Source organism: Oncorhynchus mykiss, chromosome 25, assembly GCF_057628025.1.
Source record: "Oncorhynchus mykiss isolate SJ-2025 chromosome 25, ASM5762802v1, whole genome shotgun sequence".
In the NCBI taxonomy this organism is placed as follows: domain Eukaryota; kingdom Metazoa; phylum Chordata; class Actinopteri; order Salmoniformes; family Salmonidae; genus Oncorhynchus; species Oncorhynchus mykiss.
Genome location: NC_143046.1, coordinates 13417666 through 13561844, shown reverse-complemented (window position 1 = coordinate 13561844; position 144179 = coordinate 13417666). Strand labels below are relative to the sequence as shown.

Genomic DNA, 144179 nt, shown 5'->3' with positions numbered 1-144179 from the left:
GGACTTCCTGACGGGCCGCCCCCAGGTGGTGAGGGTAGGCAACAACATCTCCTCCCCGCTGATCCTCAACACTGGGGCCCCACAAGGGTGCGTTCTGAGCCCTCTCCTGTACTCCCTGTTCACCCACGACTGCGTGGCCACGCACGCCTCCAACTCAATCATCAAGTTTGCGGACGACACAACAGTGGTAGGCTTGATTACCAACAACGACGAGACGGCCTACAGGGAGGAGGTGAGGGCCCTCGGAGTGTGGTGTCAGGAAAATAACCTCACACTCAACGTCAACAAAACTAAGGAGATGATTGTGGACTTCAGGAAACAGCAGAGGGAACACCCCCCTATACACATCGATGGAACAGTAGTGGAGAGGGTAGCAAGTTTTAAGTTCCTCGGCATACACATCACAGACAAACTGAATTGGTCCACTCACACAGACAGCATTGTGAAGAAGGCGCAGCAGCGCCTCTTCAACCTCAGGAGGCTGAAGAAATTTGGCTTGTCACCAAAAGCACTCACAAACTTCTACAGATGCACAATCGAGACTATCCTGGCGGGCTGTATCACCGCCTGGTACGGCAACTGCTCCGCCCTCAACCGTAAGGCTCTCCAGAGGGTAGTGAGGTCTGCACAACGCATCACCGGGAGCAAACTACCTGCCCTCCAGGACACCTACACCACCCGATGTCACAGGAAGGCCATAAAGATCATCAAGGACATCAACCACCCGAGCCGCTGCCTGTTCACCCCGCTATCATCCAGAAGGCGAGGTCAGTACAGGTGCATCAAAGCTGGGACCGAGAGACTGAAAAACAGCTTCTATCTCAAGGCCATCAGACTGTTAAACAGCCACCACTAACATTGAGTGGCTGCTGCCAACACACTGACACTGACTCAACTCCAGCCACTTTAATAATGGGAATTGATGGGAAATGATGTAAATATATCACTAGCCACTTTAAACAATGCTACCTTATATAATGTTACTTACCCTACATTATTCATCTCATATGCATACGTATATACTGTACTCTATATCATCGACTGTATCCTTATGTAATACATGTATCACTAGCCACTTTAACTATGCCACTTTGTTTACATACTCATCTCATATGTATATACTGTACTCGATACCATCTACTGTATCTTGCCTATGCTGCTCTGTACCATCACTCATTCATATATCCTTATGTACATATTCTTTATCCCCTTACACTGTGTACAAGACAGTAATTTTGGAATTGTTAGTTAGATTACTTGTTGGTTATTACTACATTGTCGGAACTTGAAGCACAAGCATTTCGCTACACTCGCATTAACATCTGCTAACCATGTGTATGTGACAAATCAAATTTTATTTTATTTGATTTGAATTTGCATACCGCCTAAACAGATCCACAGATGATGCAATCTCTATTGCACTCCACACTGCCCTTTCCCACCTGGACAAAAGGAACACTTATGTGAGAATGCTATTCATTGACTACAGCTCAGCGTTCAACACCATAGTACCCTCAAAGCTCATCACTAAGCTAAGGATCCTGGGACTAAACACCTCCCTCTGCAACTGGATCCTGGACTTCCCGATGGGCCGCTCCCAGGTGGTGAGGGTAGGTAGAAACACATCTGCCACGCTGATCCTCAAAACTGGAGCCCCTCAGGGGTGCATGCTCAGTCCCCTCCTGTACTCCCTGTTCACCCACGACTGTTCACCCACGAAGTTTGCAGACGACACTACAGTGGTAGACCTGATCACAAACAACGACGAGACAGTCTATAGGGAGGAGGTCAGAGACCTGGCCGGGTGGTGCCAGATTAACAGCCAATCCCTCAATGTAACCAAGACTAAGGAGATGATTGTGGACTACAGGAAATAGAGGACCGAGTACTCATCGACAGGGCTGTAGTGGAGCAGGTTGGCAGCTTCAAGTTCCTTGGTGTCCATATCACCAACAAACTAGAATGGTCGAAACACACCAAGACAGTCGTGAAGAGGGCACGACAAAGCCTATTCCCCCTCAGGAAACTAAAAAGATTTGGCATGGGTCCTCAGATCCTCAAAAGGTTTTACAGCTGCAACATCGAGAGCATCCTGGCTGGTTGCATCACTGCCTGGTACGGCAATTGCTCGGTCTCCGACCGCAAGTCACTACAGAGGGTAGTGCATACGGCCCAGTACATCACTGGGGCTAAACTGCCTGCCATCCAGGACTTCTACACCAGGCGGTGTCAGAGGAAGGCCCTAAAAATTGTCAAAGACCCCAACCATCCCAGTCAAAGACTGTTCTCTCTACTACCACATGGCAAGCGGTAGCGGAGTGCCAAGTCTAGGACAAAAAGGCTTCTCAACAGTTTTTACCCCCAACCCATTTGACTCAACAGGTAATCAAATGGCTATCTGTACTATTTGCATTGTGTGCCTCCCCCCAACCCCTCTTTTACTCTGCTGCTACTCTCTGTTTATCATATATGCACAGTCACTTTAGCTATACATTCATGTACATATGTACATACTACCTCAATTGGCCCAACCAACCAGTGCTCCTGCAAATTGGCTAACTGGGCTATCTGCATTGTGTCCCACCACCCACCACCCACCAACCACTCTTTACGCTACTGCTACTCTCTGTTCATCACATATCAGCTGAGGCTGGGGTATTCCAAACAGGGCTTTATAGAGAGATTAGCTGAGGCTGGGGTATTCCAAACAGGGCTTAATAGAGAGATCAGCTAAGGCTGGGGTATTCCAAACAGGGCTTAATAGAGAGATCAGCTGAGGCTGGGGTATTCCAAACAGGGCTTAATAGAGAGATTAGCTGAGGCTGGGGTATTCCAAACAGGGCTTAATAGAGAGATCAGCTGAGGCTGGGGTATTCCAAACAGGGATTAATAGAGAGATTAGCTGAGGCTGGGGTATTCCAAACAGGGCTTAATAGAGAGATCAGCTGAGGCTGGGGTATTCCAAACAGGGCTTAATAGAGAGATCAGCTGAGGCTGGGGTATTCCAAACAGGGCTTAATAGAGAGATCAGCTGAGGCTGGGGTATTCCAAACAGGGCTTTATAGAGAGATCAGCTGAGGCTGGGGTATTCCAAACAGAGCTTTATAGAGAGATCAGCTGAGGCTGGGCTATTCCAAACAGGGATTAATAGAGAGATTAGCTGAGGCTGGGGTATTCCAAACAGGGCTTAATAGAGAGATCAGCTGAGGCTGGGGTATTCCAAACAGAGCTTTATAGAGAGATTAGCTGAGGCTGGGTGACAGGGGCTCTAATGACGGCTTGACACTGCTCACTACGCACCGAACCTGTGTGTAACACACACTAATGCAATATGCCTGGGGAGAGCTATAGTCTCTCTCTCTCTCTCTCTCTCAGGACAGTGTTGACAGACAGTGTACACCAGCTGGTCTGGGGCTGATGTCTATGTTTAAGCAGCATGTGTCTTTCTCCTCTGGTCACCCAGGAGACCGATGACTCAATCTAACAGCCTCACCAAACTCACACACATTAATGTACACTCTTTAACACAGACTTACAGTGCCGTCAGGAAGTATTCAGACCCCTTCGTTAGGTTACAGCCTCATTCTAAAATGGATTAAATAGTTTTCAATCTACACACAATACCCCATAATGACAAAGCAAAAACAGGTTTTTAGACATTATATGCACAAATATAATCAACTGAAAAATTAAATTTACATAAGCATTCAGGCCCTTTACTCAGTATTTTGTTGAAGCGCCTTTGGCAGCAATTACAGCCTCGAGTCTTCTTGGGTACGACGCTACAAGCTTGGCAAACCTGTATTTGGGGAGTTTCTCCTGTTCTTCTCTCCAGATCCACTCAAGCGCTGTCAGGATGGATGTGGAACGTTTCTGCACAGCTATTTTCCGGTCTCTCCAGAGATGTTAGATTGGGTTCAAGTCCGGGCTTTGGCTGCCACTCAAGGACATTCAGAGAATTGTCCTGAAGCCACTCCTGCGTTATCATGGCTGTGTGCTTAGGGTCATTGTTCTGTTGGAAGGTTAACCTTCGCCCTAGTCTGAGGTCCTGAGTGCTCTGGAGCAGGTTTTCTTCAAGGATCTCTCTGTACTTTGCTTTGTTCATCTTTCCTTCGATCCTGACTTGTCTCCCAGTCCCTGCCGCTGAAAGACATACCCACAGCATGATGCTGCCAACACCATGTTTCACCGTAGAGAGGTTTCCTCCAGATGTGCCGCTTGGCATTCAGGCCAAAGATGTCAATCTTGGTTTCATCAGACCAGACAATCCTGTTTCTCATGGTCTGAGAGTCCTTTAGGTGCCTTTTGGCAAACTCCAAGCGGGCTGTCAAGTGCCTTTTACTGAGGAGTGTCTTCCGTCTGGCCACTCTACCATAAAGGGCTGATTACTGGAGTGCTGCATAGATGGTTGTCCTTCTGGAAGGTTTTCCCATCTCCACAGAGGAACCCTAGAGCTCTGTCAGAGTGACCATCAGGTTCTTGGTCACCTTCCTGACCAAGACCCTTCTCCCCCGATTGCTCAGTTTGGCCAGGCGGCCAGCTCTAGGAAGAGTCTTGGTGGTTCCAAACTTCAACCATTTAAGAATGGTGGAGGCCACTGTTTTTTTAGGGACCTTCAATGCTGCAGAAATGTCTTGGTACCCTTCCCCAGATCTATGCCTTGACACAATCCTTTCTCAGAGATCTTCGGACAATTCCTTCAACATCATGGCTTGGTTTTTGCTCTGACATGCACTGTCAACTTTGGAACCTTATACAGACAGGTGTGTGTCTTTCCAAATCATCATTTTTTGCTTCGTCATTATGGGTATTGTGTGTACATTGATGAGGGAAAAAAATCTTTAATCAGTGTTAGACTAAGGCTGTAACCTAGCAAAATGTGGGAAAAGGGAAGGGGTCTGAATACTTTCAGAAGACACTGTATACACACATACAAATGTGAGAAACACACATTCGCACACACACATATCCTCCATCAGAAGGCATGCTATAGATCTAGTGTAACATAACTGCTTAGGACCCCTTTCAGCGAGACCCAAACTGATTTGCCATACTAGATATAAATCATGTCGTACAGTAGTATTTCTATTGTGTCAGGCCTCTTACATCACAATACACAATTCGTCCAATCCCCCTGAATTATGTAACCAGAAAGTGGGAGAGCGTTCCTCTCTGTGGCACCCCACATTCTACAACTCCATATCTACAACCATACCCTGCTACTTCTGCTGCAGTACCAACTAAACATAAATGTAGAGCAGGGATATCAACTATGGATCGACTAACAACACAGCTCATAACATCAATAAGAATGTGTTCAGTACCAGTCAAAAGTTGGGACACACCTACTCATTCAAATGTTCTACATTGTAGAATAATAGTGAAGACATCAAAACTATGAAATAACACATATAGAATCATGTATCAGCCTCCAGTATTTATGCTGCAGTAGTTTATGTGTCGGGGGGCTAGGGTCAGTTTATATCTGGAATACTTCTCCTGTCCTATCCGGTGTCCTGTGTGAATTTAAGTATGCTCTCTCTAATTCTCTCTTTCTCTCTCTCGGAGGACCTGAGCCCTAGGACCATGCCTCAGGACTACCTGACATGATGACTCCTTGCTGTCCCCAGTCCACCTGGCCGTGCTGCTGTTCCAGTTTCAACTGTTCTGCCTGTGATTATTATTATTTGACCATGCTGGTCATTTATGAACATTTGAACATCTTGGCCATGTTCTGTTATAATCTCCACACTGCACAGCCAGAAGAGGACTGGCCACCCACATAGCCTGGTTTCTCTCTAGGTTTCTTCCTTGGTTTGGCCTTTCTAGGGAGTTTTTCCTTGCCACCGTGCTTCTACACCTGCATTGCTTGCTGTTTGGGGTTTTAGGCTGGGTTTCTGTACAGCACTTTGAGATATCGGCTTATGTACGAAGGGCTATATGAATACATTTGATTTGATTTGATGTAGTAACCAAAAAAAAGTGTTAAACAAATCTAAATATTTTTTAGATTTTAGATTCTTCAAATTAGCCACCCGTTGCCTGTATTATAGCTTTGTACACTATTGGCATTGTCTCAACCAGCTACGGGCAAACCAGATGGGATGGTGTATTCCTGCAGAATGCTGTGGTAGCCATGATGGTTAAGTGTGCCTTGAATTCTAAATAAATCACAGACAGTGTCACCAGCAAAGCACCCCCACATCATCACACCTCCTCCTCCATGCTTCACGGTGGGAACCACACATGTGGAGATCATGCGTTCACCTACTCTGCGTCTCACAAAAACACAGCGGTTGGAACCAAAAATCTAAAATTTGTACTAATCAGACCAAAGGATAGATTTCCACAGGTCTAATTAACATTGCTTGTGTTTCTTGGCCCAAGCAAGCCTCTTCTTATTGGTGTCCTTCAGAAAGCGCTTCCAGGTGAACTTCTTGACATTTTCCAGATTGACTGAACTTCACATTTCTCTTTGCTTATTTGAGCTGTTCTTGCCATAATATGGACTTGGTCTTTTACCAAATAGGGCTATCTTCTGTATACCACCCCCCACCTTGTCACAACACATCTGACTGGCTCAAATGCATTAATAAAGGAATACATTCCCCAAATTAACTTTTAAGAAGGCACAACTGTTAATTGAAATGCATTCCATGTGACTACCTCATAAAACTGTTTGAGAGAATGACAAGAGTGTGCATGTCTATATTGGAGTTAACATGTCTGGAGCTGGAACGATGTTTTAAAAATGGCATCCGCAGTAGGGGAAACAACGCCACTGTCCACCCCATTGGCGTTGTTATTGTTTTTGTTTTGTTGGCGAACTGGAGGTGAGGAGCAATGTGCTACAAAAACATGGCAATATATTTTCTGCTGTTCTGTCGCAAGTGCAATGATGTCCAAGGGGAAAAAAACACACAGCGTTCGATGTTTGCAGTAACTTCTTTGTCGTTGTAATTTCGCAAATGGACGTGGCTGTTTCACCATTAAGGATTACAGCTTTAAGGGCACTGAGAAACACTGGGTTATGTCCCAAATGGTAGCCTATTCCCTCCCTATATAGTGCACAATTTTTGATGCGAGCCCTATGAGAATAGTGTTCCATTTGGGACTTAAGCCTAACAAATCTCCAATCAGTAGTTATCTACTGGCCTCTACTGCTCAGCTGTCGTCATTCAAAAAAATAAAAAAAAACATGTAAAAACCAAACATGGTCATTTTTCCAGTGTGTTTCAACTCTTCTAAAACAGACATCTTAATGTTAGAGCTGCAAAGTCACCTTGTTTAGGCTCGGCTCTGCACGGGTAAAATATTTAGCATATTAGTTTGCTTATTAGCATGCCTCTGACATATTAACCAACCCCAGGGGACCATATCTGCTCTTTTTGAATATATGCAAATAGAGGTTTTATTTTTGTTTGGTTCATTTTCAATGAATTTTATGAACAGTGTTTGGATAATTGATAATATAATGAGTGTGTGCATCGCGGGGTCTCTTCATAAAAACATGACGATAAAGTAGATTAGCATACACATTTCAGCTGGTTGTTTAATCAACTTTCTCTTCCCCTGGCCTTGACCAGTTTGAACCAGCCTCTGTCTGTTCCCCTGGTCTTGACCAGTTTGAACCAGCCTCTGTCTGTTCCCCTGGAGAATGTAAACATTGTTCCAGCTTTTAATTGATACGACTCGATTGATATTGTCCTTCGTTCCAAAACTGGTGTCTTGTTACTTTTCAATTTGTCCTGGGTGCTTTAATTAACATAACCTACTTTCTACCTCTGTCTCCTCTTTGTTTTTCACTGCCATCCCTCCTTACAGAGATCTCTCTTCATTCTGTCTTTGCATGCCACACCTGTAGCTCCAAGCTAGATAAAGTATCACCTTATTTCTCTTATAAAATAGGAGAGAGAGAGAGAAAAAGAGAGAAAGCTAATGAGAGGGAGACAGAGACAAATAAAAGAGAGAGATAATGAGAGGGAGAGAGAGACAGAGACAAATAAAAGAGAGAGATAGCGCTGTAGGCCAAATGGCTAATGATAATTAGCTAAAGCTAATGGAGCTACAGGGTTGGGGAGTAATGGATTACATGTAATCCGTTACATGTAAGGGATTACAAAAAAATGGTAACTGTAATCCGTTGCGTTACCAACAAAAATATTGTAATCAGATTACAGATACTTTTGAAAACCTATATGATTACTCCGAGGATGACGTTAATATTCAGAAAGGATGTTTGCGGGAAAAAAAATCTCAAATCAGCATTGAAAAAAGGCACAGGTGTAAGTTTGTTCCACCTGAGAGAGTCTGACCACAAGTCAGAGACCACTATGATGTCAGAGACCACTATGATGTCAGAGACACACCAAATGTGTTTGATGGATCTCGGGAAAAGAGACGAAAAAGGTTTTTGTAGGCTACAGTCCAAGCTATGTCTTCCAATGGTGCGACTGCTGTCGGAATCCAAATAATATCCAAATTGAATAAACGCTTGGAGGTCCGGAAGCCAGCAATGGTGTAGTCTATGGCGATACAGATATCAATTATTTTCAGTGGCAATTTTAGCATGTAAATCTTGGTGGGGCAAAAAAAAATGTGGGATGCAGGTCAGCAAAGCCACTACGCAACACAACACTAAACAATACATTAATTGCACTATAACGGTGATAATCGCTGCCCACAAAGTGTTAGGGCCTACAGAAAGCTGTCCCAACAGCAGAGTCCCAACAGCAGAGTCCCAACACCTTACCACTTATACACCTGGCTATCAGCAGAGTCCCAACAGCAGAGTCCCATCACCTTACCACTGCTACACCTGGCTATCAGCGGAGCCTTGTCTGGCAGTGAAACAGTTCATTCAGCCTCATTTACTGCCTTTAAAACAAAACATGGCTGATATGGCTGACTGGCTTAACCCTCCTGTTGTGTTTGTTTCATGTTAATTCATTCTGTGTTCCCGGCCCAAAATGACCCATTATAGCTGATTATAAATCCATAATAATAAATATATTATCACCTAATGTTGTGTTAGATCTTTTTATAACTTAAGTTCATGTGAACATTACAAGTTTTGAACTTCTATGTGCTATTTATGGAAAGCAGGCCTCATTGACCAGAGCTCATACAACTCATTTTTGAGTAGAAAACACATAATGTATGTATTATTTTGACTATAACAAATACTCAGATGAAACATATTGTGCTGTTTATCACAGACTACATTGTGTCAAAGTTTAACAAGGACTCTCTCCTCCTCACCAGTGTCATGATCAAAGATATAATCAAGAGCCTCACATACAGTATATCGTTTGGTCATTGTGCTGCCACAGAATTAATTGTGAACAAGGCCTCAAAAAAGCTTTCTATACCAGAGCTGCAAGAAAAGTTCTAAATATTATTGAAACAATGTTGTGGATGTTTGTGAGAATGTGTGGTTCCCGTGGGGGTTGCCATGGAAGCCAAGAAGGGGAGTGAGAGGTAGGTGTGTGTGTGTGTGTGTGTGTGTGTGTGTGTGTGTGTGTGTGTGTGTGTGTGTGTGTGTGTGTGTGTGTGTGTGTGTGTGTGTGTGTGTGTGTGTGTGTGTGTGTGTGTGTGTGTGTGTGTGTGTGTGTGTGTGTGTGTGTGTGTGCGCTCAAACACACATGCATGTGGGGGTCTGGGAGAGGAAGTGTGTGATGAATGGGCATATGCCTGAACTCAATGTTCTACACTAATTGTAGTCTCACCCATTCATTTCTAATGACCGGTCATTTTGACTGGGAACACCACAGGTGGACAAATGTTAAATAAAACACCCAACATGTAATGAAAATCATCTAAATGTGTTTTGTGTGTTCAGATGCCCTGTGTGGACAAAGTCATGGAACCTTATGACTATCAGATTAAATTAACTACATTTTACAGAGAGAAAACTTGTAAATCGGTCCAATTTGACCGGAACACAGCAGGAGGGTTAAACAAATGTGGTTTCTACCAACAATTGAGATGTACAACTATGGCAAAAGGGCTAATAAGAGGCAATCCATCATTTCGATTAAGACATTAATGAGCGAGTGCCAATGGACGTAGTCAATATAACTATTTGTTCAGCACTTTTGAAATGTACAGCGACAGAATTCAGAACATGGGCCGTTCTTACACTGTACTATCAGTAGCACTGTCAAAGCTGTACAAAAAAAAGTTTGCAAACAAGCTCACACCGGCCACAAACGATGTGTTTACACTACTGCTTTGGTGAAAATAAACCAAATTATTAGGGTGAGGCACATTGGCTACTAACAGCTTACCAAACAACGTACACTTAGTATTACTTTCTTAGCTACAGTATACATATCTCTGTGGCATCCTACATCATTTATGGAACAGCATAATACATTTTTGGACTCAAGTTGTTGTGATGTGCTTGAACAGGAAAGCGCCGCGCTCCTTCGTGGGCAAATTTTGATTTCACGTCATTTCTGTGGAAAATGACCTTGAGCCTTCTTGGAAGGGCAGTTCTAAACACTCTAATGTACTTGTCCTCTTACTCAGTTGTGCACCGGGGCATCCCACTCCTCTTTCTATTCTGGTTAGGGCCAGTTTGTGCTGTTCTGTGAAGGGAGTAGTACACAGCGTTGTACGAGATCTTCAGTTTCTTGGCAATTTCTTGAATGGAATAGCCTTCATTTCTCAGAACAAGATTAGACCGTCGAGTTTCAGAAGAAAGCTCTTTGTTTCTGGCTATTTTGAGCCTGTAATAGAACCCACAAATGCTGATGCTCCAGATACTCAACTAGTCTAAAGAAGGCCGTTTTATTGCTTCTTTAATACCTACTTAAGGCTGCAGGGGCAGTATTGAGTAGCTTGGATGAAAGGTGCCCAGAGGTGCCCAGAGTAAACGGCCTGCTCCTCAGTCCCAGTTGCTAATATATGCATATTATTATTAGTTTTGCATAGAAAACACTCTGAAGTTTATACAACTGTTTGAATGATGTCTGTGAGTATAAAATAACTCATATGGCAGGCAAAAACCTGAGAAGAAATCCAAACAGGAAGTGAGAAATCTGAGGTTGACCGATTTTTAACCCAGCCCCTATTGAATACACAGTGGGATATTGATAAAGTTGCACTTCTTAGGGCTTCCACTAGATATCAACTGTCTTTAGAAACTTGAATGAGGCTTCTACTGTGTTGTGGAGCCAGATGGGAGCTGTTTGAGTCAGTTGTCTGGCAGAGAGCTAGGTCCTGGTCACGGATGTTTTTGGAACTAGTGAACATAACGCACCAATGTATACTGAGATTTTTAAAATATAAATATGCACTTTATCGAACAAAACATACATGTATTGTGTAACATGAAGTCCTATGAGTGTCATCTGATGAAGATCATCAAAGGTTAGTGATTAATTTTATCTCTATTTGTACTTTTTGCGACTCCTCTCTTTGGCTGGAAAATGGCTGTGTTTTTCTGTGAGTTGGTGGTCACCCAACATAATTGTTTGTGGTGCTTTCGCTGTAAAGCCTATTTGAAATTGGACACTGTGGTGGGATTAACAACAAGATTACCTTTAAAAAGGTATAATATACATGTATGTTTGAGGAATTTTAATTATGAGATTTCTGTTGTTTTGAATTTGTCGCCCTGCACTTTCACTGGCTGTTGTCATATCGATCCCGTTAACGGGATTGCAGCCCTAAGAAAATATGTTTTTAATAAGGACGACAGTTTTCGGCTGTGCTATTATAATTTCAAAATAGTTTTCTAATGATCAATTAACAACGTGGGATTAAAACGGAGTTGTTTAATAAATGCTGATAAAACTCCAAAAACAGAAATGTACAAAACATCAAAAGTGGGTACAAAACCCGTCGCACAACAACATAATACATGCACATCACATACAAGCAAACAATCTCTGACAAGGACATGAGGGGAAACAGAGGGTTAAATACACATGTAATTGATGGGATTGGAACCAGGTGTGAAGGAAGACAAGACAAAACCAATGGAAAATGATAAATGGATCAGTGATGGCTAGAAGGCCGGTGACGTTGACCGCCGAACACCGCCCAAACAAGGAAAGGGACCGACCGTCGTGACATCTGTACGCCTATGTGGATATTCCATTTAAAAAATATATATTAACTACACTATTTCTGATCAATTTGATGTTATTTTAATGGCGAAAAATTTGCTTTTCTTTAAAAAAACAAGGACATTTCTAAGTGACACCAAACTTTTGAACAGTAGTGTATATACAGTGCCTTGCGAAAGTATTCGGCCCCCTTGAACTTTGCGACCTTTTGCCACATTTCAGGCTTCAAACATAAAGATATAAAACTGTATTTTTTTGTGAAGAATCAACAACAAGTGGGACACAATCATGAAGTGGAACGACATTTATTGGATATTTCAAACTTTTTTAACAAATCAAAAACTGAAAAATTGGGCGTGCAAAATTATTCAGCCCCTTTACTTTCAGTGCAGCAAACTCTCTCCAGAAGTTCAGTGAGGATCTCTGAATGATCCAATGTTGACCTAAATGACTAATGACGATAAATACAATCCACCTGTGTGTAATCAAGTCTCCGTATAAATGCACCTGCACTGTGATAGTCTCAGAGGTCCGTTAAAAGCGCAGAGAGCATCATGAAGAACAAGGAACACACCAGGCAGGTCCAAGATACTGTTGTGAAGAAGTTTAAAGCCGGATTTGGATACAAAAAGATTTCCCAAGCTTTAAACCTCCCAAGGAGCAATGTGCAAGCGATAATATTGAAATGGAAGGAGTATCAGACCACTGCAAATCTACCAAGACCTGGCCGTCCCTCTAAACTTTCAGCTCATACAAGGAGAAGACTGATCAGAGATGCAGCCAAGAGGCCCATGATCACTCTGGATGAACTGCAGAGATCTACAGCTGAGGTGGGAGACTCTGTCCATAGGACAACAATCAGTCGTATATTGCACAAATCTTGCCTTTATGGAAGAGTGGATAATCTGGATGAAAGCAGAGTCTACAATAAGACTGTGTTTACACAGACAGCCCAATTCTGATATTTTTCCCAATTATTGGCTTAAGAGCTTATCTGATTGGTGTAAATGCCAAGTAATGGGAAATACATATTTTATAGGCCTGTGGAACCCGTACTGTTTAATGAATACCTTGAGGCTCTGTAAAAACAGTGGCATAACAGCTTAGATGGTTCATAATGAAATGCCCTGTGTGTTCCAAATAGCATCCTATTCCTTATGTATTACCTTTCACCAGGCCCCATAGGGCTCTATGAAGGCAGTAGAGTGTCCACCATAGGGCTCTATAAAGGCAGTAGAGTGTCCACCATAGGGCTCAATAAAGGCAGTAGGGTGTCCACCACAGGGCTCTATAAAGGCAGTTGGGTGTCCACCATAGGGCTCTAAAAAGGCAGTAGGGTGTCCACCATAGGGCTCTATAAAGGAAGTAAGGTGTCCACCATAGGGCTCTATAAAGGCAGTAAGGTGTCCACCATATGGCTCTATAAAGGCAGTAAGGTGTGCACCATAGGGCTCTATAAAGGAAGTAAGGTGTCCACCATAGGGCTCTATAAAGGCAGTAAGGTGTCCACCATAGGGCTCTATAAAGGCAGTAAGGTGTCCACCATAGGGCTCTATAAAGGCAGTAAGGTGTCCACCATAGGGCTCTATAAAGGGCATTAGGGTGTCCAACATAGGGCGCTATAAAGGCAGTAAGGTGTCCACCATAGGGCTCTATAAAGGCAGTAGGGTGTCCACAATAGGGTTCTATAAAGGAAGTAAGGTGTCCATCATAGGGCTCTATAAAGGCAGTAGGGTCTCCACGATAGGGCTCTATAAAGGAAGTAAGGTGTCCACCATAGGGCTCTATAAAGGCAGTAGGGTGTCCACCATATGGCTCTATAAAGGCAGTAGGGTGTCCACCATAGGGCTCTATAAAGGCAGTAAGGTGTCCGACATAGGGCTCTATAAAGGCAGTAGGGTATCCACCATAGGGTTCTATAAAGGCAGTAGAGTGTCCACCATAGGGCTCTATAAAGGCAGTAAGGTGTCCACCATATGGCTCTATAAAGGCAGTAAGGTGTGCACCATAGGGCTCTATAAAGGAAGTAAGGTGTCCACCATAGGGCTCTATAAAGGCAGTAAGGTGTCCACCATAGGGCTCTATAAAGGCAGTAAGGTGTCCACCATAGGGCTCTATAAAGGCAGTAAGGTGTCCACCATAGGGCTCTATAAAGGGCATTAGGGTGTCCAACATAGGGCGCTATAAAGGCAGTAAGGTGTCCACCATAGGGCTCTATAAAGGCAGTAGGGTGTCCACAATAGGGTTCTATAAAGGAAGTAAGGTGTCCATCATAGGGCTCTATAAAGGCAGTAGGGTCTCCACGATAGGGCTCTATAAAGGAAGTAAGGTGTCCACCATAGGGCTCTATAAAGGCAGTAGGGTGTCCACCATATGGCTCTATAAAGGCAGTAGGGTGTCCACCATAGGGCTCTATAAAGGCAGTAAGGTGTCCGACATAGGGCTCTATAAAGGCAGTAGGGTATCCACCATAGGGTTCTATAAAGGCAGTAGAGTGTCCACCATAGGGCTCTATAAAGGCAGTAAGGTGTCCACCATAGGGCTCTATAAAGGCAGTAGGGTGTCCACAATAGGGTTCTATAAAGGAAGTAAGGTGTCCATCATAGGGCTCTATAAAGGCAGTAGGGTCTCCACGATAGGGCTCTATAAAGGAAGTAAGGTGTCCACCATAGGGCTCTATAAAGGCAGTTGGGTGTCCACCATAGGGCTCTATAAAGGCAGTAGGGTGTCCACCATAGCGCTCTATAAAGGCAGTAGGGTGTCCACCATAGGGCTCTATAAAGGCAGTAAGGTGTCCACCATAGGGCTCTATAAAGGCAGTAGGGTGTCCACCATAGGGATCAATAAAGGCAGTTGGGTGTCCACCATGGGGCTCTATAAAGGCAGTAGGGTGTCCACCATAGGGCTCTATAAAGGCAATAAGGTGTCCACCATAGGGCTCTAAAAAGGCAGTAGGGTGTCCACCATAGGGCTCAATAAAGGCAGTTGGGTGTCCACCATGGGGCTCTATAAAAGGCATTAGGGTGTCCACCATAGGGCTCTATAAAGGCAGTTAGGTGTCCACCATAAGGCTCTATAAAGGCAGTACGGTGTCCACCATAGGGCTCTATAAAGGCAGTAGGGTGTCCACCATAGGGCTCTATAAAGTCAGTAAGATGTCCACAATAGGGCTCAATAAAAGCAGTTGGGTGTCCACCATGGGGCTCTATAAAGGCAGTAGGGTGTCCACCATAGGGCTCTATAAAGTCAGTAAGATGTCCACCATAGGGCTCAATAAAAGCAGTTGGGTGTCCACCATGGGGCTCTATAAAGGCAGTAGGGTGTCCACCATAGGGATCTATAAAGGCAGTTGGGTGTCCACCATAAGGCTCTATAAAGGCGGTATGGTGTCCACCATAGGGCTCTATAAAGGCAGTTGGGTGTCCACCATAAGGCTCTATAAAGGCGGTATGGTGTCCACCATAGGGCTCTATAAAGGCAGTAGGGTGTCCACCATAGGGCTCTATAAAGGCAGTAAGGTGTCCACCATAGGGCTCTATAAAGGTAGTAGGGTGTCCACCATAGGGCTCTATAAAGTCAGTAAGATGTCCACAATAGGGCTCAATAAAGGCAGTTGGGTGTCCACCATGGGGCTCTATAAAAGGCATTAGGGTGTCCACCATGGGGCTCTATAAAGGCAGTTGGGTGTCCACCATAGGGCTCTATAAAGGCAGTTGGGTGTCCACCATAAGGCTCTATAAAGGCGGTATGGTGTCCACCATAGGGCTCTATAATGGCAGTAGGGTGTCCACCATAGGGCTCTATAAAGGCAGTAAGGTGTCCACCATAGGGCTCTATAAAGGCAGTAGGGTGTCCACCATAGGGCTCAATAAAGGCAGTTGGGTGTCCACCATGGGGCTCTATAAAGGCAGTAGGGTGTCCACCATAGGGCTCTATAAAGGCAGTTAGGTGTCCACCATAAGGCTCTATAAAGGCAGTACGGTGTCCACCATAGGGCTCTATAAAGGCAGTAGGGTGTCCACCATAGGGCTCTATAAAGTCAGTAAGATGTCCACAATAGGGCTCAATAAAAGCAGTTGGGTGTCCACCATGGGGCTCTATAAAGGCAGTAGGGTGTCCACCATAGGGCTCTATAAAGTCAGTAAGATGTCCACCATAGGGCTCAATAAAAGCAGTTGGGTGTCCACCATGGGGCTCTATAAAGGCAGTAGGGTGTCCACCATAGGGCTCTATAAAGGCAGTTGGGTGTCCACCATAAGGCTCTATAAAGGCGGTATGGTGTCCACCATAGGGCTCTATAAAGGCAGTAGGGTGTCCACCATAGGGCTCTATAAAGGCAGTAAGGTGTCCACCATAGGACTCTATAAAGGCAGTAGGGTGTCCACCATAGGTCTCAATAAAGGCAGTTGGGTGTCCACCATGGGGCTCTATAAAGGCAGTAGGGTGTCCACCATAGGGCTCTATAAAGGCAGTTAGGTGTCCACCATAAGGCTCTATAAAGGCAGTACGGTGTCCACCATAGGGCTCTATAAAGTCAGTAAGATGTCCACAATAGGGCTCAATAAAAGCAGTTGGGTGTCCACCATGGGGCTCTATAAAGGCAGTAGGGTGTCCACCATATGTCTCTATAAAGGCAGTTGGGTGTCCACCATAAGGCTCTATAAAGGCAGTAGGGTGTCCACCATGGGGCTCTATAAAGGCAGTAGGGTGTCCACCATATGTCTCTATAAAGGCAGTTGGGTGTCCACCATAAGGCTCTATAAAGGCAGTTGGGTGTCCAACATGGGGCTCTATAAAGGCAGTAGGGTGTCCACCATATGTCTCTATAAAGGCAGTTGGGTGTCCACCATAAGGCTCTATAAAGGCGGTAGGGTGTCCACCATAGGGCTCTATAAAGGCAGTAGGGTGTCCACCATAGGGCTCTATAAAGGCAGTTGGGTGTCCACCATAGGGCTCTATAAAGGCAGTAGGGTGTCCACCATGGGGCTCTATAAAGGCAGTTGGGTGTCCACCATAGGGCTCTATAAAGGCAGTTGGGTGTCCACCATAAGGCTCTATAAAGGCGGTAGGGTGTCCACCATAGGGCTCTATAAAGTCAGTACGGTGTCCACCATAGGGCTCTATAAAGGCAGTAGGGTGTCCACCATAGGGCTCTATAAAGGCAGTTGGGTGTCCACCATAGGGCTCTATAAAGGCAGTAGGGTGTCCACCATAGGGCTCTATAAAGGCAGTAAGGTGTCCACCATAGGGTCTATTAAGGCAGTAGAGGGCCTTTTGGGAAAAAGCCTATGTTTCACTGTTCTACTGCCTCCCTACATCACTGGTGGAGTTCTCTTGGTACAGAATAATTTCCCTAATGCAAGGTATAACTGGATCCTATTACTCTAATGACAACACTAACTAATCACCTGGATCATTTCTGCTGCATTATAAACACACACACGCGCACACACATTCCTTCTGCCTAACTGTAATGGTCTTAACAGATGTGTTAATGCTAATGTGCCTGTCCAACCTCAGTTTTTCATTGATACCAAAATTAATATAATGAATTTGATGCATTTTTTTGTAAAAACAATTATAACAATATTAATTTTGGTGGGTATTTTCTGTGTACAAAATGGTGAAATTAAAGTTTGGCATTCTATTGACACACACTCACACACAAACACACACACACACAAAGACGAACACACAAACACACAAACACACAAACACACAAACACGGTGAGCTTTTGTCTCCCTACTGTCTCTCTTTCCTTCGCTCCCTCCCTCCAAGCCTCTCCTCTCTCTATCCATCCTTCTCCAGTTATCAATGAATTTTCCACAGAAGCATTTCACAGGACCTAAACATTGTTGTCTTTACTGTTATGTATCTATCCCTCTATCCTATATGTATCTATCCCTCTATCCTATATGTATATATCCCTCTATCCTATCCTCTATTTATCTATCCCTCTATGTATCTATCCCTCTATCCTATCCTCTATGTATCTATCCCTCTATCCTATCCTCTATGTATCTATCACTCTATGTATCTATCCCTCTATCCTATCCTCTATGTATCTATCCCATCCTCTATGTATCTATCCCTCTATCCTATCCTCTATTTATCTATCCCTCTGTCCTACCCATTGTTTTTATCTATCCCTCTATTCTATAACCTCTTTATCTCTCTATCCTATCCTCTACTTATCTCTATATTCTATCCTCTATGTATCAATCCCTCTATCCTATCCTCTATGTATCTATCCATCTATAATATCCTCTATTTATCTATCCCTCTATTCTATCCTCTATGTATCTATCCCTCTATCCTATCCTCTATGTATCTATCCCTCTATCCTATATGTATCTATCCCTCTATCCTATCATTTATGTATCTATCCCTCTATCCTATCCTCTATTTATCTATCCCTCTATTCTATCCTCTATGTATCTATCCCTCTATCCTATCCTCTATTTATCTATCCCTCTATCCTATCCTCTATGTATCTATCCCTCTATCCTATCCTCTATGTATCTATCCCTCTATATTATCCTCTATTTATCTCTCTATCATATCTTCTCTCTATATCCTATCCTATATGTATCTCTCCATCTATTCTATCCTCTATGTATCTATCCATCTATCCTATCCTCTACTTATCTATCCATCTATCCTATCCTCTATGTATCTATCCCTCTATATATCTCTCTATCATATCTTCTCTCTATATCCTATCCTATATGTATCTATCCCTCTATCCTATCTTCTATGTATCTATCCCTCTTTCCTATCCTATGTATCTATCCCTCTATCCTACCCTCTACTCATCAATCCCTCTATCCTATCCTCTACTTATCTATCCCTCTATCCTATCCTCTATTTATCTATCCCTCTATCCTATCCTCTATGTATCTATCCCTCTATCCTATCCTCTATGTATCTATCCCTCTATATTATCCTCTATTTATCTCTCTATCATATCTTCTCTCTATATCCTATCCTATATGTATCTCTCCATCTATTCTATCCTCTATGTATCTATCCATCTATCCTATCCTCTACTTATCTATCCATCTATCCTATCCTCTATGTATCTATCCCTCTTTCCTATCCTATGTATCTATCCCTCTATCCTACCCTCTACTCATCAATCCCTCTATCCTATCCTCCACTTATCTCTATATCCTATCCTCTATGTATCTATCCCTCTTTCCTATGTATCTATCCCTCTATCATACCCTCTACTCATCAATCCCTCTATCCTATCCTCTACTTATCTATCCCTCTATCCTATCCTCTACTCATCTATCCCTCTATCCTATCCTCTACTTATGTATCCCTCTATCCTAGCCTCTACTTATCTCTCTATCCTATCCTCTATTTATCTACCCCTCTATCCTATCCTCTAGTTATCTATCCTATCCTCTACTCATATATTCCTTTATCCTATCCTCTATTTATCTCTCTATCCTATCCTCTACTCATCTATGCCTCTATCCTATCCTCTACTCATCTATTCCTCTATCCTATCCTCTACTCATCTATCCTATCCTCTATCCTATCCTCTACTCATCTATCCTATCCTCTACTTATCTATTCCTCTATCCTCTATCTCTCTATCTTATATTTATCAATCCCTCTATCATATCCTCTACTTATCTATCCCTCTATCCTATCCTCTACTCATCTATCCCTCTATCCTATCCTCTACTCATCTATCCCTCTATCCTATCCTCTACTTATGTATCCCTCTATCCTATCCTCTACTTATCTCTCTATCCTATCCTCTATTTATCTACCCCTCTATCCTATCCTCTAGTTATCTATCCTATACTAATATATTCCTTTATCCTATCCTCTATTTATCTCTCTATCCTATCCTCTACTCATCTATGCCTCTATCCTATCCTCTACTCATCTATTCCTCTATCCTATCCTCTACTCATCTATCCTATCCTCTATCCTATCCTCTACTCATCTATCCTATCCTCTACTTATCTATTCCTCTATCCTATCCTCTACTTATCTATCCCTCTATCCTATCCTCTACTCATCTATTCCTCTATCCTATCCTCTACTCATCTATTCCTCTATCCTCTACTTATCTATCCCTCTGTCCCTCCCTCTATCCCTCCAATGCTATGACTTGCTGGTTTAAAACCTCTGGCAAACCTTCACCCAATTAGCAGATTGGACACACTGTCCTATCCTTGAGAATCTCCCTGTGGCTGATGTTCCCATTGTGCTTCCCAAATGGCACCATATCCCCTATATAGTGTGCTACTTTAGACCAGAGCCATATCCCCTATATAGTGTACTACTTTAGATCAGAGCCATATTCCCTATATAGTGTCCTTTCCCGCCAGGATCTCCTCCAATGTGTAGTAACCCTTGCCGTCCAATACATCATCCCATGTCCATTCCTCCTTGCGCTGCTCCTGCTTCCGCTGCCTTTCACCACGCCGCTTGGTTCTTTTGTGGTGGGTGGTTCTGTCACGGTTTTCTTCCTGGGAAGGAGAGGCAGACCAAAACGCAGCATGGTTATAGTTCATGTTTTTTAATTAAGAGAAATAAACATGAACAAGATACAAAATAATAAACGTGAAAACCGAAACAGTCCTAACTGGTGCATAATACACAAAGACAGGAAACAACCACCCACAAAACCCAACACAAAACAGGCTACCTAAATATGGTTCCCAATCAGAGACAATGACTAACACCTTCCTCTGATTGAGAACCATATCATGCCCAAACACAGAAACAGACAAACTAGACATCCAACATAGAATGCCCACTCAGATCACACCCTGACCAAACAAAACATAGAAACATACAAAGCAAACTATGGTCAGGGTGTGACACCTATTACCTACAGTGGGGCAAAAAAGTATTTAGTCAGCCACCAATTCTCAAGTTCTCCCACTTAAAAAGATGAGAGAGGCCTGTAATTTTCATCATAGGTACTCTTCAACTATGACAGACAAAATGAGGAAAAAAATCCAGAAAATCACATTATAGGATTTTTAATGAATTTTCTTTGCAAATTATGGTGGAAAATAAGTATTTGGTCAATAACAAAAGTTTATCTCAATACTTTGTTATATACCCTTTGTTGGCAATGACAGAGGTCAAACGTTTTCTGTAAGTCTTCACAAGGTTTTCATTCACTGTTGCTGGAATTTTGGCCCATTCCTCCATGCAAATCTCCTCTAGAGCAGTGATGTTTTGGGGCTGTTGCTGGGCAACACGGACTTTCAACTCCTTCCAAAGATTTTCTATGGGGTTGAGATCTGGAGACTGGCTAGGCCACTCCAGGACCTTGAAATGCTTCTTACGAAGCCACTCCTTCGTTGCCCGGGCGGTGTGTTTGGGATCATTGTCATGCTGAAAGACACAGCCACGTTTCATCTTCAATGCCCTTGCTGATGGAAGGAGGTTTTCACTCAAAATCTCACGATACATGGCCCCATTCATTCTTTCCTTTACACGGATCAGTCGTCCTGGTCCCTTTGCAGAAAATCAGCCCCAAAGCATGATGTTTCCACCCCCATGCTTCACAGTAGGTATGGTGTTCTTTGGATGCAACTCAGCATTCTTTGTCTTCCAAACACGACGAGTTGAGTTTTTACCAAAAAGTTATATTTTGGTTTCATCTGACCATATGACATTCTCCCAATCTTCTTCTGGATCATCCAAATGATCTCTAGCAAACTTCAGACGGACCTGGACATGTACTGGCTTAAGCAGGGGGACACGTCTGGCACTGCAGGATTTGAGTCCCTGGCGGCGTAGTGTGTTACTGATGGTAGGCTTTGTTACTTTGGTCCCAGCTCTCTGCAGGTCATTCATTAGGTCCCCCCGTGTGGTTCTGGGATTTTTGCTCACCGTTCTTGTGATCATTTTGACCCCACGGGGTGAGATCTTGCATGGAGCCCCAGATCTAGGGAGATTATCAGTGGTCTTGTATGTCTTCCATTTCCTAATAATTGCTGGTGCCTTTTATACTGATAACAAGTTCAAACAGGTGCCATTAATACAGGTAACGAATGGAGGACAGAGGAGCCTCTTAAAGAAGAAGTTACATGTCTGTGAAAGCCAGAAATCTTGCTTGTTTGTAGGTGACCAAATACTTATTTTCCACCATAATTTGCAAATAAATTCATTAAAAATCCTACAATGTGATTTTCTGGATTTTTTTTCTAATTTTGTCTGTCATAGTTGATGTTACGGTGCGTGAATGAGGACCCAAAAGCGAATTAACTTAAACAGAGCTTCTTTAATTACCAAACATAGGTAGGCTCAGACGGACCGGCAGATTCCGACAGGACAAGACAAGGTTACAGCAAACATGACGACAGTCTGGTTCAGGCATGAAACACAACAAACAAGAATCCGACAAAGACAGGAGCAGAAACAGAGAGAGATATAGGGACCTAATCAGAGGGAAAAAGGGAACAGGTGGGAAAAGGGGTGACGAGGTGGTTAGGAGGAGACAAGGCACAGCTGGGGGAAAGAGGGGGAGAAAAGGTAACCTAACAACGACCAGCAGAGGGAGACAGGGTGAAGGGAAAGGACAGAGACAAGACACAACATGACAGTACATGACAGTTGAAGTGTACCAATGATGAAAATTACAGGCCTCTCTCATCTTTTTAAGTGGGAGAACTTGCACAATTGGTGGCTAAATAAATAGTGTAAATAAATAGTGTATATAAATAGTGTATATAATGCACTACTTTAGACCTGCATAGTGCACTACTTTAGACCAGAGCCCTATCCCCTATATAATGCACTACTTTAGACCAGAGCCATATGGGGTTCATGCACCATATAGGGGATAGGCTGCCATTTGGGATGCTGTCCTATTTCCTCCTCTCTCTGATCAATCCAGTCCACTGGTAATGAGTCCAGATGTTCTGCTCTCTCTGGGTTTTACTGGTCTTACCGTAATTGATAATTGAATCTGTCTGTAAAGGAACAGATGCTTTCAGGGCAAGTGCAGACTGTGACTGGGTACAAACACACACACACACACACACACACACACACACACACACACACACACACACACACACACACACACACACACACACACACACACACATAGGAAATGTTTGCACATGCATTCAAACAAACACACACATAAACAGGGTCCTGTCATGCAGACAGGGTCAGAGAGTATGTGATGTATGAGGGGTTATATCTCCAGGGAAAAGGAAAAGGACCTGGGAAAAGGTCTCGCTGTGGGCTGCATCGGGGCCAACAACGGCATTCATTTAACAGCAGAGACACACACACACACACACACACACACACACACACACACACACACACACACACACACACACAGGGAGAGGGGCCCAGGAACTACATGGTGGACACACAAACAGAGCATTAAGTAAGAGCCAACAACCACACATTGTTGCTGATGATTGGAAATATATGTCCTCAGTGAAAAAATAATATCAGAAAGAGAGAGAGAGACAGAAAGAGACAGAGAGAGACAGAGAGAGAGAGAGACAGAGAGAGAGAGAAAGAGACAGAGATAGAGAGAGAGAGAGAGAGAGACAGAGATAGAGAGAGAGAGACAGAGAGAGAGAGAGACGGAGAGAGAGAAAACCTGAGTCTATGCCTTCACTATGGTGAATCACTAAAACAATACAGAAATACACTACGGAAAAAGAAGGAACAGCATGTCAGAAATCAGCTCAATGCAATTGAAGAATCCATAGACTCTAACCACTTCTGGGAAAATTGGAAAACACTAAACAAACAACAACACGAAGAATTATCTATCCAAAATGGAGATGTATGGGTAAACCACTTCTCCAATCTTTTTGGCTCTATAACAAAGAATAAAGAGCAAAAACATGTACATGATCAAATACAGATCTTAGAATCAACTATTAAAGACTACCAGAACCCACTGGATTCTCCAATTACATTGAATGAGTTACAGGACAAAATAAAAACCCTCCAACCCAAAAAGGCCTGTGGTATTGATGGTATCCTCAATGAAATGATCAAATATACAGACAACAAATTCCAATTGGCTATACTAAAACGCTTTAACATCATACTTAGCTCTGGCATCTTCCCCAATATTTGGAACCAAGGACTGATCACCCCAATCCACAAAAGTGGAGACAAATTTGACCCCAATAACTACCGTGGAATATGTGTCAACAGTAACCTTGGGTCCTCTGCATCCTCTGCATTATTATTAACAGCAGACTCGTACATTTCCTCAATGAAAACAATGTACTGAGCAAATGTCAAATTGGCTTTTTACCAAATTACCGTACAACAGACCATGTATTCACCCTGCACACCCTAATTGACAACCAAACAAACCAAAACAAAGGCAAAGTCTTCTCATGCTTTGTTGATTTCAAAAAAGCCTTCGACTCAATCTGGCATGAGGGTCTGCTATACAAACTGATGGAAAGTGGTGTTGGGGGTAAAACATACGACATTATAAAATCCATGTACACAAACAACAAGTGTGCGGTTAAAATTGGCAAAAAACACACACATTTCTTCACACAGGGTCGTGGGGTTAGACAGGGATGCAGCTTAAGCCCCACCCTCTTCAACATATATATCAACGAATTGGCGCGGGCACTAGAAAAGTCTGCAGCACCCGGCCTCCCCCTGCTAGAATCCGAAGTCAAATGTCTGCTGTTTGCCGATGATCTGGTGCTTCTGTCACCAACCAAGGAGGGCCTACAGCAGCACCTAGATCTTATGCACAGATTCTGTCAGACCTGGGCCCTGACAGTAAATCTCAGTAAGACCAAAATAATGGTGTTCCAAAAAAGGTCCAGTCACCAGGACCACAAATACAAATTCCATCTAGACACTGTTGCCCTAGAGCACACAAAAAAACTATACATACCTTGGCCTAAACATCAGCGCCACAAAAAATCTTTATACTCTCTTTGGATAATTCATTCCAATCATTTAAAAGTTAACAGCAGGTATTCTGCATGTAAGTTTAAGTATTTTGATATGTTCACAAATCTACAAAACAGACGTTTTACATCTTCCACATTTACAACTTCCACAAAGCTGTGAACGATCTGAGAGACAAGGCAAGAAGGGCATTCTATGCCATCAAAAGAAACATAAATTTCAACATACCAATTAGGATTTGGCTAAAAATACTTGAATCAGTCATAGAGCCCATTGCCCTTTATGGTTGTGAGGTCTGGGGTCCGCTCACCAAACAAGACTTCACAAAATGGGACAAACACCAAATTGAGACTCTGCACGCAGAATTCTGCAAAAATATCCTCTGTGTACAACGTAGAACACCAAATAATGCATGCAGAGCAGAATTAGGCCGATACCCACTAATTATCAAAATCCAGAAAAGAGCCGTTAAATTCTACAACCACCTAAAAGGAAGCGATTCACAAACCTTCCATAACAAAGCCATCACCTACAGAGAGATGAACCTGGAGAAGAGTCCCCTAAGCAAGCTGGTCCTGGGGCTCTGTTCACAAACACAAACACACCCTACAGAGCCCCAGGACAACAGCACAATTAGACCCAACCAAATCATGAGAAAACAAAAAGATAATTACTTAACACATTGGAAAGAATTAACAAAAAAACAGAGCAAACTAGAATGCTATTTGGCCCTACACAGAGTACACAGCGGCAGAATACCTGACCACTGTGACTGACCCAAAATTAAGGAAAGCTTTGACTATGTACAGACTCAGTGAGCATAGCCTTGCTATTGAGAAAGGCTGCCGTAGGCAGACATGGCTCTCAAGAGAAGACTCATGTGCTCACTGCCCACAAAATGAGGTGGAAACTGAGCTGCATTTCCTAACCTCCTGCCCAATGTATGACCATATTAGAGAGACATATTTCCCTCAGATTACACAGATCCACAAAGAATTTGAAAACAAATCCAATTTTGAAAAACTCCCATATCTACTGGGTGAAATTCCACAGTGTGCCATCACAGCAGCAAGATTTGTGACCTGTTGCCACGAGAAAAGGGCAACCAGTGAAGAACACACACCATTGTAAATACAACCCATATTTATGCTTATTTATTTTATCTTGTGTCCTTTAACCATTTGTACATTGTTAAAACACTGTATATATATATAATATGACATTTGTAATGTCTTTACTGTTTTGAAACCTCTGTATGTCTAATGTTTACTGTTAATTTTTGTTGTTTTTCACTTTATATATTCACTTTGTATGTTGTCTACCTCACTTGCTTTGGCAATGTTAACACATGTTTCCCATGCCAATAAAGCCCTTGAATTGAATTGAATTGAATTGAATTGAATTGAGAGAGAGAGAGAGAGATAGACAGAGAGAGAGAGAGAGAGAGAGACAGAGATACAGAGAGAGAGAGAGAGAGAGAGAGAGAGAGAGAGAGAGAGTTGGATGCATTTATTTATTTCTGTATTCGTTTTTCCTTTTCAATTCCAGGCCCCCTGATGATGTTCTGACCACTTTAGACCAGAGCCCTTGTCATGGAAACTTATGTGTCAACACACTCTCTCCCCTCTGTCATCAATGACACTCACACACACAGACACACGGAAGCATGCACACACACACAGGCACGTAAGCATGCACACACACACACACACAGCCTCATTGTTCCGTTTTATCTAGCTTTATTCAAGTCTTCGGCTTCGCAACTATAATTTCCATCCACCTGAACAGTCACATTGCCCCCTAGTGGTAAAACTTCCCCCTACATCTCTTCACTCTGCATCTATTTCTCCAGTTCAATGAAAATGTCATTCCTGAAAATGTCCCACACATTGACAGGAACGTCAGATAAGATGTTTTAAACAATCGTACAGCAGTTTTCATTCTCTGTGAAGTCCAAACGTTATTTGTGCTCACATATCAAAGGACGACACAGGGAGATTTTGGGGGAGTCTTTTCTGAAGGAGAAACATTCTGAATGCAGATTTGATTTTGAAACCGGTCAGGCAATTTTGTACTGTTTACATTTAGAACATGAGAGCTTTGCCTTCCTTCTCTCTGTACATCAGATGTGGATCTGATTCATCCACGTCCAGGAATAATAGGAAATGGAGGGACATTAGTGTCTTCAAATGTTTTTCTTGAAATGCGACACCTTGGTATATTGGGTTGATTTCTCCATTAAAAATATTCAGTGATAGACTTTTTCAGCACATTTTTAGGATTCAATAGACCCCGCCCCCCCAACCCTAATTCCCAATACATACACGCACACTCATGGGTGTGCACATACTCACACGCACACACACCCTGAACAACATCCCTTCCCACTTAGACCCTCCCAGAGGACTATAGCATGGTTTAGTGATGGTTGATCTCTCTGTCTCTTTCTCCATGTCTCTCTCTCTCACACACACCTCCCCCAGCCGTCTCCATCTCAGCCATCATTTCTCGCAGAGTTCTCCTCCTCGGACGTGAGGCGGTAATTGAGGTGGCTCCCTTGGGTGCAGTGCATTCTGGGTTGTTAAGTGCTGTCTCTTGTTTTCTCTCAAATGTGTTTTCTCTCCATTTTTTTCCTGTCTTATGGTTAGTTTTCCTTTTCTTTCTTTCATTCTTTATTTATTTTCTCCTAATAGAGAGAGAGAAACAGACAGAGAGAGAAAGAGAGTTGTAAGATGTTTTCTACTTTCCCAGGGGTAGGATGGCATGAAACATAGGCTGCTGCTGCATTTTCACCCAAACAAACTTGACAGGCCAGTGCTCTCTCACAGTGCTCTCTCACAGTGCTCTCTCACAGTGCAATTTCACAGTGCTCTCTCACAGACACACGTTTGCACGTAATCACAAGGTTGAGGCCAGGGTTGAACCAGGATGTGGAAATGAAGCTAGGGTTAGGGTTGTGGCTTTAAAAAACATATATTTACAGTGGGGCAAAAAAGTATTTAGTCAGCCACCAATTGTGCAAGTTCTCCCACTTAAAAAGATGAGAGAGGCCTGTAATTTTCATCATAGGTACACTTCAACTATTACAGACAAAATGAGGGGAAAAAATCCAGAAAATCACATTGTAGGATTTTTAATGATTTTATTTGCAAATTATGGTGGAAAATAAGTATTTGGTCACCTACAAACAAGCAAGATTTCTGGCTCTCACAGACCTGTGACTTCTTCTTTAAGAGGCTCCTCTGTCCTCCACTCGTTACCTGTATTAATGGCACCTGTTTGAACTTGTTATCAGTATAAAATACACCTGTCCACAACATAAAACAGTCACACTCCAAACTCCACTATGGCCAAGTCCAAAGAGCTGTCAAGGACACCAGAAACAAAATTGTAGACCTGCACCAGGCTAGGAAGACTGAATCTGCAATAGGTAAGCAGCTTGGTTTGAAGAAATCAACTGTGGGAGCAATTATTAGGAAATGGAAGACATACAAGACCACTGATAATCTCCCTCGATCTGGGGCTCCATGCAAGATCTCACCCCGTGGGGTCAAAATGATCACAAGAACGGTGATCAAAAATCCCAGAACCACATGGGAGGACCTAGTGAATGACCTGCAGAGAGCTGGGACCAAAGTAACAAAGCCTACCATCAGTAACACACTATGCTGCCAGGTACTCAAATCCTGCAGTGCCAGACGTGTCCCCCTGCTTAAGCCAGTACATGTCCAGGCTCGTCTGAAGTTTGCTAGAGAGCATTTGGATGATCCAGAAGAAGATTGGGAGAATGTCATATGGTCAGATGAAACCAAAATATAACTTTTTGGTAAAAACTCAACTCGTCGTGTTTGGAAGACAAAGAATGCTGAGTTGCATCCAAAGAACACCATACCTACTGTGAAGCATGGGGGTGGAAACATCATGCTTTGGGGCTGATTTTCTGCAAAGGGACCAGGACGACTGATCCGTGTAAAGGAAAGAATGAATGGGGCCATGTATCGTGAGATTTTGAGTGAAAACCTCCTTCCATCAGCAAAGGCATTGAAGATGAAACGTGGCTGGGTCTTTCAGCATGACAATGATCCCAAACACACCGCCCGGGCAACGAAGGAGTGGCTTCATTAGAAGCATTTCAAGGTCCTGGAGTGGCCTAGCCAGTCTCCAGATCTCAACCCCATAGAAAATCTTTGGAGGGAGTTGAAAGTCTGTGTTGCCCAGCAACAGCCCCAAAACATCACTGCTCTAGAGGAGATTTGCATGGAGGAATGGGCCAAAATACCAGCAACAGTGTGTGAAAAACTTGTGAAGACTTACCTCTTTGACCTCTTTCATTGTCAACAAAGGGTATATAACAAAGTATTGAGATAAACTTTTGTTATTGACCAATTACTTATTTTCCACCATAATTTGCAAATAAATTAATTAAAAATCTTACAATGTGATTTTCTGGATTTTTTTCTCTCTTTTGTCTGTCATAGTTGAAGTGTACCTATGATGAAAATTACAGGCCTCTCTCATCTTTTTAAGTGGGAGAACTTGCACAATTGGTGGCTGACTAAATACTTTTTTTCCCCACTGTAACTAGGCAAGTCAGTTAAGAACAAATTCTTATTTACAATGATGGCCTACCCCGGCCAAACCCAGATGACGCTGGGCCAATTGTATGCCGCCCTATGGGACTCCCAGTCACAGCCAGATGTGATGCAGCCTGTATTCAAACCAGGTACAGCAGTAATGCCTCTTGCACTGAGATGCAGTGTCTTAGACCACTGTGCCACTCAGGGCTAAACCAGGATGTGGAATGAAGCTAGGGTTAAGGTTGTGGTTGAGGCCAGGCTGTCACAACTTCTGCCGAAGTCAGCCCCTCTCCTTTTTCAGGCGACGTTCGGAGATCGAAGTCACCGGCTTTCTAGCCATCGCCGCTTCATTTTTCATATATCCATTTGTTTTGTCTTGTTTCCATACACACCTGGTTTACATATATCCATTTGTCTTGTCTTGTTTCCATACACACCTGGTTTACATTTCCCTAATTAAGCTACTTGTATTTAATCCTATGTTTCCCATCATGTTTTGTGTGTAATTGTTTTCATGTTAGGTGGTGTTAGTTTACACGCTCTACTTTTATGTTCTGTTTTTTGAGTGCGTTTGTATCATGTGGCGCTCTCGTCTTTGGAACTAGAATAAAAGTGCGCCTGTTCATTGTATCTGCTCTCCTGCACTTGACTTCGCCTCCAATACACCATCCTGACACAGGCACAGCCAGCCCCCTCATTAGGCCTTTTCTTAGCTAAACTGACCAAGACGCACCTCCAACAACAACACATAAAACCTCACAGAATTCTGCCCAGAAACAATGACAACTTCTCTCAACCAGTGGCATATGTTTTTTTTAGGTGAGCGCTGATGCCGCCCTGTAATAAGCAGGCAGGGGCGCAAAATATTTTGCTTGTCCATTCCTAGCGCTTCTCTCCAGGGTGCTGTAGGGGAGACGCATCTAACATAAATCATACAGTATCAGGAATCAAGGTAAGACCTAAGTACAGACTGTGTAAGTAACAATGTTTATTCTAACCACAGGGGCAGGCAAATGACATGTCAAGGCAGGCAGGGATCGATAATCCAGAGTAGTGGGGCCAAGGTACAGGACGGCAGGCTCAGGGTCAGGCAGAGGTCGGTAATCCAGAGGTGGAGCAAAGGTACAGGACGGCAGGCATGCTCAGTGTCAGGTCAGGCAGTGGTCAGGCGGGCGGGTACAAGGTCAGGACAGGCAAAGGTCAAAAAACAGGAAGACGAGAAAAAGAGAGACTAGGGAACACCAGGAGCTGAGTCAAAACGCTGGAAGGCTTACACAAACAAGACAAACTGGCAACAAGACAGACAAACAGAAAACAGATATAAATACACAAGGGATAATGGGGAAGATGGGCGACACCTAGAAAGGGCTGTAGACAAGCACAAGGACAGGTGAAACAGATCAAGACATAGTAGAAAGAGTATGTGGCCTTTTGTGTAGCTTACAGGCTGGAGATACAATGGATGACAATGTATTGAGACAGACACTTTTTACATCATGCAGCTTCTCCAATCAAATAGCCTAACCTAAATGGTGCCAAAACATTATTATTTTACTTTTATTTTTTTTGCCCAATCAAATAAAAATGCATATCAAGTTATCATGTCCTAAAAACAGCACAGGTCAAAGTAAAATGGACAATATGGAATGGACAACCACAACTGTTGCCCAGGAGTTTCACCCCATTGTCATGATCAGTGGTTTCAGGTTCGTATCCATACATTTTTGACAAGCTGATCATAGTAATAAAGAAAATACTTGTGCATTTCCTGATGTGTAAAGACATTGCAAATAGGCTCACGATAACTCCTAAAAAGTTGGGTAGCTGGTATATTCCGGTGGACAGTGGACCCATCATAATACCCATAAAACCTAGCGGTAAAACCCGATAATGGTTCCAATCATTCTTTCCTTATTCATATTTGCGTCTGGGATTTTCGAACTACTTCATATAAGTTCTGAGTTTTGTGTAAGCTTGGCGTGATGTTTTGATAGCCATGTAATTCTCTCTGGGACAAGGTGAGTTTTATAGGTGGGCCTCAATTTACTAAAAACAATGTGAAATGCTAATTAGCAACAGAGAAGACCTCAGCAAGACTACCATTTCCTGCAGGAAGCTCCTGCATGTCATCTCTAACTGACACTGTCAGCTACCGTTCACTAGTGCCATCATTGACCGATGTCCAATCCATTAACTTCCTCCATCCCCTGTCTCTGTTTTAGCTAGCGACTGACAACACTTTAGTTATCTAGTTAGCAGAGCAGATATTTTTTTATGGTTTTACTTAGCCCAGATAATTGTTAGTACAGTATGTCGACTTTGGTGTCTATTTCAGACCTTATGGCATTTTTCAAGATTGGAGTATAAGCGCATTAAAAGTGGAGAAGACCACGTACGTACATATCCCAACCCGAAGCCATGGATTACAGGCAACATCCGTATCGAGCAAAGATTGAATCCTACTACACCAGTTCTGACGCTCGTTGGATGTGGCAGGGCTTACGGACTACAAAGGAAAACCCAGACGCGATCTGCCCAGTGACGCGAACCTACCAGACGAGCTAAATGCCTTTTATGCTCGCTTCGAGGCAAGCAACACTGAAGCATGAACGAGAGCACCAGCTGTTTTGGATGACTGTGCGATAACGCTCTCAGTAGCCGATGTGAGCAAGACCTTTAAACAAGTCAAAATGTCCAAAGCCGCGGGGCCAGATGGATTACCAGGACTTGTACTCATGTGCAGCCCAACTGGCAAGTGTCTTCACTGACATTTTCAACCTCTCCCTGCTGAGTCTGTCATACCTACATGTTTCAAGCAGACCACCATAGTCCCTGTGCCCAAGGAAGCGAAGGTAACCTGCCTAAATGATTACCGCCCCGTAGCACTCACATCGGTAGCCATGAAGTGCTTTGAAAGGATGGTCATGGCTCACATCAACAGCATCCTCCCGGATACCCTAGACCCACTCCAATTCACATACCGCACCAATAGATCCACAGGTGCCGCAATCTCAATCGCACTCCACACTGCCCTTTCCCACCTGGACAAAAGGAACACCTATGTGAGAATGCTGTTCATTGACTATAGCGCAGAGTTCAACACCATAATGTCCATGAAGCTCATCACTAAGCTAAGGGCCCTGGGACTACACGTCCTCCCACTGCAACTGGATCCTGTACTTCCTGACGGGCCTCCCCCAGGTGTTAAGGGTAGGCAACAACACATCTGCCACACTGATCTTCATCACTGGGGCCCCTCAGGGGTGTGTACTTAGTCCCCTCCTGTACTCCCTGTTCACCCACGACTGCGTGGCCAAACACGACTCCAACACTATCATTAAGTTTGCTGACAACACAACAGTGGTAGGCCTGATCACCAACAACAATGAGGCAGCCTATAGGGTGGAGGATAGAAAACTGGCAGTGTGGTGCCAGGACAACAACCTCTCCCTCAATGTGAGCAAGACAAAGGAGCTGATTGGGGACTACAGGAATAGGCGGGTCGAACAGGCGGAGCGGGTCGAGAGTTTCAAGTTCCTTGAAACACACGAAGACAGTCGTGAAGAGGGCACGACAACTGTTGTAATCTTTGATCCAGAGCATCCCAAATGTGCTCAATGGGTGCCATGTCTGAGTATGCAGGTTATGGAAGAAATGGGACATTTTCAGCTTCCAGGAATTGTGTACAGATCCTTGTGACATGGGGCCAATCATTATCATGTTGAAACATGATGTGATGGTGGAGGATAAACGGCACGACAATGGGCTTCAGGATCTCATCCCGGTATCTCTGTGCATTCAAATTGCCATCAATAAAATGCAATTGTGATCATTATCCATAGCTTATGCCTGCCCATACCATAACACCACCACCAACATTAACATCAGCAAACCACTCACCCACATGACTCCATACATGTGGTCTGCATTTGTGAGGCCTGTTGGACGTACTGCCAAATTCTCTAAAACGACGTTGGAGGCGGCTTGTGGTAGAGAAATTAACATTAAATTCTCTGGCAACAGCTCTGGTGGACATTCCTGCCAATTGCATGCTGCCTCAACTTGCAATTTCTGTGGTATTGTGTTGTGTAACAGCTGCACATTTTAGAATGGCCTTTTATTGTCTCCAGCACAAGGTGCACCTGTGTAATGATCATGCCGTTTGATCAGCTTCTTTATATGCCACACCTGTCAGGTGGATGGATTAGCTTGGCAAATGAGAAATACTCACTAACAGGGATGTACACACATTTCTACACAAAATTTGAGAGAAATAAACTTTTTGTGCATAATGGAACATTTTGGGGATTTTTTATTTCAGCTCATGGAACATGGGACCAAAACTTTACACATTTATATTTTTGTTTGGTATTGTTAACTTTATCATGGGCACAGTGGGAATTTATATCTGTGATGATCAAATTATTTCTTACCCCCTGTGTCTTACTTGCTGAAGGCCCCAGTAATTCCTGTCTGTACCTGACATTGTTGAAAAACAAGTTAACAATGAATAAAGATCATACACAAACAATAGGCTCCTATAATAGGCTTTATGCATCCAATCTATTCACTTTTGTTCAGTAATACAACACAATTCACATTGCATTTTATCATGGGCACAGTCAGAATTTATATTTGATGTTTAAATTATGTTTTACCCCCAGAGTGAGAGAGACAGTACATCACCTCCAGCAGATCTCCTTGCTGAGGGTGGCGTGGATCATGCACTGCTTCTCATGGGGTGAGCCTAATGTTCCTCATGTCACACCTCATGTCTAAAACATGGGAAAAAGAGGGCATAAAGTCTAGAAATTCAATGTTTTACACAATATTGTGTCATATTTGATGAGTTTGTTTAGTATGGGGAAAACTTTGAGCCCACAAGTCCTTTGTGAGCTAGCTAGCCAACTTTAGCTAATGTAGCTGTAATATATTAGCACACTGAGGCAGGGATGTGGGTAGAAGAACAATGTTTATCCGATGTCAAGGGTCAAGTGCAAGTACAGATGAACACATTAAGTAATTAGTAACAGCGCCAACCTCAGGCACTCCAGGTACATACACATGACACTCCAGGTAAATACACATGACACTCCAGGTACATACACATGACACTCCAGGTACATACACATGACACTCCAGGTACATACACATGACACTCCTAGTACATACACATGACACTCCAGGTACATACACATGACACTCCAGGTACATACACATGACACTCCTAGTACATACACATGACACTCCAGGTACATACACATGACACTCCAGGTACATACACATGACACTCCAGGTACATACACATGACACTCCTAGTACATACACATGACACTCCTAGTACATACACATGACACTCCAGGTACATACACATGACACTCCAGGTACATACACATGACACTCCAGGTACATACACATGACACTCCAGGTACATACACATGACACTCCAGGTACATACACATGACACTCCTAGTACATACACATGACACTCCTAGTACATACACATGACACTCCTAGTACATACACATGACACTCCTAGTACATACACATGACACTCCTAGTACATACACATGACACTCCTAGTACATACACATGACACTCCTAGTACATACACATGACACTCCTAGTACATACACATGACACTCCTAGTACATACACATGACACTCCAGGTACATACACATGACACTCCAGGTACATACACATGACACTCCTAGTACATACACATGACACTCCTAGTACATACACATGACACTCCTAGTACATACACATGACACTCCTAGTACATACACATGACACTCCAGGTACATACACATGACACTCCAGGTACATACACATGACACTCCAGGTACATACACATGACACTCCTAGTACATACACATGACACTCCAGGTACATACACATGACACTCCAGGTACATACACATGACACTCCTAGTACATACACATGACACTCCTAGTACATACACATGACACTCCTAGTACATACACATGACACTCCTAGTACATACACATGACACTCCAGGTACATACACATGACACTCCAGGTACATACACATGACACTCCAGGTACATACACATGACACTCCTAGTACATACACATGACACTCCAGGTACATACACATGACACTCCAGGTACATACACATGACACTCCTAGTACATACACATGACACTCCTAGTACATACACATGACACTCCTAGTACATACACATGACACTCCAGGTACATACACATGACACTCCTAGTACATACACATGACACTCCAGGTACATACACATGACACTCCAGGTACATACACATGACACTCCTAGTACATACACATGACACTCCTAGTACATACACATGACACTCCAGGTACATACACATGACACTCCAGGTACATACACATGACACTCCAGGTACATACACATGACACTCCAGGTACATACACATGACACTCCAGGTACATACACATGACACTCCAGGTACATACACATGACACTCCTAGTACATACACATGACACTCCTAGTACATACACATGACACTCCTAGTACATACACATGACACTCCTAGTACATACACATGACACTCCTAGTACATACACATGACACTCCTAGTACATACACATGACACTCCTAGTACATACACATGACACTCCTAGTACATACACATGACACTCCAGGTACATACACATGACACTCCAGGTACATACACATGACACTCCTAGTACATACACATGACACTCCTAGTACATACACATGACACTCCTAGTACATACACATGACACTCCTAGTACATACACATGACACTCCAGGTACATACACATGACACTCCAGGTACATACACATGACACTCCAGGTACATACACATGACACTCCTAGTACATACACATGACACTCCAGGTACATACACATGACACTCCAGGTACATACACATGACACTCCTAGTACATACACATGACACTCCTAGTACATACACATGACACTCCTAGTACATACACATGACACTCCTAGTACATACACATGACACTCCAGGTACATACACATGACACTCCAGGTACATACACATGACACTCCAGGTACATACACATGACACTCCTAGTACATACACATGACACTCCAGGTACATACACATGACACTCCAGGTACATACACATGACACTCCTAGTACATACACATGACACTCCTAGTACATACACATGACACTCCTAGTACATACACATGACACTCCAGGTACATACACATGACACTCCTAGTACATACACATGACACTCCAGGTACATACACATGACACTCCAGGTACATACACATGACACTCCTAGTACATACACATGACACTCCTAGTACATACACATGACACTCCAGGTACATACACATGACACTCCAGGTACATACACATGACACTCCTAGTACATACACATGACACTCCTAGTACATACACATGACACTCCAGGTACATACACATGACACTCCAGGTACATACACATGACACTCCTAGTACATACACATGACACTCCAGGTACATACACATGACACTCCTAGTACATACACATGACACTCCTAGTACATACACATGACACTCCTAGTACATACACATGACACTCCTAGTACATACACATGACACTCCAGGTACATACACATGACACTCCAGGTACATACACATGACACTCCAGGTACATACACATGACACTCCTAGTACATACACATGACACTCCAGGTACATACACATGACACTCCAGGTACATACACATGACACTCCTAGTACATACACATGACACTCCTAGTACATACACATGACACTCCTAGTACATACACATGACACTCCTAGTACATACACATGACACTCCAGGTACATACACATGACACTCCAGGTACATACACATGACACTCCAGGTACATACACATGACACTCCAGGTACATACACATGACACTCCTAGTACATACACATGACACTCCAGGTACATACACATGACACTCCAGGTACATACACATGACACTCCTAGTACATACACATGACACTCCTAGTACATACACATGACACTCCAGGTACATACACATGACACTCCTAGTACATACACATGACACTCCAGGTACATACACATGACACTCCAGGTACATACACATGACACTCCTAGTACATACACATGACACTCCTAGTACATACACATGACACTCCAGGTACATACACATGACACTCCAGGTACATACACATGACACTCCTAGTACATACACATGACACTCCTAGTACATACACATGACACTCCAGGTACATACACATGACACTCCAGGTACATACACATGACACTCCTAGTACATACACATGACACTCCAGGTACATACACATGACACTCCTAGTACATACACATGACACTCCTAGTACATACACATGACACTCCTAGTACATACACATGACACTCCTAGTACATACACATGACACTCCAGGTACATACACATGACACTCCAGGTACATACACATGACATTCCTAGTACATACACATGACACTCCTAGTACATACACATGACACTCCAGGTACATACACATGACACTCCAGGTACATACACATGACACTCCTAGTACATACACATGACACTCCAGGTACATACACATGACACTCCAGGTACATACACATGACACTCCTAGTACATACACATGACACTCCAGGTACATACACATGACACTCCTAGTACATACACATGACACTCCTAGTACATACACATGACACTCCAGGTACATACACATGACACTCCAGGTACATACACATGACACTCCTAGTACATACAAATGACACTCCTAGTACATACACATGACACTCCTAGTACATACACATGACACTCCTAGTACATACACATGACACTCCTAGTACATACACATGACACTCCTAGTACATACACATGACACTCCTAGTACATACACATGACACTCCTAGTACATACACATGACACTCCAGGTACATACACATGACACTCCAGGTACATACACATGACACTCCTAGTACATACACATGACACTCCTAGTACATACACATGACACTCCTAGTACATACACATGACACTCCTAGTACATACACATGACACTCCAGGTACATACACATGACACTCCAGGTACATACACATGACACTCCAGGTACATACACATGACACTCCAGGTACATACACATGACACTCCTAGTACATACACATGACACTCCTAGTACATACACATGACACTCCAGGTACATACACATGACACTCCAGGTACATACACATGACACTCCAGGTACATACACATGACACTCCAGGTACATACACATGACACTCCAGGTACATACACATGACACTCCTAGTACATACACATGACACTCCAGGTACATACACATGACACTCCTAGTACATACACATGACACTCCTAGTACATACACATGACACTCCTAGTACATACACATGACACTCCTAGTACATACACATGACACTCCAGGTACATACACATGACACTCCTAGTACATACACATGACACTCCTAGTACATACACATGACACTCCAGGTACATACACATGACACTCCAGGTACATACACATGACATTCCTAGTACATACACATGACACTCCTAGTACATACACATGACACTCCAGGTACATACACATGACACTCCAGGTACATACACATGACACTCCTAGTACATACACATGACACTCCAGGTACATACACATGACACTCCAGGTACATACACATGACACTCCTAGTACATACACATGACACTCCAGGTACATACACATGACACTCCTAGTACATACACATGACACTCCTAGTACATACACATGACACTCCAGGTACATACACATGACACTCCAGGTACATACACATGACACTCCTAGTACATACACATGACACTCCTAGTACATACACATGACACTCCAGGTACATACACATGACACTCCAGGTACATACACATGACACTCCTAGTAAATACACATGACACTCCTAGTACATACACATGACACTCCTAGTACATACACATGACACTCCTAGTACATACACATGACACTCCAGGTACATACACATGACACTCCAGGTACATACACATGACACTCCAGGTACATACACATGACACTCCTAGTACATACACATGACACTCCTAGTACATACACATGACACTCCAGGTACATACACATGACACTCCAGGTACATACACATGACACTCCAGGTACATACACATGACACTCCAGGTACATACACATGACAGTCCAGGTACATACACATGACACTCCAGGTACATACACATGACACTCCTAGTACATACACATGACACTCCAGGTACATACACATGACACTCCTAGTACATACACATGACACTCCTAGTACATACACATGACACTCCTAGTACATACACATGACACTCCAGGTACATACACATGACACTCCAGGTACATACACATGACACTCCTAGTACATACACATGACACTCCTAGTACATACACATGACACTCCAGATACATACACATGACACTCCAGGTACATACACATGACACTCCTAGTACATACACATGACACTCCTAGTACATACACATGACACTCCAGGTACATACACATGACACTCCTAATACATACACATGACACTCCTAGTACATACACATGACACTCCAGGTACATACACATGACACTCCTAGTACATACACATGACACTCCAGGTACATACACATGACACTCCTAGTACATACACATGACACTCCTAGTACATACACATGACACTCCTAGTACATACACATGACACTCCTAGTACATACACATGACACTCCAGGTACATACACATGACACTCCAGGTACATACACATGACACTCCAGGTACATACACATGACACTCCAGGTACATACACATGACACTCCAGGTACATACACATGACACTCCAGGTACATACACATGACACTCCAGGTACATACACATGACACTCCAGGTACATACACATGACACTCCTAGTACATACACATGACACTCCTAGTACATACACATGACACTCCTAGTACATACACATGACACTCCTAGTACATACACATGACACTCCAGGTACATACACATGACACTCCAGGTACATACACATGACATTCCTAGTACATACACATGACACTCCTAGTACATACACATGACACTCCAGGTACATACACATGACACTCCAGGTACATACACATGACACTCCTAGTACATACACATGACACTCCAGGTACATACACATGACACTCCAGGTACATACACATGACACTCCTAGTACATACACATGACACTCCAGGTACATACACATGACACTCCTAGTACATACACATGACACTCCTAGTACATACACATGACACTCCAGGTACATACACATGACACTCCAGGTACATACACATGACACTCCTAGTACATACACATGACACTCCTAGTACATACACATGACACTCCAGGTACATACACATGACACTCCAGGTACATACACATGACACTCCTAGTACATACACATGACACTCCTAGTACATACACATGACACTCCTAGTACATACACATGACACTCCTAGTACATACACATGACACTCCAGGTACATACACATGACACTCCAGGTACATACACATGACACTCCAGGTACATACACATGACACTCTTAGTACATACACATGACACTCCTAGGACATACACATGACACTCCAGGTACATACACATGACACTCCAGGTACATACACATGACACTCCAGGTACATACACATGACACTCCAGGTACATACACATGACACTCCAGGTACATACACATGACACTCCTAGTACATACACATGACACTCCAGGTACATACACATGGCACTCCTAGTACATACACATGACACTCCTAGTACATACACATGACACTCCTAGTACATACACATGACACTCCAGGTACATACACATGACACTCCAGGTACATACACATGACACTCCTAGTACATACACATGACACTCCTAGTACATACACATGACACTCCAGATACATACACATGACACTCCAGGTACATACACATGACACTCCTAGTACATACACATGACACTCCTAGTACATACACATGACACTCCAGGTACATACACATGACACTCCTAATACATACACATGACACTCCTAGTACATACACATGACACTCCAGGTACATACACATGACACTCCAGGTACATACACATGACACTCCAGGTACATACACATGACACTCCTAGTACATACACATGACACTCCTAGTACATACACATGACACTCCTAGTACATACACATGACACTCCAGGTACATACACATGACACTCCTAATACATACACATGACACTCCTAGTACATACACATGACACTCCAGGTACATACACATGACACTCCTAGTACATACACATGACACTCCAGGTACATACACATGACACTCCTAGTACATACACATGACACTCCTAGTACATACACATGACACTCCTAGTACATACACATGACACTCCTAGTACATACACATGACACTCCTAGTACATACACATGACACTCCAGGTACATACACATGACACTCCAGGTACATACACATGACACTCCAGGTACATACACATGACACTCCTAGTACATACACATGACACTCCTGGTACATACATATGACACTCCTAGTACATACACATGACATCTCCCTTTCTTTAGACCATTTTTTTTCACTTTCAACTCAGTGTTTCAAATTTCAACTAGTTTGTTTATTTGAACTGTTCTTGCCATAATATGTACTTGGTCTATCACTAAATAGGGCTATCTTCTGTATACCCACCCCCACCTTGTCACAACACTGATTGGCAACTGATTGGCTCAAATCTATTAAGAAAGGACGAAATTCCCCAAATTAACTTTTAACAAGACACAACTGTCAAATTGAAATGCATTCCATGTGACTACCTCGTGAAACTGGTTGAGAGAATTCCAAGAGTGTGCAAAGCTGTCATCAAGGCAAAGGGTGGCAACTTTGAAGAATCTCAAATGCAAAATATATTTTGATTTGTTTAACACTTTTTTGGTTACTACAAGATTCCATATGTTATTTCATGGTTTTTATGTCTTCACTACTATACTACAATGTATAAAATAGTAAAAAAGAAAGAAAAACCATGGAATAAGTAGGTGTGTCCAAACTTTTGACTGGTACTGTAAATGTGCATTCCTAGAATTCTACTGCTGGACCACATTACCAAATCTGAATCAATCATAGATGTCTATAAATTACATATTTTCAACTTTCCTTCAAGCCAGGGTTGGGTTGAACCTAGAGGTGGACATGAAGCTAGGGTTAGGGTTGTGGTTGAAGCCAGGGTTGGGTTGAACCCGGAGGTGGACATGAAGCTAGGGTTAGGGTTGTGGTTGAACCCGGAGGTGGACATGAAGCTAGGGTTAGGGTTGTGGTTGAGGCCAGGGTTGGGTTGAACCCGGAGGTGGACATGAAGCTAGGGTTGGGGTTGTGGTTGAGGCCAGGGTTGGGTTGAACCCGGAGGTGGACATGAAGCTAGAGTTGGGGTTGTGGTTGAGGCCAGGGTTGGGTTGAACCCGGAGGTGGACATGAAGCTAGGGTTAGGGTTGTGGTTGAGGCCAGGGTTGGGTTAGGATTGAACCATCTCTGTACTATCGTCCCCTGTCTCTCCAGAACAGGGGGTGGTCATTCTGATTATACAGTATCTGCTGAAGTTATGGAATGTATCAATTATGGCAATTATCTGGTCAGTTTCTGTCATTTTAAATGATTTTGGGACTAATTTAGGCTACAAATGGTGTTCCTGAGTTTAATTTGTCAGGGAAAAAAATAGCAACCGTAAATGTATCTGTTTACGCAATGGAGTTGTTGGCCATACTATTGGCTGCAGAGTGGGTGGAGGTGAGGCCAGACAGAGTAGTCATCTGCTCCGACTCCTGTGCAGCACTGATGAGCTTAAAATAATTTGTGTATCAGAGCCGACAGGATGTATTGTATGAGGTTCTGCAGTGCTTGTATATAGGGTGAAACAGATGGAGGTATTTGTGGTGTTCCTCTGGGTACCAGCTCATATGGGAGTAGAGCGGAATGAGGAGGTGGATGTTATCACCAAGCAGCCTCTCAAACATCCTAATGTTGAGATGGAATTAATCAGTAAAGCAGAAGCCAAGGGGTTTTAATAAGAACAGTGGTTAAAAACAAATGGCAAGAGTTGTGGAACAGGGAGAGAAAGGGAAGACACACGGATAAAACCCAGGAAAGGGGAGGTCCTCAGGCCGAGAGAGAATGGAGGAACGTGTATTCTCAAGGCTGAGACTGGAACACACAAGGCTCAATAGTACATTGAAATTGGTGGGGAAACATCTGTGTGTGTGTGTGTCCCCGTGTGTGCGTGTGTGTGTGTGTGTGTGTGTGTGTGTGTGTGTGTGTGTGTGTGTGTGTGTGTGTGTGTGTGTGTGTGTGTGTGTGTGTGTGTGTGCGTGTGTGACTGTCAAGAGGAGATGAAGACAGTGAAACATGTTCTATTTCAGTGCCAGAAATATGTAAGAGAAAGGGGGCGATTGTTATTTGATTTGAAGAGTAATGAAGAGTCCGGATTAAGTGAACTGCTGGGGACGTCTTCAGGGGAGGTAGTGTTTATGTATTTAGTTTCGTTGGGGAGACGAGAATATCGGGTAGGATTATTAGAACTTCACTGTCTCTGGTCCACACTCCACACCAGTTGGTGGCGGTAATGCAGCTTTAAAATGGTTGCCAACCGCCATATAAAACCCACAGATGAAGAAATACTGTACACTGTCTTTGGTTCAAGGTTTGATTTCGGTGACAGCGCTCCGCTCTATCGGGTTTTGAGAGCTTGGAATACGGTTACTGAGGCGGACAGCCCCGCTGTAGAGAGCCAAGATGATGAACATGTGGAAAGTCCGGGAATTGGTTGATAAAGCGTAAGTATTCTCACTCTATCCGAGCTAAACTCTTGAGTGTACCTATTTGAAAGAGACACGTACCCAACACTTTGACGTCACGTAGCAGCAGGAAGCTAGTTAGCCAGTTAGCTTCAATAGAAAGTTGTGACAATCAAACACAGGACAAATTCAACTTTTTTGCCATTCGACTATATTCCCATTTTAATCTCGTCTTGAACTATCCGACGAGCGATTGATAACTCAACTTTCTAGCCGCGTTTACTGCCTTAGAAAGTTGAGATGGCTAACGTTAGCTAGTTAGCTAATTACCTAGAGTAAATTATGCTGGGTTAAAAACAAATGGGAATTCGGATTATCTCCGTCTTTTGTGTGTTCAAAACAAATGGGAACAGGGAAAAACGAGCTCCGACTGGGAAAATCGATTAACGGGAACTCGATTCATCTCGGGCCTCTTTCTAGAGCTCCGACTTTTCGACCTAAAGATCACTGACGCCATGATTTGACGTCATGATTTGACCTCATATTTTCAGAGTTCCCATTGGCCAATGTTTAACGTTGTCTTGGGTCTTTTTTCTTATCAGCCACTTGTCAGTTATTTTTGGGGGTTAGCTAACTAACTGAACTAGGTAGTTAGCCAGATCAAAAAACACACGTATGCTTACGTGAGGGTACATTTGTTTGTAATTGTAGCTACTGTTAGTTGTGGCAAAGGCCTTGAATGCTAACTCGATATATTCTGACAATCCAACTTCTGGGTGTGAAAGTATCTAGCATAACAACCAGAACATTTAGATTTTCTCATGTCACAGGTCTATCAAAGCTGCCACAGCTCAGTTGACTTGACTATAATGTATTCGTTTTTGTTGCTGATTTTAGGAGTATAGGATGATCCGAGTAAACCTAGAACACCTGGATAACTCTCATCTTCTGCCTAGCTACCTGTATACTTATTATAAACTGGGTGGTTCGAGCCCTGGATGCTGATTTGGCTTACAGCCGTGGTATACCACGGGTATAACAAAACATTTATTTTTACTGCTGTAATTACGTTGGCAACCAGTTTATAATAGCAATAAGGCACCGTGAGGGTTTGTGATATAAGGCCAATATACCACTGTAAAGGGCTGTATCCAGGCACTCTGCGTTGCATAGCGCTTAATTCAGACCATAGTCGTGGCATATTGACCATATACCACACCTCATTGCTTAAGTATACTATAGGCTAAATTATCAAAGCAACTACAATATATTTGACTGTAGTGTATGTCTGATATGGCCATATGGGCCTTTTGCATTTGCAAAATGGAGGTACCTTGCATGCAGAAGCAGAAAGGTGGAGCCCAGACCATGATCAACCACAGTGACTGTTGATACAGTACAATACAGTGTTGTAATGTATGACTCTGTGATAAACAATGACTTGCTGAATGCAACAATAGTTTGCACAATTAAGAGGCAATGTCACGCTGCATACAGTTGCGTTATGAAGACATTGCTGTCACTGCCCTATTAGCCAGAGTATCTGGATTCAAAATAAAGTTAATTATTTATTCATTTTAATTCACCTTTATTGAACCAGGTAGGCTAGTTGAGAACAAGTTCTCATTTACAACTGCGACCAGGCCAAGATAAAGCAAAGCAGTGTGACACAAACAACAGAGGATATGGGATAAACAAACGTACAGTCAATAATGCAATAGAAACATCTGTATACAATGTGTGCAAATGAAGTAAGGAAGTTAGGCAATAGGCAGAGATTGAAACTAAAGTATTGCATGAATGGCTGAATGTTTCCACCTCTGAGTGAGAGCCACACCTGGTTTAACCGGCTTATTGTCGTCTTTTGTCCTCCTCTTGTATAATTTACTGTCCTAGTCCCTGCTGAGTAATGACCTGAGAGGCCATGCAACACACACGCACAGGCCTACTGTAGAGCTATGGGAAGTAGTGGGATTGCGCAATCTCCACTTCAAAGATTTAACGGTTGGTTTGGCAAGCTGTGGCAACAGCAGGAGCACACAGTTCCTGTCCAAGAATGCATTCCTGCTAAAAGTCAAGTCCCCTCTGCTAGTCTCCCCTACTGGGTGACCTCTTCAGAGAGAGAGGGGGGGGGCAGAGGTACAGTGAGAGGGTCAGGAAGAGAAAGAGCAAGCAGGAAGAGGACTAGGCTTTGCGTTGTAATGGGTGAAGGAAGTAGAGTTGGGACTCCGTTTCCTCCCTGTTGTATTGAAGTCAGTGGTTTTAGTGTGTTGTAGAGGACCCGGGCCTTGTTTCCCAGTTGTATTGAAGTCAGTGGTTTTAGTGTGCTGCTGTGTTGTAGAAGACCCGGGCCTTGTTTCCCAGTTGCAATGTAACTTAAGCATTACAATGATCATACCTGATGAGTCATTATTTATGAGACAACTTTTTAAGTGTTTCCCAAACACGCACGTAGAGAGAACGGTCACTAAGTGTGTCACTAAACCATGTGTTGATACTAATAGGATCCAAAGAACTGCACTTCTCTCTGATCAGATTTCTCCATTCAAATGTTACCTTAACATTCAAATTATTGCACAATACTGATGACGGATCAGCTCCTAGAGAGATATTACCACCTATGGCTGCAAATACACTATTGAGGTAACTTATTATGCTTACCCAATAATAATTAATTAAATGACAGATTGGGCACATGTTGTCACACACAACACATTGAGGCAAAATATTTGACAGTAGCTTAGTTGCAAAATGGGAACTCATTTAATTGAACATGAAATGGCCATTATAACCCCATGTAGCCTCTCTTTTAATGAAGTCTTCTTGGATTTCATTTGAAGCATCATATTATCCTTCACTTGTTTGCAAAAACAATTGCAAATACTTTTGCAACTTTGTAGTCAACTTTGTTCTGACCTAGATTCTATGTTTTGCGGAGGTGTTCTGTGAATAAAGTACCTAACGATGCACTTTGGCTGCTCTACAATTGGTCTGGATCACTCATAAGATGTACAACGGTTTTTAAGAGCCATGTTACTAGCGAAAGCTCTGGGGAAACACCATGGCTACTAAAGACTCATCGTAAGAAGGTTCCAATTATCTGAACGCTATGAGAAATGAGGCCCAGAGTTCTAAGGGCCTTGAGTGGAGACGTTGTGAGTGAGTGGGCAACACCCATCAGTGTTGGTCTATTCCACAAAAGCAACATGGAATCTCCTTGAAAGGCTGTCTGAATACTGGCTCACTGTGGAGGATATCTAGAGGCCTAAAACTGAATGAAGAAACTGGCAATTCTTGTTTCCAAGTCCTCCCGGCGGTCACATGGACAAATTGATACAATACTGAATAAATAGTCCTAAAGACTTTATTTGGACTTGTCATAGGAGGAAGGAAATGGGTGTGTGTGCATAAGACAGACTTGCAATGAAACAGAAGCCTTTGCCATATTGTGTGATTTTACACACACACACACACACACACACACACCTGCATACTCACACAGAGAAGATCAGAGGCTTCCATTTGATCAAGTTGATAATGTGAGCCAGAGGTAGTTCTCTCCTCTCAGTAGACTTGCTTAGCTGTCTTGTGTAAGTGCTTGGCTATATCACTCCCTCTGTATGGTAGTGCCTGTGGCGTCACCCATGCGAACATGACGGTATTAATGATCCTATTGATTCCCGGTCAGGGAACACACTTTTACTCATTGTGTATTTATTATTACTTCTATTGTTTACGTGTTTTATTTCTCTATTTTCTTTCTCTCTCTCTGCATTGTTGAGAAGTGTAACAAATCATATTTGATTATGAAGTTGCATGTGTCGTGTCTTTGGCTATGCCGGATTAAGTGATATGACATGCTATTCTATAAAATAATTTCTCCGTAATTAATATTCCTGATTGAGCTAATCATGTAAATGTAATTAGCTAGAGAGTCGGGGCACCACTAAATAATATTTATAGAGCTGTTATCTTTCGAATAAACTCTTAAAGACCTAGGAATATTTTACATAAATAGCAGTCAATATTAATCGTCACCTTAATTCAGTCTCATCTGAAAGTTGTAAATTCTTGGTTATCTGCACGGACCCTGGCTAACAAGTTGAATCAGCAATACAAAATTGGGTTTAATTATTTATTTACTAAATACCTAACTAATCACACAGAATTACACATACACATAATTAATCAACTTGATTACAAATTACGTCATAAAGAAAAATGTCCCTAGCGGGCGGAACAGATATGACAGCTGGTTACACAAAAGGGGCTGGGTTTGAGTGAAAGAGCGGGAAGACTGAGGAACAAAGGGCGAAGCTGTGCTATCGTAAATACAATATCTTATGCATTCTAAATTACCGCCCATTTGGAAAAGGAAAATGGAATAAATATTTACTCTGAGCTGCGCTTCGGTAGGTTGATGGAAGACCGTGTTGCCAAAGTCCTTTGAAGAATGTCTCTGGTGGTCAATTGGATACGTTGTAGTAACGTCGTTGTGTGATAGACGGGATACTCTGTCTGTTCCTTCCTAACCCTCGTTTGCAGCGGCTGTTGCTAACTCAACGGCTAGGAGGTATCACTTCTGTATTGAATAAGAGTTCAGAGTTCATACCATTTGCAACCAAAGCTCACGCTGATATTGGCTTCATTCTATAGTTATTATCTGAACCATTCTGACATCGGACCGTCGTCCTCACATCCTTGGAACAGGAGGTTATATTGTCGTCAAGGCTTTATATAGGAAGGGAGATGTGCATGTTTGACAAGTTTTATAGCCCATGTCCCTTCACAGGGGCGGGCCACTGATTGAGCAGAGCCCTAACCTTATGAAAACCCAATTCTCACATTTTAGAAGCTAAAATCACATTCCATCCCATCACAAATAATTTCATATTCAAACATTTCAATTGAACAACAATTTCATGTGAATCCGATAACTCTGATGTGTAGACTTTTCACTGTAGAGTTTGTCACCTTATCATTGATGAGAATGTCTCAGATGACAACCGCACTGACATCATATTCATTAAGTACCACCACGTATGTTCAATTGTTCGGATTACCAGAATATAGTTCATTTCCCCCCACCTTCTGATGTTCTCAGAATCTCTATGTTAACCAAGGGGTTTTGCCAATGTAACATCAGAAGGGTAGAGAGAGAAAACAGGGGGGAAGTGGTATTTATGACTGTCATAAACCTACCCCCAGGCCAACGTCATGACACATGCAAATATGGCATTATGGTAATCCAGTCACACAAGGCACAGAGAGGGAAACCAATATTGTATAACTACAGAATTGGGCTGGATAGTACACACAATGTAGTCTAAACTCTTTGAAACATAGTGAAAAAGCTTTATATAGGCCTGTATCCCCAAGCAGACATGCTACAGTCTATAACTGAACAACTCACAGGCTATTTGAATGGCCGTTTGCACCAACTAGCTGTTTCCCAGTCTTTTAGAGCCATGCTATTTACAACTCTGATTACAACATTACAACCGTCACTGTCAACTACAGTACTTTAGGCTCTGACTCCAGAACCTCGCAGGGTGTGTCCTCTCCTCTCAGCTGTGTGTCAATGCTGCTCTGTCTGTCTGACAGTGAGGGGAAGGGAGCCGGGGGTGATGATGTGGCAGGGCCCAGTGAGAGGAGGGGCCCCTTTACCTGCTCTATGCCTTCAGCCCTCTGCAATGCTAAGTCTATGCACCTTCTCCTAGCTCTGGGTAGAAGTTGTAGGGACAGATCCAAGATCAGCTTACCCTCTCTAAATTAAAACTTTAGCCATAAGGGAGGGAAAAACTGACAGACTTTACTGCCTCCTGCGTCTTACTCCGTGGGGTTGTGTCTGAGCTGAGTCGGGCTCCGTGGGGGTTGTGTCCTGAGCTGAGTCGGGCTCCGTGGGGGTTGTGTCCTGAGCTGAGTCGGGCTCCGTGGGGGTTGTGTCCTGAGCTGAGTCGGGCTCCGTGGGGGTGTGTCCTGAGCTGAGTCGGGCTCCGTGGGGGTTGTGTCCTGAGCTGAGTCGGGCTCCGTGGGGGTTGTGTCCTGAGCTGAGTCGGGCTCCGTGGGGGTTGTGTCCTGAGCTGAGTCGGGCTTCGTGGGGGTTGTGTCCTGAGCTGAGTCGGGCTCCGTGGGGGTTGTGTCCTGAGCTGAGTCGGGCTCCGTGGGGGTTGTGTCCTGAGCTGAGTCGGGCTCCGTGGGGGTTGTGTCCTGAGCTGAGTCGGGCTCCGTGGGGGTTGTGTCCTGAGCTGAGAGGAAGTCCGTATATACTGTAGAGGTCGACCGATTATGATTTTTCAACGCCGATACCGATTAATCGGCCGATTTTAAATTATATTTATTTATTTATTGCTCAAAAAAATAAAGGGAACACTTAAACAACACAATGTAACTCCAAGTCAATCACACTTCTGTGAAATCAAACTGTCCACTTAGGATGCAACACTGAATGACAAATTTCACATGTTGTTCTGCAAATGGAATAGACAACAGGTGGAAATTATAGGCAATTAGCAAGACACCCCCAATAAAGGAGTGGTTCTGCAGGTGGTGACCACTTCTCAGTTCCTATGCTTCCTGGCTGATGTTTTGGTCACTTTTGAATGCTGGCGGTGCTTTTACTCTAGTGGTAGTATGAGAAGGAGTCTACAACCCACACAAGTGGCTCAGGTAGTGCAGCTCATCCAGGATGGCACATCAATGCGAGCTGTGGCAAGAAGGTTTGCTATGTCTGTCAGCGTAGTGTCCAGAGCATGGAGGCGCTACCAGGAGACAGGCCAGTACATCAGGAGACGTGGAGGAGGTCGTAGGAGGGCAACAACCCAGCAGCAGGACCGCTACCTCCGCCTTTGTGCAAGGAGGAGCAGGGGGAGCACTGCCAGAGCCCTGCAAAATGACCTCCAGCAGGCCACAAATGTGCATGTGTCTGCTCAAACGGTCAGAAACAGACTCCATGAGGGTGGTATGAGGGCCCGACGTCCACAGGTGGGGGATGTGCTTACAGCCCAACACCGTGCAGGACGTTTGGCATTTGCCAGAGAACACCAAGATTAGCAAATTCGCCACTGGCGCCCTGTGCTCTTCACAGATGAAAGCAGGTTCACACTGAGCACGTGACCGAGTCTGGAGACGCCGTGGAGAACGTTCTGCTGCCTGCAACATCCTCCAGCATGACCGGTTTGGCGGTGGGTCAGTCATGGTGTGGGGTGGCATTTCTTTGGGGGGCCGCACAGCCCTCCATGTGCTCGCCAGAGGTAGCCTGACTGCCATTAGGTACCGAGATGAGATCCTCAGACCCCTTGTGCGGGGGGCCCTGGGTTCCTCCTAATGCAAGACAATGCTAGACCTCATGTGGCTGGAGTGTGTCAGCAGTTCCTGCAAGAGGAAGGCATTGATGCTATGGACTGGCCCACCCGTTCCCCAGACCTGAATCCAATTGAGCACATCTGGGACATCATGTCTCTCTCTATCCACCAATGCCACGTTGCACCACAGACTGTCCAGGAGTTGGAGGATGCTTTAGTCCAGGTCTGGGAGGAGATCCCTCAGGAGACCATCCGCCACCTCATCAGGAGCATGCCCAGGCGTTGTAGGGAGGTCATACAGGCACGTGGAGGCCACACACACTACTGAGCCTCATTTTGACTTGTTTTAAGGACATTACATCAAAGTTGGATCAGCCTGTAGTGTGGTTTTCCACTTTAATTTTGAGTGTGACTCCAAATCCAGACCTCCATGGGTTGATAAATTTGATTTCCATTGATAATTTGTGTGCTTTTGTTGTCAGCACATTCAACTATGTAAAGAAAAAAGTATTTAATAAGAATATTTCATTCATTCAGATCTAGGATGTGTTATTTTAGTGTTCCCTTTATTTTTTTTTAGCTATATATATATATATATATATATGTGTGTGTGTGTGTGTGTGTGTGTGTGTGTAATAATGACAACAATACTGAATTAACACTTATTTTAACTTAATACATCAATAAAATCAATTTAGGCTCAAGTAGATAATGAAACATGTTAAATTTGGTTTAAATAATGCAAAAACAAAGTGTTGGAGAAAGTAAAAGTGCAATATGTGCCATGTAAGAAAGCTAATGTTTCAGTTCCTTGCTCAGAACATGAGAACATATGAAAGCTGGTGGTTCCTTTTAACATGAGTCTTCAATATTCCCAGGTAAGAAGTTTTAGGTTGTAGTTATTATAGGACTACTTCTCTCTATACCATTTGTATTTCATTAACATTTGACTATTGGAAGTTCTTATAAGCACTTTAGTATTGCCAGTGTAACAGTATAGCCTCCGTCCCGCTCCTCAGTCCTCCCTGGGTTCGAACCAGCAACACAACGACAACAGCCACCACATCGAAGCAGCGTTACCCATGCAGAGCAAGGGAAACAACCACCCCAAGGCTCAGAGCGAGTGAAGTTTGAAATGCTATTAGCGCGCGCTAACTAGCCAGCCATTTCACTTCGGTCACACCAGCCTCATCTCGGGAGTTGATAGGTTTGAAGTCATAAACAGCGCAATGCTTGACGCACAACGAAGAGCTGCTGGCAAAACGCATGAAAGTGCTGTTTGAATGAATGTTTACGTGCCTGCTTCTGCCTACCACCGCTCAGTCAGATACTTAGATACTTGTATGCTCTGTCAGATTATATGCAACACAGGACACGCTAGGTAATATCATCAACCATGTGTCGTTAACTAGTGATTATGATAAGTTTAATGCTAGCTAGCAACTTACCTTGGCTTACTGCATTTGTGTAACAGGAGTGTGGAGTGCAACGAGAGAGAGGCAGATTGTTATTGCGTTGGACTAGTTAACTGTAAGGTTGCAAGATTGAATGCCCTGAGCTGACAAGGTGAAAATCTGTCGTTCTGCCCCTGAATGAGGCAGTTAACCCACCGTTCCTAGACTGTCATTGAAAATAAGAACGTGTTCTTAACTGTCTTGCCTCGTTAAATAAAGGTGTAAAAAAAAATGGGGCCCAAAAATACCGATTTCCGATTGTTGTGAAAACTTGAAATCGGCCCTATTTAAATCGGTCGACCTCTATACTGTGGATGATCTTTGTTCTGGGTAACTGTAGGCCTATTGTAGCCTATGCTAGGCCTCAGCCTGTGTTGAATATTGGTGCTCGATCTAGGCCTATTTCTCTGTGGTTTGCTTTCATAGTTAGGCTACAAAATGAACTGCATTCCGTTGCTGCAGCTGTCCTTGATTGGTAACGCTCATGCTTAGTGGAGTTTTTCAGGTCACTAAACCTGCTTGACCTTAAGTTTCTTGCGCATGGAGGGTGTGGGTGTTGTGGAGGGTGTGGTGGTGGGTAATAACTGATTCTGCCTGTTGCAGCTTGTGTGTGTTTACACATTTACATAGAAGCCTGGAGAACCAGTAGAACTGTATAGTATACACTATAGTCAGTCTCTATGGACCATAGGTATAGCAGAGACATGGATACGACGCTGCTTGAGGCGACCCACCCTTCATTCACCTTCATCACGACCACACCTACGTTTTCTCTCAGTGTCTCTGTCTTGGTCTGCCTGTCTGTCTGGTTAAGAGCGTTGGGCCAGTAAGCGAAAGGTCGGTAGGTCGGTGAATCCCTGAGCCGACCTTCAGCAAATCTACTCTGCTCTCTCTTCTGTCTCCTCTGCTCTCTCTTCTGTCCCCTTTACTCTGCTCTCTCTCCTGTCCCCTTTGCTCTGCTCTCTCTTCTGTCCCCTTTACTATGCTCTCTCTCCTGTCCCCTTTACTCTGCTCTCTCTCCTGTCCCCTTTACTCTGCTCTCTCTCCTGTCCCCTCTCCTGCCAAACAGGTTTTCCCTGACTGCGACGATTTTCATAGTGTACACACACACACACACACACACACACACACACACACACACACACACACACAGAGAGTATTTCTGTCCCGTGTCAGTTGTTGTGTTGACCTTTGACTTTCTCAGAGAGAGATTGGTTATGGTATAATCATTTAATATAATATGTCATTTAGAAGACAGTTTTACCCATCAACGTATGGGTGTCCCCAGCGGGCATCGAACCCACTATCCTTGGAGTAGCACGCGTCATGCTCTACCAACTGAGCCACACAGGACCACGTTATATCATGAGGGTTATTTGACTCTGTGTTCCTTGAGAAACAGGAGGAATGAACAGTTTAATGTAAATAGAGGCTGTGTGTCTTGACCGTTACCATAAATAGGCTGTCCAAAGCTAGGTCTGGGGGGCCTCGGTCTGGGGGGCCTCGGTCTAGGGCGCCTTTACTGTTAAGACAATATGTATTTTTAAAAAAAATAAAATTTAACTCTTGAGGGCAAACCCTCCTTTGTCTCCTGTTTAACATCATTATTTTCATAAGAGTCATATCTCTTACCTTTACCTCCCCCTGTAGAACCAATGTGGTGATGAACTACTCGGAGGTGGAGACTAAGGTGAGGGAGGCCACCAACGATGACCCCTGGGGACCTTCAGGACAGCAGATGGCAGAGATTTCCAGGTAGGGGCGCTGTTCACACACACATTAGATTGCAACAACTTTTATACAGTATCTGCAATGGTCTACTTGGATTGAATCATGTTGCCATGTAGACTGACTCCTGTACACCTCTTGCTCTGTGTGTGTCTCTTTCTCTCTCTCTTTCTCTCTCTCTTTCTCTCTCTCTTTCTCTCTTTCTCTCTCTCGTTCTTTCTCTCTTTCTCTCTCTCTCTCTTTCTCTCTCTTTCTCTCTCTTTCTCTCTTTTTCTTTCTCTCTTTCTCTCTCTCGTTCTTTCTCTCTCTCTCTCTTTCTCTCTTTCTCTCTCTTTCTCTCTTTTTCTTTCTCTCTCTCTCTTTCTCTCTCTCTTTTTCTTTCTGTCTCTCTCTCTCTTTTTCTTTCTCTGTCTTTCTCTGTCTTTCTCTCTCTTTCTCTCTCTTTCTCTCTCTTTCTCTCTCTTTCTCTCTCTTTCTCTCTCTCTCTCCCTCTCCTCAGATGTACGTTTATGTATGAGCAGTTTCCTGAGGTGATAAACATGCTTTGGAACAGGATGCTCCGGGACAACAAGAAGAACTGGAGAAGGGTCTACAAGGTCAGAGAGGAGCTATAACCAGTCACAAGCATGACAACCTGTCATCGTCTGGTAAAAAGCATGAGCTGACCCACACCCCAAAATGTTTGTAGAGCTGCTGAATAAACTGTAGAAAGACAAAGTAAGTCACTCCCTGTATATACACTTAGTGGACAAAACATTAGGAACACCTTCCTAATATTGAGTTGCACTGCCCCCTTTTGCCCTCAGAACAGCCTCAATTTGTTGATGCATGGACTCTGCATGGACTCTACATTGTTGACTCCAATGCTACCCACAGTTGTCAAGTTGGCTGGATGTCCTTTACCCGGCTGACCAATCTTGATACACACAGGAAACTGTATGTCAGCGTTGCAGTTCTTGACACACTCAAAGCGGTGCACCCGGCACCTTCTACCAAACCCCGTTCTTTTCTTCTTGCCCATTCACCCTCTGAATGGCACACACACACAACCCATGTCCTACCATGCCTTTCTAAGGTCTTCGAAAGCCAAGTCAACAAGCAGATTACCGACCATTTCGAATCTCACCATACCTTCTCTGCTATGTAATCTGGTTTCAGAGCTGGTCATGGGTGCACCTCAGCCACACTCAAGGTCCTAAATGATATCTTAACCGCCATCGCTAAGAAACATTACTGTGCAGCCGTATTCATTGATCTGGCCAATGCTTTCGACTCTGTCAATCACCACATCCTCATCGGCAGACTCGACAGCCTTGGTTTCTCAAATGATTGCCTCGCCTGGTTCACCAACTACTTCTCTGAAAGAGTTCAGTGTGTCTAATCGGAGGGTCTGCTGTCCGGACCTCTGGCAGTCTCTATGGGGGTGCCACAGTGTTCAATTCTTGGACCGACTCTCTTCTCTGTATACATCAATGAGGTCGCTCTTGCTGCTGGTGAGTCTCTGATCCACCTCTACGCAGACGACACCATTCTGTATACTTCTGGCCCTTCTTTGGACACTGTGTTAACAACCCTCCAGATGAGCTTCAATGCCATACAACTCTCCTTCCGTGGCCTCCAATTGCTCTTAAATACAAGTAAAACTAAATGCATGCTCTTCAACCGATCGCTACCTGTACCTACCCGCCTGTCCAACATTACTACTCTGGACGGCTCTGACTTAGAATACGTGGACAACTACAAATACTTAGGTGTCTGGTTAGACTGTAAACTCTCCTTCCAGACCCATATCAAACATCTCCAATCCGAAGTTAAATCTAGAATTGGCTTCCTATTTCGCAACAAAGCATCCTTCACTCATGCTGCCAAACATACCCTTGTAAAACTGACCATCCTACCAATCCTCGACTTTGGCGATGTAATTTACAAAATAGCCTCCAATACCCTACTCAACAAATTGGATGCAGTCTATCACAGTGCAATCCGTTTTGTCACCAAAGCCCCATATACTACCCACCACTGCGACCTGTACACTCTCGTTGGCTGGCCCTCGCTTCATACTCGTCGCCAAACCCACTGGCTCCATGTCATCTACAAGACCCTGCTAGGTAAAGTCCCCCCTTATCTCAGCTCACTGGTCACCATAGCATCTCCCACCTGTAGCACACGCTCTAGCAGGTATATCTCTCTAGTCACCCCCAAAACCAATTCTTTCTTTGGCCGCCTCTCCTTCCAGTTCTCTGCTGCCAATGACTGGAACGAACTATAAAAATCTCTGAAACTGGAAACACTAATCTCCCTCACTAGCTTTAAGCAACAACTGTCAGAGCAGCTCACAGATTACTGCACCTGTACATAGCCCACCTATAATTTAGCCCTATCAACTACCTCTTTCCCTACTGTATTTAATTAATTTATTTATTTTGCTCCTTTGCACCCCATTATTTTTATTTCTACTTTGCACATTCTCCCATTGCAAATCTACCATTCCAGTGTTTTACTTGCTATATTGTATCTACTTTGCCACCATGGCCTTTTTGCCTTTACCTCCCTTATCTCACCTCATTTGCTCAGATCGTATATAGACTTGTTTATACTGTACTATTGACTGTATGTCTGTTTTACTCCATGTGTAACTCTGTGTCGTTGTATGTGTCGAACTGCTTTGCTTTATCTTGGCCAGGTCGCAATTGTAAATGAGAACTTGTTCTCAACTTGCCTACCTGGTTAAATAAAGGTTAAATAAATAAATAAATAAATAAAAATGTCCCAAAGCTTAAACATCCTTCTGTAACCTGGCTCCTCCCCTTCATCTGTAACCTGGCTCCTCCCCTTCATCTGTAACCTGGCTCCTCCCCTTCAAGTGACATCAATAAGGGATGATGGTTTTCACCTGGATGGTCTTTCATGAAAAGAGCAGGTGTTCCTAATGTTTTTCTCCCAACATTGTAATGGGTAAACCTTGGTTAGGTTGGCAGCATAGTGTGACTTCCTTTCTTTTTACAACCAAGATATAACCCATGGATATTCAACTCCAGACCTCGAGGGCTGAGGTCTGCTCTCCCAGTCTCTGTTGTTGCCTCAGATCATCGGAAACGATTGAGACTATGACCTGTCATAATAATGACAGAGGGGCCATCATAAGCAGGTCTAATAATAGTTTTCCATCTCTTCTCCCCCAGTCTCTGCTGTTGTTGTCCCACCTCATCAGGAACGGTTCAGAGAGAGTTGTCACCAGCGCCAGAGAACACATCTACGACCTACGATCTCTAGAGAGCTACCACTTCGTAGGCAAGTAATCTCTCTGGCTGACACTATAGAAACAGAATCCCTACTCTATGGCTGTCTCTCTCTGTTGACTGTAGTGTAGAATCTGTGTTAAATGTTAAGGCTTGTGGCCTGTCCTCAGTACACCAGTGTGCGAGTTTGTAATGAAATGTTAGTTTAGAACCAAACAAAAGGGCCAGTGTTCAGTCGATGTTGTAGCATTCAGGAAGAGCTGGTGCACTAAGAACCGCTTAAACCACAACCAGCTCCACCACACACTGCTCTGCCCTATAGCAGACAAAGTGAAAGGTAAATCTCTCCCCTTACCACCATTTAGCCTTGTGAACCCAGACTGATAAGCTGTTTTACACATTTGTATTTATTTTATTCACACAGTACTGTGGACACTTCTTCTACATTTTGTCTTCTCGAAACATGTTGTCCCACCTGACATTCTGATTACACTGATCAGCTTCCTACACGTTGAGAAGACGTGTTTTATAGGGGAATGGAACACTAACAGCTTGCCAATAACCTTCAGCTACCTCGCCCTCTGTGTAGATGAGAACGGTAAGGACCAGGGAGTGAACGTGCGTCAGAAGGTGAAGGAGATGGTGGATCTAATCCAGGATGATGATAGACTGAGAGAGGAGAGGAAGAAGGCAAAGAAGAACAAAGACAAATACATTGGAGTGTCCTCTGACAGTATTGGGGGAGGGTTCAGCAGATACAGTAAGTCCTCTGACAGTATGGGGGGAGGGTTCAGCAGATACAGTAAGTCCTCTGACAGTATTGGGGGAGGGTTCAGCAGATACAGTAAGTCCTCTGACAGTATTGGGGGAGGGTTCAGCAGATACAGTAAGTCCTCTGACAGTATTGGGGGAGGGTTCAGCAGATACAGTAAGTCCTCTGACAGTATTGGGGGAGGGTTCAGCAGATACAGTAAGTCCTCTGACAGTATTGGGGGAGGGTTCAGCAGATACAGTAAGTCCTCTGACAGTATTGGGGGAGGGTTCAGCAGATACAGTAAGTCCTCTGACAGCATGGGGGGAGGGTTCAGCAGATACAGTAAGTCCTCTGACAGCGTGGGGGGAGGGTTCAGCAGATACAGTAAGTCCTCTGACAGCATGGGGGGAGGGTTCAGCACATACAGTAAGTCCTCTGACAGTATGGGGGGAGGGTTCAGCAGATACAGTAAGTCCTCTGACAGCATGGGGGGAGGGTTCAGCAGATACAGTAAGTCCTCTGACAGTATTGGGGGAGGGTTCAGCAGATACAGTCAGTCCTCTGACAGTATGGGGGGAGGGTTCAGCAGATACAGTAAGTCCTCTGACAGTATTGGGGGAGGGTTCAGCAGATACAGTAAGTCAATCTAGAACACAAACACTCACTCACACATACAGGGCATTCGGAAAGTATTTAGCTCCCTTGACTTTTTCCACATTTTGTTAAGTTACAGCCTTATTCTAAAATTGATTATACGTTGGAGTGTCTTCTGTTCTTATTGGCCTCTAACACAAACTCACCGTTCCCTCACTCTTTCTCTCTGTCTATTCCCCCCGGCCCCCCAGCGGGTGATCGCTATGACTCCAGCAGCTCTGGCGGTAACGAGGGAAGCAGCAGAGGGAAGTGGGATGAGGACTGGAAGAGAGACCAAGGCCAGTTCCCCTTCAGTGAGAAACTGGGGGAGATCAGTGATAAGATCGGCAGCACCATCGATGACACAATCAACAAGTTCAGGAAGCAGAGCAGAGACGATTCACCAGACCGATTCAGGTTAGGAAAGAGACGACTCACCAGACGTGATTCAGGTTAGGAGAGAGAAGAGTTCCACTGGGTGAGATTGAGAGAAAGAGGAAGGAAATTAATGACTCAAATAGAGAGGGGGGGGGGGCCGTACTGAGGTACAGGGAGAAGTTAGAGCTACCCGCTGTCCTCCTCATATCATATTAAAGAATGTTAGAGCTACCTGCTGTCCTCCTCATATCACATTACAGAATGCTAGAGCTACCTGCTGTCCTCCTCATATCACATTACAGAATGTTAGAGCTACCCGCTGTCCTCCTCATATCACATTACAGAATGTTAGAGCTACCCGCTGTCCTCCTCATATCACATTACAGAATGTTAGAGCTACCCGCTGTCCTCCTCATATCACATTACAGAATGTTAGAGCTACCCGCTGTCCTCCTCATATCACATTACAGAATGTTAGAGCTACCCGCTGTCGTCCTCATATCATATTACAGAATGTTAGAGCTACCCGCTGTCCTCCTCATATCACATTACAGAATGTTAGAGCTACCCGCTGTCCTCCTCATATCATATTACAGAATGTTAGAGCTACCCGCTGTCCTCCTCATATCACATTACAGAATGTTAGAGCTACCCGCTGTCGTCCTCATATCATATTACAGAATGTTAGAGCTACCCGCTGTCGTCCTCATATCACATTACAGAATGTTAGAGCTACCCGCTGTCCTCCTCATATCACATTACAGAATGTTAGAGCTACCCGCTGTCCTCCTCATATCACATTACAGAATGTTAGAGCTACCCGCTGTCCTCCTCATATCACATTACAGAATGTTAGAGCTACCTGCTGTCGTCCTCATATCATATTACAGAATGTTAGAGCTACCCACTGTCCTCATATCACATTACAGAATGTCAACATCCTGATGTTCTGTCATACTTTAGTCACACTATTTGAATTGAACTATCCCCAAAACAAATTGTCGTCTTTTTCACCCGGTTTGCGTCCTCTGGTCTCGTAGTGACAACGAGGAGGAGCGAAGTCGCCCGTCACGGAACGGCCAGTCTGGGAGGTCGGTGTTCAAAGACGAGGAGGAAACCGTGACGACCAAGAGTGTCCAGATCGTTCAGGCAACAGAAACCACAGCAACCAGGAAGAGAGGCGGGATTCCATCCAAAACTGTGTCCCTGGGAGCCGCGGCCCACTACACAGGAGACAAAAGTCCCGATACCTCCGCCAAACAGGTGTGTGTGCATCCGTGCATATTCAGTCCACTCTAGCTTATTGCTGCTATCTGATGTGGACAGCGCAGTCTCACTCCCCGTCTCTCTACTCACATCTCTCCTCCTCTCTGTTCCAGACTCCGTCCGCAGCAGCACCTCAGCCCTCCAGTAGTGGTCTGGCTGACCTATTCATGGTAGATACAGGACCCAGCCAGCCTGCAGCAGCCACCGGTAACTACACACACTGAGAGGACATCATGGAGGGTTGGGGGGAGTGTGCGTGTAAGTGTAGTTACGGGACATCATGGAGGGTTGGGGGGGAAGTAGTGTAGTTACTGGACATCATGGAGGGTTGGGGGGGGTAGTGTAGGTACGGGACATCGTTGGGGGGGGGGTAGTGTAGGTACTGGACATCATGGAGGGTTGGGGGAGGGTAGTGTAGGTACTGGACATCATGGAGGGTTGGGGGGGTAGTGTAGTTACTGGACATCTTGGGGGGGTGGTAGTGTAGTTACGGGACATCATGGAGGGTTGGGGGGGTAGTGTAGTTACGGGACATCATGGAGGGTTGGGGGGGAGTAGTATAGTTACGGGACATCATGGAGGGTTGGGGGGTAGTGTAGTTACAGGATACCTTGGGGAGGGGGGGGGTAGTTACGGGACATCATGGGGGGGGGGGGTAGTGTAGTTACGGGACATCTGGGGGGGGGGGTAGTTACGGGACATCATGGAGGGTTGGGGGGAGGTAGTGTAGTTACGGGACATCTGGGGGGGTAGTTACGGGACATCTTGGAGGGTTGGGGGGAAGTAGTTTAGTTACGGGACATCTTGGGGGGGGGGGGTAGTTACGGGACATCTTGGGGGGGGGGTAGTTACGGGACATCTTGGGGGGGGGGTAGTGTAGTTACGGGACATCTTGGGGGGGGGGGGTAGTGTAGTTACGGGACATCTTGGGGGGGGGGTAGTGTAGTTACAGGATACCTTGGGGGGGTTAGTTACAGGACATCTTGGAGGGTTGGGGGGGGTAGTGTAGTTACGGGACATCTTGGCGGGGGTAGTGTAGTTACGGGACATCTTGGGGGGGGGGGTAGTTACGGGACATCTTGGGGGGGGGGGGTAGTGTAGTTACAGGATACCTTGGGGGGGGGGGGTTAGTTACGGGACATCTTGGAGGGTTGGGGGGGGGGTAGTGTAGTTACGGGACATCTTGGGGGGGTAGTGTAGTTACGGGACATCTTGGGGGGTAGTGTAGTTACGGGACATCTTGGGGGGTAGTGTAGTTACGGGACATCTTGGGGGGGTAGTGTAGTTACGGGACATTTTGGGGAGGGGGGGTAGTGTTGTTATGGGACATTTTGGGGAGGGGGGTAGTGTTGTTATGGGACATTTTGGGGGGGGTAGTGTAGTTACGGGATACCTTGGGGGGGGTAGTGTAGTTACGGGACATCTTGGGGGGGGTAGTGTAGTTACGGGACATCTGGGGGGGGTAGTGTAGTTACAGGATACCTTGGGGGGGTTAGTTACAGGACATCTTGGAGGGTTGGGGGGGGGGGGGTAGTGTAGTTACGGGACATCTTGGCGGGGGTAGTGTAGTTACGGGACATCTTGGGGAGGGGGGTAGTGTAGTTACGGGACATCTTGGCGGGGGTAGTGTAGTTACGGGACATTTTGGGGGTAGTGTAGTTACGGGCAATCGTGTGTGGGGGGGTAGTGTAGTTACGGGACATCTTGGGGGGTAGTGTAGTTACGGGCAATCGTGTGTGGGGGGGTAGTGTAGTTACGGGACATCTTGGGGGGTAGTGTAGTTACGGGACATCGTGTGTGGGGGGGTAGTGTAGTTACGGGACATCTTGGGGGGTAGTGTTATGGGACATTTTGGGGAGGGGGGGGTAGTGTAGTTACGGGACATCTTGGGGGGTAGTGTAGTTACGGGACATCTTGGGGAGGGGGGTAGTGTAGTTACGGGACATCTTGGGGGGTAGTGTTGTTATGGGACATTTTGGGGAGGGGGGGTAGTGTCGTTACGGGGCATCTTGGGGGGTAGTGTAGTTACGGGACATCTTGGGGGGTAGTGTAGTTACGGGACATCGTGTGTGGGGGGGTAGTGTAGTTACGGGACATCTTGGGGGGTAGTGTAGTTACGGGACATCGTGTGTGGGGGGGTAGTGTAGTTACGGGACATCTTGGGGGGTGTTGTAGTTACGGGACATCTTGGGGGGTAGTGTAGTTACGGGACATCGTGTGTGGGGGGGTAGTGTAGTTACGGGACATCTTGGGGGGTGTTGTAGTTACGGGACATCTTGGGGGGTGTTGTAGTTATGGGACATCTTGGGGGGTAGTGTAGTTACGGGACATCATGTGTGGGGGGGTAGTGTAGTTACGGGACATCTTGGGGGGTGTTGTAGTTACGGGACATCTTGGGGGGTAGTGTAGTTACGGGACATCGTGTGTGGGGGGGTAGTGTAGTTACGGGACATCTTGGGGGGGTGTTGTAGTTACGGGACATCTTGGGGGGTGTTGTAGTTACGGGACATCTTGGGGGGTAGTGTAGTTACGGGACATCATGTGTGGGGGGGTAGTGTAGTTACGGGACATCTTGGGGGGTAGTGTAGTTACGGGACATCGTGTGTGGGGGGTAGTGTAGTTACGGGACATCTTGGGGGGTAGTGTAGTTACGGGACATCGTGTGTGGGGGGGTAGTGTAGTTACGGGACATCTTGGGGGGTAGTGTTATGGGACATTTTGGGGAGGGGGGGTAGTGTAGTTACGGGACATCTTGGGGGGTAGTGTAGTTACTGGACATTGTGTGTGGGGGGGTAGTGTAGTTACGGGACATCTTGGAGGGTTGGGGGGGGGGGTAGTGTAGTTACGGGACATCTTGGGGGGTAGTGTTATGGGACATTTTGGGGAGGGGGGGTAGTGTAGTTACGGGACATCTTGGGGGGTAGTGTAGTTACTGGACATTGTGTGTGGGGGGGTGGGGGGGTCGATGTTTCATGGTCACTTTTATAAATGTTTACGTACTGTTTTACTCATTTCATATGTATATACTGTACTCTTGTCAATGCCACTCCGACATTGCTCACCCTATTATTTATATATTTCTTAGTTATTTGATTTTTGGATTTGTGTGTTAGATACTGTTGGAGCTAGGAACACAAGCCTTTGGCTACACCTGCAATAACATCTGTTAAATATGTGACCAATACAAATCAAATGGTATGTCTCTTTCCAGACCTGATCGGAGGATTTGCTGACTTTTCTTCTCCTGCTGCCTCTGTCGGCCTCTCCACAGTACCTGGTGAGTTTAAAGCACTAGAATATTCCGAGAGATGGAGGGGAGGAGGTCTGGCCATGAGGAGCCTGCTAACGTCTGTGTGTGAGAGAGAGATTTAAGTCCACTATAACCTTATTCCTCTCTTTGCTCCTCCAGCCTCTAGTGGGAACAGTGATTTTGGGGACTGGAATGCTTTCCCTGACGGCCAGGCCCCCGTCCCCACCCCTTTCGCCCAGCCTCTGGCCCCTAGCAACACTGACCTGTTTGGGGCTCTGGCTCCCAGCTCTGCCCTGGCTCCCAGCTCTGCCCTGGCACCCAGCTCTGCCCTGGCTCCCAGCTCTGCCCTGGCTCCAGCCTCAGCTGACCTGTTTGATCTGATGGGTCCGGTCCAGACTCAGTCTCTCTCTGCCTCTCAGAGCCTCACCTTCAATATGACCAGCACACAGAACGTGACCAGTACCATGCCACATTCCACATCACTGGTAAGAATATAGGACAGACATGGTTCACACAAACAGTAAATTCATTCATATTGTAAATTGTCCATATTGTGCCTGATGCACTGTTAAGGAAAGGAGTGACAGTAACTGCTGTGGTTGAGAGGGACAAAAACACACATTGAGAAGGAACCAGTTTTAGTTAGAAAACCATTCAATCTAATAGGAGGATGTGTTTACATAGATATTTGCAGGTTAAAAACCTGACCTACTTTAAAAAATACAAGCTTAGTTTTGCAGATGACTCAAACCTGCCCCTTCCCAACCTGTTCATTCTGGTTAGATGGGGTGTGTTTTCATGTAGATTACTATAGAGACTGTAGTTCAACCTTCATATGTCACCATTATATACGGTGCCTTGCGAAAGTATTCGGCCCCCTTGAACTTTGCGACCTTTTGCCACATTTCAGGCTTCAAACATAAAGATATAAAACTGTGTTTTTTTGTGAAGAATCAACAACAAGTGGGACACAATCATGAAGTGGAACGACATTTATTGGATATTTCAAACTTTTTTAACAAATCAAAAACTGAAAAATTGGGCGTGCAAAATTATTCAGCCCCCTTAAGTTAATACTTTGTAGCGCCACCTTTTGCTGCGATTACAGCTGTAAGTCGCTTGGGGTATGTCTCTATCAGTTTTGCACATCGAAAGACTGAACATTTTTCACATTCCTCCTTGCAAAACAGCTCGAGCTCAGTGAGGTTGGATGGAGAGCATTTGTGAACAGCAGTTTTCAGTTCTTTCCACAGATTCTCGATTGGATTCAGGTCTGGACTTTGACTTGGCCATTCTAACACCTGGATATATTTATTTTTGAACCATTCCATTGTAGATTTTGCTTTATGTTTTGGATCATTGTCTTGTTGGAAGACAAATCTCCGTCCCAGTCTCAGGTCTTTTGCAGACTCCCTCAGGTTTTCTTCCAGAATGGTCCTGTATTTGGCTCCATCCATCTTCCCATCAATTTTAACCATCTTCCCTGTCCCTGCTGAAGAAAAGCAGGCCCAAACCATGATGCTGCCACCACCATGTTTGACAGTGGGGATGGTGTATTCAGGGTGATGAGCTGTGTTGCTTTTACGCCAAACATAACGTTTTGCATTGTTGCCAAAAAGTTCAATTTTGGTTTCATCTGACCAGAGCACCTTCTTCCACATGTTTGGTGTGTCTCCCAGGTGGCTTGTGGCAAACTTTAAACAACACTTTTTATGGATATCTTTAAGAAATGGCTTTCTTCTTGCCACTCTTCCATAAAGTCCAGATTTGTGCAATATACGACTGATTGTTGTCCTATGGACAGAGTCTCCCACCTCAGCTGTAGATCTCTGCAGTTCATCCAGAGTGATCATGGGCCTCTTGGCTGCATCTCTGATCAGTCTTCTCCTTGTATGAGCTGAAAGTTTAGAGGGACGGCCAGGTCTTGGTAGATTTGCAGTGGTCTGATACTCCTTCCATTTCAATATTATCGCTTGCACAGTGCTCCTTGGGATGTTTAAAGCTTGGGAAATATTTTTGTATCCAAATCTGGCTTTAAACTTCTTCACAACAGTATCTCGGACCTGCCTGGTGTGTTCCTTGTTCTTCATGATGCTCTCTGCGCTTTTAACGGACCTCTGAGACTATCACAGTGCAGGTGCATTTATACGGACACTTGATTACACACAGGTGGATTGTATTTATCATCATTAGTCATTTAGGTCAACATTGGATCATTCAGAGATCCTCACTGAACTTCTGGAGAGAGTTTGCTGCACTGAAAGTAAAGGGGCTGAATAATTTTGCACGCCCAATTTTTCAGTTTTTGATTTGTTAAAAAAGTTTGAAATATCCAATAAATGTCGTTCCACTTCATGATTGTGTCCCACTTGTTGTTGATTCTTCACAAAAAAATACAGTTTTATATCTTTATGTTTGAAGCCTGAAATGTGGCAAAAGGTCGCAAAGTTCAAGGGGGCCGAATACTTTCGCAAGGCACTGTATGTCCTTCGCATTACTATCTATTGGAACTTGCTACCAAATTCTCTCTCCCCCTCTCTCTCTCCCCCTCTCTCTCTCTTCTCTCCCCCTCTCTCCTCTCTCCCCCTCTTTCTCTCTCTCTTTCTCTCTCAGCCCTTCCAGGTGATGAGCGGTCCGTTGCAGCCCCAGCAGCAAGTCATGCTGGGTACCCAGGGTTCCATGGGGTCAGCGATCCCCTCCACATGGTCTGACTCCTCGGTCAACATCAGTCTGGACTTCCTGGCACCCGGCGTGCAGCCTCCCAAACCCGCCCAGCCCACCCTCAAAACCCTCCAAGGTGAGCCTACAGGGTATAGACTGAGAGAAATAGTACTGTGTTTATCTGGAGGGGGTTCAAAACGCTGCTGAATGTCTGTTGACCGAAACGTTGGTTTGAGATCCATTCAACTGTTTGTGGAGTATCCAAGATCCTCAGCGTGTGGGACTTTCTTCCTTTTAATCAGGATTAAAGACAATTCAAAAGGCTTTAGGTTCAGTCAGAATGGAATAGAAGGATGCTTGGGGACACTTGTGGAGTGTGTGTGAACCTGTGTGTGTGAGGTCATGCTGTCTTCTGACTCCACTTCTTCCTGTTTCTGTTTTCTAGGAGTCCAGCCCCTCCCACCTGTCAACATGCTCTCGCAGGGATTCGCCGGCATGGGCCTCGCCCCCTCCCCCATCAGAACCCCTACAACTCCCATGATGTACCCCGGTGCTGGGATGGGCATTGCCCCCAGCCAGGGCATGATGGCAATGGGCATGGCCCCCAGCCAGGGCATGATGGGAATGGGCATGAACATGGGTGCTATGCCCCAGGCTAACATGACCATGGGCATGAGGATGCCAGCCATGTCTATGGGTTCTGGCATGGTACAGCAGCAGCCCAAGCAAGGAGTGGACGCCTTCGCGGATTTCGGCAACTTCAGGAAGTGAGGGAAGAGGTGACGTGAAGGAGAGGGGTGTTTCTGTTTTTCTCTCCAACAGACTGTCCATGAAGGATTGTAAAGAGCTGCAAACAAAGAGTACTTGAATGTTGTCAAATATCAAATACTGACTGCCACCCCTCCACTTCCTGTTTCTTTCCTTTAAGTGATATATAGAGACATGAATATACACGATTGTATGCATCTTTTAATCAGTTGGAACTTGCAATCAAGTACCTTTTTAGAGTGTATTCAGTCCAGTAATGGTTGTGTGCTGTTCAGGTTTGAATCGGAGAGAACAACTGAGAGCAAAAAAACACGGTGCCAGAATAATGCGGAGATTTTTCACTTTAAAATGTATACCAAACAAAAACCAATGATTGCAAAGTTAAACAACCCATACAACTCTATGCACAAGGTCGGCTTTTAAACTTGTATGGTTTGTTTAACTTCTCAATAATGTTTTTTTGTTTGTATTGCTTTTTAAAGCACCATTCTGTTACCATGGAATTGTCCAGGTGAAACTTCAAGAGAATGTCAGTGGGGGTTTTGCTTTACTTAACCAATTAATTGTCCAGAGTAGCAAAAATCTAGTTTTATATGATAATCCCACCCCAATAACTCCCCATCCACCTCTTTTAGAATGTCCGGTTCTCTCGACCTGTCCCTTCCCTACAACTGTAAATATTACTGGTGCGACAGACAAATAAATTATTGAGTACTTGATTATGATATGATGATGCCGTGAAGAGGTGGGTGTCAATTGGACGGAACCAGATGTCAATCAAGACGTTGCTATGGCACGCTACATTGCCACGGAGCCGGTCTTTAATACCTACTTTAAACAACAGCGTTCCACACTCCAAATGTGGAGTTTCTGTTCAATATTAGATTTAACAGATCAATCAATCGTTTATTGATGGATGGATTTAATAAGTGAATGAATGAGATGATTGAAAGTTGTTAATTGAAGAAGCTGTGGTAACAATAACACAGATCTCCTTTGTGGCCTTTCTTATGGGTATATATTTTTTAAAGAAATATAATCTTTTTTTTCTCCTTGCATCCAAATAAGATGATCAGTAGATGTAGGAACAACCTGGTAGGCTGTGTTCTTTAAGTACTGCACATGGTGCCTGTGAGACAGAGGCCTTTTCCCTTCATTATAACTTACAGGAGACAGACGGAGAGACGATACAACTATAGTGTTCATGACAGTTACTGTTAGGAGTCTACAGCACAGTATGTATGTGTGGTTCTTACTGCTCCCTCTGTCCCCTGGGACCCTCGTGGAATAGGGGGGGAAGATGTCCCTAGATGCTGATCTTGGTTCAGTTTTGCGTTTCCCTCCACTAATGGTTTAGGTTAGGATTGGGGGTGGGGAAGCTGATCCTAGCTCTGTACTTAGGGGATAATTCACCCCGGAGTGGATCTCTGAAGGAGAGGTTTCTGACAGTGCAGGTCTAGGAGAGGATTTCTCTTGTTTTTTTTGGGGGGGGGGGGGGGGGGGGGGGGGATCGCTGACCCACTTTATAGTGCACTACTTCTGACCAGAGCCCATAGGACTCGGGTCAAAAGTAGTGCACTATATAGGAAATGGGTACATGTGGAACAAGGTCAGCGAGTACCTCACATGTAAACTAGACTCCTCTGTTTCAGAGCTATGTCCTCTTCCAGGAGTTCGGGTCAATTCCATTTCAATTCTGGAAGTACACTGAAATTTAAGTTTTCTTCAATGCTTTTCATGAGGAAAATGTTGAATGTAGTTTTACTTTCTAAATGGAATTGACCCCAACCCTGCACAGATGAAAACACAGTAGCCTTCTGTCTGAGCTGAGGCTTCACCTGCTGGAAGTGACCAAAATGTAGCAACTCTTGTTTGTTTTTCTAAGAGATGATGTCCTTAGGGGGTTGTGTTTTATTCTTTCGTTGGTTTATTTTTTTTCTACTTATTACAATTTGCTCTGAGATCTTCTGTAATGTGGTATTGTTACATAAAATAAAAACACTAGTTTATGCAAATGTATAACAAGAAAAAGTGCGGCATCACCAACGAAAAGAGTCCTGAGAAAATGTTTTCCTTTGATTTGATTGTCCCATGATCCTTTTATCTACGGCATTAAAACAGTTGATTACAGTTTTCTAACGAAGTGTTTATTTCACTTAATACCAATTTAGTGGCAACTTTTAGATGGAACCTGCTGAGACAGACACACACACAGTGCAGCCCTACAGAGACACACAGTGCAGCCCTACAGAGACACACAGCCAGTGGGATTGAATAGATCAGATTGAGGTATAAGAAGTGCAGACTAATTAAACCCAGATACTGTAGGACAATGGCTTGTCTCAGACAAAGTTTGATCAATTAACAGATCCTTCACGGCTCTAAAATATTATGGAAATTCTTTGGTAGCCTCTAGTTTAGAGGCATGAAGCAGAAACTACACAGAAGCAATGACATGCAGTTAGATCATGCTGTTTAATGTGGGCATTAAAGAATAAAACAATCTGAAATGTCTAGACACAAGATTTGCAGCTTAGTGCCATCTGCAATCTGAACGTTCCCCGTCTCCATTATTCATAACACACATGAGGTCTTCTGAGATCAGACCACGCTGCCATTTGTGCTCTAGCTGACAGAAAAGCAAGATAATGGGACAAACAGTAGGCTTTCCTCTTTTTAGAGGCAATGTGTTATCTGGAGTTGGCAGGCTGGGCATAGCATCAATGACATTTATATGGGTTTTCTGCATTGATGCAGTTGTTTTGAGATTATAATCTGCATATTTATAAGAAAAATGTAACGAAATTCATTGGGTTAGGTGATCATTTTGATCCTCACTATATCAGGATAATGTGAAATTATATTTCTCTTTAGTTATATGAATACTTTTAGACTTGTTTTTCACATTTCAAATGACTCAAATGTCTTAGAATGAGTCTACACTGCCCTCTGGTGGTTATTTACAGTGGTGCACTCCATGCCTGCATTCCAATACTGCGTTTCATATGACCCAGATGAGAAGACAGACAAGGGAAGACAGCTTGATAATTTGTTTTATTTCTTATTGTCTGCGTAAAGCAGAGAATACATATCAATATGACATACAGTAGCAGTGAGACTTCATGGTTCACTCCGAGTTGGTCTAAACCAGTGTAGATACTGTAGTAGGTGTTGATGGGACAGTCTTGGTAAAGCTTCAGCTTGTTGACCCTTCTGGTCAAGTAACTTTCCTGGAGATTTGTCACTAGCCTGGGTGCCAGTCTTTCTGCTTCTGCTTGGCATGGAAACTCCACAAGGAGACGGCAAGAGAGCAGAAACAAACAGGCGTCCAGGCTAGGTTGCCACCCCTGCTGGATGAAATACACAACCGGTTCAGAGGTGTTGTAGGTTGACTAGAAGCACGTTCTCTCCCCGTATGAAGAGCTGGTTGACGTGGTGCGTGTGAACCCTCCCATAGGGCCGGGACACTACTTTCTTCTGGGACCGTCTTCTCTGGGGCCCCTCAGTCCCTGATTCCTGACCTTTAACATTTGACCCCTGGGTCTAATTGATTTATTTAACCTTTATTTAACCAGGTAGGCCAGTTGAGAACAAGTTCTCATTTACAACTGCGACCTGGCCAAGAAAAAGCAAAGCAGTGCGACACAAACACAGTTACACATGGAATAAACAAACGTACAATAAATAACACAATAGAAAAATCTATACACAATGTGTGCAAATGTATTAAGATTAGGGAGTTAAGGCAATAAAAATAATTACAATGTAACATTAACACTGGAGTGTTATGTGCAGAAGATGATGTGCAAGTAGAGATACTGGGGTGCAAAGGAACAATAAGGGGGATGGGGATGAGGTAGGTAGTTGGTTGGATGGGCTATTTACAGATGGGCTATGTACAACAGCAATGATCGGTAAGCTGCTCTGACAGCTGATGCTTAAAGTTAGTGAGGGAGATATGTCTCCAGCTTCAGTGATTTTTGCAATTCGTTCCAGTCATTCTCAGCAGAGAACTGGCAGGAAAGGCGGACAAATTTGGGGATGACCAGTGAAATATACCTGCTGGAGCGCGTGCTATGGGTGGGTGTTACTATGGTGACGAGTGAGCTGAGATAAGGCGGGGCTTTACCAAGCAAAGACTTATAGATGACCTGAAGCCAGTGGATTTGGCAACGAATATGAAGCGAGGGCCAACCAACGAGAGCATACAGTTCGCAGTGGTGGGTGGTGTATGGGGCTTTGGTGAGAAAACGGATGGCACTGTGATAGACTGCATCCAATTTGCTGAGTAGAGTGTTGGAGGCTATTTTATAGATGATGGTCAGTTTTACGAGTGTATGTTTGGCAGCATGAGTGATGGATGCTTTTTTGCGATATAGGAAGCCGATCCTAGATTTCATTTTGGATTGGAGATGCTTAATGTGAATGGAAGGAGAGTTTACAGTCTAACCAGACACCTAGATATGTGTAGTTGTCCACGTAAGTCGGAGCCGTCCAGAGTAGTGATGCTGGACTGGCGAGCAGGTGCGGGCAGTGATCGGTTGAATAGCATGCATTTAGTTTTACTTGCGTTTAAGAGCAGTTTAAGAGCAGTTGTATGGCCACGGAAGGAGAGTTGTATGGTATTGAATCTCGTCTGGAGGTTAGTTAACACAATGTCCAAAGAGGGGCCAGAAGTATACAGAATGGTGTCGTCTGCGTAGAGGTGTACCAGAGAATTACCAGCAGCAAGAGCAACATCATTGATGTATACAGAGAAAAGAGTCGGCCCGAGGATTGAACCCTGTGGCACCCCCATAGAGACTGCCAGAGGTCCGGACAACAGGCCCTCTGATTTGACACACTGAACTCTATCAGAGAAGTAGTTGGTAAACCAGACGAGGCAATCATTTGAGAAACCAAGGCTGTCGAGTCTGCCAATAAGAATGTGGTGATTGACAGAGTCGAAGGCCTTGGCCAGGTCGATGAATACGGCTGCACAGTAATGTCTCTTATCGATGGCGGTTATGATGTCGTTTATGACCTTGAGCATGGCTGAGGTGCACCCATGACCAGCTCTGAAACCCGACGGCATAGCGGAGAAGGTACGGTGGGATTCGAAATGGACGGTAATCTGTTTGTTAACTTGGCTTTCGAAGACCTTAGAAAGACAGGGTAGGATAGATATAGGTCTGTAGCAGTTTGGGTCTAGAGTGTCACCCCCTTTGAAGAGGGGAATGACCGCGGCAGCTTTCCAATCATTGGGAATCTCCGGCGATACGAAAGAGAGGTTGAACAGGCTAGTAATAGGGGTTGCAACAATTTCGGCAGATCATTTTAGAAAGAGAGGGTCCAGATTGTCTAGCCCGGCTGATTTGTTGGGGTCCAGATTTTGCAGCTCTTTCAGAATATCAGCTATCTGGATTTGGTTAAAGGAGAAATGGTGGGGGCTATGGCGGGTTGCTGTGGTGGGTGCCGGGCATTTGACGGGGTAGGAGTAGCCAGGTGGAAAGCATGGCCAGCCGTAGAGAAATGCTTATTGAAATTCTCAATTATAGTGGATTTATCAGTGGTGACAGTGTTTCCTAGACTCAGAGCAGTGGGCAGCTGGGCCACAGGTGCTCTTATTCTCCATGGACTTTACAGTGTCCCAGAACTTTTTTGAGTTAGTACTACAGGATGCAAATTTATGTTTGAAAAAGCTAGCCTTAGCTTTCCTAACTTCCCTGAAAAGTTGCATATCAGAGGGGCTATTCGATGCTAATGCAGAACGCCACAGGATGTTTTTGTGCTGGTCAAGGGCAGACAGGTCTGGGGTGAACCAAGGACTATATCTATTCCTATTTCTACATTTTTTGAATGGGGAATGCTTATTTAAGATGGTTAGGAAGGCACTTTTAAAGAATAGCCAGGCATCATCAACTGACGGGTTAAGGTCAATGTCATTCCAGGATACCCGGGCCAGGTCAATTAGAAAGGCCTGCTCTCAGAAGTGTTTAAGGGAGCATTTGAAAGTGATGAGGGGTGGTTGTTTGGTCGCAGACCCATGACGGATGCAGGCAATGAGGCAGTGATCGCTGAGATCTTGGTTGAAAACAGCAGAGGGGTATTTGGAGGGCGAGTTGGTTAGGATGATATCTATGAGGGTGCCGTGTTTACGGATTTGGAGTTGTACCTGGTAGGTTCATTGATAATTTGTGTGAGATTGAGGACATCAAGCTTGGATTGTAGGATGGCCGGGGTGTTAAGCATGTCCCAGTTTAGGTCACCTAGTAGCACGAGCTCAGAAGATAGATGGGGGGCAATCAATTCACATATGGTATCGAGGGCACAGCTGGGGCCAGAGGGAGGTCAATAGCAAGCGGCAACAGTGAGAGACTTGTTTCTGGAAAGGTGAATTTTTTAGAAGTAGAAGCTTGAATTGTTTGGGTACAGACCTGGATAGTAATACAGAACGCTGCAGGCTATCGCCCCCTTTGGCAGTTCTATCTTGGCGGAAAATTTTATAGTTAGCGATGGAAATTTCAGAGTTTTTGGTGCTTTTCCTAAGCCAGGATTCAGACACGGCTAAGACATCCGGGTTGGCAGAGTGTGCTAAAGCAGTGAGTAAAACAAACTTAGGGAGTAGGCTTCTAATGTTAACATGCATGAAATCAGTCGTGATGGATAGGCGGGGCTCCCTGTCGAAAATAAAGGGTCCATGCCAATTGACAAAAGAGCCCTAGAATTAGCTGTTATTTGGGCCTAGCTCGAGGCTAGCTCAAGGCTAACTGGTGCTTGCTTCGGGACAGAGGCGTTAGCTAACAGCAGCCACTCATTTGCAGCTAGCTAGCTGCGATGATCCGGTGTAATGATCCAGAGCGGCAGGAATCTGGTGATGTGGTAGAGAGCAGTCCGATATGCTCTGGGTTGATATCGCGCTGTGCAGACTGGCGGGTATTGTCCAAGCTAAGGCTGGCTGGTGACCGAGCTAAAAGGTGAAGACCGCTAACCGTGGCTAACAAAGACTAGTTGCTAGTTAGCTGGCTATCTCCTGATGGAGGTTCCAGTTATAAGGAATAAAATAGCAGATCTGTACCACATTGGGTGAGGCGGGTTGCAGAAAAGTATATTTAGTTTGTAGATAGAAAGTGAGAATAAGATATATGAGAGAAAAAACTGCTATTTACAGGGGATAAGACAGACAAACACACACGTCCGACTTCTACGACATCTAGGGATGGCCTGTGGCCCCACTGTGGTCCTCGGAAGTTGGGGATCCACTGCTCTAGGGTCCCCTCTGGTCCCCTCTATTGGGGTCCCCTCATCTGCTGTATCTAATTTGAGTTTGGAACCCTGGGGAGGCTCAGCTTTCCTCTTGTCTATCTGCTTCTTCTTCTCACATTCTCTCAGAGCCCCACTCTGCTGGAGTTTCAGCTTATCAGAGAGCTACAGAAGGAGAGGGGAGGCTCAGCTTTCCTCTTGTCTATCTGCTTCTTCTTCTCACATTCTCTCAGAGCCCCACTCTGCTGGAGTTTCAGCTTGTCAGAGAGCTACAGAAGGAGAGGGGAGGTTCAGCTTTCCTCTTGTCTATCTGCTTCTTCTTCTCACATTCACTCAGAGCCCCACTCTCCTGGAGTTTCAGCTTGTCAGAGAGCTACAGAAGGAGAGGGGAGACAAAGGGGTAAAAAGAGTCTTTGCGATAGATAATGAGTTTGTTTTCTGATTGCAGAGAATGAAAATGGCTGTACCTTTTTTAGTAGGTGGCACATGGATCTGGATGTCATAGCCTGCATCCAAAACAACACCCTACTCTCTAGAATGCACCACTAGACTAGAGGATCAGAGCCCTTCATTGGCAGCCAGACCTACCTATGTGACAGTGAGGGCCTTCTCGTGGTAGAGAGCTTCACCCAGCATAGAGAGCTTCACCCAGCATAGAGAGCTTCACCCAGCATCGCCGGAGAGAAAGAGAGAGGGGAGAGAGTGAGGACAATGATGTGCCCACTGTCTTACATCAGACTATAGTCTAGTCTACAAGCCATCTGTCAAGAGGTGGTGGAGGGCATGGGTACGGGTGAGGGAAGGACGGGTAAGGGTGAGGGAAGGGGTGACCTCTCACCAAGTTCCAGAACTTGTCGAAAGCCACTATGAAGCCAGAACACACACCACGGAGCCCCTTAAAGGTTCTGATGTCAACTTTCACCCTTATCCTCTCCTCCACGCAGCAGTACAGCTCCCCCAGAGGGCTTCCTGTATGGACTGTATAAACAGAAAGGAGACATGAAATAGAATTCACCTGGCTGTCAATCGCAAGTTTGACACATCAATAATGCCCCACATATCAATATAGAGTTTTAATTATGTGGCAATATGAGACAACGATCATTTAAGTATGAATGAAATAGGAATGTTTTGATCTGACAAAAACGAAATGATTCAAAGCAGGCCTACAAAAGCTAGAAATAATTAACGCCATACGTAGCATCCTTGTCAGGACATTCTTGTGCATTCTACCACGCCGGGCAGGGGCGCTGGTACCCTCCTCTCCCTCTGTCGGGTTGTTCACCATCATCCAGTTTCTCTATCTTCTCCGGATCCGCTACACCTTTCCTGGATTTACTCGGTTTTCTCTCCACGTTTTTCTCCGCTTGGCCCGGCCCCCTTCAGACAGCTCTCATACTCGGCTATGTTGTTGAAGCACTTCACGTTGGGGTATGGAAGAGGCGCTGCAGGGGAGTAGTGTTCCAGGAGTGGATCAAACGTCCAACTTTGCCGTCCAACTTTGCCACGATATCATCTTCTTCTTCTGCCGTATGTTCGGTTGCATCTGAAGGACATGCACTTGTTGATCCTCTTTCTTTCTTTTCTGGTTTTATTTTTGGTGTTTATCTCCTCTTCTTTCCCTCTCCTCCATGTTTGAAACAACCGCAGACATGCACGACGCTAAGTATCATGGGAAATGTAGTCTTCTTCCGCTGCATTTCTCGATTTTCACCAGAAGAGGGCGCTGAAGTACTATGAAGCAGATTTGCACATTAGTCGTCTGTAATCTTTGTTTTCATTGTTTTTTAAGTTAAATTATGTCCAGGAACCCAGCTAAAAGACAATCGACAACTACAATAAAAACAATTTATGTTCTTTAGTTGTTTTTATTTTGTGAGATCGTAGATGAGATACTGTCCCGGAATTGAAATACGCAGTATCTGTTCTAGTAGGACTTATTTGGTGAACGGACTGGGTCGCACCCACTGGCGAAAACATGTGTTCTGTTATTTGCCAGATACATTCTCACAGTGAAATTAAAATAACTTAAAGCTTTGCCTCGACAATAGCATCACTTACATAGTTTAAACTAAAGTAAACTAAGTTATAGCATTATTTTAAGGAAGTATTCATCATGAACCGAAGATGATGCCAATAATTTGTAAGTAGCTAGCTAGCTAGCCTGTCACCCTGGTCTTATAGACTAAACGTAACATCAGGCAGGGATGGTCAAATTAGTATGTATGATATGTTACATAAAACAGAAGAAAGACTATTTAATGCAAAAAGTGAATGAGGCTGGTCGGTCGGTCAGGGTGGATTTGTAGCAACCTAAAAAATACATGTTCGAATCTCGAATTGATAATTTTAGCTAATTGTGGCGCAGCGATCAAGGGCACTGCGTCTCAGTGCTAGAGGCATCACTACAGACCCCGGTTCGATTCCAGGCTGTTCAGAACCGGCTGTGATTGACAGTCCCATAGGGCGGCGCACAATTGGCCCAGCGTCGTCCGGGTTAGGGTTTGGTGGGGTAAGCCGTCATGGTAAATAAGAATTTGTTCTTAACTCACTTGCCTAGTTAAATAAAGGTTATAATATATATATATATATATATATACTTTGCAACTACCTACTAATTTTAACTACTTAGCATGTTAGCCCACCTAAAACCCTTGCCTGGCTATGGTTAGCCAGCTAGCTAACGTTAGCCACAACAAATTGTAATTCGTAACGGATTGTATCTTTTGCAAATTCGTAGCATATTGTGTTAATTGCAATTAGTAAAATATCAACCTTGTGCTGCTGCTTCTTCTTTTACAACAGAACCTACTTTGTTTTGATCTGGTCTGTCCTTTCTCACAGAACCCTCATGTTTGGTCCAGTGCTGTGTAGATTACCAGGAGGCATCAAGACGCGCATCCTCCGGCCAGTAGCCAGGATTTTCACCAGCAGCTCCAGAATGGCCAAGAGCAAGTTTGAGTACGTCCGTAACTTTGAGACAGACGACACCTGTCTGAAAAACTGTTACATCGTGGTGCGTTTGGATGGAAGGAACTTCCACAAGTAAGTAGCTCCAGAGAATAGCAGGGGGTGTATCTGTAGCTCCACAGAATAGCAGGGGGTGTATCTAAATCTCCACAGAATAGCAGGGGGTGTATCTGTAGCTCCAGAGAATAGCTGGGGGTGTATCTGTAGCTCCAGAGAATAGCTGGGGGTGTATCTGTAGCTCCAGAGAATAGCTGGGGGTGTATCTGTAGCTCCAGAGAATAGCTGGGGGTGTATCTGTAGCTCCAGAGAATAGCTGGGGGTGTATCTGTAGCTCCAGAGAATAGCTGGGGGTGTATCTGTAGCTCCAGAGAATAGCTGGGGGTGTATCTGTAGCTCCAGAGAATAGCTGGGGGTGTATCTGTAGCTCCAGAGAATAGCTGGGGGTGTATCTGTAGCTCCAGAGAATAGCTGGGGGTGTATCTGTAGCTCCAGAGAATAGCTGGGGGTGTATATAAATCTCCACAGAATAGCAGGGGGTGTATCTACAGCTCCACAGAATAGCTGGGGGTGTATCTGTAGCTCCAGAGAATAGCAGGGGGTGTATCTACAGCTCCACAGAATAGCAGGGGGTGTATCTAAATCTCCACAGAATAGCTGGGGGTGTATCTGGAGCTCCAGAGAATAGCTGGGGGTGTATCTGGAGCTCCAGAGAATAGCTGGGGGTGTATCTGTAGCTCCAGAGAATAGCTGGGGGTGTATCTGTAGCTCCAGAGAATAGCTGGGGGTGTATCTGTAGCTCCAGAGAATAGCTGGGGGTGTATCTGTAGCTCCAGAGAATAGCTGGGGGTGTATCTGTAGCTCCAGAGAATAGCTGGGGGTGTATCTGTAGCTCCAGAGAATAGCTGGGGGTGTATCTGTAGCTCCAGAGAATAGCTGGGGGTGTATCTGTAGCTCCAGAGAATAGCTGGGGGTGTATCTGTAGCTCCAGAGAATAGCTGGGGGTGTATCTGTAGCTCCAGAGAATAGCTGGGGGTGTATCTGTAGCTCCAGAGAATAGCTGGGGGTGTATCTGTAGCTCCAGAGAATAGCTGGGGGTGTATCTGTAGCTCCAGAGAATAGCTGGGGGTGTATCTGTAGCTCCAGAGAATAGCTGGGGGTGTATCTGTAGCTCCAGAGAATAGCTGGGGGTGTATCTGTAGCTCCAGAGAATAGCTGGGGGTGTATCTGTAGCTCCAGAGAATAGCTGGGGGTGTATCTGTAGCTCCAGAGAATAGCTGGGGTGTATCTGTAGCTCCAAAGAATAGCTGGGGGTGTGTCTGCAGTGGCATCCTCTCCTCTCTTCTGCACTGAATGATCTGTGCAGATCAAATATGTGGAGAAAATCGTTACCATCCTCTCACATTTCACAGTCAATTGCTTAGTGACCAAGCAGGACAGGAACAATGTATTTTATTATTGAGACGCGCCCTTGAAGTGGACTGAGGGACTGAATGAGAAGCCAGGTGACAAATTACGACTAGTGTGTTAGTATCTGTAGCTCCACTGACTGACTGACTGACCCACTGACTGACCCACTGACTGACTGACCCGCTGACTGACTGACCTGCTGACCCACCGACTGACTGACCTGCTGACTGACTGACTGACCCACCGACTGACTGACTGACTGACCCACCGACTGACTGACTGACCGACTGACCCGCTGACTGACTGACTGACCCACCGACTGACTGACCCACTGACTGACTGACTGACCCACTGACTGACTGACCCACTGACTGACTGACCCACCGACTGACTGACTGACCGACCTACTGACCCACCGACCGACTGACCCACCCACCGACTGACCCACTCACTGATTGACTGACCCACTGACTGACTGACTGACCCACTCACTGACTGACTGACCCACTCACTGACTGACTGACCCACCGACCGACTGACCCACCCACCGACTGACCCACCCACCGACTGACCCACTCACTGACTGACTGACCCACTCACTGACTGACTGACCCACTCACTGACTGACCCACTCACTGATTGACTGACCCACTGACTGACTGACTGACTGACCCACTCACTGACTGACTGACCCACTCACTGACTGACTGACCCACCGACTGACTGACCCACCGACTGACTGACCCACCCACCGACTGACCACTCCTCCCCACTGACTGACTGACCCACTGACTGACTGACTGACTGACTGACCCACTGACTGACTGACTGACCCACTGACTGACTGACCCGCTGACTGACTGACCTGCTGACCCACCGACTGACTGACCTGCTGACTGACTGACTGACCCACCGACTGACTGACTGACTGACCCACCGACTGACTGACTGACCGACTGACCCGCTGACTGACTGACTGACTGACCCACCGACTGACTGACCCACTGACTGACTGACTGACCCACTGACTGACTGACTGACCCACCGACTGACTGACTGACCGACCTACTGACCCACCGACCGACTGACCCACCCACCGACTGACCCACTCACTGATTGACTGACCCACTGACTGACTGACTGACCCACTCACTGACTGACTGACCCACCGACCGACTGACCCACCCACCGACTGACCCACCCACCGACTGACCCACCCACCGACTGACCCACTCACTGACTGACTGACCCACTCACTGACTGACTGACCCACTCACTGACTGACCCACTCACTGATTGACTGACCCACTGACTGACTGACTGACTGACCCACTCACTGACTGACTGACCCACTCACTGACTGACTGACCCACCGACTGACTGACCCACCGACCGACTGACCCACTCACTGACTGACTGACCCACTCACTGACTGACTGACCCACTCACTGACTCACTGACTGACCCACTCACTGACTGACCCACTGACTGACTGACTGACTGACCCGCTGACTGACTGACCTGCTGACCCACCGACTGACTGACCTGCTGACTGACTGACTGACCCACCGACTGACTGACTGACTGACCCACCGACTGACTGACTGACCGACTGACCCGCTGACTGACTGACTGACCCACCGACTGACTGACCCACTGACTGACTGACTGACCCACTGACTGACTGACTGACCCACCGACTGACTGACTGACCGACCTACTGACCCACCGACCGACTGACCCACTCACTGATTGACTGACCCACTCACTGATTGACTGACCCACTCACTGACTGACTGACCCACTCACTGACTGACTGACCCACCGACCGACTGACCCACCCACCGACTGACCCACCCACCGACTGACCCACCCACCGACTGACCCACTCACTGACTGACTGACCCACTCACTGACTGACCCACTCACTGATTGACTGACCCACTGACTGACTGACTGACTGACCCACTCACTGACTGACTGACCCACTCACTGACTGACTGACCCACCGACTGACTGACCCACCGACTGACTGACCCACCGACTGACTGACCCACCCACCGACTGACCACTCCTCCCCACTGACTGACTGACCCACTGACTGACTGACTGACTGACTGACCCACTGACTGACTGACTGACCCACCGACTGACTGACTGACCGACCTACTGACCCACCGACCGACTGACCCACCCACCGACTGACCCACTCACTGATTGACTGACCCACTGACTGACTGACTGACTGACCCACTCACTGACTGACTGACCCACTCACTGACTGACTGACCCACCGACCGACTGACCCACCCACCGACTGACCCACCCACCGACTGACCCACTCACTGACTGACTGACCCACTCACTGACTGACTGACCCACTCACTGACTCACTGACTGACCCACTCACTGACTGACCCACTCACTGATTGACTGACCCACTGACTGACTGACTGACTGACCCACTCACTGACTGACTGACCCACTCACTGACTGACTGACCCACCGACTGACTGACCCACCGACTGACTGACCCACCCACCGACTGACCACTCCTCCCCACTGACTGACTGACCCGCTGAGCCACTCCCTCACTGACTGACTGACCCATCGACTGACTGACCCACTGACTGTCTGACTGACTGACTGACTGACCCACTCACTGACGGACTGACCCACTGGCCCAATAACACACATGTACAGAGACACACACACACCGTCACACAGACACTCACCAACCACTCCTCCCCACTGACTGACTGACTGACCCACTGACTGACTGACCCACTGACTGACTGACTGACCCACTGACTGACTGACTGACCCACCGACTGACTGACTGACCGACCTACTGACCCACCCACCGACTGACCCACCCACCGACTGACCCACCCACCGACTGACCCACCCACCGACTGACCCACTCACTGACTGACTGACCCACTCACTGACTGACTGACCCACCGACCGACCTACTGACCCACCGACCGACTGACCCACCGACTGACTGACCGACCCACCGACTGACCACTCCTCCCCACTGACTGACTGACCCGCTGAGCCACTCACTCACTGACTGACTGACCCACTGACTGTCTGACCGACTGACTGACCCACTCACTGACCCACTCACTGACGGACTGACCCACTGGCCCAATAACACACATGTACAGAGACACACACACACCGTCACACAGACACTCACCAACCACTCCTCCCCACTGACTGACTGACCCACTGACTGACTGACCCACTGACTGACTGACTGACCCACTGACTGACTGACCCACTGACTGACTGACTGACTGACCCGCTGACTGACTGACTGACTGACCCACTGACTGAACTACCGACTGACTGACCTACCCACTGACTGACCCTGTGTTGCTGTAGGTTTGCAGAGCAGCACAACTTCCTGAAGCCCAACGACGACAGAGCTCTGGGCCTGATGACGTGCAGCGCCAGGTCTGTCATGGAGGACCTGGATGACATCATCATCTCGTACGGACAAAGTGACGAGTTCAGCTTCGTCTTCAAGAGGACCTCCAACTGGTTTAAGAGGAGAGCCAGGTAATAACACACATGTACAGAGACGCACACACCGTCACACAGACACTCCCCAACCACACAGATATTCCTCAACCACACACACTCCCCAACCACACAGACACTCACCAACCACACAGACACTCCCCAACCACACAGACACTCACCAACCACACAGACACACACCAACCACACAGACACTCACCAACCACACAGACACTCACCAACCACACAGACACTCACCAACCACACAGACACTCCCCAACCACACAGACACACCAACCACACAGACACACCAACCACACAGACACTCACCAACCACACAGACACTCACCAACCACACAGACACTCACCAACCACACAGACACTCACCAACCACACAGACACTCACCAACCACACACACTCACCAACCACACAGACACTCACCAACCACACAGACACTCACCAACCATACAGACACTCACCAACCACACAGACACTCACCAACCACACAGACACTCACCAACCACACAGACACTCACCAACCACACAGACACTCCCCAACCACACAGATATTCCCCAACCACACAGACACTCACCAACCACACAGACACTCACCAACCACACAGACACACAATAAATGTTTATTGCATTTGAGTGACACTTTTCTGGTCTCCTCCCTCTCCCCTTCCACTCCCCCTCCAGTAAGCTGATGACCCATGTAGCGTCCCAGTTCTCCTCTTCCTATGTGTTCTACTGGAAGGACTACTTCGGAGACCAGCCCCTCCTTTACCCCCCGGGGTTTGACGGGCGGGTGGTTCTGTATCCTAGCAACCGCAACCTCCGGGACTACCTCAGCTGGAGGCAGGCTGACTGTAAATATACACACAAACACACACTCCTATCCCCCAATACATTATCCTGTGTGTGTATGCTTTGACTACAGTAGATTCTCTTCCACATTTGTGCTTCTCTTTCGTAATGGTGTGTGTGTTTGCCAGGTCACGTCAACAACCTGTATAACACAGTGTTTTGGACGTTGGTGCAGAAAGGCGGACTCACCACTACACAGGCAGAGGACAGACTAAAGGTGAGAGTTACTCCAGTGAGATTAGCATAATTACAGGTGTGGGGGTGTGTCAGTCTTCAAATATCTGTTATTTTTGAGGTGTGTCATTTGCGAAGGGGCATCTGCTTGTTAGTCATAACTATAATTATTATGTTAATAGCTTTAGAATGGATGACTACTTCATGCTGTTTACTTTCACTGAAAACCACCTCACAGTTGACCGTTCCATTTACCAAGAACCTTTAGATACATAATCAAATCTCTGTGATGTATGTCTCTCTCTCTCTCCCAGGGAACGTTGGCATCAGATAAGAATGAGATCATGTTTTCTGAGTTTGATATCAATTACAACAAGGAGCCTCTGGTCCACAGGAAAGGAACCACCCTCATCTGGGAGAAGGTGAGAACTCCGGTTGTCCTTAATGCACCCTATTCCCTATATAGAGCCTGTTGTCTGAGGTAGTGCACTATATAGACAATTGGATGCCATTTCAGATACATTCATAAAAAATACAGGCTTGTGTGTGTGAGGGCGTTAGGTAGCCTAGCGGTTAAGGGTGTTGGGCCAGTAACTGAAACGTTGCTGGTTCCAATCACCAAGATGACTAGGTGAAAATCTGTCGACGTGCCCTTGAGCAAGGCACTTAACCCTAATTGCTCCAGGGTCACCGTCAGTAATGGCTCACTCCAAGGGTGTCTGGGGGAGTGGGATATGAAGGGTTAGGGCTATGCAATTCACACCTATAATACATTAATAATTAGGTAGGTGCTTACATTTTGTCCTATCCTTCGCTTCTCTCACTCTCAAATTCTTAACCCCCTTCCTTCATCCTTCTGTCCCAGCTGGAAGAAACAGTGACCAAGAGTGTGAAGCTCCCCAACGAGGCGGGGGAGGAGGTGCTAGTGACACGCACCAGGAGGCGTGTCAGTGCCCACCACTGTGACGTCATAGGGAACCAGTTCTGGGAGGAACACCCCAACATTCTAGAAGACGACAACTGCTGAGCTGACGGGGGACAGAACTTTTCCTGTCGAAGAAAAACCAGCAGACACCAGCCCTTTGTGGATAACGTTGAACATGGACAGAGTCTAGGGGGAGTTCTTCGTACTCCCAAATGCTCCTGCTGTGTGATGGAGAGGGTTGAGAGCTCACTCTGCATGGACAGATACTGTTAATAACCAACTCTTGATTGGAACAAACTGTCTACGATGTCAGTAAAACAAGAGGTATTTCTTAACTCCACGCCATCATTCTCTTTGCTCATGTACTGTATACAGATATTTTACTGTGATTAAATACCACCTCTCTTTTTATGTCTGGATCCATTAAACCAAGAGAATATGTACTGTTTGTTTTTCCGGTGGTGATGCTGGCATATTATATCATCTTCTCTCTCTCTCTAAACACTAGTTTACAGTGGCTGATAAATGTATACTAGTTGGGCTGACCAGGTTATTGCTTTTGGTGGGACAGCAAAAACAAGATGGAACCTAGTTTCTCAGGTAGGTATCACCATGCACAATGCTGGTACAGTAGGCCTACATAAGCCAGATTGCTCTCCACTACAATCCCTGCCCAGAAATGGTGCCAACCCCAGCATGGTCATGGCATGCTGTACTGAACACTACCTGTGCTGGCAATAACTATCACCCAGGGTGCCGAGAGCCATATGGCCCTGTTCAAAGGCAATGCATCAGTGTTGTACTCGGTATCGAGACCACATTTTGAATGCCTCCGTCTCGTAATTTCTTCCCCTAGACCAGTGGAGTTAAAAACTCATAATTATCAGCTTCCATTCAGTCAGCCATAAAAGCACTTCGCCAGGCCAAATATATACTTATTTTTGAAATATTAATACCCTATGACCTATTTAAACCTGCGATTCCGACTTTTACTCTTAACATTACTGTCTTTCACTGAAAGAAATCCTCAAACTTTGTCCAAAATCCTTGACTCGCTGGTAGGGAAGAGTGAGGGAAATTGTTGGAAAGTTGCGCGCTCACTATTAGGAAAGGGGAGACGGTGAAATTCTAGGTCTTAATATCTGTTATAGACATTTGCGCAGTGGCGAACCTATTGAACCTAGTCCTTCGGGCTCGTGATGCTGAAAGGACAGTAACCATAGCACCAGCGCACTCATGTATGAAAGGGCCGGTGGTGTAGTGGAGGCTATATACATCCTATACCCACTTTTTGACATCGGTAGCCGGTAGGTAGCGAAGACGTTTCAACTTATGATACACTATATACACAAAAGTATGTGGACATCCCTTCAAATTAGTGGATTCGGCTAATTCAGCCACAACTGACAGGTGTATAAAATCGAGCACACAGCCATGCAATTTCCTTAGACAAATATTGGCAGTAGAATGGCCTTATTGAAGAACTCAGTGACTTTCAACTTGGCACCATCATAGGATGCCACCTTTCCAACAAGTCAGTTTGTCAAATGTCTTTCCTGCTAGAGCTGCCCCGGTCAACTGTAAGTGCTGTTATTGTGAAGTGGAAACTTCTAGGAGCGACAATGACTTAGCTGTAAAAAGGTAAGCCACACAAGCTCACCGAACGGGACTGCAGGGTGCTGAAGCGCATAGCGCATATAAATCCTCTGTCCTCGGTTGCAACACTCACTACCGAGTTCCAAACTGCCTCTGGAAGCAATGTCAGCACAATAACTGCTAGTCGGGAGCTTAAGGAAATGGTTTCCATGGCCAAGCAGCCGCACACAGCCTGTGTATCTACCAGTAAATGTTAACTGAGGCAACAATGGGTATGCACACCAGGTGGTGAAAACGTTTGGTCCTTAGTCTTTTTAGGGGGTGGATCAGCTTTAAAATTGCAGATAGATTGGGGCTTCCATCAATGTGTGTCTACATAATTTCAAATCCTTCATATATATTTTTTGTACATTTTTACAGTACCAGTCAAAAATGGTACGTTGTATAATAATAGTGAAGACATCAACACTGTGTTTCTATTAGCTAGCTAGATTAATCTAAAAAACTAAAATCTTCAGCGTTAACCTTATCCTCTCTATCAAAAATTGAAGAGATTAAATCAGAACATCACTGAAAATAATATCATTATTATTATTTTGCTATAAATCCTTAGCCTTTTTTCCGAACCCGTAGAAGGCTCTCAAATCAAATCAAATTGTATTGGTCACATACTCATATTTAGCAGATGTTATTGTGGGTGTAGTGAAATGCTTGTGTTCCTAGCTCCTCGTTGTTCCCAACTGTGTTTGGACCAGTAATAATGTGTAGAGTGGCTCTATTTGCCTTTAGCATGTATTTGTTTTACCATTCTGAATGCCAAAATAATCCATATGTTGTTCTGAAATATGAACACAGAAACACTGGACATTTTGAACTCTAATTATGGTGACGATTTGACAAAATTACAGTCATGGTCTTGAATTGGACTCGCATTTTTCTGGTCTCGGTCTTGACTTCTTCCCGGACCTCTCATCCCCCACCCCGGTCTTGACTCGGTCTCGCCCCCTCTCCGGTATTGGTCTTGACTTGGACTAGATTGCCTCCGGTCTTTGTCTTGAATCCGTCTCGCTTTGGGTGGTCTCGAACAAAACACTGCCGTGCACCATAGAGGAAATATGGTGTCTTTAGTACAGATCCTGAGCTGTATAACATAATTCATCTTTAGTAGAAATGTTTTACAGTAGACTGTTGCCATGAGACATTCTGTATTTCAGAAATTCACATTCACCTATCATATTACATACTGTAGGAATTTTTGAATTGTGTTAGGGCTCTCATAAAACAATCTCTAGTCTTCAAACGTTTTCAAAATCACAGAAATCGATTGGCCAGTTATAGGGTAAATGGGAGGGGCTGAAAATGAAAGTAAGAACTGGAAACAGAGAAAAGATGCGCTCTACCCCTGTGGAAGCATCCGAAGCAGACAGAGCGATAGAGTGCTATTGTTGCCTACACATTTATCCGCTTCATAGGATATGTCGACAGGCAGCTATTTATCCTTTGCCTATGCATTTTTTGTTGTTTGCGATTACATTGTAGGGTTTAAACTATAACCCTTTATTTTAGCATGAGTCCACGAGAACGGATAACCCGCTTTAATCGGTGTTCTGCATATTCCCTGCTGAGTCTGTGTCTGTATTTGACAGTCGTTATCTGCTGTGTTGGGTCTGTTGTATCTGGTCACGTAGATGCTGCCGGTAAGTCTGTGCATTCATTACAACAGCTAATCAGTTAATGAATGGAGTTTTTCTGGATGGCTGATACATATTTCAAGATCATTTATTTTGAACTGTGCATAATGTTGGTTCATTCAGTCCATAGCTATGTGTATACTGGTGTTTCAAGGTTAATTTAGTCTTTCTTGGGCTATTGTGAATGTTTGAAAGAATCCATTTTCTTATTCATTCATAACATAAGCAAGTTTTCTATAAATTGCAGCCTAAATTATTTTAAAAGCATGTGCCGAAGTCAGTTTTAAATTCAGTAATCTAAAGAACTTCCTGTTGGCAACCTCATAATAAGCTGTAGACCATACTATGTGCCAAGCAAGTTTTCATCTATATTGTTCATAGCTTTCTATTTACCACCACAAACCAAGACTACCCCAGCTGTATAGAGCCCCACAGTAGAGGTGTCATAATACCCATAAAGCCTAGCAGTCAAACAGGGAAACGGTTCCAATCGTTTTTCCATCATTCCTTTTCCCCATAATGAATTTTAGAAACCATTAAAATAGGGTCTGTGTTTCGTGTAGGCTTACCCTGGAGTGACGTTTTTGCTAACCATATAAATCTCTCGGACAAGGTGATTTTTATCAATATATTCAAATCTATTTACTCTCAGATTAGAAAATGCTAATTAGCATCAAAGTAGACATCATGCAAGACTACAAATCCCTGCAAGCTCCTGCATGTCATCTCTAGCTGACACCTTTGCTAACAGGTGTTGTGTCAATTTAAAACTTGCTCAAGGCAGTTCACAAAATTGTCAATTTAAAGAAATGTTGTAAATTTTTTCATTGCTAAATTTAGATAACATTAGATAACTAATCCAGAGATATTTACCTTTGCCTCGATTCGGCAGATCATCATGGTATTTGTAATTCTTTGTGAAAGCCACATTAGCAGCTAATTAGCATTTCATTTTTGTGTGGTAAATACCAGCAAATATAATGACAAAAGTCACCTTGTCCTAGAGAGATTTACACAGTTATCAAAACCTCACGCCAGGGTAAGCCTACACAAAACACAGCACTTATTTCAAGTGTTTCTAAAAATGAACAGTGAAAAATTATTGGAACCATTTCCTTGTTTGACCGCTAGGTTTTATGGGTATGATGACTCATACTGTGATATTCTATAGGGCTATAATCAAACAAGAAAATGCTCAGCCAGAGGCGGCGCACCTAGTGGCCTGTGATTTTAATGAAATCTACGAGCATGTCACATATGCAACTAGAGATGAAATAACTCTAGATCACATTTACTACACACACAGAAAACACATACAAAGCTCTCCCTCACCCTCCATTAGGCAAATCTGACCATAATTATACCCTCCTGATTTGTGCTTACAAGCAAAACTTCGAGCAGGATGTACCATAGACACACTCAATATGGAAGTATATATATATAATATCTACATATTTCAAGCAGACCACCATAGTCCCTGTGCCAAGGTAACCTGTCTAAATGACTAGCACTCACATCTGTAGACATGAAATGCTTTGAAAGTTTCTTCATGGCTCACATCAACACCATCATCCCAGACACTCTGGACCCTCTCCAATTAACATACTGCCCCAACAGATCCACAGATGACACAATCTCTATTGCACTCCACACTGCCCTTTCCCACCTGGACATAAGGAACACCTATGTGAGAATGCTGTTCATTAACTACAGCTCAGCAGTCAACACCATAGTGCACTCCAAGCTCATCACTAAGCTACAGAGGGTAGTGCGAACATCAGTGGGGCCAAGCTCCCCACCATTCAGGACCTCTGTAGTAGGCGGTGTCAGAGGAAGGCCCTACAATTGGTCAAAGACTCCAGCCACCCAAGTCATAGACTGTTCTCTCTGCTACTGCACGGCTAGCGGTACCGATGCACCAAGTCTGGAACCAACAGGACCCGGAACAGCTTCTAGCCCCAAGCTACAAGACTACTAAATAGTTAGTTAAATAGTTAAAACTGCATTATGTAACTTTTTGGGTGACCTGACCAAATTTACATATACATTTTAGTTATAGAACTGTCATTTGCATTGAAAGCAAGTCTAAGAAGCGGTTAATCTGTTCTATGTGCGCTATTTCTATGCTTCTCGTTTAATTTGTGTGTATTTTACTTCCGGTTTTGTACATTATTTTCAAACAGCTGAAAATACAATATTTTTGGTTTTTGAAAATAGATTTCACAGTGGTTTAGATGGTACAATGATTATCTGCACTTGTCTATACTATTGCTTGTTTTGTCAAATAAACTAGTTATATGTTCATATCTACCTCAGTTACCTCGTACCCCTGCACATCGACTTGGTACTGGTACCCATATAGCCAAGTTATCATTACTCATTGTGTATTCGTTATTACTTTTATTTTTACGTTTTACTTTTCTATTATTTCTCTATTGTCTTTCTCTCTGCACTGTTGGGAAGGGCCCGTAAGTAAGTATTTCACTGTTAGTCTATACCTGCTGTTTTACCAAGCATGTGACAGACATTTATTTGAGTTGATTTTACAATGACTACACAAGCTTGTTGTATTATATGTTATCAGGAGACATCATATTCAAACTTGTCTAAGAAAATGAAGTGCACTGGTTTAATTGAGAAATCAATCAACCAACAAATCTTTCAATAAACTGTTACCTTCTACTGTCCCCTTTGTTGACATGCTTGTAAATCCTTTGTGTAGAGGAGCAGAGACCGAGCCCTCAGGAGAACAGCCACAGGATAGAACACAGAGAGAGCTATGAGATTACCTATCCACACTGGTTGCAGCCTGCAAGACACAGGAGTTCCGTCCATGGAGAGAAGGTGAGATCCTATCTTATCACTGACATTCCCTACTAACTCAGAGAGACATGATTGTCCTCTGAAATAGCACAACACATTTCACATGTCACATGTTAGAGAGGTATCATGTTAGATATAATGCTAGAGAGATATAGAGTGCATTCTAAAAGTATTCAGACCCCTTGACTTTTTCCACATTTTGTTACGTTACAGCCTTATTCTAAAGTGGATTTTTTAAAATCCACCTTAATCTACACACAATACCCCATAATGAAAAAGCAAAACAGGTGGTAAATTCAGTTGATTGGACATGATTTGGAAAGGCGTCAACCTTTCTATATAAGGTCCCACAGTTGACAGTGCATGTCAGAGCAAAAACCAAACCGTGAGGTCAAAGGAATTGTCTGTAGCGCTCTGAGAAAGGATTGTGTAATATTAGATATAATGTTAGAGAGATATAATGCCAGAGAGATATAATGCCAGAGACATATAATGCCAGAGACATATAATGCCAGAGAGATATAATGCCAGAGACATATAATGCTAGAGAGATATAATGCCAGAGAGATATAATGCCAGAGAGATATAATGCCAGAGAGATATAATGCTAGAGCGATATAATGCCAGAGAGATATGATGCTAGAGAGATATAATGCTAGAGTTATATGATGCTAGAGAGATACAATGCTGGAGTTATATGATGTTAGATATAATGTTAGAGAGATATAATGTTAGAGAGATATAGCATTAGAGAGATTTAATAATAGAGAGATATAATGCTTGAGTTATATGATGTTAGACATAATGTTAGAGAGATATAGCATTACAGAGATATCATGTTAGAGAGATACAATGCTGGAGTTATATGATGTTAGATATAATGTTAGAGAGATATAATGTTAGAGAGATATAATGCCAGAGAGATATGATGCTAGAGAGATATAATGCTGGAGAGGTATAATGTCAGATATAATTTTAGAGAGATATAATGCTAGAGAGATATAATGCTAGAGAGATATAATGTTAGAGAGATATAACGTTAGAGAGATATAATGTTAGTGAGATATAATGTTCGAGAGATACAGCGTTCGAGAGATATAATGTTAGATATAATGTTCGAGAGATATAATGTATGAGATATATAGTGCTTGAGAGATATAATGTTAAATAGATATAACGTTAGAGCTATTTAATGTTAAAGAGAGATATAATGTTAAAGAGATATATTATTGGATATAATGTTAGAGGGATATAATGCTAGACATATAATGTTAAAGAGATATAATCTTAGAGATATATAATGCTAGAGATATAATGTTAGAGTGATATAATGCTATAGAGATATAATGTTAGAGTGATATACTGTTAGAGATAATGCTAGAGAGATATAATGTTGGAGAGATATACTGTTACAGTGATATAATGTTAGAGATAATGCTAGAGAGATATGTTAGAGAGATATAATGTTAGAGTGATATACTGTTAAAGAGATATAATGTTAGAGATAATGCTAGATATATATAATGTTAGAGTGAGATAATGCTAGAGAGATATAATGTTAGAGATATAATGTTAAAGAGATAATGTTAGAGATAATGCTAGAGAGATATAATGTTAGAGATATAATGTTAGAGATATAATGTTAGAGATAATGCTAGAGAGATATAATGTTAGAGTGATATACTGTTAAAGAGATAATGCTAGAGCTGATTCAAATCATCCAAGCTTTTTGATGAGTTGATCATTTGAATCAGCTGTATTGCTTGGGAGAAAACAAAATGTGCACCCCTTTGGGTCCCCCGGAACAGGATTGAGAACCAGTGTGCTAGAGAGAAATAATTTGGCATAAAATGTTAGATATAATGCTAGACACAACATTAGAGACATTTAATTTAGGAGAGATATAATGTTAGATGTAATGCTAGGGAGATGTAATTTTAGATATAATGTTCAATATAATGCTAGAAAGATATAATGCCAGAGATATCATTTCAGATATAATGTTACATATAATGCTAAAGAGATATACTGCTAAAGAGATATAATGCTAGAGAGATATAATGTTAGAAATATATATTGTTCGATATAATGCTAGAGATCTATAATTTTAGATATTATGTTAGAGAGATATACCATTATTTGTAAGTTTAGAGATATATAATGTTAGAGAGAATGTTATAGAGATATAATTTTAGATGTAATGTTAGAGAGAATGTTAGAGATATAATGTTAGATGTAATGTTAGAGAGATATCATTTTAGATGTAATGTTAGAGATAATGTTAGAGAGATCATGTTAGAGAGATATAATTTTAGATGTAATGTTAGAGAGATATACTGTTATTTATAAGGTTAGAGAGATATAATGTTTGAGAGATATGATGCTAGAGATATAATGTTAAAGAATACTGTTAGAGAGATATAATGCCAGAGATATGATGTTAGAGAGATATAATTTTAGAGATATAATGTTAGAGAGATAATGTTAGAGAGAGATAATGTTAGAGAGATATAATGTTAGAGAGATATAATGCTAGAGAGATATAATGTTAGATATAATGCTATGGAGATATAATGCTAGATAGATATAATGTTAGATAGAGATGATGCTAGAGATATATTATATTAGAGATGATGTTAGAGAGATATAATGTTAGATATAATGTTAGAGAGATGTAATGTTAGATAGAGATGATGCTAAAGAGATATAATGTTAGATAGAGATGATGCTAGAGAGATATAATGTTAGAGATGATGTTAGAGAGATATAATGTTAGATATAATGCTAGAGAGATATACCATTATTTGTAAGTTTAGAGATATATAATTTTAGATGTAATGTTAGAGAGAATGTTAGAGAGATATCATTTTAGATGTAATGTTAGAGATAATGTTAGAGAGATAATGGTAGAGAGATATCATTTTAGGTGTAATGTTAGAGAGATATACAGTGCCTTGCGAAAGTATTCGGCCCCCTTGAACTTTGCGACCTTTTGCCACATTTCAGGCTTCAAACATAAAGATATAAAACTGTATTTTTTTGTGAAGAATCAACAACAAGTGGGACACAATCATGAAGTGGAACGACATTTATTGGATATTTCAAACTTTTTTAACAAATAAAAAACTGAAAAATTTTGTAGCGCCACCTTTTGCTGCGATTACAGCTGTAAGTCGCTTGGGGTATGTCTCTATCAGTTTTGCACATCGAGAGACTGACATTTTTTCCCATTCCTCCTTGCAAAACAGCTCGAGCTCAGTGAGGTTGGATGGAGAGCATTTGTGAACAGCAGTTTTCAGTTCTTTCCACAGATTCTCGATTGGATTCAGGTCTGAACTTTGACTTGGCCATTCTAACACCTGGATATGTTTATTTTTGAACCATTCCATTGTAGATTTTGCTTTATGTTTTGGATCATTGTCTTGTTGGAAGACAAATCTCCGTCCTAGTCTCAGGTCTTTTGCAGACTCCATCAGGTTTTCTTCCACAATGGTCTTGTATTTGACTCCATCCATCTTCCCGTCAATTTTAACCATCTTCCCTGTCCCTGCTGAAGAAAAGCAGGCCCAAACCATGATGCTGCCACCACCATGTTTGACAGTGGGCATGGTGTTTTCAGGGTGATGAGCTGTGTTGCTTTTACGCCAAACATAACGTTTTGCATTGTTGCCAAAAAGTTCAATTTTGGTTTCATCTGACCAGAGCACCTTCTTCCACATGTTTGGTGTGTCTCCCAGGTGGCTTGTGGCAAGCTTTAAACGACACTTTTTATGGATATCTTTAAGAAATGGCTTTCTTCTTGCCACTCTTCCATAAAGGCCAGATTTGTGCAATATACGACTGATTGTTGTCCTATGGACAGAGTCTCCCACCTCAGCTGTAGATCTCTGCAGTTCATCCAGAGTGATCATGGGCCTCTTGGCTGCATCTCTGATCAGTCTTCTCCTTGTATGAGCTGAAAGTTTAGAGGGACGGCCAGGTCTTGGTAGATTTGCAGTGGTCTGATACTCCTTCCATTTCAATATTATCGCTTGCACAGTGCTCCTTGGGATGTTTAAAGCTTGGGAAATCTTTTTGTATCCAAATCCGGCTTTAAACTTCTTCACAACAGTATCTCGGACCTGCCTGGTGTGTTCCTTGTTCTTCATGATGCTCTCTGCGCTTTTGACGGACCTCTGAGACTATCACAGTGCAGGTGCATTTATACGGAGACTTGATTACACACAGGTGGATTGTATTTATCATCATTAGTCATTTAGGTCAACATTGGATGATTCAGAGATCCTCACTGAACTTCTGGAGAGAGTTTGCTGCACTGAAAGTAAAGGGGCTGAATAATTTTGCACGCCCAATTTTTCAGTTTTTGATTTGTTAAAAAAGTTTGAAATATCCAATAAATGTCGTTCCACTTCATGATTGTGTCCCACTTGTTGTTGATTCTTCACAAAAAAATACAGTTTTATATCTTTATGTTTGAAGCCTGAAATGTGGCAAAAGGTCGCAAAGTTCAAGGGGGCCGAATACTTTCGCAAGGCACTGTAATTTTAGATGTAATGTTAGAGAGATATACTGTTATTTATAAGGTTAGAGAGATATAGTGTTAGAGAGATATAATGTTTGAGAGATATGATGCTAGAGATATGATGTTAGAGAGATATAATGCCAGAGATATGATGTTAGAGAGATATAATTTTAGAGATATAATGCTATAGAGATATAATGTTAGAGAGATATAACGTTAGAGAAATATAATGTTAGAGAGATATAACGTTAGAGAGATATAACGTTAGAGATATAATGCTAGAGAGATATAATGTTAGATAGAGATGATGCTAGAGAGATATAATGTTAGATATAATGCTAGAGAGATATAATGTTAGATATAATGCTAGAGAGATATTATTCTATTTCTCTGCTTTTCTACCCAGCAGCACCCGTCTGAGGCAGAGGTCCTCATCACAGCTGAGGGAGAGGAGATGACACTCCGTCTGCACAGGAATGAGTAAGAACCTTACTGTACCATATCATAAAATACTGTTGTCGTGTCTTTGGCTATGCCGGATTAAGTGATATGACATGCTATTCAATAAAATAATTTCTCCGTAATTAATATTACCTGATTGAGCTAATCATGTAAGTGTAATTAACTAGAGAGTCGGGGCACCACAAAATAATATTTATAGAGCTGTTATCTTCCGAATAAATTCTTAAAGACCTAGTAATATTTTACACCAATAGCAGTCAATATTAATCGTCATCTTAATTCAGTCTCATCTGAAAGTTGTAAATTCTTGGTTATCTGCACGAACCCTGGCTAACAAGTTGAATCAGCAATACAAAATTGGGTTTAATTATTTATTTACTAAATACCTAACTAATCACACAGACTTACACACACACATAATTAAATCATAACTTGATTACAAATTACATCATAAAGGAAAACGTCCCTAGCAGGTGGAACAGATATGACAGCTGGTTACACAAAAGAAAAGGGGCTGGGTTTGAGTGGAAGAGCGGGAAGACTGAGGGACAAAAGGGCGAAGCTGTGCTATCGTAAATACAATATCTTATGCATTCTAAATTACCGCCCATTTGGAAAAGGAAAATGCAATAAATATTTACTCTGAGCTGCGCTTCAGTAGGTTGGTGGTAGATGGAAGGCCGTGTTGCCAAACTGAGTCCTTTGTCCTTTGAAGAATGTCTCTGGTGGTCAATTGGGTCATTGTAGTAACGTCGTTGTGTGATAGACGGGATATTCTGTCTGTTCCTTCCTAACCCTCGTTTGCAGCAGCTGTTGCTAACTCAACGGCTAGGAGGTATCACTTCTGTATTGAATAAGAGTTCAGAGTTCATACCATTCGCAACCAAAGCTCACGCTGATATTGGCTTCATTCTATAGTTATTATCTGAACCATTCTGACATCGGACCGTCGTCCACACATCCTCGGAACAGGAGGTTACGTTGTCGTCAAGGCTTTATATAGGAAGGGAGAGGAGGGTGTGTTTGAAAAGTTTTATAGCCCATGTCCCTTCACAGGGGCGGGCTACTGATTGAGCAGAGCCCTAACCTTATAAAAACCCAATTCTCACATTTTAGAAGCTAAAATCATATTTCATCCCATCACGAATAATTTCATATTCAAACATTTAAATTGAACATCAATTCCATGTGAATCCGATAACTCTGATGTGTAGACTTTCCACTGTAGAGTTTATCATCTTATCATTGATGAGAATGTCTCAGATGACAACCGAACTGACATCATATTCATTAAGTACCACCACATATGTTCAATTAGTCGGATTACCAGAATATAGTTCATTACCTTCTGATGTTCCCAGAATCTCTATGTAACATCAGTAGGGTAGAGAGAGGAAAAAGGGGGAAAGAGGTATTTATGACTGTCATAAACCTACCCCCAGGCCAACGTCATGACACTGTACTATACCATACCTTACTGTATTATTCCATAACATACTGTACTATACCATAACATTATTTACTATACCATAACATACTGCAATATACCATACCTTACTGTACTGTTCCATAGCGTACTGTACCATACCATACATTACTGTATTTTTTCATAACATACTGTACTATACCATAAAATACTGTACTATACCATAACATGCTGTACTATACCATAACATGCTGTACTATACCATAACATGCTGTACTATACCATAACATGCTGTACTATACCATAACATGATTTACTATACCATAACATGATTTACTATACCATAACATGATTTACTATACCATAACATACTGCAATATACCATACCTTACTGTACTGTTCCATAGCATACTGTACCATACCATACATTACTGTATTTTTTCATAACATACTGTACTATACCATAAAATACTGTACTATACCATAACATGCTGTACTATACCATAACATGCTGTACTATACCATAACATGCTGTACTATACCATAACATGCTGTACTATACCATAACATGATTTACTATACCATAACATGATGTACTATACCATAACATGCTGTACTATACCATAAAATACTGTACTATACCATAACATGCTGTACTATACCATAACATGCTGTACTATACCATAACATGCTGTTATTATACCATAACATGCTGTACTATACCCTGACATGATGTACTATACCATACCATAACATGATGTACTATACCATAACATGATGTACTATACCCTGACATGATGTACTATACCAACATGATGTAATATACCATAACATGATGTACTATACCATAACATACTGTACTATACCATAACAGGATGTACTATACCATAGCATGCTGTACTATACCATAACATACTGTACTATACCATAACATGCTGTACTATACCATAACATGCTGTTATTATACCATAACATGCTGTACTATAATATGATGTACTATACCATAACATGATGTACTATACCATAACAGGATGTACTATACCATAACATACTGTACTATGCCATAACATCATTTACTATACCATAACATACTGCAATATACCATACCTTACTGTACTGTTCCATAGCGTACTGTACCATACCATACATTACTGTATTTTTTCATAACATACTGTACTATACCATAAAATACTGTACTATACCATAACATGCTGTACTATACCATAACATGCTGTACTATACCATAACATGCTGTACTATACCATAACATGCTGTACTATACCATAACATGATTTACTATACCATAACATGATTTACTATACCATAACATGATTTACTATACCATAACATACTGCAATATACCATACCTTACTGTACTGTTCCATAGCATACTGTACCATACCATACATTACTGTATTTTTTCATAACATACTGTACTATACCATAAAATACTGTACTATACCATAACATGCTGTACTATACCATAACATGCTGTACTATACCATAACATGCTGTACTACACCATAACATGCTGTACTATACCATAACATGATTTACTATACCATAACATGATGTACTATACCATAACATGCTGTACTATACCATAAAATACTGTACTATACCATAACATGCTGTACTATACCATGACATGCTGTACTATACCATAACATGCTGTTATTATACCATAACATGCTGTACTATAATATGATGTACTATACCATAACATGATGTACTATACCATAACAGGATGTACTATACCATAACATACTGTACTATGCCATAACATGATTTACTATACCATAACATTATATACTATACCATAACATTATATACTATACCATAACATTATTTACTATACCATAACATTATATACTATACCATAACATGATGTACTATACCATAACATACTGTACTATACTATAACATGCTGTACTATACCATAAAATACTGTATTATACCATAACATGATGTACTATACCATAAAATACTGTACTATAACATGCTGTACTATACCATAACATACTGTACTATACCATAACATGCTGTACAATACCATAACACTGTACTATACCATAACATACTGTATTATTCCATAACATGCTGTACAATACCATAACACTGTACTATACTATACTATACCACACACACACACACACACACACACACACACACACAGAGAGAGAAAGGGAGTCTCAGACCTCATCCTTCAGGCTATCCCATATGTTTGAGTTTAGTTAGACAGATGTCAAAGTGAACATATGTTTTACATAGGGATGGAGGGAGGGAGAGGGGGATGGAGTAGAGAAAGATATAAGGATGTCACCTGAGGGGAAACAGGAAGTGACTATCTTCTCCATCTGTTGAAAGTAGTGATGGGCAGATGAATACTGGTGATTAGAGGAAAAGAAAATGACTTAGAGGAAGGATGTTTTTCTGTCAACATTGATGCTGTAATGGCTAACGACACATTGACCCGTGTCACAGTGTCTCAGATCATCTGGCTAACAACACAATGACTTAGTCCCTATGGCCACAATACAGAGGGAGGGATTACATTCACTTCCAGGGAACAGCGGACTTCCACCTTTAGGATAGGAATGTCACGCATGGAATGTATTTCTATTAACAAACTTAATGGAAAGACAACCCGTTCTGACAGTGGACAACATCAGTTAAACATGAGGGGTGGGGAGTAGGATTAAACCTGTTGAATAAAGTCATGGTGGTGACCGGTGACACACACACAGAGAGAGAGAGAAAGAGTGTGACTCCGCTGTGTCTGGCTGACTCTCCCCTCAGGGAGAAGGCCCCAGCAGGTGGTCACATTACAGCTGGGGGAGTGATTAACATCAGGGTGTGTGTGTGTGTGTGTGTGTGTGTGTGTCATTAGCAGACATTCTTTGAAATGAGATAAGAGAGGTACTATTTTACTGAGGTTGTGCTTTAGTAATCTGACTGCTCACCATCCTCAGAGGAACCTTTACTAATCTGACTGCTCAACATCCTCAGAGGACCCTAGAAAAGAAAACCTTCTCCCAGCCCAAGCCCCAGTCCCAACCCACTCTTGTACCCCTACGTCAACCCCTACCCCAGTCCTCTACCCCTCTACCCAAGCCCTCTACAGCAGTCCTCTACCCAAAGATCTCTTTACCCCAGTCCTCTACCCAAAGATCTCTTTACCCCAGTCTTCTACCCAAAGATCTCTTTACCCCAGTCCTTTTTACCCCAGTCCTCTTTACCCCAGTTTTCTACCCCAGTCCTCTTCCCAAAGATCTCTTTACCCCAGTCCTTTACCCCAGTCCTATACCCAGTACTTTTTACCCTAGTCCTCTTTACCCCAGTCCTTTTTACCCCAGTGCTCTTTACCCCAGTCCTCTACCCAAAGATCTCTTTACCCCAGTCCTTTTTACCCCAGTCCTCTTTACCCCAGTCCTCTACCCAAAGATCTCTTTACCCCAGTCCTTTTTACCCCAGTGCTCTTTACCCCAGTCCTCTACCCAAAGATCTCTTTACCCCAGTGCTCTTTACCCCAGTCCTCTTTACCCCAGTCCTCTTTAACCCAGTCCTGTTTAACCCAGTCCTCTTTACCCCAGTCCTCTTAACCCCAGTCCTCTACCCAAAGATCTCTTTACCCCAGTCCTCTACCCCAGTCCTCCACCCAAAGATCTCTGTACCCCAGTCCTTTACCCCAGTCCTCTTTACCCCAGTCCTTTACCCCAGTCCTCTACCCAAAGATCTTTTTACCCCAGTCCTCTACCTAAAGATCTTTTTACCCCAGTCCTCTTCTACCCCAGTCCTTTAACCCAGTCCTCTTTACCCCAGTCCTCTACACCAGTCCTGTTTACCCCAGTCCTGTTTACCCCAGTCCTGTTTACCCCAGTCCTCTTTACCCCAGTCCTCTTTAACCCAGTCCTGTTTAACCCAGTCCTCTTTAACCCAGTCCTGTTTAACCCAGTCCTCTTTACCCCAGTCCTCTTTACCTCAGTCCTTTACCCCAGTACCCCAGTCCTCTTTAACCCAGTCCTTTACCCCAGTACCCCAGTCCTCTTTAACCCAGTCCTTTACCCCAGTCCTCTACCCCAGTCCTCTTTACCCCAGTCCACTACCCAGCCCTCTACACCAGTCCTCCTTGCCTCAGCTCTCTATTTCCTTGAACTCGCCTCTCCTACAGTCCTCTACACCAGCCCTCTACTCCAGTCCTGTACACCAGTCCTCCTTGACTCAGCTCTCTCTTTCCTTGTCCCTGAACTCTCCTCTCCTACAGTCCTCTACTGTACTCCAGCCTCATCCCCCTACTCCAGTCCTAGACCTCACCAGCCTTATCCCCCTGCTCCAGTCCTATACCTCACCAGCCTTATCCCCCTGCTCCAGTCCTAGACCTCACCAGCCTTATCCCCCTGCTTCAGTCCTAAACCTCACCAGCCTTATCCCCCTGCTCCAGTCCTATACCTCACCAGCCTTATCCCCCTGCTCCAGTCCCATACCTCACCAGCCTTATCCCCCTGCTCCAGTCCTATACCTCACCAACCTTATCCCCATGCTCCAGTCCTAAACCTCACCAGCCTCATCCCCCTGCTCCAGTCCTAAACCTCACCAGCCTCATCCCCCTGCTCCAGTCCTAAACCTCACCAGCCTTATCCCCTGCTCCAGTCCTATACCTCACCAGCCTTATCCCCTGCTCCAGTCCTATACCTCACCAGCCCTATCCCCTGCTCCAGTCCTATACCTCACCAGCCGTATCCCCTGCTCCAGTCCTAGACCTCACCAGCCTCCAGTCCTAGACCTCACCAGCCTCCAGTCCTAGACCTCACCAGCCTCCAGTCCTAGACCTAACCAGCCTCCAGTCCTCGACCTCACCAGCCTCCAGTCAATGGATGTTTATCATCAGGTTGAGGGAAGAAAGGAGATTAAGTTTTCTCTCCTTCTTTCTACCTTGATCATTATTTCCTTTCATCTCCTTTCCTGTTGTCCAGCTGTCCTTCTCTCTCTCTTCCCCTCCCATTCTCTCTCTATCACCTTATGTCTCCTCCCTCTCTCCTTCTCTATTTCAGTCTGTCTCCTTTGCTCTTGTCTTTGAATCACTTAATAATAAACCTGCTGTGAATTTGCGTGTGTGTGTGTGTGTGTGTGTGTGTGTGTGTGTGTGTGTGTGTGTGTGTGTGTGTGTGTGTGTGTGTGTGTGTGTGTGTGTGTGTGTGTGTGAGAGAGAGAGTGTTGCAGGGCTTTTAGTCTAATGAAAGGCTGTGTTGGGGCCAGAGGGGGACGGTGATTTGGTTAAGAGTCAGGCGGGGCTGTGCTGCTGACTCAGAGAGAGACAGAGAGAGAAGCAGAGAGAGAGAAACGGAAAGATGGAGAGGGAGAAGGAGCGACGATGGAAGGACAAGAGAAGGGTAGAGGTCAGGAAAGATGGGGGGAGTTAAGAAATGAGAGGAGACATTTGGTCGGTCGCAGTGGGAGGGTTATGTGGTTTTCAAATCTGTTTATTGTCCTCTTCCCCCCTGCACCTCACCTCCCTCCCTACTCAATTCTTAAAGTACTTTAACCCTCTGCCTTGACAATAGAACTCTTCTGTCCACCCATTTCCTCTGTCCAACCCTATCCTCTGTCCACCCCTCTCCTTTCCTCTATCCACCCATTTCCCCTGTCCAACCCTCTCCTCTGTCCACCCATCTCCTCTGTCCACCCATCTCCTCTGTCCAGCCCTCTCCTTTCCTCTGTCCACCCATTTCCTCTGTCCACCCCTCTCCTCTGTCCACCCCTCTCCTCTCCTCTGTCCACCCCTCTCCTCTCCTCTGTCCACCCCTCTCCTTTCCTCTGTCCACCATTTCCTCTGTCCAACCCTCTCCTCTGTCCACCCCTCTCCTCTGTCCACCCCTCTCCTCTGTCCACCCCTCTCCTCTGTCCACCCATCTCCTCTGTCCACCCCTCTCCTTTCCTCTGTCCATCCATTTCCTCTGTCCAACCCTCTCCTCTGTCCACCCCTCTCCTCTGTCCAGCCCTCTCCTCTGTCCAGCCCTCTCCTCTGTCCAGCCCTCTCCTCTGTCCACCCCTCTCCTCTGTCCACCCCTCTCCTCTGTCCACCCCTCTCGTCTATCCAGCCCTCTCCTTTCCTCTGTCCACCCCTCTCCTTTGTCCAGCCCTCTCCTCTGTCCACCCCTCTCCTCTGTCCACCCCTCTCCTCTGTCCAGCCCTCTCCTCTGTCCAGCCCTCTCCTCTGTCCACCCCTCTCCTCTGTCCAGCCCTCTCCTCTGTCCACCCCTCTCCTCTGTCCACCCCTCTCCTCTGTCCACCCCTCTCCTCTGTCCACCCCTCTCCTCTGTCCACCCCTCTCCTCTGTCCACCACTCTCCTCTGTCCACCACTCTTCTCTGTCCACTCCTCTTCTCTGTCCACTCCTCTTCTCTGTCCACTCCTCTTCTCTGTCCACCACTCTTCTCTGTCCACCACTCTCCTCTGTCCACCACTCTCCTCTGTCCACCACTCTCCTCTGTCCACCACTCTCCTCTGTCCACCACTCTCCTCTGTCCACCACTCTCCTCTGTCCAGCCCTCTTCTCTGTCCACCCCTCTTCTCTGTCCACCACTCTTCTCTGTCCACCACTCTCCTCTGTCCACCACTCTTCTCTGTCCACCCCTCTTCTCTGTCCACTCCTCTTCTCTGTCCACCACTCTTCTCTGTCCACTCCTCTTCTCTGTCCACTCCTCTTCTCTGTCCACCACTCTTCTCTGTCCACCCCTCTCCTCTGTCCACTCCTCTTCTCTCTCCACCACTCTTCTCTGTCCACTCCTCTCCTCTGTCCACTCCTCCATCCTCCCCTCTCATCTCCACCCCTCTCCTCACCTCTCCTCTCATCCTTTTCCCAGTAGAGTAGTTTAAGCTTCAGGTCATCACAAGTCCCCCACTGTACAGTCAGGATGTAGAGAATGATGACCACACACAGAGACAGAAACCAGACAGACAGAAACCAGACCACACAGACACCAGATAGACACCATACCAGACAGACACCAGACGAGACAGACACCAGATAGACACCATACCAGACAAAGACATCTCTTCTCTCTGTGACTTTGGTACGTTTGCTTGTCTTTCTTTCAGTTGATGTTTAGTCTTTCACCGCTACAGATCTATGTACTTGTGTGACTTTAGCTTGACCCCCGGCTGAGACAGTCTGACACACACACACACACACACATCCTCCCGGCTCTGCCATAAAAGCCCCTTCATCATTCATTTCTGAGTAGCCTCTAGTTGCGTCATCCCCTGCCCCCCCTCCATTTAGCTCTAGTGAAGTCACACACACACACACACACACACACACTGAGAGACCCTGATGATGTCATCTGATACCAGGACAGAATGCGACCCACTGACCCGTCCCTAATCCCCCTCTCTCTCTATCCACATCTATCCATCTTTCCTAATCCCCCTCTCTCTCTCTATCCACATCTATCCATCTTTCCTAATCCCCCTCTCTCTCTATCCACATCTATCCATCTTTCCTAATCCCCCTCTCTCTCTCTATCCACATCTATCCATCTTTCCTAATCCCCCCTCTCTCTATCCACATCTATCCATCTTTCCTAATCCCCCTCTCTCTCTATCCACATCTATCCATCTTTCCTAATCCCCCCTCTCTCTATCCACATCTATCCATCTTTCCTAATCCCCCTCTCTCTCTATCCACATCTATCCATCTATCCTAATCCCCCTCACTCTCTATCCACATCTATCCATCTTTCCTAATCCCCCTCTCTCTTTCTATCCACATCTATCCATCTTTCCTAATCCCCCTCTCTCTCTATCCACATCTATCCATCTATCCTAATCCCCCCTCTCTCTATCCACATCTATCCATCTTTCCTAATCCCCCCTCTCTCTATCCACATCTATCCATCTTTCCTAATCCCCCTCTCTCTCTATCCACATCTATCCATCTTTCCTAATCCCCCTCTCTCTCTATCCACATCTATCCATCTTTCCTAATCCCCCTCTCTCTCTCTATCCACATCTATCCATCTTTCCTAATCCCCCTCTCTCTCTATCCACATCTATCCATCTTTTCTAATCCCCCTCTCTCTTTCTATCCACATCTATCCATCTTTCCTAATCCCCCTCTCTCTTTCTATCCACATCTATCCATCTTTCCTAATCCCCCTCTCTCTCTCTATCCACATCTATCCATTTTTCCTAATCCACCCTCTCTCTCTATCCACATCTATCCATCTTTTCTAATCCCCCTCTCTCTTTCTATCCACATCTATCCATCTTTCCTAATCCCCCTCTCTCTTTCTATCCACATCTATCCATCTTTCCTAATCCCCCTCTCTCTCTCTATCCACATCTATCCATTTTTCCTAATCCACCCTCTCTCTCTATCCACATCTATCCATCTTTTCTAATCCCCCTCTCTCTTTCTATCCACATCTATCCATCTTTCCTAATCCCCCTCTCTCTTTCTATCCACATCTATCCATCTTTCCTAATCCCCCTCTCTCTCTCTCTCCACATCTATCCATTTTTCCTAATCCCCCTCTCTCTCTATCCACATCTATCCATTTTTCCTAATCCCCCTCTCTCTCTATCCACATCTATCCTAATCCCCCTCGCTCTCTATCCACATCTATCCATCTTTCCTAATCCCCCTCTCTCTCTATCCACATCTATCCATCTTTCCTAATCCCCCTCGCTCTCTATCCACATCTATCCATCTTTCCTAATCCCCCTCTCTCTCTATCCACATCTATCCATTTTTCCTAATCCCCCTCTCTCTCTATCCACATCTATCCATTTTTCCTAATCCCCCTCTCTCTCTATCCACATCTATCCATCTTTCCTAATCCCCCTCTCTCTCTCTATCCACATCTATCCATCTTTCCTAATCCCCCTCTCTCTCTATCCACATCTATCCATCTTTCCTAATCCCCCTCTCTCTTTCTATCCACATCTATCCATCTTTCCTAATCCCCCTCTCTCTTTCTATCCACATCTATCCATCTTTTCTAATCCCCCTCTCTCTTTCTATCCACATCTATCCATCTTTCCTAATCCCCCTCTCTCTCTATCCACATCTATCCATCTTTCCTAATCCCCCTCTCTCTCGATCCACATCTATCCATCTTTCCTAATCCCCCTCTCTCTCTATCCACATCTATCCATCTTTCCTAATCCCCCTCTCTCTATCCACATCATCCATCTTTCCTAATCACCCTCTCTCTCTATCCACATCTATCCATTTTTCCTAATCCCCCTCTCTCTCTCTATCCACATCTATCCATCTTTCCTAATCCCCCTCTCTCTCTATCCACATCTATCCATCTTTCCTAATCCCCCTCTCTCTCTATCCACATCTATCCATCTTTCCTAATCCCCCTCTCTCTCTCTATCCACATCTATCCATCTTTCCTAATCCCCCTCTCTCTCTATCCACATCTATCCATCTTTCCTAATCCCCCTCTCTCTCTCTATCCACATCTATCCATCTTTCCTAATCCCCCCTCTCTCTATCCACATCTATCCATCTTTCCTAATCCCCCTCTCTCTCTATCCACATCTATCCATCTTTCCTAATCCCCCCTCTCTCTATCCACATCTATCCATCTTTCCTAATCCCCCTCTCTCTCTATCCACATCTATCCATCTATCCTAATCCCCCTCACTCTCTATCCACATCTATCCATCTTTCCTAATCCCCCTCTCTCTTTCTATCCACATCTATCCATCTTTCCTAATCCCCCTCTCTCTCTATCCACATCTATCCATCTATCCTAATCCCCCCTCTCTCTATCCACATCTATCCATCTTTCCTAATCCCCCCTCTCTCTATCCACATCTATCCATCTTTCCTAATCCCCCTCTCTCTCTATCCACATCTATCCATCTTTCCTAATCCCCCTCTCTCTCTATCCACATCTATCCATCTTTCCTAATCCCCCTCTCTCTCTCTATCCACATCTATCCATCTTTCCTAATCCCCCTCTCTCTCTATCCACATCTATCCATCTTTTCTAATCCCCCTCTCTCTTTCTATCCACATCTATCCATCTTTCCTAATCCCCCTCTCTCTTTCTATCCACATCTATCCATCTTTCCTAATCCCCCTCTCTCTCTCTATCCACATCTATCCATTTTTCCTAATCCACCCTCTCTCTCTATCCACATCTATCCATCTTTTCTAATCCCCCTCTCTCTTTCTATCCACATCTATCCATCTTTCCTAATCCCCCTCTCTCTTTCTATCCACATCTATCCATCTTTCCTAATCCCCCTCTCTCTCTCTATCCACATCTATCCATTTTTCCTAATCCACCCTCTCTCTCTATCCACATCTATCCATCTTTTCTAATCCCCCTCTCTCTTTCTATCCACATCTATCCATCTTTCCTAATCCCCCTCTCTCTTTCTATCCACATCTATCCATCTTTCCTAATCCCCCTCTCTCTCTCTCTCCACATCTATCCATTTTTCCTAATCCCCCTCTCTCTCTATCCACATCTATCCATTTTTCCTAATCCCCCTCTCTCTCTATCCACATCTATCCTAATCCCCCTCGCTCTCTATCCACATCTATCCATCTTTCCTAATCCCCCTCTCTCTCTATCCACATCTATCCATTTTTCCTAATCCCCCTCTCTCTCTATCCACATCTATCCATCTTTCCTAATCCCCCTCTCTCTCTCTATCCACATCTATCCATCTTTCCTAATCCCCCTCTCTCTCTATCCACATCTATCCATCTTTCCTAATCCCCCTCTCTCTTTCTATCCACATCTATCCATCTTTCCTAATCCCCCTCTCTCTTTCTATCCACATCTATCCATCTTTTCTAATCCCCCTCTCTCTTTCTATCCACATCTATCCATCTTTCCTAATCCCCCTCTCTCTCTATCCACATCTATCCATCTTTCCTAATCCCCCTCTCTCTCGATCCACATCTATCCATCTTTCCTAATCCCCCTCTCTCTCTATCCACATCTATCCATCTTTCCTAATCCCCCTCTCTCTATCCACATCATCCATCTTTCCTAATCACCCTCTCTCTCTATCCACATCTATCCATTTTTCCTAATCCCCCTCTCTCTCTCTATCCACATCTATCCATCTTTCCTAATCCCCCTCTCTCTCTATCCACATCTATCCATCTTTCCTAATCCCCCTCTCTCTCTATCCACATCTATCCATCTTTCCTAATCCCCCTCTCTCTTTATCCACATCTATCCATCTTTCCTAATCCCCCTCTCTCTCTATCCACATCTATCCATCTTTTCTAATCCCCCTCTCTCTTTCTATCCACATCTATCCATCTTTTCTAATCCCCCTCTCTCTTTCTATCCACATCTATCCATTTTTCCTAATCCCCCTCTCTCTCTATCCACATCTATCCATCTTTCCTAATCCCCCTCTCTCTCTATCCACATCTATCCATCTTTCCTAATCCTCCCTCTTTCTCTATCTCAGCCTCTCTCTCTTTTTTGCCCCTCCTCTCTCCCTCTTCCTCCCTCTCTTTCTCTCCCCCTCCTCTCTCTATCTCTCTCTGTCTTTCGTTCGTGACTGAACCAAGTCTTTTGTTTTAGCCCTGCTCTCAGACTAGCTGGTTCTCAATCACAGCATCTGTCTGGAGCCTGGACTCCATAACACAGAACCCAAAACCCATTGTGCATACACTCAACAACAAAATAAAGGAACTCAGTCTGGCTTTCAACCTACTCTTGAAAGTTGCAATAGTAAAATGCACAAGCTGCAATTTCGAAATTGGGTATTGCATCGTCAGTTCCTCTTATCATATCAGTCATTGCATACATTAGAGAGCTATTTATAACTTGTCTGAAATACGTTTTAAACCTTGTAAATTTTCTGCAAAAGAGAGACAGAGAGAGAACTGTTTCCTGTTCCATCTTAATTACATGTTGTGTCTGTGTGTGTGTGTAACTGTAGTGTCAGGAGTCAGATCCATCACTGTGTCAGGCTGTAACCTCACCTAGGACCATCACTCCATCACTGTGTCAGGCTGTAACCTCCCCTAGGACCATCACTGTGTCAGGCTGTAACCTCCCCTAGGACCATCACTGTGTCAGGCTGTAAACTCCCCTAGATCCATCACTGTGTCAGGCTGTAACCTCCCCTAGTACCATCACTGTGTCAGGCTGTAACCTCCCCTGGGACCATCACTCCATCACTGTGTCAGGCTGTAAACTCCCCTAGGACCATCACTGTGTCAGGCTGTAACCTCCCCTGGGACCATCACTCCATCACTGTGTCAGGCTGTAAACTCCCCTAGGACCATCACTGTGTCAGGCTGTAACCTCCCCTAGGACCATCACTGTGTCAGGCTGTAAACTCCCCTAGTACCATCACTGTGTCAGGCTGTAACCTCCCCTAGTACCATCACTGTGTCAGGCTGTAACCTCCCCTGGGACCATCACTGTGTCAGGCTGTAACCTCCCCTAGTACCATCACTGTGTCAGGCTGTAAACTCCCCTAGTACCATCACTCCATCACTGTGTCATGCTTTAACCTCCCCTAGTACCATCACTGTGTCAGGCTGTAACCTCCCCTAGTACCATCACTGTGTCAGGCTGTAACCCTCCCCTAGTACCATCACTGTGTCAGGCTGTAAACTCCCCTAGGACCATCACTGTGTCAGGCTGTAACCTCCCCTGGGACCATCACTCCATCACTGTGTCAGGCTGTAAACTCCCCTAGGACCATCACTGTGTCAGGCTGTAACCTCCCCTAGGACCATCACTGTGTCAGGCTGTAAACTCCCCTAGTACCATCACTGTGTCAGGCTGTAACCTCCCCTAGTACCATCACTGTGTCAGGCTGTAACCTCCCCTGGGACCATCACTGTGTCAGGCTGTAACCTCCCCTAGTACCATCACTGTGTCAGGCTGTAACCTCCCCTAGGACCATCACTGTGTCAGGCTGTAAACTCCTCTAGTACCATCACTGTGTCAGGCTGTAACCTCCCCTAGTACCATCACTGTGTCAGGCTGTAACCTCCCCTAGGACCATCACTGTGACAGGCTGTAACCTCCCCTAGGACCATCACTGTGTCAGCTGTAACCTCCCCTAGGACCATCACTGTGTCAGGCTGTAACCTCCCCTAGGACCATCACTGTGACAGGCTGTAACCTCCCCTAGGACCATCACTGTGTCAGGCTGTAACCTCCCCTAGGACCATCACTGTGTCAGGCTGTAACCTCCCCTAGTACCATCACTCCATCACTGTGTCATGCTTTAACCTCCAATAAGGACTGCCAACTCAGTACTGCTCAGCACGATGATAGCTAACTGGTATTAGTATCACACAGATAAAGAGAGAGGGAGAGAAGAGAGAGAGGAGAGAGAGGGAGAAGTTAGAGAGAAATAATAAAAAGAGGGAGAAAGATGGAGAGAGGCAAACGAGAAAGAGAGAATGAGAGAAAAAGAGAGAGAGGAGAGAGAGACAGCTCTCAAAGCAGAGGTGAGAGGAGGAGGAGGAGGAGGAAGAGAAGGAGGAGGAGGAGGAGGGAAAAGATTACATGAGAGATACGGGGGAGAGAGCGAGAAAGGTTGCAGACTCTACATAAATGTCATAGCAGCACAGTCTACCTTTGCCCAGTGCAGGGGGATGTCATCCAGATACAGTGAACCCTAATGAGTATTAATGTGTTACCTGGGGGTTACCTGTGCTGCTGGGGGCTGTGTGTGGCCTGTGCTGGAGGGAGGGAGGGAGGTTGTATCTTGATAACCATCAGAGTGGTTGTTTGTTGGGGATGGAACAGGTCTTGTCTCCCCCTTCTCTCTACTCTGCCCCAGAATTCCAAAGGAGAGAGACAAAAAATGCTCACTCATCCTCCTCCCCCCTCTTCCCCACTCCTCCTGTTTTCTCTTTTAGTACACTCCCCCTCTAAGAAATTGAATGGTGAATGGGATATCATTTACATTTTAATTTACATGATTCCATATATGTTATTTCATAGTTTTCATGTCTTCACTATTATTCTCCAATGTAGAAAATAGTAAATATAAGGAAAAACCCTAGAATGAGTAGGTGTGTCCAAACTGTTGACTGGTTCTGTATATTTATTGAAATATATTTTATTATTTTCCCCTAACCCTTCCACCCCTCCCCTAATTGGAGTAAACTAATGGACAACAATATGTAGGCCTCTACTTCATCTTCCAGTTCATACATACTACATACATTTCACAGACAGTATATTTTACATTAGTTATCTTTTGTTTTTTTTAGTCCCAATCTTCAGCTACCTTCATCCCCTCCCATCTATCTCTGAAGACCATCCAGTCCCAGTCTTCAGCTCCCCTCAACCCCTCCCATTTATCTCTGAAGACCATCCAGTCCCAGCCTTCAGGTCCCTTCAACCCCTCCCATCTATCTCTGAAGACCATCCAGTCCCAGCCTTCAGGTCCCTTCAACCCCTCCCATCTATCTCTGAAGACCATCCAGTCCCAGCCTTCAGGTCCCTTCAACCCCTCCCATTTATCTCTGAAGACCATCCAGTCCCAATCTTCAGCTACCTTCAACCCCTCCCATCTATCTCTGAAGACCATCCAGTCCCAGCCTTCAGGTCCCTTCAACCCCTCCCATCTATCTCTGAAGACCATCCAGTCCCAGCCTTCAGGTCCCTTCAACCCCTCCCATTTATCTCTGAAGACCATCCAGTCCCAATCTTCAGCTACCTTCAACCCCTCCCATCTATCTCTGAAGACCATCCAGTCCCAGTCTTCAGGTCCCTTCAACCCCTCCCATTTATCTCTGAAGACCATCCAGTCCCAATCTTCAGCTACCTTCAACCCCTCCCATCTATCTCTGAAGACCATCCAGTTCCAGTCTTCAGCTACCTTCAACCCCTCCCATCTATCTCTGAAGACCATCCAGTCCCACCCTTCAGCTACCTTCAACCCCTTCCATTTATCTCTGAACACCATCCAGTCCCAGTCTTCAGCTACCTTCAACCCCTCCCATTTATCTCTGAACACCATCCAGTCCCAGTCTTCAGCTACCTTCAACCCCTTCCATTTATCTCTGAAGACCATCCAGTCCCAATCTTCAGCTACCTTCAACCCCTCCCATCTATCTCTGAAGACCATCCAGTCCCAGTCTTCAGCTACCTTCAACCCCTCCCATCTATCTCTGAAGACCATCCAGTCCCAGTCTTCAGCTACCTTCAACCCCTCCCATTTATCTCTGAACACCATCCAGTCCCAGCCTTCAGCTCCCCTCAACCCCTCCCATCTATCTCTGAAGACCATCCAGTCCCAGTCTTCAGCTCCCCTCAACCCCTCCCATCTATCTCTGAAGACCATCCAGTCCCAGCTCCCCTCAACCCCTCCCATCTATCTCTGAAGACCATCCAGTCCCAGTCTTCAGCTCCCCTCAACCCCTCCCATCTATCTCTGAAGACCATCCAGTCCCAGCTCCCCTCAACCCCTCCCATCTATCTCTGAAGACCATCCAGTCCCCGCCTTCAGCTCCCCTCAAACCCTCCCATCTATCTCTGAAGACCATACAGTTTTCTATTTGCCATATATTTTTCAACTGTGCTGTGATTTTTCACAAAAGTTCCGAACCTTCCTATTCTCACAGTTTCTACAGATTGTAAATGAAAGATTAACACCTTTGCTAAGAGTATTATTATATTATTGATCTATTGACTATGACTTATCAAATCACCCAGCAGTGCTATTTGCAGAGTTAGCTCCAAGAAATGTTGAATTTTTTTCAGCCATTCCTGAACCTGCGACCAAAAACTGCCATCATTCTATTGCTTGCAAGAATTTTGTATAATCATTTAAATTGGAAAAACTCTGTTTTGAATCCGGTGTTGTTTTGTGTATCAGTTCATAAACCATGTGCCATGGAATCGGTACATTTAAACTCTCTTCCCAACTATTTTTGCAACCTGTATGGTGCAGCTGTACAATTTTCGTCCTTAAATTAAACTGCCATACTTTTTAATTTATCACTTTAGCCAATTTTGGTCTTTAATGCAGGGCCGACAGACAACTTCCTTACCTTCTTCCGCTTTCCACTTGCCTCCTCCATTTTTTCAGTAATGCTGCAGTCAGTTAGTTGTAATTTTGGATAGAGAAAACATTTCCATAGATTTTTGTTGACTGAATGTGCAACATAACTCCCCTAGTCAGATTTATAATATAATTGACAAAGATTACATATATTTTAAAAAAAGTAATTCTTTTTTTTATCAATTATTATATTTGAGTTTAACCATAATATTTGTTATATTAGTTCTGTCTTTTTTGTTGGATTAAACTGAAATTTCAACCAGATTTCTCTGCTTGTTTTAAAAATGGTGTTATTTTGGAGATTGTTTCAAATTCAAATAACCGAAAGTGAGAGTTTGTGAATTAAGGGAAATTGCCATTTCTGAACACGGGGTGAGCCATTAGTATGAATGGCTCACCCCGTGTTCAATAATAATTCAAATTCATATTCATTATATAAATAGGCCCGTTTAATTTTGTCTGGCTTGCCGTTCTAAATAAAGTGGAATATACAGAGACAGCAGTTCCAACTGTAGAACCCAGTTCCTACATTTGAATATAAAATGTATTTTATCAAACAAAACTATGCTACATTTTGTCTCTGGGACCCTCAGGATGACAAATCAGAGCAGGATTACTTAATGTAAGTACATTATTTACCTTTAGAGGTGAATGTATCAAACCAGTTGCCGTGATAAAAGTGTTTTGTTGTTGTGCACTCTCCTCAAACAACAGCATGGTATTTTTCACTGTAAACTGGACACTGCTTTTAGATTAGCAAGCATGTAAGCGTTCTGCCTATATACGACATGTCTATGTCCCGGACAGTTCGCCGTTGTTTACAGCGTCATTCTAGTCACATTAGCGCAAGTTAGCAACATCCATTCCGGTTTAGGGACACCGATCCCATAGATAAGTAAACTGGGAATTGACTAAAGAATTAATCAGGGTGATATTTCCACAAATAGACAAGTGTTGTCCTTTCCATGGTTTCAAAATCTTATCTAATTTGGCTAACTTTCTATTAAAATTCATTGTATCTTTTGTGATATGAATACTGAGTTTGTCCACTTCACCGGCAGACCATTTTATTGGTAAACTACACGGTAATGTAAAAGTAGCATTTTTCAGTGATCCAATGCGTAATATAGGGGGCACACATCATAATTCCGTTTTAATCTAGAGAGGTTAGAAAAAGTATATAGATCCTCTGAGGCTGTGCAGGGAACCAAAAATTATTTAAAAGAAAACATAAATCGTCAGTGTACAATAACACCTTTGTTTTTAAGACCTGAATTGTGTAGCCTCTTGATGTTATTTTTGGATCCAATTTTAATAGTTGACATTTCAATGGCCATAATAAAATAGATATGGCGATAGTGGACAGCCTTGTTTTTCTCCTATTGACAATTGAATACTTTCCGAGAAGTAGCCATTATTGACTATTTTACACCTGGGGTTACTATACATAGCTTAAACCCATTGTATAAGAGTTTCTCTTTTCCAGTCCTACTTTATCAAAGGCCTTTTCAAAGTCAGCTATGAATACCAGACCTAGTTTCCCAGATATGTCATAGTGTTCTATTGTTTCCAGTACTTGTCTTATATTATCTCCAGTCTATCGTCCATGTAAGAAACCTGTCTGATTTGAATGAATAATATCCGATAATGTAACGGGATTCTTCCTGGGAAGGAGAGGCGGACCAAAATGCAGCGTGGTTATAATTCATGGTTCTTTAATAATGAAACTATATATGAATAAACTACAAAACAAGAACCGTGAAAACCCGAAACAGTCCCGTGTGGAACAAACACTGACACAGGAGACAACCACCCACAAGAACTAACACAAAACAGGCTACCTAAATATGGCTCCCAATCAGAGACAATGACTAACACCTGCCTCTGATTGAGAACCATATCAGGCCCAAACACAGAAACAGACAAACTAGACATCCAACATAGAATGCCCACTCAGATCACACCCTGATCAAACAAAACATAGAAACATACAAGGCAAACTATGGTCAGGGTGTGACAGATAATACATGTTTTATTCTATGCGCTATGCATTTTTCTAGGATTTAGATGGACTGGAACTTAATATTTACCACCTGGGTCCTGTTTCAGTAATAGTGAAATCAGAACTTCTTGCTGAGTATTTGATAGTCTGTCACGCCCTGGTCATAGACAGGCTTTTATTCTCTATCTTGGTTAGGCCAGGGTGTTTCTAGGGTGGGCATTCTAGTTTCTTTATTTATATGTTGGTGTGGTTCCCAATCAGAGGCAGCTGTCTATTGTTGTCTCTGATTGGGGATCATATACAGGTATAAGTTGTCCTTTTTCGTTTGTGTTTTGTGGGTAGTTGTTTTCTGTGTAGTGTCTGCACCTAACAGAACTCTTTCGTTTGTGTTTTGTGGGTAGTTGTTTTCTGTGTAGTGTCTGCACCTGACAGAACTCTTTCGTTTGGGTTTTGTGGGTAGTTGTTTTCTGTGTAGTGTCTGCACCTGACAGAACTCTTTCGTTTGTGTTTTGTGGGTAGTTGTTTTCTGTGTAGTGTCTGCACCTGACAGAACTCTTTCGTTTGGGTCAACTTTGTTATTTTGTTGCGGTGTTCAGGTTTAATAAAAATCATGAACGCCTCCCACGCTGCACCTTGGTCTCCTTCTTCATCCGACGACAGCCGTTTACAAGTCTACCATTTTTAAGAGTGGTTAAAACATGTTAATAACGTACCTTTGAGTACATAGAAAAATATTTGATACACCTCAACTGGTATGACATCCAGCCCTGGAGTTTCCCCGGACTTGAAGGCTTTAATTGAATCTAGAAGTAATTTCAGTTAGAGGAAATGGAGGAGACTGAAATGAAAGTACTTTGCTTCCTCTTTCAAAATATAGTTTTGTAAATCATGGATAACACATTTCTATACATTATTTTTGTTAGAATTTCTATGTTGAAGATAAAACAATAATTTGGTGCATTTATACCCATATTCCATCCAGTTTGCTTTATTCTTTACAATATATTACACTTACACTCTTAAAATTAGTCCCTCCATTTCTTTCAGCTTTCCTCTAACTTATTCTGTGCCTCAATGTTAGTTTTTATTGCTATCTATCTGTACTGTTAGTTCCTCTATTTCCTTTTTTAAGATGAACTCTTTTGCCCTAAATAGTTTTGGTTTAAAGATGATATAGATTTGATGATATAGATTTGATTATATAGATTTGAGGCGGGGGGGCGGTAGCCTAGTGGTTAGAGCGTTGGACTAGTAACCGAAAGGTTGCAAGTTCAAATCCCCAAGCTGACAAGGTTCAAATCTGTCATTCTGCCCCAGAACAGGCAATTAACCCACTAGGCCGTCATTGAAAATAAGAATTTGTTCTTAACTGACTTGCCTAGTTAAATAAAAATATAAAATATTGTTGCTTGTTGCAGTTGATCGTTGCTGATGGCTCTGTGTTTGAAACTAGCCCTCAGGAGAAACTACCATCTGACCAAGATGGGTAGAGGTATAGAACAGAGAGATGGGTAGAGGTATAGAAAATATGGATGGACAGAGAGATGGGTAGAGGTATAGAAAATATGGATGGACAGAGAGATGGGTGGAGGTATAGAAAATATGGATGGACAGAGAGATGGGTAGAGGTATAGAAAATATGGATGGACAGAGAGATGGGTAGAGGTATAGAACAGATGAATGGACTGAGAGATGGGTAGAGGTATAGAAAATATGGATGGGGGTATAGAAGATATGGATGGATGGATGGATAGAGATATGGATGGATGGATGGATAGAGATATGGATGGAGGTATAGAAGAGATGGATGGATGGATGGATAGAGATATGGACTGAGGTATAGAAGATATGGATGGATGGATGGATAGAGATATGGATGGAGGTATAGAAGATATGGATGGATGGATGGATAGAGATATGGATGGAGGTATAGAAGATATGTATGGATGGATGGATAGAGAAATAGGTGGAGGTATAGAAGAGATGGATAGAGAGATGGGTGGAGGTATAGAAGAGATGGGTGGAGGTATAGAAGAGATGGGTGGAGGTATAGAAAAGATGGATGGATAGAGAGATGGGTAGAGGTATAGAAAATATGGATGGACAGAGAGATGGGTGGAGGTATAGAAAATATGGATGGACAGAGGTATATGGATGGGTAGAGGTATAGAAAATATGGATGGGTAGAGGTATAGAAAATATGGATGGACAGAGAGATGGGTGGAGGTATAGAACAGATGAATGGACAGAGAGATGGGTAGAGGTATAGAAAATATGGATGGACAGAGAGATGGGTAGAGGTATAGAAAATATGGATGGACAGAGAGATGGGTGGAGGTATAGAAAATATGGATGGACAGAGAGATGGGTGGAGGTATAGAAAATATGGATGGACAGAGAGATGGGTAGAGGTATAGAACAGATGAATGGACAGAGAGATGGGTAGAGGTATAGAAAATATGGATGGACAGAGAGATGGGTAGAGGTATAGAAAATATGGATGGACAGAGAGATGGGTAGAGGTATAGAAAATATGGATGGACAGAGAGATGGGTAGAGGTATAGAAAATATGGATGGAGGTATAGAAGATATGGATGGATGGATGGCTAGAGATATGGATGGAGGTATAGAAGATATGGATGGATGGATGGATGGCTAGAGATATGGATGGAGGTATAGAAGATATGGATGGATGGATGGATAGAGATATGGATGGAGGTATAGAAGATATGGATGGATGGATGGATAGAGATATGGATGGAGGTATAGAAGATATGGATGGATGGATGGATAGAGATATGGATGGAGGTATAGAAGATATGGATGGAGAGCTGGGCGGAGGAATAGAAGATATGGATGGATAGAGAGATGGATGGATAGAGAGATGGATGGATAGAGAGATGGGTGGAGGTATAGATAATCTTGAGTTTGTTCTAGCTATTCGTGTGAGCCCTCAGCCAAACCCAGTGATGAAGAAATATGTCTCCCAAGTGTGTGTGTGTGTGTGTGTGTGTGTTCGGCATGGTCCAACTGCATTCCTTAGTTTGATGGATCTGAGAGAGAGAGGGAGGGAGAGAGAGAGAGGGAGAGAGAGAGTGAGGGGTAGAGAAAGAGAGAGACCTATAACAGCTGGTAGTGTGGTTTAGTATTTGAATGAAAACAGGAAGAGTGGATTGAGACAGACTTGGAACCAATCAGAGCAAAAAAATAAACATCTGCACAAGACCCTGAATGTTTGTTGGTCTGTCTATAGAGCATCTGTGTGTGTTTGACCAGTCTATCACATACTCCTAACTATGAGTTCACCCAGGTGTGACACTCCAAATTAAGCATGTACCCATTCAGTAAGGATGTTAGAAAAGTCCAGAAGAGTTGACTGAAAGCCCTGTCATAGTGTCGTTGGACAAACAAACAGTCACTCTATATATGTAGACATAGTTATAATCCAAATGTCTGGGAGGGAAAAATAGCTTTTCTGACCGGACAGAAAGGTTTGGGATTGTATATGTTGTAGATAGGATTGTTTCTTTAATAGGGTTGAGTCTGGGTTGCTCTTTATTTCTGTCTCTCTGTGTATATCTATCTCTGTCTCTCTCTGTGTATCTCTCTATATATCTGTCTCTCTGTGTATATATATCTCTGTCTCTCTCTGTGTATCTCTCCCTATATCTGTCTCTCTCTGTGTATATCTATCTCTGTCTCTCTCTGTGTATATCTATCTCTGTCTCTCTCTGTGTATATCTATCTCTGTCTCTCTCTGTGTATATCTATCTCTGTCTCTCTCTGTGTATATCTATCTCTGTCTCTCTCTGTGTATATCTATCTCTGTCTCTCTCTGTGTATATCTATCTCTGTCTCTCTGTGTCTATATCAATTAATTCAATTCAAAGGGCTTTATCTCTTTCTCTCTGTGTATCTCTCTTTATATCTGTCTCTCTCTGTATCGCTCTGTATCTCTCTCTATCTGTGTATCTCTCTGTATTTCTATATCTCTCTGTGTCTGTATCTCTCTGTATCTCTATCTCTCTATGTATCTCTCTGTGTATCAATTCAATTCAAGGGGCTTTATTGGCATGGGAAACATATGTTAACATTGCTAAAGCAAGTGAGGTAGTGAAGTTCCAAAATAATTAAGAAATTACAAATGTTATATTATGTATATATACAGTGTTGTAATGATGTACAAATGGTTAAAGTACAAAAGGGAAAATAAATAAGCATAAATATGGAGCATATGGGTTATATTTACATTATATTTTGTATCTCTTTCTATCTGTATCTCTCTCTATATCTCTCTGTATCTCTGTGTATCTGTATCTCTTTGTATCTGTATCTCTGTGTATCTGTATCTCTCTGTGTATCTCTCTGTATCTGTATCTCTTTGTATCTGTATCTCTCTGTGTATCTCTCTGTATCTGTATCTCTCTGTGCATCTCTCTGTATCTCTCTGTGAATCTCTCTGTATCTGTATCTCTCTGTATCTCTCTGTGAATCTCTCTGTATCTGTATCTCTCTGTATCTGTATCTCTTTGTGTATCTCTCTGTGTCTGTATCACTCTGTATCTGTATCTCTCTGTATCTCTTTGTGTATCTCTCTATATCTGTATCTCTTTGTGTATCTCTCTGTATCTGTATATCTCTGTGTATCTCTCTGTATCTGTATCTCTCTGTGTATCTCTCTGTATCTGTATCTCTCTGTGTCTGTATATCTCTGTGTATCTCTCTGTGTATCTCTCTGTGTATCTCTTTGTATCTGTATCTCTCTGTGAATCTCTCTGTATCTGTATCTCTCTGTGTATCTCTCTGTATCTGTATCTCTCTGTATATCTCTCTGTATCTGTATCTCTCTGTGTATCTCTCTGTGTATCTCTTTGTATCTGTATCTCTCTGTGAATCTCTCTGTATCTGTATCTCTCTGTGTATCTCTCTGTATCTGTATCTCTCTGTGTCTGTATATCTCTGTGTATCTCTCTGTGTATCTCTTTGTATCTGTATCTCTCTGTATCTGTATCTCTCTGTATCTGTATCTCTCTGTGTATTTCTCTGTAATGCTTTGAGGCACTCTCTTTCCCTTTGTAACTCAGAATGTCACAATTAATGTTTCATGAGCTGTGTGCCCCTGGAGAGGAACACAGTACTTCTCTCTCTCTCTCTCTCTTCTTTTCTCACTTTTCATCGCTCACTCGCATTCTCTCTCTTCCTCGCTCACTCACTCTATCACACTCCTGTCATGTTCTCATTCCCTTTCCGTTTCTCTGTTCTCTCTTTTCTCCCTTTGTTTTATGGTGACAGTGTATTCTATTCACCAGCACTGTTTTCAGTGGGGTAATGTTCTCTCTCTCTCCCATTTCCATATGTTCCAGGCAGTTATTGGCCCCAGGATATCAGGAGATATGGTACAGTCCCAGTGGTTCCCGCCAGACCTCCAATCCACCCAGCACTGTGAGTTCTAAAGCATCTCACAATAGGGGGGTAACCATGTAACCAGCCTATTTCTGATTTGTGGATGTCAAATGGCATAAGAGTTGGCTGAATCAGAGACAGACTAACCAAGCTCTTAAATCTTAGGTGACATCATCGGAAAAAGAAAATTGCATGATGTGAGTTTAACTCTCCTCTCGTGTTGCAGGGCCACTGTTTCTACCATGGTGACGTCCGTGGTGTGGAGGGGTCAAGTGCAGCACTCAGCACCTGCTCAGGTCTCAGGTAAGAGTTACTACATGTAACATTTCTGGTGAAAGTGGTGATCACTAACGGCATTGAATAAGACATGCCTCCTAAATATTAATACATTTTATTTGAATGATAATTCAGACATATATTTGTCACACGGTCATTCTCAAACCAACACAATAGGAGAGACGGTCAAAAGATGGTTTATTTGTTGGCCATGCACTGACTGTTGAGATATGCAGGCCAGTGTGTTTCTAGGTCATTTGGGTTCCATGTTAAGTTATTGAAGCTCCAGCAGCATCAGGGATGGAGTTTAGAGGTTGGGATCCAGCCGTGCTGTTGTTTCCTTTCTGGGTTCACAGAGGAGGCTGTTATAGGATAATAACAGACACATACATTGACAGAACATCTGCAGGAGGAGGAGTGCTCTCACACACACACACACACACACACACACACACACACACACAGACACACACACACACACACACAGACACAGACACACACACACACACACACACACACACACAAATACACACACACAAATACACACACACACACACACACAAATACACACACACAGAAATACACACACACACACACACACACAAATACACACACACACAAATACACACACAAATTCACACACATACACACACAGACACAAATACACACACACACACACACACACACACACACACAAATACACACACAGCCCCACATCTGCAGGAAAGGAATGAATGAATACATCTCCCTGCTATGTCCCCTAGACAGAACTCAGTATAGAGCCCAGAGCGCACACACACACACACACACACACACACAGACACACACACACACACACACACACACACAGGGCTGTAGAGAGCATCTGGAGAAGGGTGCTATTTGCTGGGTGTCTCCCTGATCCAATCCCCACTTAGTCAGAATGTGATATGTGCTGGGTGTCTCCCAGATCCAATACCCATCTGGTATCAGGATTTATATACACAGTTCAACATACAGTTCAGCCAGGATTTAGTTGTCTCAGACCTGACATGTAAATCCCAGCTGTTTCTAGTTTTAGATTCTGCCATATCTAACTTCTCTCAATAGTTATTTGATGGATTCTCTCTTAAACTAGAGACTGAAAAACCAATACGTTTTCCCCAGCTATAATAGTTTTAGTTTGTTTTCTAGCCTGGAACTGTTGTGATTCAGATCTCTGTTTCCCTAGGGGACTGATTACGGTCAACACCAGCGTCAGCTACCTGATAGAACCCCTGCCCGCTGTCACCATGGATACACAGCCTCCTCACGCTGTGTTCCGAGCCAAGAACCTTCGTCTGCCTAACGGAACTTGCGGGAATCACCATAGCAACCAGGGCCAGGGGGAGGGTCTGGGTGACCTCATCCGGGGAATGATGACGGCGCGGGGCGGAAGGGTGAGTGGAGGAGGGATAATTAGACCGGTATCTGATATGAGAACAACCACTATATTCTCCAGTGAATAGAGGGCTGCTTTGTATCAATGAAATATCCAAGAAATGTTAGGCATTTTAAGACTGATGAAAAATAGAGGCAAAACATACTGTGAGTTGATAATAAACCATTATGGAGGGGGGGGGGGGGGGGTATATGTGTGTGTTACACGCTCATACAAGTAATAATGCAAGTAATAATGCACTGTAATAGTTGGCTGTAAAGTTCTCTAATATGTCCTTTCTCCAGGAGCGGAGAGACGTGGGCCAGAGTATGAAGTATGTAGAGCTGCTGCTGGTAGCTGACCATGCTGAGGTAAGAGGCCAGAGTATGAAGTATGTAGAGATGCTGCTGGTAGCTGACCATACTGAGGTAAGAGGCCAGAGTATGAAGTATGTAGAGATGCTGCTGGTAGCTGACCATGCTGAGGTAAGAGGCCAGAGTATGAAGTATGTAGAGATGCTGCTGGTAGCTGACCATGCTGAGGTAAGAGGCCAGAGTATGAAGTATGTAGAGATGCTGCTGGTAGCTGACCATGCTGAGGTAAGAGGCCAGAGTATGAAGTATGTAGAGATGCTGCTGGTAGCTGACCATGCTGAGGTAAGAGGCCAGAGTATGAAGTATGTAGAGATGCTGCTGGTAGCTGACCATGCTGAGGTAAGAGGCCAGAGTATGAAGTATGTAGAGATGCTACTGGTAGCTGACCATGCTGAGGTAAGAGGCCAGAGTATGAAGTATGTAGAGATGCTGCTGGTAGCTGACCATGCTGAGGTAAGAGGCCAGGCACCTTAGTCATTTTTACATGGCCATTTATTCCAGTTAGTCAGTTGAGAGGGTGGAAAGGATGCATGAACTCCATCCCCTCTTCTGACCTGTGACTCATACTCCAAGGAAAGACTGAACTAGAGACACTCCATCTCTCTGTTACATCCCCCCATCCCTTCATCTCTCTATCGTCACATCTCATCCACATCCTCCCCACTTCCCCCTAATGAGACCTAACAGGGTCTGTTCTATTGAGACCAAACAGGGTCTGTTCTAATGAGACCTAACAGGGTCTGTTCTAATGAGACCTAACAGGGTCTGTTCTAATATCCTTTATTGCTATCTAACATGTCTGATTGGTTGAGGTCATCCTGCTGTCCTTACTCTTCTGGGTGAAATTCTTCAAGCATGGCTCTAACTGTGTGTGTGTGTGTGTGTGTGTGTGTGTGTGTGTGTGTGTGTGTGTGTGTGTGTGTGTGTGTGTGTGTGTGTGTGTGTGTGTGTGTGTGTGTGTGTGTGTGTGTGTGTGTGTGTGTGTGTGTGTGTGTGTGTGTGTGTGTGTGTGTGTAGTTTCAGAAGCACGGCGCGGACTTAAATAGGACGAAGACGAAACTGCTGGAGGCAGCTAACTACGTAGACAAGGTAAGAAAACCACACAAATTAATGCTGTGGTTCATTTGGGAGATTGTGGGACCCTAGTTGAATATTCTTGGTTTATTGAACCTTTTATTTAACTAGGCATCTAGTTTGGGGTGCGGTGGGGGGTATAAGACAGTAACCTAAACAATATAATACTGACAAAAGGCACATACCACAGCATACTACAGGTGGTGGAGAGACCTACACTTTTGTGGGGGAGAAGGACTGCGAGAAGGCCAGTTCTGGTGACTTTTCATAACAACATTCTACTGCAAACTGAATGAAAATATAATTTCCCCCTCCAGAAATGAGCCCAATAACATATAGGTCCATATGATCAGGCAGGTTAGATCACACACTTTAAAGTGTAAACATAAGGCTATAATGTTGCTAGTTAGAAACATATTGATGACTTGATTGTCCCCCGCCCCCCCCCCACCCCCCCCCCCCCAAAAAACTGTTCCATTGGCACTCAGTCAACCAAGGATCCTGTACTGTGAATATAATGTAGGCCTAGTTACACTGGCCCGTGTTACATTTAGCCCCAGTCTTCCCTATGCATTCAACGCCATTGGCGAGCGCTAACTCGCATGGAACAATACCACTGCTAAACACCACTGCTAAACACCACTGCTAAACACCACTGCTAAACACCACTGCTAAACACCACTGCTAAACACCACGGCTAAACACCACTGCTAAACACCACTGCTAAACACCACTGCTAAACACCACTGCTAAACACCACTGCTAAACACCACTGCTAAACACCACGGCTAAACACCACGGCTAAACACCACTGCTAAACACCACTGCTAAACACCACTGCTAAACACCACTGCTAAACACCACGGCTAAACACCACTGCTAAACACCACTGCTAAACACCACTGCTAAACACCACTGCTAAACACCACTGCTAAACACCACTGCTAAACACCACTGCTAAACACCACGGCTAAACACCACTGCTAAACACCACTGCTAAACACCACTGCTAAACACCACTGCTAAACACCACTGCTAAACACCACTGCTGTACACTCTGGTTCTAAAATGGTGCAGTTAAGGCCTACTCATTTCTTGGATTTGAGAATCAGCCTGTTAACTCTAGAAAGCTCCGTTATCCTCCACTTTTAACAGTGGCCATCAAATGATTTCAAATATGTATTTTCCTCTGGACTGCATTAAGAATGTTGTACAATGACTGAGCAGGCATCTCTCTCTCCCTTTCTCTTGAGATTTGAATGCGCCTCAAGAGCAATATTCTTTTCTCTCATAGAATGCGACAGGTTGAACAATTGAATAGGTCAACTATTCTACTATGGAGTTGTCTGATTTTGCTGTTGTTTACTCGTGTTGTTGGCTGTGGAAAATTAAATGGGGACAACAACATTTCATTGGATAATTTAAAAAAACCAAAGGTACCGGACCTCAGCTCCGTCTGGCTCTCATTTGGATCGTAGGTGCTGGGTCTCGTACCCATCACTGCCTGGTAGAACTAAGAACAGTTATAGCCCTTGGTTCACTCCAGACCTGTCTGCCCTTGACCAGCACAAAAACATCCTGTGGCGTTCTGCATTAGCATCGAATAGCCCTGGCGATATGCAACTTTTCAGAGAAGTCAGGAACCAATATACTCAGTCAGTTAGGAAAGCAAGGACTAGCTTTTTCAAACAGAAATTTGCATCCTTTAGCAATAATTGCAAAACGTTTTGGGACACTGTAAAGTCCATGGAGAATAATAGCACCTGCTCCCAGCTGCCCACTGCACTGAGGCTAGGAAACACTGTCACCACATATAAATCTATGATAATCGGGAATTTCAATAAGCAACAGCTATACACTCCGCAGCAACTTGCACCCCCTCACCCAAATCCAGATAGCAGATGTTCTGAAAGAGCTGCAAAATCTGGACCCCTACAAATCAGCCGGGCTAGACAATCTGGACCCCTACAAAGCTGGGCTAGACAATCTGGACCCCTACAAATCAGCTGGGCCCTCTCTTTCAAAAATTATCTGCCGCAATCGTTGCAACCCCTATTACTAGCCTGTTCAACCTCTCTTTCGTATCACCTGAGATCCCTAAAGATTGGAAAGCTGCCGCGGTCATCCCCCTCTTCAAAGGGGGAGGCACTCTAGACCCAAACTGTTATAGACAGTCCTACAGTCCTATCCTACCCTGCCTTTCTAAAGTCTACGAAAGCCAAGTTAACAAACAGATCCCGACCATTTCGAATCCCACCGTACCTTCTCCGCTATGCAATCTGGTACCTCTCAGATAGAGTTCAGTGTGTCAAATCGGAGGGCCTGTTGTCCGGACCTCTGTCAGTCTCTATGGGGGTGCCACAGGGTTCAATTCTCGGGCCGACTCTTTTCTCTGTATATATCAATGATGTCGCTCTTGCTGCTGGTGATTCTCTGATCCACCTCTACGCAGATGACACCATTCTGTCCCTTCTTTGGACACTGTGTTAACAAACCTCCAAATGAGCTTCAATGCCATACAACTCTCCTTCCGTGGCCTCCAACTGCTCTTAAATGCTAGTAAAACTAAATGCATGCTCTTTAACCAATCGCTGCCCGCACCCACCCGCCCGTCTAGCATCCTATTCTGGACGGTTCTGACTTAGAATATGTGGACAACTACAAATACCTAGGTGTCTGGTTAGACTGTAAACTCTCCTTCCAAACTCACATTAAGCATCTCCAATCCAACATTAAATCTAGAATCGGCTTCCTTTTTCGCAACAAAGCTTCCTTCGCTCATGCTGCCAAAAATACCCTGGTATGCCAAACCCACTGGCTCCAGGTCATCTTTAAGTCTTTGCTAGGTAAAGCCCCGCCTTATCTCAGCTCACTGGTCACCATAGCAACACCCACCCGTAGCACACGCTCCAGCAGGTATATTTCACTGGTCGTCCCCAAAGCCAACACTTCCTTTGACTACCTTTTCTTCCAGTTCTCTGCTGCCAATGGCTGGAACGTATTGTAAAAATCACTGAAGCTGGAGACTTATATCTCCCTCAATAACTTTAAACATCAGCTGTCAGAGCAGCTTACCGAGCACTGCACCTGTACACAGCCCATCTGTAAATAGCCCACCCAACTACCTCATCCCCATATTGTTATTTTTTTTGCTCTTTTGCACCCCAGTATCTCTACTTGCACATCATCATCTGCACATCTATCACTCTAGTGTTATTGCTAAATTGTCATTATTTTGCCACCATGGCCTTTTTATTGCCTTAACTCCCTAATCTTACTACATTTGCACACACTGTATATAGATTTTTCTCTTGTGTCATTGACTGTGTGTTTGTTTATGTGTAACTCTGTGTTGTTTTTGTCGCACTGCTTTTCTTTATCTTGGTAAATGAGAACTTGTTCTCAACTTGCCTACCTGGTTAATTAAAGTTTAAATAAAACATGTTGGTCAAATTGTGTGTGTGTGTGTGTGTGTGTGTGTGTGTGTGTTTTTGCAGTACTACAAGTCTCTAAGTATTCGTGTGGCAGTGATCGGTCTGGAGGTGTGGTCTGATCAGGACAGGATCAGTGTGTCTGGTAACCCCTACAGTACCCTGGGAGCGTTCCTGGCTTGGAGACGCAAACAGCTACACACACTACCTAACGACAACGCTCAACTCATCACGTTAGTGTGACACACACTCCTTACTGTACTCTAGATCTCTTTAATCCATCCATCCTCAATCCAGCTCTCTTTCCTTCCATTAAAACCATTCAGTGGAACTACACAGCTGTGTTTTTTGTTCCCCCAGGGGCGTGGCGTTTCAGGGCACCACCATTGGGCTGGCCCCTCTCAGAGCCATGTGCTCAGAGTACCAGTCAGGGGGAATCAACTCAGTAAGACTACAACAGAACTCTGTCGTTTGAGATTTGACTATAGCCAATAGCAGCCCAGTAAAGCTTTCTCTAAAGTTGTCATGAAGTTGTGATGTATTTGTAATAGCACACATAGATCTAGAACCAAGCTAACATGAGATGTATGTCCTTTTGACTTTCAATACGGGAATCCACCTCTACCCCCCTACAGGACCACTCTGACAGTGCTGTGGGCGTGGCAGCGACCATGGCCCACGAGATGGGGCATAACTTTGGCATGAGCCATGACAGCCCTGGGTGCTGCCAGGCCAAGGCTGATGATGGAGGCTGCATCATGGCTGCTGCCACTGGGTGAGAGAATCTATCTATGTTGAAAATATCTTTCTTATTAAAGAGATTTTATCTTAATGAGAATAAACCTGTATGAATAAAGGTTAAATAATGATATAATGATTGATCCTGCTTTGTAAAAGACATTCCCGGGACACATTCAGCTGAGCAAAATGTAGTGGATTATTAATGTCTGTATAGAAATATATAACTTAGAACAGAATTTCCTCTCTGACACGTAGAGTAGAAGGAATAATGTAAAGTCTAGTGATGGCATTTCTATCTGCGATGCGTTGCACCTTACCGAATACACCCCTGGTATGTGTGTCACAGCCACCCGTTCCCGCGTGTATTTAATGGCTGTAACCATCGGGAGCTGAGCAGGTACCTGAGCTCCGGAGGGGGAAAGTGTTTGTTCAACCTCCCCAACACCAGAGCCATGTACGGGGGACAGCGCTGTGGGAATGGGTACCTGGAGGATGGAGAGGAGTGTGACTGTGGAGACGAGAAGGTGAGGGGGGGGGGGAAGTGTGCGTGTGTGTGTGTCAGTGATGGTCAGTGCCGCCATTGACATTGCCTTACTTCTATTACAGAATGTTAAATGACTGTCATTCATATTTTATTCACCCTGTTTAATATAACATTGGGGACTACTACATGATATTCACATTTTCCCTAAATCAGTCATGAGGTTGCTAAAACCTAGCCTTTGAATGAAAGTTTACACTTAGGTCGAGAGAAAGACAATGAGATGACAGACAGTGACACATTCAATACTGCCTTGCACACTCTTAACTGCATGTAGTTTATGGTGTAATCCTTAGTCCAACAGTTGCAAATGAGAGTTTCTATTTGACAAATTCAGGTATTTTTTAGTTCCGTTTCGTTTGCTTCCGTTTAAGAAACATTTGTCAACAGAATCTGCGGAATGAACACAACAGTGATCAGCATAAAAACAGTTCACTTTCATAGCAGCCATGCTGTATTCCTTCTCGCCTCTATGCACTCTCCTCCTCTCACCGTTTCCCTTTGTTCGTGGACTTCAATGAACAGCACATCAGCTCTATGTGACCAGACAAAACAACCTTTCCAAGCCAAACCATGTCATAACCACTACACACAGCCTACATCGTTGTCCCCATATTAGCTAAAGTAACATCCTAGTCAACATAGCTCATATAACTAATTCATTGGTAAACCGGCTACAATCATGCAGTAACGTTACAGTGTACAGTCAGTAAGCAGTTACATCTGTGGGCCACAGTGGCAATAAAGGAATAAAACCAAAAGCTTACCTTGAATTGGAAGAGTTCCAGTGTTGTGTTGGATAGTCATAGCCAGCTTGCTAACATAGCATCCCTCTGTTTGAGTAACTAAACTAGCCAGCTGCATTTTCTAGCTAAATAAGTGAATAAATGAATAAGTGTGTTTTAATCAATTATTTGGTGATGTGAATATATTTAATATAGTTTTATCTAAAAACTGCAACTTTTTCAGTGTTTTACAATTTATTTATTTTTTATATTCACTGAGGAGGATGGTCCTCCCCTTCCTCATCTGAAGAGCCTCCACTGGTGTGTGTGTGTGTGTATACTGATTATTCATCCTCTCTCTGCAGGAGTGTTCCAGTCCCTGCTGTAATGCCAACAATTGTACTCTCAAGGCTGGAGCAGAATGTGCCCACGGAGTCTGCTGTCACAACTGTATGGTACTGTACACTGTCCTCTCTTTCTATCTTTCTCTCTCTCTCTCTTTCTATCTTTCTCTCGCTCTCTTTCTATCTTTCTATCGCTCTCTTTCTATCTTTCTCTTGCTCTCTTTCTATCTTTCTCTCTTTCTGGTTGTCGTCTCTCTCTTTCTGGTTGTCCTTTCTCTCTCTCTTTCTATTTCTCTCTCTCTCTCTCTCTTTCTATCTTTCTCTCGGTCTCTTTCTATCTTTCTCTCTTTCTGGTTGTCCTTTCTCTCTCTCTCTTTCTATTTCTCTCTCTCTTTCTATCTTTCTCTCGCTCTCTTTCTATCTTTCTCTCTTTCTGGTTGTCCTTTCTCTCTCTCTCTCTTTCTATTTCTCTCTCTCTCTCTCTTTCTATCTTTCTCTCGCTCTCTTTCTATCTTTCTCTCTTTCTGGTTGTCCTTTCTCTCTCGCTCTCTTTCTATTTCTCTCTCTCGCTCTCTTTCTATCTTTCTCTCTTTCTGGTTGTCGTCTCTCTCTTTCTGGTTGTCCTTTCTCTCTCTCTCTCTTTCTATTTCTTTCTCTCGCTCTCTTTCTATCTTTCTCTCGCTCTCTTTATATCTTTCTCTCTTTCTGGTTGTCCTTTCTCTCTCTCTCTCTTTCTATTTCTCTCTTGCTCTCTCTCTTTCTATCTTTCTCTCGCTCTCTTTCTATCTTTATTTCTGGTTGTCCTTTCTCTCTCGCTCTCTTTCTATTTCTCTCTCTCGCTCTCTTTCTATCTTTCTCTCTTTCTGGTTGTCGTCTCTCTCTTTCTGCTTGTCCTTTCTCTCTCTCTCTTTCTATTTCTCTCTCTCTCTCTAGCTTTCTGGTTGTCCGCTCTCTCTCTCTTTCCCCCCTCTCTCTCTCTCTTTCCCCCACCCTCTCCCTCTCTTTCCCCCACCCTCTCTCTCTCTCTTTCCCCCACCCTCTCCCTCTCTTTCCCCCACCCTCTCCCTCTCTTTCCCCTACCCTCTCCCTCTCTTTCCCCACCCTCTCTCTCTTTATCTCTCTCTCTCTCTCCCTCTCTCTCTTTATCTCTCTCTCTCTCCCTCTCTTTCCCCCACCCTCTCCCTCTCTTTCCCCCACCCTCTCTCTCTCTCTTTCCCCCACCCTCTCCCTCTCTTTCCTCCACCCTCTCCCTCTCTTTCCCCCACCCTCTCCCTCTCTTTCCCCCACCCTCTCCCCTCTTTCCCCCACCCTCTCTCTCTTTATCTCTCTCTCTCTCCCTCTCTCTCTCTAGTTGAAGAGTCGAGGTGTGTTGGATCATTTAATAGTCCCCTTCTCTCCTCTCTCTCTCTCTCCCTCTCTCTCTCTCTCCCCCTCTCTCTCCTTCTCTCTCTTTATCTCTCTCTCTCTCTCTCTCCTTCTCTCTCTCTCCCTCTCTCTCTTTATCTCTCTCTCTCTCCCTCTCTCTCTTTATCTCTCTCTCTCTCTCTAGTTGAAGAGTCCAGGTGTGTTGTGTCGTACTCCAACAGGGTCATGTGACCTACCCGAGTATTGTGATGGGAAGGCGGAGTCTTGTCCTGCTAACTTATACCTGGTGGATGGTACTTCCTGTGATGGGGGGCGGGCCTACTGCTACACCGGCATGTGTCTCACCCTGGAGCAGCAGTGTCAATCACTCTGGGGGCGGGGTTAGTACCTATCAATCTTTCTGGGGCGGAGTTAGTAGGCATGTTATTGCATGCTGTTATAAAGTAATGGATTGCCTTTATAGCACTTTTCAATGTAATGCTCCCCTATTGAAATCCATTGTCTGGTCTGCGGCTTCGACAATATTGCTCACACCTATCTGGGTCCTTGGCTCCAAGGGAGAAGGATTAGGGCTTGTTAATGGACTGGGCTCTGTTCGGTGTTATTTCTGTTTTCACTATCAGAAATCTTCACAGGACAGGCTTTACCTGACCACAGGAACATTTGTGTGCTTGCAGGAGGTCATATAACACTGTGTGTGTTCTGTCCTCTCTAGATGGCCGTCCTGCTCTAGACCTGTGCTTTAAGAAGGTGAACGAGGCAGGAGACACCTTTGGGAACTGTGGCAAAGACCTGTTGGGGAAATACAAAGGATGCAGGGACAGGTGAGGGGACACACAGTCACCACCAAATGTGTGATCCTTTGTATAGAAGTGTCTCTTCCTTCAACTACCATTTAACATTTCTTTCACATCTACTAAACAATCCCTTCATGTCTGAATCCATGTGACCGTTCTGTTGCTTTAGGGATGCTAGATGTGGTAAGATCCAGTGTGTGAGTTCAGCCTCCAAGCCCCTGGAGACTAACGCTGTTCCCATTGACACCACGGTCCGGGTGGGAAGCAAGAAGGTCCTCTGTAGGGGGACACATGTTTACCGACCAGGCCAGGGGGACGAGGAACAGGGGGACACACTGGACCCAGGACTGGTCATGACCGGGACCAAGTGTGGAGAGGACTCGGTGAGGAGGGGAGAGGAGGAGTGGGGGTAGTGTGGGTGGAGGGTGTGGTGTGGTTTGTGTGTGTGTGTGTGTGTGTGTGTGTGTGTGTGTGTGTGTGTGTGTGTGTGTGTGTGTGTGTGTGTGCTTGAGCGCTGTGTATCTTTTAGTCTATGAGCTCTCTGTTGTGGAAGGATGCCATTTACTGGACTATCTACTTATGATAATGACTCTCTCTTTCTCGCTCACTCGCTCTCTTGCTCTCTTATCCCTCTCCTTTCTCTCTCTCTCTCTCACTCTCTCATCCCTGTCTCTCTCTCTCTTTCTCGCTCACTCGCTCTCCCTCGCCCTCTCTCTCATCCCTCTTTCTCTCTCACTCTCTGTAACAGATCTGTTTCGGTGGAGAGTGTCGCAACGCGTCTTTCCTGAGGGCGGATGAGTGCAATGCCAAGTGCCATGGCCATGGGGTATGGGAGGGGCTGGGTGTGTGATAGGGGAAGGGTATGGGAGGGGCTGGGTGTGTGATAGGGGAAGCGTATGGGAGGGGCTGGGTGTGTGATAGGGGAAGGGTATGGGAGGGGCTGGGTGTGTGATAGGGGAAGGGTATGGGAGGGGCTGGGTGTGTGATAGGGGAAGGGTATGGGAGGGGCTGGGTGTGTGATAGGGGAAGGGTATGGGAGGGGCTGGGTGTGTGATAGGGGAAGGGTATGGGAGGGGCTGGGTGTGTGATAGGGGAAGGGTATGGGAGGGGCTGGGTGTGTGATAGGGGAAGGGTATGGGAGGGGCTGGGTGTGTGATAGGGGAAGGGTATGGGAGGGGCTGGGTGTGTGATAGGGGAAGGGTATGGGAGGGGCTGGGTGTGTGATAGGGGAAGGGTATGGGAGGGGCTGGGTGTGTGATAGGGGAAGCGTATGGGAGGGGCTGGGTGTGTGATAGGGGAAGGGTATGGGAGGGGCTGGGTGTGCGATAGGGGAAGGGTATGGGAGGGGCTGGGTGTGCGATAGGGGAAGGGTATGGGAGGGGCTGGGTGTGTGATAGGGGAAGGGTATGGGAGGGGCTGGGTGTGTGATAGGGGAAGCGTATGGGAGGGGCTGGGTGTGTGATAGGGGAAGGGTATGGGAGGGGCTGGGTGTGTGATAGGGGAAGGGTATGGGAGGGGCTGGGTGTGTGATAGGGGAAGCGTATGGGAGGGGCTGGGTGTGTGATAGGGGAAGGGTATGGGAGGGGCTGGGTGTGCGATAGGGGAAGGGTATGGGAGGGGCTGGGTGTGCGATAGGGGAAGGGTATGGGAGGGGCTGGGTGTGTGATAGGGGAAGCGTATGGGAGGGGCTGGGTGTGTGATAGGGGAAGGGTATGGGAGGGGCTGGGTGTGTGATAGGGGAAGCGTATGGGAGGGGCTGGGTGTGTGATAGGGGAAGGGTATGGGAGGGGCTGGGTGTGTGATAGGGGAAGCGTATGGGAGGGGCTGGGTGTGTGATAGGGGAAGGGTATGGGAGGGGCTGGGTGTGTGATAGGGGAAGCGTATGGGAGGGGCTGGGTGTGTGATAGGGGAAGGGTATGGGAGGGGCTGGGTGTGTGATAGGGGAAGGGTATGGGAGGGGCTGGGTGTGTGATAGGGGAAGCGTATGGGAGGGGCTGGGTGTGTGATAGGGGAAGGGTATGGGCGGGGCTGGGTGTGTGATAGGGGAAGGGTATGGGAGGGGCTGGGTGTGTGATAGGGGAAGCGTATGGGAGGGGCTGGGTGTGTGATAGGGGAAGGGTATGGGAGGGGCTGGATGTGTGATAGGGGAAGCGTATGGGAGGGGCTGGGTGTGTGTTAGGGGAAGGGTATGGGAGGGGCTGGGTGCGTGATAGGGGAAGGGTATGGGAGGGGCTGGGTGTGTGATAGGGGAAGGGTATGGGAGGGGCTGGGTGTGTGATAGGGGAAGGGTATGGGAGTGATGTTGGAGGGGTAGGTAGGCGTATGGGCTACTGCAGAATAAGGGAAGGTGCTGGGTCTGAGGTTATGGACTCAAAGGTTTAATACAGCTGTTATAATACAGGTTGTCAGTGTTGAAACCGTCTCTCTCTCTCTCTCTCTCTCTCTCTCTCTCTCTCTCTCTCTCTCTCTCTCTAGCTGTGTAACAACAACCACCACTGCCATTGTGACTCAGGCTGGGCTCCTCCCCTGTGTGACCAGGAGGGGACAGGAGGGAGTGTCGACAGTGGACCTGTCATCAACCACAGTATGTTATCAACCAACCAGTCACTCAAATAATGATTCAGTCAGTCTAATAACTGATTAAATCTAATAACTGATGTGGTGTTGAAAAAGACTACTAGGTTAAACCACATATATTTGATTGTTGGTTTTCAAGTCATATCTTCCAGGTTAATGTTTGATCTGACATTTGTTGTTGATGTTGTTTGTGTTTCTAGGCAGTCTACTTCCTGTCCTGTTGCTCCTCCCCATGGTTATCTTTGTCCTATTGGCTGCTGTGGGACTGTGGTGCTGCTACAACCATAAACTACATAAAAACCTTCCTCTGAAGACCTCAGTCCCACCACCCAAGACAATGTGTGTAGCTCAGTATTTCAGTTGTTTTTACATATTTTGCTGTTTGAATTTATCTTATTTTATTAAAGGAAAATATGCACCTTAGACATTTCACAGTAATCAACATCTCAGATTTAACTTCTAGAATGAAAAACACTGTGTTTGACTCCTTAGTTGCCCAGTCAGTTGGCCAGTCCCTGCTGAAGCCAAACATCTTCAAGCCAACAGTCTTGAAAACTGTCACCTTGACAACAGCCATGCCAACGGCCATGCCAACCCTGCCTTCCTACTGAAGAGACAGGGCTCAGACAGACTGGTGAGGGGATCTGTTCATTCACCTTACACCACAGTACATTCTATGTACAGTAAAGTCAATGCTAAAAATCTTACTCTTGACAGGTAAATATCAAAATAATAATTAAAAAACTGTTCTGACAGTAGTGCTGTGAGTGCTTGTGTTTGTCCGCCACAGAGTCAGCCCAGTCCTCGTCCCAGCCCCTCCACCAGAACCAGGCACGCTATCTTCCGTCCGACTGTGAAACCCCCTCCTATACCTGCTTACGCAGCCCAGCAGAGACAGGCTCAACCCCAGCTCCAGCCTCAACCCCAGCTCCAGTCTCAACCTCAGCTCCAGCCTCAACCCCAGCTCCAGTCTCAACCTCAGCCCCAGTCTCAACCTCAGCCCCAGTCTCAACCTCAGCCCCAGTCTCAATCCCAGCCCCAGTCTCAACCTCAGCCCCAGTCTCAACCTCAGCCCCAGTCTCAACCTCAGCCCCAGTCTCAATCCCAGCCCCAGTCTCAATCCCAGCCCCAGGCTCAACCTCAGCCCCAGTCTCAACCTCAGCCCCAGTCTCAACCTCAGCCCCAGTCTCAACCTCAGCCCCAGTCTCAACCTCAGCCCCAGTCTCAACCTCAGCCCCAGTCTCAACCTCAGCCCCAGCCTCAATCCCAGCCCCAGCCTCAATCCCAGCCCCAGGCTCAACCTCAGCCCCAGTCTCAACCTCAGCCCCTGCCTCAACCCTCCCTCCACCCCAAGCCCCCACCCTCCTTCCAGCCCAAGCCCCAACCCTCCATCCAGCCCAAGCCCCAACCTTCTCTCCAGCCCCTGCCACAGCCCAAGCATAAACCTCCCATCCCCAGCTACCTAGCCCAGCGGAAAGGACCCCTTCCTCCAGCCATCCTGCCCCCCAAGCCCCACTCAACACCTCACACACACAGACCTGACCCCCCCAACAGACCCGCACCCCCCTGCCCGCTCACCAAACCCAAAATACCATCAGTCGTGTTACAGAGAGGAAAGTCCAATCTGGCGCCACCTGGTGGACATAAGAAACCCAGCAGGTAAGAACAGAATATACTGCAGCGCAGAACCTCAAGAACATCACAAAGTGTTTGCTACGCTATGTCCCAAATGGCACCCTTTGTCCTATAAAGTGCACTAGTTTTGACTCATCTGTTCTGTTCTAGGTTCCAAAGCAACAGAAACGTTCATTACAAAAATATCTGTTATTTTCACTCCATTTCATGACGTTCCACTTTCTTTTCTAGATCCCAAAACAACATCTCAGGGAGGAGACGAGGACCAACACTCGACAACGGAGCTCAGTGAGATTACTGAGACATCTAACTGGAAATCTCTTCTCTCTCTGTGAGCTGCGCCTTTTCCCAAGGTTGTCCAAAGAGGAACATCGCCGTCAGCCTTTATGAAGAAAATGACACTGTAGGAAAGCAGAGAGGAGGGCCACGGCTGGACACACAGGGACTCAGTCCAAAATGACACTGTAGGAAAGGAGAGAGGAGGGCCACGGCTGGACACACAGGGACTCAGTCCAAAATGGAACCCTAAAAGTAGTGCACTATATAGGAAATAGGGTTCCGTTTCAGATCTGTCCAGGGATGCCATTACTATAGAATTATACTAATGCTAGCCTGGTAGCCTCTGTTTGCCAGTCTCAGTATTTGTATTTCATTCCAACAACAAAGACAAAGGAGTTGCCTGATGAACAAACATCTCTGGCTACTAGGCTAGCTGCCAGGCTATGTCTTGCCTTACCACTTGAAACCAGGCGTCCTGTATACTTGTAATATTTAAGAATGGACTTTATCGACTGATTTAGTTCTTGTAGATGGTACCTTATACCATGGGTTAACAGTATCATGTGTTGATATGCTGTTTCAGGTCTATTTATTTGCAACGCTTTAAAGCAAAGAGACTAGTGTTTAAAGTGATTGTACTGTTTCTACAAGAGCACGAGTCTTAAGGGAACATCTAATGTTAAGAAAACGCCATGTATTGAATGATGCTTAATGCTTCTAGTATGTGAATAAACAATAGACTGGAATTATAAGGACACAGACATGCATGTTATTATTGCTACATGTGTATGCCTAAGATGAAGGACATCTGAAATGTAGCAATAACTATTTGAAAATGACATTGTTTTCTTATGACTGTTTTCTAAATGTATTTCCTGTATATTGCACTGTTCTTGTTGTGTTGGGTTCTAAATTCAGCTTTTCTGACTGAATGGATATTTGGACACCTGGAAGGTCTTTGTTCCTGTATAACTACAGTATGTTATCTTTTGAAATGTGATGCACAGGACAGCAGAGTCAACACAATTATAGTCAGGCCCATGAAATGAATTTATATCAAATAATCTGGTTTTCCTTGATTGTTGAAATTCACTATGAGACCTATGCAAACAGTGTGCCTTCAGTTTGATTTGAAATAAAGTGTTTAGAAACAGGACTACGTCGTTCAGTTTGATTTTAAATCATTCCGATGTACACTATCTCTACATGTTGCCTTTTCCACTTGATGAGAGACGACGCATAACAAAAATAGAGAAGCAACATGCAACTATCTCTAAGACTACTGAGTCACAGCTCACATAAGGAAATCAGTCAATTTATATAAATAAATTAGGCACTAATTTATGAATTTCACATGACTGGAAAAACAGATATGCATCTCTTGGTCATAGATACCTTTAAAAGAAGGTAGAGGCGTGGATCAGAAAACCAGTCATTATCTAGTGTGACCATTTGCTTCATGCAGCACGACATCTCCTTCACATAGAAGTGATCAGGCTGTTGATTGTAGCCTGTGGAATGTTGTCCCAATGGCTGTTGCTGGATATTGGCGGGAACTGGAACATGCTGTCATACACATCGTTCCAGAGCATTCCAAACATGCTCAATGGGTGACATGTCTGGCAAGTATGCAGGCCATGGAAGAACTGGGACATTTTCAGATTCCAGGAACTGTGTGCAGATCCTTGCGACATGGGGCCGTGTATTATCATACTGAAACATGCGATGATGGCGGATGAATGGCACAACAATGGGCATCAGGATCTCGTCATGGTATCTCTGTGCATTAAAATTGCCATTGATAAAATGTGTTTGTTGTCCGTAGCTTATGCCCACCGCCACCATGTGGCACTCTGTTCACAATGTTGACATCAGCAAACCGTTCGCAAACATGACGCCATAACACTGTCTGCCATCTTCCCGGAACAGTTGAAACCAGGATTCGTCCGTGAAGAGCACACTTTTCCAGCGTGCCAGTGGCCATCGAAGGTGAGCATTTGCCCACTGAAGTCGTTTATGACGCTGAACTGCAGTCACGTCAAGACCCTGGTAAGGACGAGGAGCACGCAGATGAGCTTCCCTGAGACGGTTTCTGACAGTTTGTGAAGAAATGATTTGGTTATGCAAACTCACAGTTCCATCAGCTGTCCAGTTGGCTGGTCTCAGATGATCCCACAGGTAAAGAAGCCAGATGTGGAGGTCTTGGGCTGGCGTGGTCTGCGGATGTGAGGCCAGTTGGACATACTGACAAATTCTCTAAAATGACATTGGAGGCGGCTTATGGTAGAGAAATTAACATTCAATTCTCTGGCAAGAGCTCTGGTGGACATTCCTGCAGTCAGTATGCTAATTGCACGATCCCTCAAAACTTGAGACATCTGTGGCATCGTGTTGTGTGACAAAACTGCACATTTTAGAGCAGCCTTTTATTGTCCTCAGCACAAGGTGCGTCGGTGTATTGATTGTTCTGTTAAATCAGCTGCTTGAAATGCCACACCTGTCAAGTGGATGGGTTATCTTGGCAAAGGAGAAATGCTCACTAACAGGGATGTAAACAAATTTGTGCACAACATTTTAGAGAAATAAGCTTGATCTACAGTTGGCAGTACTGTCCTAGAATGATCTACATATGGCAGTACTGTCCTAGAATGATCTACAGATGGCAGTACCATCCTAGAATGATCTACAGATGGCAGTAATGTCCTAGAATGATCTACAGATGGCAGTACCATCCTAGAATGATCTACAGATGGCAGTAATGTCCTAGAATGATCTACAGATGGCAGTACTGTCCTAGAAGGATCTACAGATGGCAGTACTCTCTTATAATGATCTAGAGATGGCAGTACTGTCCAAGAATGATCTACAGATGGCAGTACCATCCTAGAATGATCTACAGATGGCAGTACTGTCCTAAAATGATCTACAGATGGCAGTGATGTCCTAGAATGATCTATAGCTGGCAGTACTGTCATACATAAACTAACTGCCTTTAGTGTCATCAGATCACTTATTCTCTCTACTGGCATGAATTGGCATTACATTCAAAATATAATAAACATGGTTCTGCTGGTGGTAGTAGCTAGAAGGCCTAGATTCAATTCGTAGCGCGGAAGATTCACACTATAGCGAGATAAACATTTAAGGTCAGTGTTCGATGTTCAGCTGTGCCCTGGACACCATATGTGAACTGATTGCCCCCCATCTATCTTCAGAGCTCGTGCTGCTAGGTGACCTAAACTGAGACATGCTTAACACCCCGGCCATCCTACAATCTAAGCTAGATGACCTCAATCTCTCACAAATGATCAATAAACCCACCAGGTACAACGCCAAATCCGTAAAACATGGGCACCCTCATGGATATCATCCTAACCAACTTGCCCTCCAAATACACATCTGCTGTTTTCAACCAAGATCTCAGCGATCACTGCCTCATTGCCTGCATCCGTAACAGGTCTGCGGTCAAACGACCACCCCTCATCACTATCAAACGCTCCCTAAACCACTTCAGCGAGCAGGAGTTCCTAATTGACCTGGCCTGGGTATCCTGGAAGGATATTGACCTCATCCCGTCAGTAGAGGGTGCCTGGTCATTTTTTTAAAGTGTCTTGCCATGCTTTTCACCTGGCTATCCCTACCCCGGTCAACAGCCCTGCACTCCCCACAGCAACTCGCCCAAGCCTCCCCCATTTCTCCTTCACCCAAATCCAGATAGCTGATGTTCTTAAAGAACTGCAAAATCTGGACCCCTACAAATCAGCCGGGCTAGACAATCTGGACCCTCTCTTTTAAATTATCTGCTGAAATTGTTGCAACCCCTATCACTAGCCTGTTCAACCTCTCTTTCGGCTGCCAATGACTGGAACAAACTGCAAAAATCTCTGAAGCTGGAGACTCTTACCTCCCTCACTAGCTTTAAGCACCAGCTGTCAGAGCAGCTCACAGACCACTGCACCTGTACATAGCTCATCTATAATTAGCCCATCCAATCTACCTCATCCCCATACTGTATTTATTTATTTATCTTGCTCCTTTGCACCCCAGTATCACTACTTGCACATTCATCTTCTGTACATCCTACCATTCCAGTGTTTAATTGCTATATTGTAATTAATTTGCCACCATGGCCTATTTATTGCCTTACCTCTCTTATCCTACCTCATTTGCACTCACTGTATATAGATTTTACTACTGTATTTTTGACTGTATGTTTGTTTATCCCATGTGCAACTCTGTGTTGTTGTATGTGTCGAACAGCTTTGCTTTATCTTGGCCAGGTCGCAGTTGCAAATGAGAACTTGTTCTCAACTAGCCTACCTGGTTAAATAAAGGTGAAATAATAATAATTTTGCAGAGACTGCATTCACAGTAAACCTGTGTTTTTTTTTAACCTTTATTTAACTAGGCAGACCAGTTAAGAACAAATTCTTATTTTCAATGATGGCCTAGAAACAGTGGGTAAACTGCCTTGCTCAGGGGTAGAATGACAGATTTTTACCTTGTCAGCTCGGGGATTTGATCTTTCAACCTTTTGGTTACTAGTCGAACGCTCTAACCACTAGGCTTCCTGCCGCCCTCTGTAGGGAGCCTAGTGTAAACGTATATAGTAGGCTTACATCGACTCAATCAAAATGATCTTTACATTTGACTCATGCTATAACGCTGCATCTTCTTCGCTACGGATTGAATCTAGCACAGGAGGTTGGTTGCACCTTAATTGGGGAGGATGGGCTAGTTGTAATGGCTGGAGCGGTATAAGTGGAATGGTATCAAATACATCAAACATGGTTTCCATGGTTTCCATGTGTTTGGTGCCATTCCATTCGCTCCATTCCAGCCATTATTATGAGCCGTCTTCCCCTCAGCAGCCTCCTCTCTAGCCCCAAGTTGGCCTACGTCTCTGTCTGTATGACTACGTCTCTGTCTGTATGACTACGTCTCTGTCTGTATGACTGTACCCGTTCAGAAGACGTGTCATGACTACCAGCTGCTGCTGCTGTTGTTGTTGACTACTAGAATATACCAGCCGAATATACAGACAGCTCATCCTCCCTCTCCCCCCTCCTCCCTCTTCCTCCCTCTATCTTCTTCTATTTCTTAATCTTCCTCTCTCTCCAAACTCCTCCCTCTTCATCTTATTTTTTCCATCCTCTCTGTCAGAAGTGGCCGACAACCCCTCAAATCTAGCGATTGTCTTGTTGCTTCACGGTCTTAATTAGCAACTGGGCAATGTTACAAAAACTTCACTGTAAGAGCTATATACTTTATGGGATTACATTTGATCGTGGGTTCTCAACTATGTGGCTTTTAAAGGCAATGTTCCCGTGTTTGAAGAGATCGCATTCACAGTAGTCACTGCAGATGTCGGCTCAATCAGAAATTGTCTTTAAAAGCTGCATTGTTGACAACCCGAGATCAGAATGAATCCCAGCCTATCTCAGTGGTTTGAGATTAACAAAACAATTGTTTTTAGCAAATGTTTATTTGCTTTTAATGATTGATTTCAGATCAGTGAATAAAGCAGAGAGTTAAAAAGAGACCCCCTATAAGTTCACACAGAGGGCCTGAAAGGTTCCTGTCCTTTGGATCTTCACTGAGATGAAAGACAGATTTACTCAAATCAAAAGACCACAAACATCAAGGCCCCCATAACCCCCTTCACACACACACACACATAAATACATACATACACAAACACACACTCTCTATGAAGTTGTAGAGGTCTTCGGAGAGGTAGGTTTGGGGGGGGCGTGGGGGTATTGGTGACGTAAGGGTGAGGTAGGGAGGTTTGAGGTGAAGGGGGGGTATGGGTGATGTAAGGGTGAGGTAGGGAGGTTTGAGGTGAAGGAGGGTATGGGTGATGTAAGGGTGAGGTAGGGAGGTTTGAGGTGAAGGGGGGTATGGATGACGTAAGGGTGAGCTAGGGAGGAGTGAGGTGAAGGGGGGGTTATGGGTGATGTAAGGGTGAGGTAGGGAGGTTTGAGGTGAAGGGGGGGTTATGGGTGATGCTTGGGTGAGGTAGGGAGGTTTCAGGTGAAGGCGGGATGTATGGGTGATGTAAGGGTGAGGTAGGAAGATTTGAGGTGAAGGGGGTATGGGTGATGTTTGGGTGAGGTAGGGAGGTTTGAGGTGAAGGGGGGATGTATGGGTGATGTAAGGGTGAGGTAGGAAGATTTGAGGTGAAGGGGGGATGTATGGGTGATGTAAGGCTGAGGTAGTGGAGCAGGGGGCGATGTTTGGGTGAGGTAGGAAGATTTGAGCTGAAGTGGGGTATGGGTGACGTAAGGCTGAGGTTGTGGAGCAGGGGGCGATGTTTGTTTATCTTAATTACCCCCTCCTGCACTGTGAGCTAATTAACGTTAGCATGTTGTGAGCTCCACTGCGAACCATGTGGTGCATCATCCATTAGAGATGACTGGCTCTGGGATGAAACGCACGCCAGTGACACCCCCGACTTCCCGCACACAGTGGGGGAGATAGAGAGGGGGGGGGGGAAGGCATGGAATAAGGGTGAGGGGCACAGTGATGAACTCACCTGCTGACACCTCTACCAGCATGATCCCTGTTGTATAATCAACTAATTAAGCCTGGGCTTGTTTCTCCTGTAAATGCAGATTTGTATTTTCCTTCTGTCTAAAACTCTCTCTCTCTCTCTCTCTTATGTCTTTCTGTCTCTGTCCCTGCCTTTCTCTATATTAGAAAACCTCTCTCCATCTCATGGTCTGCTATTCCAGGTGCTAGGCCAATCAATCAGCCATTTCAGATGACAACCTCCAGGTCAACGTAAATGACTGTTGGATTGTTGCTATTTTAACTAAAGGACGGCCATTAGTCACTGAATCTAATGTAATACAAGACAGAGCCAACATCACACTTTAGTTTAGTGCTATATTTATCTCAGGGGCTTCCATCATAGAGTACAGGTCCATGCAGGACCTAGCCCAGAGACCTAGTGGGATGGAGGGTTAGCTTAGTATTAGCCCAGGGGCTAGTGGAATGGTATTGGATCTAGCCTAGCGATATCCCAGGGGCTAGTGGAATTAAGGGTTAAGTGTGTTAGCCTAGTGCTAGCCCAGGAGCTCGTAGGAATGGAGGGTTAGATTTGTTAAGTGTTCCTGTGATTGAGTTTGGTGCCTCTGGTAAAGAAAGGTCACCATCAATGATTAATGAGAGAGAAATGTCGTCTGGGAGGATGGGAGAAAGGGAGTGGGGGAGGGAGTCTGGGAGACCACCAACTCCTCTGCCTCCACCATCCCTCTCAACTCATCTCCTCCCTCTACTCCCCTCTTCCTCCTTCTCTCCTATTCCCCTAACCCTCTCCCTCCTGGGTAGCTGGGTCCCATTACATTTCAGGGTAGCTGGGTCCCCAATTACATAGCTGGTAAGCTGGGTCCCCATTACATAGCAAGGTAGCTGGGTCCCCATTACATAGCAGGGTAGCTGGGTCCCCATTACATAGCTGGGTAGCTGGGTCCCCATTACATAGCTGGGTAGCTGGGTCCCCATTACATAGCTGGTTCCCCATTATATAGCTGGGTCCCCATTACATAGCTGGGTCCCCATTACATAGCTGGGTCCCCATTACATAGCTGAGTAGCTGGGTCCTCATTACATAGCTGGGTAGCTGGGTCCCCATTACATAGCTGGGTCCCCATTACATAGCAGGGTAACTGGGTCCCCATTACATAGGTGGGTCCCCATTACATAGCTGGGTCCCCATTA

At 44.5% G+C, this 144179-nt stretch overlaps 3 protein-coding genes and 1 pseudogene across 9 annotated transcripts; 3 read left to right on the top strand and 1 right to left on the bottom strand.

Moving 5' to 3' along the window:
- Positions 1-44084: 44084 nt before the first annotated feature.
- LOC110504610 (clathrin interactor 1) lies at positions 44085-69955 on the top strand. Of its 2 annotated transcripts, XM_036969885.2 has the most exons (12): positions 44085-44426; positions 54796-54900; positions 55373-55469; positions 58056-58164; positions 58702-58872; positions 59712-59916; positions 60918-61140; positions 61257-61350; positions 64355-64420; positions 64553-64878; positions 67007-67190; positions 67500-69955. In XM_036969885.2, the coding sequence occupies exons 1-12, from the start codon at positions 44386-44388 to the stop codon at positions 67823-67825; spliced, it is 1947 nt and encodes a 648-aa protein (XP_036825780.1). In that variant the 5' UTR covers positions 44085-44385; the 3' UTR covers positions 67826-69955. The 2 variants fall into 2 exon arrangements, with proteins under 2 accessions (XP_036825780.1, XP_036825782.2); XM_036969887.2 differs by lacking the exons at positions 44085-44426; positions 54796-54900; positions 55373-55469; positions 58056-58164; positions 58702-58872 and adding an exon at positions 58879-59502.
- A 5375-nt stretch (positions 69956-75330) lies between these two features.
- Positions 75331-76718, bottom strand: LOC110504373 (U7 snRNA-associated Sm-like protein LSm11 pseudogene; annotated as a pseudogene). The gene is made up of 4 exons (XR_016491774.1): positions 76262-76718; positions 75903-76042; positions 75653-75725; positions 75331-75437 (listed from the first exon to the last, which is right to left on the bottom strand). The product of XR_016491774.1 is annotated as a U7 snRNA-associated Sm-like protein LSm11 pseudogene (transcript).
- Positions 76469-85350, top strand: thg1l (tRNA-histidine guanylyltransferase 1-like). 3 transcript variants are annotated; one of them, XM_036969549.2, is made up of 7 exons: positions 76469-76594; positions 77909-78109; positions 82835-83011; positions 83673-83842; positions 83969-84057; positions 84329-84436; positions 84880-85350. In XM_036969549.2, exons 2-7 carry the CDS (start codon positions 77916-77918, stop codon positions 85039-85041), a joined length of 900 nt encoding a protein of 299 aa, XP_036825444.1. In that variant the 5' UTR covers positions 76469-76594; positions 77909-77915; the 3' UTR covers positions 85042-85350.
- A 2546-nt stretch (positions 85351-87896) lies between these two features.
- adam19b (ADAM metallopeptidase domain 19b) lies at positions 87897-137610 on the top strand. Of its 3 annotated transcripts, none has more exons than XM_036970142.2 (22): positions 87897-88232; positions 90949-91070; positions 95981-96051; positions 120857-120935; positions 121123-121199; positions 122383-122590; positions 122877-122942; positions 123963-124034; positions 127517-127683; positions 127811-127895; positions 128086-128225; positions 128538-128715; positions 129823-129912; positions 131351-131546; positions 131882-131990; positions 132133-132346; positions 132712-132789; positions 134439-134547; positions 134741-134879; positions 135033-135174; positions 135331-136199; positions 136407-137610. In XM_036970142.2, exons 1-22 carry the CDS (start codon positions 88103-88105, stop codon positions 136465-136467), a joined length of 3402 nt encoding a protein of 1133 aa, XP_036826037.2. In that variant the 5' UTR covers positions 87897-88102; the 3' UTR covers positions 136468-137610. The 3 variants fall into 3 exon arrangements, with proteins under 3 accessions (XP_036826037.2, XP_036826036.2, XP_036826039.2); XM_036970141.2 differs by having other exon boundaries at positions 87916-88232; positions 95978-96051; XM_036970144.2 differs by lacking the exons at positions 87897-88232; positions 90949-91070; positions 95981-96051; ... (2 more) ...; positions 122383-122590; positions 122877-122942 and adding an exon at positions 123076-123398.
- Positions 137611-144179: the final 6569 nt, after the last annotated feature.

Excerpts from the sequence above, each read along its gene's own strand:
- thg1l (XM_036969549.2), top strand. The coding sequence starts at position 77,916 with ATGTTTGGTCCAGTGCTGTGTAGATTACCAGGAGGCATCAAGACGCGC. Across the intron at positions 83,843-83,968 it reads CAGCTGGAGGCAGGCTGACT|GTCACGTCAACAACCTGTAT; the intron begins GTAAATATACAC and ends TGTGTTTGCCAG. Across the intron at positions 84,437-84,879 it reads CCACCCTCATCTGGGAGAAG|CTGGAAGAAACAGTGACCAA; the intron begins GTGAGAACTCCG and ends CTTCTGTCCCAG.
- LOC110504610 (XM_036969887.2), top strand. The coding sequence starts at position 58,890 with ATGGGGGGAGGGTTCAGCAGATACAGTAAGTCCTCTGACAGTATTGGG. Across the intron at positions 64,421-64,552 it reads CGGCCTCTCCACAGTACCTG|CCTCTAGTGGGAACAGTGAT; the intron begins GTGAGTTTAAAG and ends TTGCTCCTCCAG. Across the intron at positions 67,191-67,499 it reads CACCCTCAAAACCCTCCAAG|GAGTCCAGCCCCTCCCACCT; the intron begins GTGAGCCTACAG and ends TCTGTTTTCTAG.
- adam19b (XM_036970141.2), top strand. The coding sequence starts at position 88,103 with ATGAGTCCACGAGAACGGATAACCCGCTTTAATCGGTGTTCTGCATAT. Across the intron at positions 121,200-122,382 it reads AGCACCTGCTCAGGTCTCAG|GGGACTGATTACGGTCAACA; the intron begins GTAAGAGTTACT and ends CTGTTTCCCTAG. Across the intron at positions 127,896-128,085 it reads AGTCAGGGGGAATCAACTCA|GACCACTCTGACAGTGCTGT; the intron begins GTAAGACTACAA and ends ACCCCCCTACAG.